At 39.8% G+C, this 122615-nt stretch overlaps 3 protein-coding genes across 8 annotated transcripts; 2 read left to right on the top strand and 1 right to left on the bottom strand.

Annotated features, from left to right (window-relative positions):
* Nucleotides 1-3379: 3379 nt before the first annotated feature.
* On the bottom strand, nt 3380-4056 carry H2AJ (H2A.J histone). Its single transcript, XM_068561520.1, has one exon. The coding sequence runs from the start codon at nt 3913-3915 to the stop codon at nt 3526-3528; it is 390 nt and encodes a 129-aa protein (XP_068417621.1). The 5' UTR covers nt 3916-4056; the 3' UTR covers nt 3380-3525.
* A 2145-nt stretch (nt 4057-6201) lies between these two features.
* On the top strand, nt 6202-121940 carry GUCY2C (guanylate cyclase 2C). 6 transcript variants are annotated; one of them, XM_068560128.1, is made up of 30 exons: nt 6202-6292; nt 6873-7002; nt 39278-39384; nt 39813-39992; nt 53637-53749; nt 55096-55160; nt 57959-58174; nt 60560-60681; nt 62127-62223; nt 64234-64351; nt 66384-66519; nt 74576-74661; nt 77773-77884; nt 84221-84302; nt 87181-87286; nt 90547-90651; nt 91221-91292; nt 91752-91856; nt 95744-95830; nt 96968-97100; nt 99143-99280; nt 100086-100174; nt 102904-102995; nt 105686-105844; nt 109869-110061; nt 113184-113358; nt 116834-116932; nt 118646-118740; nt 120177-120253; nt 121368-121940. In XM_068560128.1, exons 5-30 carry the CDS (start codon nt 53681-53683, stop codon nt 121540-121542), a joined length of 3003 nt encoding a protein of 1000 aa, XP_068416229.1. In that variant the 5' UTR covers nt 6202-6292; nt 6873-7002; nt 39278-39384; nt 39813-39992; nt 53637-53680; the 3' UTR covers nt 121543-121940. The 6 variants fall into 6 exon arrangements, with proteins under 6 accessions (XP_068416229.1, XP_068416230.1, XP_068416225.1 ...); XM_068560129.1 differs by having other exon boundaries at nt 6873-7015; nt 90547-90609; XM_068560124.1 differs by having other exon boundaries at nt 6873-7015.
* Nucleotides 6280-6591, top strand: H4C16 (H4 histone 16). The gene has a single exon (XM_068561548.1). The coding sequence runs from the start codon at nt 6280-6282 to the stop codon at nt 6589-6591; it is 312 nt and encodes a 103-aa protein (XP_068417649.1).
* Nucleotides 121941-122615: the final 675 nt, after the last annotated feature.

Raw genomic sequence — 122615 nt, 5'->3', positions numbered from 1 at the left:
ACAGGTGCCTCTTCTCTGTTACTATAATACCCTGAGCATCTCCCTTTCTTAACGTGTAGCCTGCTAGATTATAATCATCTTTCTAATTATATGATAATCATTTTTCTTGACAGCCAGTTATCAATCATAGGTGTAACATGTAACATATGCTCAATAAATTGTTGAACGAACAGGTTCCATTTTTAATCTGAGTGGGTGCATTTAACAAGCTACTAATTCCAAACTAGGTTGTCCTTCAAGGAGGAAAAAATACAAATTCAGGTTCACAAAGTTCATTTCGCTATTTACGACTCTCTTTTCTGTTATAGACTGGGTTGTAGATGTCTTATAGCTAGTAAAGCAGCCATTAAGCTTGTTTTATAGTGCGCTAGACGAGAAGTCACAGAATTGCTAGAATGCCATATGTTTACTAATTTCAATAGGTCCCGTGACTACTGCTACTTGCTCTAAATCCAGTTTCATATACTAATGGTTACTATTCATTGAGCACATTTCTATATGGGAAACTCAGTGCCTTCATTTACATTATCTCATTAACTCTTCCCCCAGATCCACTGATGTAACTATTATTATGCCCAATTAATAGATGAAACTGAGATCTAAAGAGATTGAGTAACATTTCCAAAATCACCCATCTACTAAGGAGGTGAGTGGATTTGAGCCCAGGTCTCATTCCAGAGAGTAAAAGTTCTTAAACACCATAGTATATGACCTTTCAACCATCGGAAGGAGATTTGTGAAGAGTTTGCACATACTTATCACCAATTATGGGGCCAGACTAAACCTGTTGATTCCAGGAAGACGAAACTAAACAGACCAGTTCTCAGGGACACAAAGGCAAGACTGGCTCTGCAGGAAAAAACAAAGTATGAACAAATCCTGGCCAAGTCACAGCTTGCCACACTGAATGGCTTATCTCCACAGGAAAGCGCATGTGTGTATACACGCACAACTATGGATTAGAAATCTACTTAGGACTAGAATTCAGGTCCCACCAGTTTTTGTCCTAAATCTTCTTCCATCAGGTCTCGTGCTTGAAAAAATATTGGCCTTTTAAGTTAACAATCATACATTAGCAAGAACTGTTTGTGCATCAAAGATGCACAGGCTGAACTGATTTGGCAAGGGGTATGCATTTTTAACTGCCAATAAACTATTCAGGTTTAAAAACCCCTCAAAAACAGAAATGGTGAGGGACTGACTGAAGCTTGCAGCAGGGGAAGTACTGAAGGGGAGCCTAAGAATCTCTGGGACAGTGGTGGTCGAGGTAGCATGAAGATGGGGGTCATCACTGTACCTTGTATCTGGCCTGTTTTTATCTTCAGGTAACATGGTTAGACTCCTGTGAATCATTAGAGGGAAAAGAAAAGTTTTTCTTATAAATGTCTTATCCTAATTTCTTTACCAGTTGGTAATAATCTTTCATGTGCCTCAAAGTTCTTAGGAAATTAAGACGTAAATGTCAAAACCAGCACCTGATATACACTTTTTTTTCCTCCACTGCCCATCACTCCACAAAGTGGTAACAATGAGAACTATTCCTAATAATTGGGCATTAAAAACAACAAAATCATATTAACTACAGTTACCTATTCCCTAACCTATAAAGGTAAGTCTATATCCCTGTAGAAAATGGTACTTCTTTCAATTTACTGAGCATCTAATATCTGGCATGCAATAAAGGAACAATCTCAGTCATTAAAATAGGTATTATGACTATTATTTTCCATATGAGGAAGCCTTCTGAATAGAAGGTGGTAAGTGGAGTAAACAGCTGGACACCTTGGAAACTGCCCTGGGTACATACCCTTGGTATTTTCTCACATTTCACATATTTATTAAAGCATTACTGTGCCATTAATCAACACAACCCCAATAGGCATTGTTGGAATGAGGTCATTACTTTAGGCCTCCTAACAGGGGTATGTGTGGCCTTCGATCTTGATCACGTGGGAGAAGTAATCCCAACATTCATTCCACAAGCAACAGAGAGACACAAGTACTAGTGGAAGCTGAAGGGGAATTCTTTCTCTGATAGTAACTTATTTGTTCAGTGTCCTGTCTTCAGGACACTGAACAAATAAGTGAGCTTTAAGAGTCAAAATCTAGTTGGTCTCATCTACAGCTACACCCCCATCACCCATCACCTAGTACTGTGCATGGCATATAGAGACGCTCAATAAATACTGGAGAAGAAATAAAGATAGTCCATGTGAGAAAACGGCCCAACTACAATACTACCAAGGATGAAGACATAGTCTTTTTTTTTTTTTTTCCAAGAAGACTTCAACTCTGACTCACAGGAAAGATGAATCCGAAGACGTGAAATCTAAACGGGGATCTTTTTTTGTGGACTATGAGGGCCAGGACCAAGCTTGTAGAGAAGGGTCAATTAAGGACAGAATAGGATTGCTAGTGTGTAACTTTCAAATTCCTGATCTGAAATGTGTTTCTCCCCGCATTTATATCATTTGTCCTTGCCTTTTCTCACATCTCACATATTTATTAAAGCATTACTGTGCCATTAAGCAACACAACCCCAGTAGGCATTGTTGGAATGAGGTCATTACTTCAGGCCAGTGGTAGAACATACGGGACAAGAGGATGATTTGTTGTTATAAAGCAAAATCAAACCAATTACATTTCCACAGGAATCTAATATGGTGGAGATAAGACCATTATGAAGCTAGAAACTTGAGAAAATCATTTTTAAAGCTCATAAACATATGTAACTCATGACTAAAGGTGCTGCACTGTTCTGCAACATGAGTGTCAGGGGAACAAACTTCCAACCTCGTGACTCATGCTTCCGTACTACATATATTCCTGGATGTTTCCTTCATTTTAAAGAAATGTGAACATAAGCGTGTACATAAAAATATCTGATACCGAAAACACAACAGCTGTCAGGCCAAGAAAAATCTGTTGACACTGTGTCGTCCGAGCCACACTTCCAAGACGGCAAGTTATTTTACCTTTTGAAAAGTATGGCCGGAGAGACAACTTCCTGCCCAAGACCAGCTCGAAGCCACCGTCTCCCTCCTAGAACAGGTTCCTGAACTGCCCAAACAGGGCAGGGGAGCAAAGGCCCTGGGAAGGGAACGTAAAAATAATTCCCCCAGCCGCATTCGCACCTACTCTGTCTCTCCTCCGCCTTCAGGCGAGGAGGGAGAGTTCCCAACTCTGCCCACCTCCAGGCCAGTGGGTCCCTTCTGGTCTCCCTTATCCGCCTTGAGGGTGACCTGCGGACCAAAGCAGCCCAGAGAGTGGCTCAAGCCGACCCACCAGTACCTCCTCCAAAGGCCTCCCGGTTGCCCCCTGGGTCACCCGTCAGGCCCCCGCGATTACACAGTTCTCTCGACCAGACAACTTTCACCGACTTTATTGGCCCCCGACCCTCGCCGCCCATCTCCCCACTAGGTCGCGCCGGCCCTCCATAACATCAACCGTATTCAAAAACACTGCGGGGTGGCTATGGAAAGAGCCTTTGCTGGGGAAGCCAGCTCTCCTGTGGCGGCGTCAGGGTCACTTGCTCTTCGCCTTCTGACTCTCCGTCTTCTTGGGCAGCAGCACGGCCTGGATGTTGGGTAGGACGCCGCCCTGGGCGATGGTCACTTTCCCCAGCAGCTTGTTTAGCTCCTCGTCATTGCGGATGGCGAGTTGCAGGTGGCGAGGGATTATCCTGGTCTTCTTGTTGTCCCGCGCGGCGTTGCCAGCCAACTCCAGGATCTCCGCCGTCAGGTACTCCAACACCGCTGCCAGGTACACCGGCGCCCCGGCTCCCACTCGCTCTGCGTAGTTACCTTTGCGCAGCAGTCGGTGCACTCGGCCCACGGGGAACTGCAGGCCCGCGCGAGAGGACCGGGACTTGGCCTTTGCCCGCACTTTGGCGCCCTGCTTTCCGCGACCAGACATGTTTGTCTCTCGCCTAAACCTCCAGCTACTTGAAACAAACCCCAGCAGTCCAGTTCCTAGAATGGGAGGGCGACGTACCACATCTGAACTACCTCCACCAACACTTTGCTGACACTAGGCAGCGCCTTCCCATTGGGAGAGGCAACAACCTCGGCTCCGGTGACCAATGGCAGGCAGGCTCTTCTCCCAATTAGAGCGCTGGCAGAAGGACCGCCTTCTTCACCTTGCTCCAATCAAAAGAAAAACTGCTAACCCTCATTTACATAACCTCCCATATGAGTACCCTGGGCCCGACTGCTCCGCCTTTAGGGGTTCTGTTGAACTTACTGGATCCTGCGGTTTCTACGTCCTCGCTCACTCCCAGGAAAATAACGTCTTAAGAATTAAGTAACCGGACTTTCCTAGTGGTGTAGTGGTTGAGAATCTGCCTGCCAATGCAGGAGACACAGGTTCTAGCTCTGGTCGGGGAAGATCCCACATACCACAGAGCAACTAAACCCGTGTGCCACAACTACAGAGCCTGTGCTCTAGAGCCTGCAAGCCACAACTACTGAGCCTGCATGCCACAACTACTGAAGCCCGTGCTCTTAGAGCCCATGCTCAGCAATAAAAGAAGCCACTGCAATGAGAAGCCCGCTCACGGCAACAAAGGGTAGCCCTTGCCCACTACAACTAGACAAAAGCCTGCACGCAGCAACAACGAAGACCCAATGCAGCCAAAAATAAGTTAATTAATTTTTTAAAAAGTTAAAAAAAAATTAAGAAACCATGGTAAGAAACAGAAAAATCCAGAAGGAGAGCTACTCCGTCTAAAGTACAAGGCCTGAAGCAAGAAATGCCTCTAGCACTTGAGGTCGCAGGGTATGCCCCCAATTTTTGACAGATTATTATTATTATTATTATGGACACTTTTTATTCTTGTAAACAAGAGAGATCTCTAACTTGAAAATGTTCTAACCTTGATTTCTTAGTAAATATTTAAAAGCCAACCTATTTTACCATTACAAGAATCCTGACTCTTCAAGACTTTTCTTCTTTGAGTCAAGGATTAAAATCATGTGGTACAATTTGACTATTTAGGTTTTTTTTTTTTTTCCAGCCATCCAGACAGTGTTCTGAGGGTTCTTTTAATTCTTCTTTAACAACAATAACAGTAACTTTTTTGTGCTGTGGAGATGGGTAAGGATAGGTAAATAATAAGCATTTAGGTATATATAGATATTTACCATAAAGCTTTCCTGCTGGAAAGGCTTATTCGTCAGGACTAGGGACAGGGAGCACAATTTACTAAAATATTCGTCCTCAAGGTGTTAAGTACCTGGGAAAGAGTTATGAATACTGCTGCCTTTTATCGCAGTAAACCCTTTTGGGAAGACAGACAGTTCTATCTCCTAGAGGGGCGACACTACTCAAAAGTTTCGTTTTTGCTCAGGGATTCTCTTAAGAAAAGAATGGAGAGCCTCCTAATTGGAGATTTGCAGTATAAATTACTATTTAAAGCCACGATCATGGCATCCATTATTTTACAAGAACTTTGAATTTTTAAGTGAGAACCTCGGGTTTTAATGAAATAAGAATATTACAGTATTTTAACTAAATAATCACAGAAATAGTTATTTGATTGAAAAGCAAAAAACGCGCTTCGGCTGGAGGCGGCGGAGGCAGTAAAGTCTGCCAACTGTGCAGAAGAATCTTCAAGGGAAGAGTCTGGGGGGATTGGGGGGGAATGGGTAAGGTTAGACTTTTTGAAAGAATTTTAGTTCTTTCTCCACGGGGCCCCCGAAAGAGAAAAAAAGAACCATTAAAAGATTTTCTCTACCTCAACTAGTGACTTTAAAAGATCCACAGGTGTAAAGCAACTGCTTTTAAATTTAACATGTAGCAAAGTATTCCTGGTTCCTATTGATTTTCACATTAGTCTGAGAATGGTATTATAAGAGTAAGCATTCCGTTTGAAAAGTATAAAATTAGAATTCCCGCGCGCGCGAGGGAGAGAGAGAGAGAGAGAGAGAGACAGAGAGGGGCGAACATGGTGGTGGAAGAAAGAAGGGAAACCCAGCGCGCATTGGATCTGGCCTACCGTTTTTTAAGCGTTGAGAAAAGGCAAAATAAATTTTATCGAGTCTTTCCTCAATTTCATGGCAAAAATAAGAAAAACTTTCCCAAATAAGCAAACAAGAAATTTTACAGGGAGGGAATTAAAAAAAAAAAAAAAGAAAGAAAGAAATCTCCTGGAGCCTATAGCTCCGCCCACTTTCTTGAGGTTTTCAAACAGGTCCGCTAGAAGGAACTATAAGCCCAGATTCACAGCTCACAGAACTACCAGTAACTTGCTTTTTGGCTTTAGCCGTGTTGTGGTGAAAGATGTCCGGCCGAGGTAAAGGTGGCAAAGGGCTGGGTAAGGGAGGCGCTAAGCGCCACCGGAAGGTCTTACGGGACAACATCCAGGGTATTACGAAGCCCGCCATTCGCCGTCTGGCTCGCCGTGGTGGTGTGAAGCGCATCTCTGGCCTCATCTACGAGGAGACCCGGGGGGTGCTCAAAGTGTTCCTGGAGAACGTGATCCGTGATGCGGTGACTTACACGGAGCACGCCAAGCGCAAGACGGTCACGGCCGTGGATGTGGTGTATGCGCTGAAACGCCAGGGCCGCACCCTCTACGGCTTCGGCGGCTGAGGTGTGCCTGCGGCTTATCTCCAGATCCCAGAGGCCCTTTTTAGGGCCCTCAAAACGTCAAGAAAAGAGTTGGTAGTGCTTAAACTGCCGTGTGAATGTGCAGATAGGTGCTTCAAATGAAGCGTTTAGATTGCAGCTGCTCCAGCGGGTGAATTGGGGTTAGGCTTGAGGCTTGGGGAGGTGAGAGCAGCAGAGCTCGGGCGGGGAACCCAGCGTCCGCGCTTAGAACGTAGCCTGGGAAATGCGGTGCAGAGCAGTAGTGACCTTGCTCTCTGTTTCAGAGCCGGACTGCCGACTTTGGATTCCTTCTGGGGAGAGAAGACTCGCTACCCTAAGAAACCCACGTCTTGGAAGTGGTAGACGCTTCTTAGCGGAGGAAGCTTCGGGCCCTGAGCATATATAGAATGGCTTGTATGCAAATAGGGTGAGCCGGTTATCCTCCTCCGATTGGATAGGCTGCGTCAGAGGGGGCGGTTCTCGCTGGTGCGACACGCCCCGTCTCTGAGACCGCGATGTCGCGGCGTCCAATAGGAAAGCTCGAGGTGCAGGCCTAGTGTGGCGCGCCGGAGTCTGCCGGGTGTGAATATTTTATGTTTTCACTGACTTTGTGAGTAAGGGGTAACCTAGCTCAGGCGCTGAATGCAGGGTGGCCGCGTGTGGGCGAAGTCCAAGGCTAGGCCTGAGCCCTCGGCCCCTGCGCTACCCGTGGGTCAGCTGCACAAAGATAGACGCGCCGAACAGGTGAGCGTCCCGACGCCGGAGTACCCGGCGGCGGTGCTCGAACCCCTAGCGGTGCGAATCCAGGATTTGCCGGCAGCGTGGGCGGGGCGCAGGGCAGCGTCCTGCCCAGCATCCATGCGCTGCTGTTGCTCGGGAGAGAGGGTCGTGTGGCCCAGTAGCAGCCGGGAGATAAACCCTCACTTCCTAGTAAAAGTCGTTTTCCGAATCGCGGGCGGGGCTGAGGAGAGGAGAGAGGAGGTGAGTTGGGTTCTAAGGGGTTCCGTGAAAAGGGTGTGGCGAGAGAGCTGTGTAATCGTGGAGTCCTACCCAGTGATCCCTCCCGGGAGAGCAAGGAGCGGTCCGTTTGCGGGCGCTTTCCTGGGTCGCCGGCGGAGCTGGAGACGGGGCCCCACCTGCATGCCGCAGGCAGGGGCGGCCAGCGGGGCGAGGCGGGAACCGAAGTCATTCAAGGCCTCGCTCGACTCCTGGCTCTGTCACTCCTAACTAACCTGTTTATATGAGGGAAATGGGGAAGGGGCTTAAGGCCCCCAAATGCGGTGTGATCCCATGCACCTTAACTGATCTCCTCCAGCTCCGGCTTGTCTAGACATCGTGAAATCACTTAGCTTCCTAGAGGTGGTTGCCTGGATTGGCTTTGGGGTAATTTCCCAGCCTTGACAGCGATGTATGTGTATCTCATTTTAAGCGATATATCAATATATCTCATATGTACTCTAGCCAGGGAAGCATTTCTTGTATTCCCTCAGCAGAGGCTGGCATCATATCATTTATTGAATATCAGACACTTCGGGACAAGTGTATTCCATGATTGCATTTGATTCCCCAGCAAATTTACGAATTATTCATTATTAATTACCATTTTACAGATGAGGAAACTGATACGCGGTGGGGGGCAGAACTGAGCCAGGATCTGAACCCAGCCCTGTTGTATCCTGCACCCTTTGACCTTAACCTTTATGTGCTACTGACTCTGCCAGGGAGGCTCCCGTCCCTATTTGCTGACATTTCACTTCTAAGTGCTTTCTTCTACTCCATACTCAAGTGTATCCATGGTGCTGGTATTAATTAAATTTCTAGGGCAGTGAGACAGTCCCATAAGTTCAACTTTCTTCAATTCAAGTGAAAAAACCCCTGAGTTACTTAAAAAGAAGCAGCAGGGTCTGGCGCACTTCTGTGCCGTTGTATTTGTTGAGTGAGCGAATGAGTGAATTTGAGTAGATAGGTAATGGACTTATTAAATCCCCAATTTAGTGTGAATCAGATTATTGAGGATGAAGGTGGGACTGCAGTGGAGCATGAAAATAAGTATTCATATGATAATTTAAAATCTTTATTCTTTAAGTATTTAAGTTATTTGGAATTAATTTTTTGTTTATATTTTTGATGGTGGCCTCAATTTTTTTGAACCTGTCTAGTAGAACTTTATTTTCCCTTGTAGCACAGCTTTTTTGTTTTTGTTCATGTTTTATGTACTTGATAAAATATGACCAAATTATTTGAACACGAGAAATTTTTTGTTTTTGTCTGTGAGTATGAGTCCCATGGTAGTATCCAGTCCTGAAGTATTCATTTTCCAAACCAAAACTGGGTCACATGATTTGAGAATGCAAGGTATCTGAAATTAGAACTGACTGAGATTTTCTGAAGTTGACTAATAAAGTGCCTTCCTACACGTTTGTTAAAGAACTTAATTTAAAGCTGTTCTATAAGGGTTTTCTTACAATGTGAATGAAATGCTGTTGAAATTAGATCCTGTAGCAAAGTCATCTCTTCTGAATTTGAACATTTAATGCCTCTTTTGTCCCAAGAACTGTTAACTTTTGAAGATTCAGAGATAAATAAGCCATCAAGAAGCTTCTATTTTCCAAGTAAAGAGCGAGGGAGGGGGAAGACATCTATGTGGTACACATGTGGTTTGCTATAATGGAGTGGCATGAATGAAATGCTCTTGGTGTACAGAACAAATTTTATCAGGCCTAGGGATGTCTTCAAAGATCTGGTAACATTTGTTCTGAGCTGAAGGCCCTTTGGGGAAGGAGAAGGCCACAGCAAGCTTGGGGAACAAACAGCGTGAACAAATGCCAGAGTAATTTCTAGGCATGATGTATTTGGGAAACCTTCTAATGTTGGATATTTAATTTGTCCTGTTGCCTGAGAATAATGTGATGGACCAGGTAAACAGTTGGATATAAATTGAAACCAAGTCCAAACAAGCCAACAGAAAAATGAGCGAAAGACAGTGGAAAAACATGGCCAATAAGCATAGAAAGAGATGTTCAGTTTGATGAGTCATCAGGGAATTGCAAATCAAGACCACAGCGCAATGCAATTTTTCATTCACTAGATTGGTAAAAAATTTTAAAATGACAATAGTAAGTGTTGCACAGAATTTCTTGTAACACTAGTAGGAGTATAAAGTGATTCAACTATTTTTGAAACAAAACTTTGTCGTTGTCTTGTGAACTTGAAAATAGATTCACATTTATGCCGAACCAGCAATTCCACTCCTGGATATTTATCTGAGGGAAATGATAGCACTTACGTACATGGTTTATGTTCACTAAAGTTCTTGGTAGAGCTCTTCACAGTAGCAAAAACAAACCAGCTGCACATGGACAAGAGACTGGATGAATAAATTACGGTGTGATATAATTTGGCAGTCAGAATGAACTAATAAACACAGTCAGTTCATGGTGGTCTACAACACATGAAGACTTGTGTCTTTATTTATTTGGCAAATATATATTCTAAACTAACATATGGTTGAAGATCACCTGTGGGAGTCCTGAGGAGCTAACTGAGCATTGCTGCCTTCCACAGAAAATTAACATTTTCTTCTCCTTTGGGCTGGATGCTGCTATCAACCTGTGACCATTTTAGCACCCTGTGGGTGTCCCAGCTTGTTGAAGAGGCTCATATTCTACTTCGCCTCCTTACAAATTTATTCTCCATTGCAACCCTAGAGTGGATGCTTGCTTACCTCTCACCTTCAGTTGTTATTTCACTGTCCTTTTATTTTTTATTTTTTGTTCTTTGATTTTCCTTATTTTCTTCTGGCCATAATAATGCAGCGTTTGTGCTAGAAGGTTCATTCAGATTCTGTAGATTGCCAAACTGCTGTAAGTGGATTTCACTAACTACAGCATTTGAATTTATGTATTTTCCCTGACTAGTCTGTGAACTCCTTGAAAGCAAGAATCTGATTCATATGTGTACCCCTAGAACGTCTGACCTAGAATTTGGAATACTCATAGGCACTTATTAATGTTTTGGGAAAATTATCTATTTGATAATATGTTAACATATCTTACTAAAATGAGTTGTTCCGTATATTTTCATTTTCTGAAAAGATTTTATACCATGACAATTATCTGTCCCTTAAATTTATTAGTAAACCATTTGCCTTGACCTGCCCTGGAGGTTATGGTTTTGGTTATCTTTTCAGATTCTTTGACCATTTTTATTGGTCAGCAAAGTGGCCTGACAGGTGGAGAGAAGGGCTACCTTAAATATCATATGTGGACTATTAAACACTAATAAACAAAAATTGTAGTTGATGTTTACCTTTATGTAATTCTTTAATAACTGGCATTAAACATTATGATAATGATTATATTCTGATAATAAGAAATAAGTTTGCTTATTATCAAATCCAAAATTCTACCTAAATATTTTTGTACTTACATACATAAATACCTACATAGTTTGTGTTCTAAGGTTATGTTTCACAAAACTCTTTTCCTTGAGCTCACTCAAATAATAATGTCCCAAAATCTGAACAACTGCTTTACTATCTTGAAGATTATAATCGTGCATAACAATAAGTACTTGGTGTCTAATACTTTCTTATGGGATATATGAAATTTGATTAAAAGCAAGCTATCTTAGAGAGAAATCTTATATTAATCTTGCAATTTGCTAAACCTTTGAGTTAGGCATTCTAGATATATAAAAAAGAGATACTTCTATATTTTCAATTAAATACCTGCAATTCTGCATCATTTTTACTCATCTTCATTGTCATAATCATTGCTGCTAAACTCTTGGGTTTTTGTTTTTTTGTTTTGTTTTGTTATTTATTTTATTTATTTATTTTTGGCTGCATTGGGTCTTCGTTGCTGCGTGCGGGCTTTCTCTAGTTGCGGCGAGCGGGGGCTACTCTTCGTTGCGGCGCGCGTGCTTCTCGTTGCGGTGGCGTCTCTTGTTGCGGAGCACGGGCTCTAGGCTCCCAGGCTTCAGTAGTTGTGGCACGTGGGCTCAGTAGTTGTGGCTCGTGGGCTTAGTTGCTCTGCAGCATGTGGGATCTTCCCAGACCAGGGCTTGAACCTGTGTCCCCTGCATTGGCAGGCGGATTCTTAACCACTGCGCCACCAGGGAAGCCGTAAACTCTTGTTTATTCACTGAAGAATAAGATAAAGAAACTGGAGGAAGGTGCTGCCTGAGTTCAGCCTTTTTAGGAAATGATTTTCCTATAATTTTGTTTCTCTGCAACTTATAGTGGTTTTATATTTTTAACTTAATCTGACAGTTAGGTTTTAATAGAATTCAGTCCCTTAACATTTAAACAACTATAAACATGATTCTTTCTTTCCATCTTTATATTTTTCTATTGCTGTTCCTTTTTGCTATTTCTACTGGTTTTATCACGACACCGTGGCAGACATCACTGGTGACTGATCCATTATCCATTCTCCCGTTTGTTCTTAATACCAGAACCTAAATTTTGGGGGGAGTGATAATGCACTCAGAAGAAAAACGGTATTTCCAAGGCCCCTGTGGTGAGAGGAGGGCTGTATGGCTGGTGGAAGCTGTGTGTGGAGCTTCTGGGAAACCTGACTAAGAAGGAGGGTAACTCAGATGACAGATCCTTTGTAGTTCCCTTTTCCTCCTCTTTTTCTACTTGGAGTGTGGGAGTAATCATGGCCGGGTAGCACTTAGGAGATGGCATTGAAAAAGGAAGTCGAATATTCAGGATATTGGAACAAAAAAATTAAAGGAGCCTGGACAGTGATGACCTCTTGAAGCCACTGTTGTCAGCCTTGAGTGGTCTACTTTCAGGGGCATGAGGGAGAAAATAAACTTGTATCGTCGGTAAGACCCTGTTATTTCAGGTTTCTATTACTAATCGCCCCAAAGTAATACCAAACTGGCAGAATGTATATTCCCCTTTCTTCTCTGTTAATTTAGAAGTAATACTGTATTTTTTATTACTGGTTACATTCTCTTTTTTTTTTTTTACATTCTCTTTTGACATGCAGAGTTAAACCATATTTCTTTACCCTTTTTATAAAATACCAGCTTTTGCACATCCAGCCCCTTCACTGTTCCCCCTGCCTCAGAAAGTGGAGATTTCAGAATATATGTACTTCCCCGCCTTCTGCCTTTACTCTCAGGTTAACACCTTTTTAATAGTTTTATTTTCTTCTTTATATCCCCTGTCAACTCCAAAGATTTGTTGAGATGATTTAGCACTTTAATTCTAGACTGTTATGATTTCTCCTGCAGAGTGCCTTTTTTTTTTTTCCAAGAATCATTATTTAGCATTTATATTACAAATTCCCAATCACTGTATCATTATCTACTCAGACTTAGTTACATACACATTGCAGGAATCATAACTCACTACTATTTGTTCTCTTCTTCATCTTCCCTGATTTTGAAGTCTCTGTTCTGATTTCTTTTTCTTTTTTTTTTTTTTACTTTTGGCTGAGCCATGCAGCATGCAGGATCTTCCCCAATCAGGGATTGAACCCATGCCTCCTGCAGTGGAAGCATGGAGTCCTAACCACTGGACTGCCAGGGAAGTCCCCTGATTTATTTTTCAATTGAGTAGTCCCTTTTGAAGAATTTTCCTTAGGTGAGGTATGTGGGTAATAGAGTCTATGAAATTTTGCAGCTCTAGGAATATCTTTCCTTCACCCTGACTGGTAAATGTTATCTTAATGATATATAGACCCTTAAGTTGTAGCTCTTTTTTTTTCTCAGAAGTCTGGATAGTGTTGCATGGTCCATCAGCTTCCAATGTGCAGCTAAGAAGTCCCATGCTCGTTCACTGGCCTTTATTCATTTATTATTTGTGAGATTTTATTTTTATCCGTGGAGTTCAGTCATTTTACCAGGATATGTTTGAAGCTATTTTGTTCTTGTATTCCATTACTGTGGTAACTGCTTTTCAATCTACTGACTCAACCTATTCTTCACATTAGGGAACTGCTTTCCCTGAAGCAGAGCCTAAGACAGGGCTTGGGTGCAGATGATTTACTGAGGGGGTGCTTTTCAAGAAAATGTGAGGGCACAGTGGAAGCCAGGTAGGGAAAGGAAGTTGTTTCCAAGGGCAGGTAAAGTCTAGCCTTGGTCTGATCCACAAGAGTTTCTGGAGAGGGAATTATAACTCTGAATTGTCCCATCTTAAAGCAGAGGCCACAAAACATGTATAATATAAACATATTTTAAAATTTTCTGAGGTAAACATATTATTTTTAAAATAAGAAAAAATTATGATTAAATATTTTATTGTGGTATGATCAAACATGGTTTTATCCATATCTTTCTTGAGCTTTTTTGGTGTTGTTCTGGATTATGTCAATTTATTTCTTTTTCTCAGTTTTATTGAGAAATAATTAACATACATCACAAATGGTTTGATTTGCCTATATTGTGAAATGATCACCACAATAAGTTTAGTTAAGAACCATCATCTCATATAGATACAATAAAAAGAAAAGAAATCCTCCTCACGATGAGAACTCTTAGGATTTAGTCTGTTAACAACTCTCCTATGCAGTTGACCTTGAACAACTCAGAGGTTGGGAACACCAACCCCCGTGCAGTTGAAAATCCTCCTATAACTTTACAGTTGGCCTCCTCATTCAGTTCCAAATTAGTGGATTTAACCAACCACAGATCATAGTACTGTAATACATATTTATTGAAAAAAAATTATGTGTAAGTGGACCTGTGCATTTTAAACCCATGTTGTTCAAGGAATAACTGTATATCATCCAGCAGTGTTAACTATAGTCATCGTGTTGTACATGACATTCCTAGTACTTATTTATCTTATAACTAGAAGTTTGTACCTTTTGACCACCTTCCTCCAATTCCGCCTCCCACCACTCCTCTTCTGTAGCCACAGATCTGATCCCTGATCTCTTTTTCTGTTTTCTATAAGTTTGGTGTGTTTGTTTGTTTTTTTTGTTTTTTAGATTCCACATATAAGTGAGACCATTCAGTATTTGTTTTTTCTGTCTGACTTATTTCACTTAGCATAACGCCTTCAAGGTTCATCCGTGTTGTCACATGTGGTAGGATTTCACTGTTCTTTATGGCTGAATAATATTCCATTCTTTATCCTTCATCCATCAATGGGCACTTAGGTTATTTCCGTATATTGGCTATTGCAATAGTGCTGCTATGAACATTGGTGCAGATATCTTTTCAAGTTAGTGTTTTCATTTCCTTTGGATATATTCTAAGAAGTGGAATTGCTGAATTGTATGGTAGTTCTATTTTTAATTTTTTGAGGACACTCCATATTGTTTTTCATAGTGGCTGCTCCAATTTACAATCACACCAACAATGCACTAGGGTTCCCTTTTCTTCACGTCCACACTAACATTTGTTATCTCTTGTCTTTTTTATGACGGCCATTCTAACACGCGTGAGGTGATATCTCATTGTGGTTTTAATTTGCATTTTCTTAGTGACTAGTGATGTTGAACATCTTTTCATGTACCAGTTGGCCATTTGTGTATCTTTGGAAAAATGTCTATTCAGGTTTTTGACATTTTTTATTTGAATTAGTTGCTTTTTTGCTTTTCAGCTTTATGAGCTTTTTATGTATTTTGGATTTTAACCCTTTCTGAGATATATGGTTTACAAATATTTTTCCCATTCTGTAGGTTTTCTTCACTTTGTTGAGAGTTACTTTTGCTGTGCAGAAGCTTTTTAGTTTGATGCAGTTCCACTTGTTTATTTTTTGCCCATTAGGTGTGATTTACAAAAAAACCATGACCAAGACCCATGTTAAGGAACTTTTTTCCTACGTTTCCTTCTAGGAGTTTCATGGATTCAGATCTTACATTTAAGTCTTTAATCCATTTCATGTTAATTTGGGGGAGTGGTATAAGATAGGGATCAATTTTCATCTTTTTACATGAATATCCAATTTTCCCAGCAACATTTATTAAAGAGATTGTCATTTCTCCACTGAGTATTCTTGAATCCCTAGTTAAATATTAGTTAACCATTTATGCTTGGGTTTATATCTGGCACTCAGTTCTTTTCCATTGGTCTATTTGTCTGTTTTTATGCCAGTACCATACTGTTTTAATTACTATAGTATTATAGGATAGCTTGAAATCAGGAAAAGCCTCCTGCTTTGTTCTTCTTTCTCAGGATTCCTTTGGCTATTTGGGATCTTTCATGGTTCCATATAAATTTTAGGAGGTTTTTTCCTGTTTCTGTAAAAAATGGCATTGGAATCTTGATAGAGATTGCACCAAATCTATAGATGGCTTTTGGTAGTATTGACATTTTAACAATATTAATATTTCCAGTCCATGAATGTGGGATACCTTTCTATTTATTTGTGTCCTCTTTGATGTCTTTCATCAGTGTCTTACAGATTTCAGAATAGAATTCTTTCACCTCCTTGGTTAAATTTATTCCTAAGTATTATATTGTTTCTGATTCTATTGTAAATAGGATTAATTTCTTTATTTCTTTTTCAGAAAATTTGTTGTTTATGTATAGAAACGCTACTGATTTTTCTATGTTCATTTTATATTCTGCAGCTTTACTGAATTCATTTATTCTAACAGTTTTTTGGTTGCGTCTTCATCTGCAAGTAGAAATAATTTTACTTCTTTCCCAATTCTGATAACTTTTATTTTATTTTCTTGCCTGATTGCTCTAGCTAGGACTTTAACCTTTCACCACTGAGTATGATGTTTGCTCTAGGCTTCTCATGTATGGCCTTTATTTTGTTGAGATATGTTCCTTCTGCACCTAATTTGTTGATTGTTTTTATCATAAACAGTTGCTGTATTTTGTCAAATGCTTTTTCTGCCTCAATTGAGATAATCATATAATTCTTTTCTTTCATTCTCATTGGGGGATTTTTGATTACGGAGTCAATATCCTTACTAGAAATTGGTTTATTCAGATTTTCTGTTTCTTCCTGATTCTGTCTTGGTAGGTTGTATGTTTCTAAGAACTTTTTCACTTCTTCTACGTTGTCCATTTTGTTGGCATATAGTTATTCACAGTAGTCTCTTATGATCCTTTGCACTTCTGTGGTATCATTTGTAATGTCTCCTTTTTCATTTATAATTGTGTTGATTTGGATTCTCTCTCTTTTTTCCTTGGTTAGTCTAGCTAAGGGTTTGTCAATTTTCTTTATCTTTTCAAAGAACCAGCTCTCAGTTTGGTTCATCTTTTCTGTTGTTTTTCTGTTCTCAGTTTCATTTATTTTTGCTCTAATCGTTATTATTTCCTTCCTTCTGCTAATTTTGGGCTCAGTTTGTTCTTCTTTTTCTAGTTCCAGAGGCATAGAGTTAGAATTTTTATTTGGCTTCATGCAAAATGGATACCAGAACCTAGATTCTTATGCTAGTCACATGGCAGGCTTTTTTTCCCTTGGTCTTTGCAGAGTAGAATGTAACTGTTAGCAATCTGGACAATATAACTTTTACACTGTTGGAGTGAAAGATATGAAGGAACCATAGAGGAAATGATAGAAGCAATAATATTCTCACCTTACAAAAAAGGGGACTGAACTTAAAATTCCTATGTGAAGTGGGGCTGAGATATCTGTAAGGACATCATAACTTTTTTTTCTATTTGATTTGATACCACATACTCATATTACTTTGTTAACTTTTTTTTAATATCCATTTTGAGAAACAGCAATTTATAATTTTAGTGAGAGTAATGTAGTAATTACCCAGAAGCATGTAAAATTTCCCTTTTATTGTTATCTGTGAACTGTTTATAAGGAATTTTAATTTCTGCTTGGTCATTAATTACCTCTACCAGTGCATATTAATACTTCAGTATTATCTCCAATACTATCTCATAGGAAAGATACAACCCAGTACAGCACCTTCAATCTGTCTAGATCTCTTCAGAAAGACATTGTCTTTGATAAGGTTACATATATTCAGACCCACTGAAACACTAATTCCCGATGTGTGGTGAATTGGGGTTTTTCAGTGAAATTTGCTTCTGTCACCAACCAAAGAGATTGTTGCCAGGAAGAAACAAATGAAGCCATGGTTTTAGTTGGAGATTAATTTGAAAATCATGCCACATTAAATGCCAAGTATATATCCAAGTTTTGAATTCTAGAAGGACCTTGTGCATGCATGGGGAGAGACAGCAAATTCTCCGGTGTCTCTTCTTATAAGGGCACTAATCCCATCATGAGGGCCCCATCGTCATGACCTCATCTAACCTCACTTTACTCCCATAGGCCTCACCTTCAAAAATCATGATATTGAGGGGTAGAGCATCAACATATGAATTTTGGAGGTCACAAATATTCAGACCATAATGCATGCCTTGTATGTTCAAGGAATACCCAGATGGCCAGTGAAGGTCAAGCAGAGTTGGCTAAAGAAAGACTGGGAGGAGATGCAGTCAGAGGGTCTGTTGGCTTAAGATACTGGAAGGGCATTGCCCTTTATTCTGAATGAGATGGGGATCCACTGGAGGATCTTAAGCTGAGGAGTAATATGATCTGACTTATAATTTAAAAGAGCTAGTTTGTTGGTGGTGAGGAATATAAACTGTAGGGGGCAAGAATACAAGAGATGATGATAGTTTGGACCAACGGCAGTAATTTGATTCTAAATGTATTTTGAAGGTAGAACCAACATATTGGAAATTAGAGAGGAATTGGATGTAGGGTATAAAAGAAAAAGAAGAATCAAGGAGGGTCTGAGAGGACTTCCCTGGTGGCACAGTTGTTAAGAATCCGCCCGCCAATGCAGGGAACATGGGTTCGAGCCCTGGTCTGGGAAGATCCCACATGCCACAGAGCAACTAAGCCCGTGTGCCACAACTACTGAGCCTGTGCTCTAGAGCCTGCGAGCCACAACTACGGAGCCCGCGTGCCACAACTACCAAAGCCCATGCACCTAGAGCCCGTGCTCCGCAACAAGAGAAGCCACCACAATGAGAAGCCCACGCACCACAACAAAAGAGTAGTCCCTGCTCACCGCAACTAGAGAAAGCCCACGTGCAGCAATGAAGACCCAGTGCAGCCAAAAGTTAATTAATTAACTAATAAATTTTTTAAAAGTGGTATTATTATTATTAACAACAAAAAAAGGAGGGCCTGAGAAAGTAGAGTGGTAGAGGAGTAGAGTTATAATTACTGAGATGAGGATGACTTGGGGAGGAGCAAGATTGGAGAGAGGAGCTGAGGAAAACAGTAGTGCAGTTTTGTTTTGGACATGAGAAATTTAAAATATGTATTAAACATCCAGGTGGAAATGTCAAGTCAGCAGTTATATATAAAATTCTTGAGGTTAGGGGAGAAGTCAAGGTTAGAAATACATGTATTTAGGTGTCATCAGCATATAGACAGCATTTGGAGTCTTGAGTTAGATGAAGACCATCTCTTAACTCATAACTCCTTTTTAAGAGCAAAGAAACCTCTTCAGAGATCCCTAAAAAACCTTCCCACATGTTTCACTTGCCAGAATAAAGTCACATGGCCATGCCTAAGCTCATCATTACAAAGGCAATGGGACCATTGCGACTGAATCAGTTAATTAGGAGTCACCTCCTGGAGCAGGGGAGGAGCCGAGCCTCCCAGAAGCTCATGTTAGCATGAGAATTAGCAGATAGCTGTACAAATTGTGGTTCTGCCAGGAAAAAGGAGGGATGGGCCTTATAATCATTATAGATGTCTTTAGCAGCAGAGATCAAATTTCAGTGGCAGCTTTTAAAAGTCTGGCATTTTCCTCCTTCTTCCAGCAGGTGGGAGTATTTCCAGCAATCTTTCTCATATCTTCTATATTACTTACCGATACCACCTCCTCTTCAGCTTTCTTCTGCTGCCAAAGGAAAGTGAAAGGAAGTGTGACATGTTACAGTGAAAAAAAAGATAATTTTTTTTTTTTTTACCCGTGTGGCAGTTTATTCTGTATTAAATATTTTCATGAGCTAATCTCTAATGGATATCTCACTTTAGTAAACTTTATTAGTTATTAATCCATCAATTTTGACATAAACTAAGCTGGGCTTATTCTTACCTTGACTGAGTTGTTCTGATAGTTAAAAAATAATGAAAGATGTTTAAAAAAAAATAATGGATGTAAATTATTTAAATAACTTTCTGCAAAATACTTTGCTATGAAATCAAAGCTTTAATTACTTACCTTAATTTGATTCTGGAAAAGCTTACAGAATCTTAGATACCTAAGTATGAAGTTGTCTTCTCTTTCCTTTTATCTTCTGATTGTTGCACTAGTAATACAAAATTCAATTTGTGTACAAAATAGTTCTCTGTTTCATATATAAATTAGACTAATACAGTTTCTTGACAAAAGAAGAGACTTAATTGCATTACTCACAGTTCAAACACTCCTCCCACATTGTAAAGAAGATATACAGATAAATATTCATCGTGCACTTTCCTTATTATCCTCTTCCTTTCTGTGACCCTCATACTTACAGAACAGCTTTGCACTGGGCCAATAATGCCATTTAAGGCTAACCACCTTTCTCTTTCCCTCACAAACTTGGACAACTCCTGCCGTCTCAGGTCTTTAACTGTTTATTGCTCAGTTATAGGATCTGGGAGCCAATCTAGTCATGGTGTAAAGGAAGAAAATTAAAGACAAAATTCAATAGTAGATTTCCACTTCCAAAATAGTAGGGTAGATGTAGTTTGCCATGTTCTTCCTGCTAAGTACACCAAAGCCCTGGACACTATATATAAAGCAAATAAAAGAAGACTCTAAAAGGTGGAGAGAAAAAGACAGATTGACAAGGGAACTCAGAATCCAATGAACAACAAAGTGGTGAGTTTTCTGGGTTTTCTTTTTGGCATGTAGATCCCAGTCTTGGAACTGCAGAAGCTAGAAAACTGGAAACACTAACAAATGCAGACAAAACAAGCCCAACAAAAGCCTGCTCTCTAGCTGGAGGAAAGGGAAGCCTAACAAGACAGAAAACTTTTAGACAATAACAACTCTCTCCAGCCAAATACCAGAGAAAAACTGTAGTCCCACCCCACCTCTACCAGAAAAGGAGCTCAGATTTCCACCCTTGCTGGGCTGTAAGAAGGCATGAGTGAATAACCTAGACTGCTATCTCTACCTGGCAGCAATGAGTCTATGTCTCTCCCTTTCCCTGCCAGAGTGATGTCCAAAGAAGACAGATAAAACAGAAGGTTAAAATAAAATTCAGAGTCTCATAGTAGAATATCCAAATGTCCAAATTTCAATAGAAAATCATGTTATACCAAGAACCAGAAAGGCCTCAAAGTGAATGAAAAGATAATCAATAGATGCCAACATTGAAATTATAGAGATGTTAGAATCATCTGTCAAATATTTTAAAGCAGCCATCATAAAAATACTTTAATGAGAAGTTACGAACACACTCGAAACAAATGAAAAAATAAAATTTCTTCAAAGAAATAGAAGATGTGAAAAAGAATTATACAGATGATTTGTTGGAGCAGTGAAACTATTCTGTATGATACTATGTTGGTTGATACTTGTCATTATATCCAAACCCATAGAATGTACAGCATCAAGGGTGAACTGTAAGCTATAGACTTTGGGTAATAACAATGTGTAAATTAGGCTCACCAATTGTAACAAATGTACCACTCTGTGGTGATGATGCTGTGAGGTTGATAGTGGACAAGACTCTGCATTCTGTGTGGTGGCCATGAATATATGGGAACTCTCTGTATTTTCTGCTCAATTTTGCTGTGAATCTAAAATTGCTGTAAAAAAATAAAGTCTGTTAAAAGAATCAAATGTAAAATTTAGAACTAAAAAATAAATTAATTTAAATCAAAACTCAGTGGATAGGCACAAAATCAAAATGTAGACGAAAGAGGAAAGAATTAGTGAAATTGAAGATGGAACAATAGAAATTACCCAATCTGAATAATAGGAAGAAAACAGAACAAGAAACAGCCTTAGGAACTTGTGGGAATATAAGAAAAGATCCAACATTTTTGTCATTAGAATGTCAAAGGAGAAGAGAAAGGAGGGCTGCAAAAGTATTCCAAGAACTAATGTCTGAAATGTCCCAAATGTGGCAAAAGACATAAACTTAGATTCAACAACGTGAGTAAACTCCAAGGAGTATAAAACCCCCCAAATCCTACCAAGGCACATTAAAGTCAAACTTCCAAACACTAAGGACAAAAATTCTTGAAGGCAGTGAGAGAGAAGTGACACCTTATATATAAGAGGAAAACTATTCCAATGATAGCACATTTCTCATCAGAAATTGTGAAGGCCAGAAGGAAGTGCCACAACAATTTTAACATGCTGAAAGAAAAGAACTGACAACCGAGAATTCTGTATATAGCAAAAATGCACTTTAAGAATGAAGGGTAAATCAAGACATTCTCATTAAGGAAAACTAACAGAATTTGTCACCAGTAGACCCACTCTAAAATAATGGCTCAAAGAAGTTCTCTAAACTTAAAGGAAACAGAAAGAAGGAATCACAACATCACAAAGGAATAAAGAATATGATAAGCAAAAATATGAATAATTACAGTAGACTCCCTTCTCTTGGACTTCTTAAATTATGTTTGATGATTGAGACAAAAATTTAATATGTATCTGGTGTGATTCTAAATATATGTAGAGTAAATATTTAATAAGATTATATTATGAATGGGGAGGGTAAAGAGATATAAAGGAGGGTCAGGATTCTGTACTTCATTTGAACTGGTCAAACGATGACACCAGTAGACTGTGATAAGTTATGTGTATATAACACCTAGAGCAACCATTTAAAAAATTATATAGAGAGATACACTCAAAAACATTACAAATAAACCAAAATAGAATTCTACAAAATGTTCAAATAACCCACAGGAAGACAATAAAAATGAAACACAAAAACAGAGAACAAGTAGAAAACAAACATAAAAAATGGTGGACTTATTCCCTAACATATCGATAATTACATTAAATGTAAATGGTCCAAGGAAACAAATTGAAAGTAATCTTGGCAGAGTGGACTTGGAAAACATGACCCAGCTATATGTCTATAAGAAACTCATTTCAAATATAAAGATATAGGCAAATTGAAAGTAAAAGGATGTAAAAATTTATATCACACAAACATTAATCTAAAGAAAGCATATGTGTCTATATTAAAATCAGATAAAGTGGAATTCAGAGAAACAAAACAAAACCCACCAGAGCCAGAGGGATATAATGTAATAATAAAAGGGTCAATCCACCAAGAAGACATATCAATCCTAAATGTTTATGTATCAAATAGCAGAACTGCAAAACATGTGTAGCAAAAACAAATAGAAGGGAAAGGAAAAATAGACAAATCTACAATTATAACTGGAAACTTCAGCACCCCTCTTTCAATAATTGATAGAACAACTAGACAGAAAACCAGCAAGGATATAGAAGAAGTCAACAACACCATCAAGCAACAGAATCTTATCAACGTTTATAAAACAGTCCTCCCCAAAATAGCAAAATACACATTCTTTTCAAGTGCCCAAGGAACATGTACTAAGATAGACCACATCCTGGGCCATAAAACAAACATTTTTTTAAAAATAAATTTATTTATTTATTTTTGGCTGTGTTGGGTCTTTGTTTCTGTGCGAGGGCTTTCTCTAGTTGGGGTGAGCGGGGGCCACTCTTCATCACGGTGCGCGGGCCTCTCACTATCGCGGCCTCTGTTGCGGAGCACAGGCTCCAGACGCGCAGGCTCAGTAGTTGTGGCTCATGGGCCCAGCTGCTCCGTGGCATGTGGGATCTTCCCAGACCAGGGCTCGAACCCATGTCCCTTGCATTGGCAGGCAGATTCTCAACCACTGTGCCACCAGGGAAGCCCAAACATTTTTTAAAATTTAAATCATATAGAGCATGTTCTCTTGCCATCATGGAATCAAACTAAAAATCAACAGCAGAAGGAAAACAGGAAAATCTCCAAATGTTTGAAAATTAAACAACATACTTCATGGTTCTCTTTCAAAAAGGAAACCTGAAAGGAAATAAAAAGAGCGTTGAATTGAAAGAAAATGAAAATATATCAAAGTTTATTGGATATAGCTAAAGCATTGCTAAAAAGGAAATTTATAAAATTAAATAAACATATTAGAAAAGGGGAAGAGCCTCAAATCAATAATCTAAGCTCTCACCTAGAAAAAGAGCGAAGAAAATCCAAAGGAGACAAATGTAAGGAAATGTTAAGGATAAGAGCAGAAATCAATGAAATTGGAAACAGCAAGACAGTATAGAAAGTCAATGTAACCATGGGTTTTAAAAAAATTTTATTTAATTTTAATTTTTTTAAATTTTTTAACTTTGGCCACACCATGTGGCTTGTGGGATCTTAGTTCCCCAACCAGGGATCAAACCTGGGTCCACACATTGAAAGCCTGAGTCTTAACCACTGGTGCACCAGGGAATTCCCTGTGGATTTTTTTAAAGATCAATAAAATTGATAAACTTCTAGCAAGACTGATTAAAAAATAAAGAGAAAAGACACAAATTACCAATATCAAGAATAAAGTAGGGTTAGCACTACAGACCGCACACACTAGAATCATTGTAAGGGAACAAACTCTATACACATGAACTTGACAATTTAAATGAAATGGGTCAGTTCCTCAAAAAGTACAAACTACCACAAATTATCCAAAATGATAATAGATAATGCTATAATGCTAATAGACCTATAACTATTTTTATAAATTTATTTATTTTATTTATTTATTTTTGACTGCCTTGGGTCTTTGTTGCTGCGTGCAGGCTTTCTCTAGCTGCGGCGAGCAGGGGCTACGCTTCATTGCGGTGCATGGGCTTCTCATTGTGGTGGCTTCTCTCATTGCAGTGCATGGGCTCTAGGTGCGCAGGCTTCAGTAGTTGTGGTGTGTGGGCTCAGTAGTTGTGGCTCACGAGCTCTAGAGTGCAGCCTCAGTAGTTGTGGTGCATGGGCTTAGTTGCTCTGCAGCATATGGGATCTTCCCAGACCAGGGCTGAAACCTGTGTCCCCTGCATTGGCAGGCAGATTCTTAACCACTGCACCATCAGGGAAGCCCAGACCTATAACTATTAAGGAAATTGAATTTACAACTTAAAAAAGTCCCCCAAAAGAAATATATCCAGGCCCAGATGGTTTCACTCAAGAATTATACAAAACATTAAAAGAATTAATACCAATTCTAAACAATCTCTTCTAGATAATAGAAGAGAAGGAAATACTTCTTGACTTATTTTATAAGCCTAATATTATCCTGAGAAAGAAAGAAAGAAATGGAGAAAGGAGGGAGGGAGAGAAGGAGGGAAAGGAGGGAAGAAAGAAAGGAAGGAAGGAAGGAAGAAAAGGAAGAAAGGAAGGAAGAAAATTGCAGACCAATATCCCTCATGAATATAGAGGCAAAATTCCTTATCAAAATATTAGCAAATATAATTCAACAATATAGAAGAAGAATTCTACGTAATTAATTAGGTATATTCCAAGGAAACAAGGATGGTTCAATATTTGAAAATTAATGTAATCTATCATATCAACAGAAAATTGCATAATATTATTAATAGATGCAAAAAAATCATTTGACAATATTCAAGATCCATTATGATAAAAATTCTCAGAAAATAAGGAATAAAAGGAAACTTCCTCAATTTGACAAAAATCATCTACAACAAAACTATAGTTAACATTACACTTGATGATGAAATACTAAATTCTCCCCTTCTCTTCCCCAAGACTGAAAACAAAGCAAGGTGAAAGTTACACTATTCAAAATCAATATTAATTGTATTTCTATGTACTAGTAATGAATACATGGACACCAAAATTTTAAATATAACACCATTTCTAATCACTCAAAAAATGAAATACTTTGAAATCTAACAAAGCACATATATTACTTGTATGCTGAAAACTAGAAAACTCTGGAGAAAGAAATCAAATACAACCCAAATAAATGGAGATACACGTTCATGGACTGGAATATGCAACATAGTAAAAATGTCAGTTCTTCCAAAGTTGGTTTACAGGATTAGTGCAATTTGTATCAAAATAGTGGCAAGATTTTTTGAAGGCATAAACAATATTATCTTAAAATTTATGTGGAAAGGCACAGGAACTAGAACAGCTAAAACAATTTTGAAAAAGAAGAAAAGTAGGAAGAATCAGTCTACCTGATTTCAAGACTTATTATATAGGTACAGTCATAAAGACTTTGTTAAAGGCAGAAAGATAAATCTATACATCTCTGCAAGTGAACAGAGAATCCAAAACTAAATCTTCACAAATATGATTCTTTTTAACATCTTTATTGAGGTATAATTGCTTTACATGGTTGTGTTAGTTGCTGCTGTATAACAAAGTGAATCAGCTATACGTACACATATATCTCCATATCCCCTCCCTCTTGCGTCTCCCTCCCACCCTCCCTATCCCACCCCTCTAGGTGGTCACAGAGCACCGAGCTGATCTCCCTGTGCTATGCAGCTGCTTCCCACTAGCTACCTATTTTACATTTGGTAGTGTATATATGTCCATGCCACTCTCTCACTTTGTCTCAGCTTACCCTTCCCCCTCCCCATGTCCTCAAGTCCATTCTCTACATCTGCATCTTTATTCCTGTCCTGCCCCTAGGTTCTTCAGAACCCTTTTTTTTTTTTTAAGATTCCATATATATTTGTTAGCATACAGTATTTGTTTTTCTCTTTCTGCAAAAGCAATGCAATGGAGGAAAGATAGCCTTTCAACAAATGATACTGAAGCAATTGGACATCCATAGGCAAATAAAGGAATGAATGAATGAGTGAATGAATGAATAACGACCCTCCATCTCAGTCTCACTTAAAATAATTAACTCAAAATAGATTATAGACTTAAATGTAAATTTAAAACTATAAAACTATTTTTTTTTTTATAAATTTATTTATTTATTTTTGGCTGTGTTGGGTCTTCGTTTCTGCGCGAGGGCCCTCTCCAGTTACAGCGAGCGGGGGCCCCTCCTCATCACGGTGCGCGGGCCCCCCACTGCCGCGGCCTCTCCCATTGCGGAGCACAGGCTCCAGACGCGCAGGCTCAGCAGTTGTGGCTCACGGGCCCAGTTGCTCCGCGGCACGTGGGATCCCCCCAGACCAGGGCTCGAACCCACGTCCCCTGCACCGGCAGGCAGACTCCCAACCACTGCGCCACCAGGGAAGCCCTAAAACTATTTTTTTTTTTTTTTTTGAAATTCACGTTCTTTTTATTTATTTATTTATGACTGTGTTGAGTCTTCGTTTCTGTGCGAGGGCTTCCTCCAGTTGCGGCAAGCGGGGGCCACTCTTCATCGTGGTGCGCGGGCCTCTCACCATTGCGGCCTCTCTTGTTGCGGAGCACAGGCTCCAGACGCGCAGGCTCAGTAATTGTGGCTCACGGGCCCAGCTGCTCCGCGGCATGTGGGATCTTCCCAGACCAGGGCTCGAACCCGTGTCCCCTGCATTGGCAGGCAGATTCTCAACCACTGCACCACCAGGGAAGCCCCCTAAAACTATTTTTTAAAAGTAGGGGAAAACCTTTGGGATCTAAGGCTAAGCAAAGGAATCTTAGACTTGGCACAAAAGCATTATCCATAAAAGAGTTCCATAAACTGGACTTAAAACTAAAAACTCTTTTTCTGTGAAAGACCCTTTGAAAAGAGGATGAAAAAATAAACTACAGACTGGGCAAAATGTTTGCAAATCACATATTGGACAGAAGAGTAGTATGTAAAAATATATAAAGAACTCGCAAAATTCAACTGTAAAAGAATAGACAATCATGGGCAAAAGACATAAACATACATATCACCAAAGGAGATATGCAAATGACAAATATGCACATGAAAAGATGTTCAACATCAATACCTATTAGGGAGATGAAAATTAAAACCACAATGAGCTATCACTATACACCAGTTAGAATGGCTAAAATTAAAAATAGTGACCACACTAACATTCTCTGCTCATGAGAATGCAGAGAAACTGATCACTAATAGATTGCTAGTGGGAATTTAGTGGTACAGCACTCTAGAAAACATCTTGGCAGTTTCTTACAAAACTAAATATGCAGCTACCATGCTGCCCAGCAATTGTACTCACTAGCATTTATCCCAGAGAAATGAACATTTATATCCACAGAAAAACCTGTACATGATTGTCCACAGAAGCTTTATTTGTAACAGTCCAAAACTGGAACAACCCAGATGTCTTTAAATGAATGAACAGCTAAACAAACTATAGTACATCTATACCATGGAATACTACTCAGCAATAAAAAAGAATAAACTACTAAGGTACACAACAACCTGAGGAATTTCCGTAGAATTATACTGAGTGAAAAAAAGCCAATCCCCAAAGGTTATATACTGTGTATTTCCATTTATATAACATTTTTAAAAGAAGTATATAGAAATTGAGAACATATCAGTCAGTGGTTGCTAGAGGTTCTCATGGGGATGGCAGGAGGGAAATGGGTATGGCTATGAAAGAACAACTTGAGAGATTCTTCACTCTGTCAGTGTCAATATCCTGGTTGTGATATTGTACCATAGTTTTGCAAGATGTTACCATTAGATAAACTGGGTAAAGGATCCATGGGATCTCTCTGTTATTTCTTAGAATTGTATGTAAGTCTTCAATTACCTCAAAATAAAAAGTCTAATTTTAAGAAATAAAGTAAGAACATTTTAAAAATGTTTCTGATTAGTAATACCCCTAAGACAACTGATAAAAGCAAGTGCAAAATAGTCCCTGGGTTAACACATTTAACACATAAACCTCAAAAAAGTTACAGAGATAAATTTCCCCCCAAAATGAGATACCAATAGAAAACACTACCACATACAAACAACTACATAAACAAGTGTCAGAAGAAACAATGGCAGAATCAGGCCACAGAGTTTGCAGATATTGGATTTAGCAGTTACAGAGCATGCAATAAGTGAATTTATTATGTTAAAAAAAAAGATTTGAAACCATTATTAAAAAGATAAACTTCCAAAACATATTTAGTAGATTAGAAAACAGGTAAAACTTATTTAGAAATTAAAGACACAGCTCCTAAATTTAAATTCTTAATGGGCAGGTTAAGCATCTTCTTTGGCATAGCTGAAAAAAAAGTTGGAGAGCTGGGAGATAAATCTGAAGAAATGATCCAGAATGCAGAACAGATAGGGAAAAATAAAACACTATGAGAGAGGTATAAAGAAACATAGACGGTAAAGTGAGAAGGTACATCTCTGTCTAATAGAACTTTCAAAAGGCAAGAAGAGAAAGAATGAGAATGAGGCAGTAGTTGAAGAGCTAGTAGTTGGCACTATCCAGAAGTGATCAAAGAAACCAATCCTCATAATCAGGAATATCAGTAAATCCCAAATAGAAAAATAAAAATAAATATCAACCTAGAAACTTTTTGGTATAACTGTAGAAGCCAGAAGACAAGAAGACTTTAAAAACCTCTAGAAAGAAAAGACAAAGGATTCATGATTAGACAGATGACTTCTTAACAGGAACAATGGAAGCCAGAAGACTGCAGAATATATCTTCAAAGTACTGTCACCCTAAAATTGTATAGCTGTTGAAAAATGTCTTTAAACTTATAGAACAATTCTTAATTTAACTCCTAATAAGAGCAATGTAATTAGAAATCTGAAATATCATTTCTCACCTATTAAGTAACCCAAAGTCTAAAAGTTTAACAACACATTCTGTATGAGGGGCTGTGAAGAACCAGGTAGTCTCACATATTAGTGGTGGGAGTGCCTCACATGAAAGACCAAAGTGGGTAAATCTAGCAATATACACAAAAACTATAGCTTACATTTACTCCTTGACCCAAATATCTCCCTTCTGGGAATCTATTTCTCAGATACAATTATCCAGCTATAAAATAATGTATACATTATTACAAGTTACCCATTTTAGCAATATTTGTAGCCAAGGATTGGGAAAAATTCATGTTCAATAAAATGAGACTGCCTAAATAAACAATAAAAAATCTACATGATGAAATATTATGCAGTTATTTAAAAAATAAGAATGAAGATCTCTATGTACAGGTATGAGCATGGTTCTAAGATTTTTGTCATTAAATGATGCCAGTAGACAAGAAAAAAGGTTAAAAAAGAATATATATTCATCTATGCTTTTAAAAAGCTGGAATGATTAAAGCAAAATTAAAAATTGTTACCTACATAAGGTTGGTAGAACAGAATAGAGGGGACAACGATTAGAATTAAATTTTGTAGATCATTTTTATATTTGGTTGTTTCTTACTGATTTGTAGGTGTCTTAAGGTAATCTGCACATGTTAACCCTTCGACAGTTATTCATGCTACAATTATTTTCACTCTTTTTTATAGTACACTTGATGAATAGAAGTTCTTAATTCTAGTGTAGGAGAAAAAAACTAGCTTTCCCGTTGTGATTTTCACTTTTTTGTGTTGTTTTTAAAAATCTCACCCTCCCTAAATATTCAAGAACAGATTATTTCGACCTTATATTCAGTACAAACTCTTCCAAAGAATAAAAAAAAAGAAACAATACTCCTCAATTCATGTTATGAGATTGACACCAAAACCTGGCAAAGGCAGTACTTTCTCATGAAGATAAATTACAGACCAATACCACTCAAAACATAGATGCAAAAATCCAAATGAAATAATAGCAAACCAAATCTAGCAATGTATAAATAAGAAATAAATATATATCATGACCAAATTGGGTTTATTTCAGGATTCAACTGTTCCAGGAAGAATTCAATATGATAAATATAATATTTTTCATGAGGAAATTAATGATATAATTTCCTCATGAAAAAATAAAAGTAGAAAAAACATTTGATCATCTCAATAGATAAAGAAGACAATACAACTAAAACATCGTTTATGATTAGAAACTTGGGAACCTAGAAATAGAAGGAAATGTCATTAACATGAAAAAAGAATCAAAAATAAAATTAAAACTAAATTCCTACAGTGAATTTCATACGTAATGGTGAAATGTTAAAAATCATTATCTTTAAAATAGGAAATACAACAAGATATGTACTGCTAGGTGAAAACAGTAAGTAAGAAAGGAGAGAAAATAAGTGTATAAAAACTATGTTACCAACCCACCTAGGCAAACTAAGATGCACAATCTTCCGAGATCTATTAGGGACAATACAATAAAAAGAGAAAAAAATCATTTAGTAAATGATGTGCTTTCATATATAAAAAACTTTCATCTACAAACTATTAGTATGTAATAAAAGAACTTAGCAAGGTTGCCAATACAAGATGAATACAAAAAAATTTAAATTTCTATCCATAAAGATAAGAGATTTTAAAAACACAACTTACAATTTACTTACAATAACAGCAAACATATATAAATATATAGTAGTTATGAATAATTCTAATAGTGTACAGTATACTTATGTTGAAAATAGTAAAACTTCATTTAGATGCATCAATAAAGATGTAAGTAAAGGGACCGAGCATGTTCCTGAATAAGAAGACTCAGTATACTAAAGATGTCTAATACCCCAAATTGACCATGTTCATAGATATTAACCTTTACACACACTATGCTCTAAAAATGCTGTGGAAGAAATTACTTTTTTTAGAAGAAGAATATTTTAAGTGCCTTTCTAACTTCATCTATATCCTAAAATATTTTGCATTCCATCCAAGTGTAATAATGGAAAGGGGAAAATAAAAGAATACAAGTTCTATACTGGTGTGGAGAGAATATTAAAGTTGATTATAAACTACGAAAAATGTCAGGAGTTAATAGTCATTGGGAGATTAATATTGAAAACTATTATAAACGACCTTATAATGCTTTGTGCTTTTCAAATTACTGCAATGTCTACTTTTTCTTTTAATTCCTCAATGTCTTTTTTTTTTAAATTATTATTATTTTTTTAATTTATTTTGGCTGCGTCAGGTCTTCGTTGCCGTGCTCAGGCTTCTCATTGCGGTGGCTTCTCTTGTTGTGGAGCGCAGGCTCAGTAGTTGTGGCGCACGGGCTTAGTTGCTCCGCGGCATGTGGGATCTTCCCGGATCAGGGATCGAAGCCGTGTCCCCTGCCTTGGCAGGCGGATTCTCAACCACTGTGCCACCTGGGAAGCCCCCTCAAGGTCTTTTTAAGTATTTATTAAATTTTGACTGCACAATTCTAGGAGATGGAGATACAGAAATGAATAAGACATCTCAATTCCTTGAATTCCTACACCTTAAGGTCTAATGGGGGAGGCAAATTAATTAATTAATAAACAAGGTAATATCAAATGATGATAACTTTTATAAAGAAAATAAAGCAGAGTAACATAATAGAGAATGACTAGGGGAGCGAGGTGTCTTTTAAACTGGTTAATCACAAGAAGTGTCTTTAGGAGGTGCCATTTGAGCTGAAATCTGATAACAATAAAGATACCAGTGGCAGAGAGTTCCCAGCGGAGGGAACAGTTGATGCAGATGTCCTTAAGTGAGTGGAACTTAGCAAGGCAGAGCAGGATAGGTGAGGAGACATGAAACTTGGCAAGACAATTACCATGTAAAACAGTGGTTCTCAAAGTATGGTCCGTGGACTCCTTGGGTAAAGGTCCCCAAGACACTTTAAAGGGTCACAGAGTCAAACTATTTTCAAAAGAATACTAACATTTTATTTGCCTTTTTCTCTTTGTTGACATTAGTGTTAATAGTTCAGAAGCAATGGTGAGTAAAACTACTATAACCTCAGCACATCAAGGTAGTGATACCCAGACTATACTAGTATTCATTATATTCTTCATCCATCACATATCATTTGCATGATTGAGTTGCAAGCTGACCTAGTCACCTTTTTGTGGAAACCATTTTTACTTGAAAGACAAATGATGGTTATTCAGATTTGAATGTTTGCAGACATTTTCTCAAAAAGTAAGCCAAGTGAGACTGTCACTTCAAGGAACACAACTGACAGTATTTGTTACCGATGATAAAAAGTCATGCATACAAGTAAAAATTAAAATTTTGGAAAACTTGTATCTGCTACCATGAGCTTGACATCTTCTTGATACTTGACTTTTGTAATGAAACCAACAGTGATAGGACAAATGTGATATTTTGATATTGTATCATGCAATGTGTTAAAATTTGAAAGATCTGCAGAACTCAATGAAACAGTATTTTCCAAATTAACTGATTCATGATGTTAAAAATCATGCATGTGTGAAAGATTCAATCAATAGTGCATGATAGATATATAGATTTTAATATATCAGGGTATGAAATTTCCTTGATATGGTTCCAGATCTCAAATTTCAACTAACCTTTCAGAAACTATCACTTGTCAAGTTTGGGTATAAAATCAAAGGATATCTGAAAAGGTTATGAAAATACCCCCCCCCCACCTTTTTCAGCTGCATATCTATGTGAGGCCAGATTTTCTTCATATACTTCAACCAAAACAACAAATTAAAACAGATTGAATGCAGAAGTAAATATAAGAATCCAGCTGTCTTTTATTAAAGAGACATCAAGATCTGCAAAAATGCAAAACAAAATCACTCTACACATCAGCTTTTATTTTAAGAAAATACAGATGTTTTTCATAAAAATATATATTTATTGAAGTATAATTGCTTTACAGTATTGTGTTATTTCAGGTGTACAGCAAAGTAATTCAGTTATATATATTGTTTTTCAAATTCTTTTCATTATAGGTTATTACAAGATATTGAATATAGTTCCCTGTGCTATACAGTAAATTCTTGCTTATCTATTGCATATGTAGTAGTTTGTAATCCTATATTCCTAATTTATCCCTTCCCCTTTCCCCTTTGGTAACTGTAAGTTTGTTTTCTATGTCTGTGTGTCTGTTTCTGTTTTGTATATAGATTTATTTGTGTTATTTTTAAGATTCCACATATAAGTTATATCATATAATATTTGTTTTTCTCTGTCTGACTAACTTCACTTAGTATGATATCCTCTAGTTCCATCCATGTTGCTGCAAATGGCAATATTTCATTCTTTTTTATGGCTGAGTAATATTCCATCTTCTTAAACCAGTCATCTGTTGATGGGCACTTGAGTTGTTTCCCTGTCTTGGATATCGCAGACAGTGCTGCTATGAACATTGGAGTGCATGTATCTTTTCGACTTAGAGTCTTCATCTTTTCCGGACATGTGCCCAGGAGCGGGATTGCTGGATCATATGGTAGCTCTAGTTTTAGTTTTTTTAAGGAACTCCCATACCGTTTTCCATAGTGGCTACACCAACAAAAAAATGTATTTATGTTAACATGTCATGGGTTTAACATTATTATTTAAAATAAATAATTTTTAAAGTAAATTTATTTTATTTATTTATTTTTGTCTGGGTTGGGTCTTCGTTGCTGTGCACAGGCTTTCTCTAGTTGCAGCGGGTGGGGGCTACTCTTCGTTGCGGTGCACGGACTTCTCATTGCGGTGGCTTCTCTTGTTGCAGAGCACGGGCTCTAGGCGCATGGGCTTCAGTAGTTGTGGCATGCGGGCTCAGCTGTTGTGGCTCGCGGCTCTAGAGCACAGGCTCAGTAGTTGTGGTGCACAGGCTTAGTTGCTCCACGGCATGTGGGATCTTCCCAGACCAAGGCTCGAACCCATGTCCCCTGCATTGGCAGGTGGATTCTTAACCACTGCACCACTGGGGAAGCCCTCTTTTATTTTCAATATAATAAGTATCAGTAGTTAAAACCCCATAAACAAAAGCTCTTAGGGTCCTCAGTAATTTTTAAGAAGGGGTCCTGAGATCCAAAAGTTTAAGAACTGGAGATGTAAATTTATGAATTCAGGTTCTGTTGAGAGACAGTACAATGTACTGCTTAAGAACACAGACTCTAGAGCTAGATTGCTTAGGTTTGAATCCCAGAACCAACACTCAGCATGTGTATGACCTCAGACAAATTACTTAATCAGTCTTGCCTAAGTTTCCCCATCTGAAAAACAAGAATAATAATGAAACTGATATCATAGATTTTTGTGATGATTAAGTTAATTTATATAAATCACTTAGTTTATGTTTGGCTCTTGGTAAATACTATACGTGGTCATTATTATTATAATAAATATAACAGCAAGCCACTGAGAGTTTTAGGAAGCAGTAATACATAATCTGATTTAGTAGTTTTTAAAAAAAATCTGCTGGCTGTTGTGTAGGAGATGGATTTTAAGAGGACAGAAGCCGAAGTAGGGAGACAAGTTACGAGGCTCTGACAGTATCTCAGACAAGAGATGATGGTTTGGACTAGGGTGGTAATAATGGAGAGGGAAGGAGTGAACCTTTTTGGGAAATATTGTGGCAGCAGAGCTGATAGAATTTGCATACCCTATTGGCTGTGGAAGATGAAGGAAAGAAAGAAATCAAGGATGACTATTAGGATTTTGATTGAATAGGGTAGATGAGGATTCCATTTCCTGGGATGGTGAAGACTGGAAGAGGAACATGATACAGGGTGATGCAATCTAGAGTTCTGTTCTAGACATGCCATGTTTGAGGCTTCTATTCCACATCCCTGTAGAAATATCAAGACAGATATTTGAATCTGGAGTTAGTTCAGGAAGAGTTCAGGGTTCAAGATGTAAACTTAAGTTCAGTCACCTTCTAGAGATTATATAAAGCTATGGATGAGATTTCTTAGGATGAAAGTGTAGACATTGAAAGATAACAGGCTATGCAACCCAAAAAAACATGCCCCTTTGGTATATTGATTATTTTGAGCTGTAGTCACTTGAAAAACAGCAAATACAAGGAGAGGCTTTCTCTGAACTCTTTTTATCTGCCTAAAGACAGATCCTCAAAAGGAGTTCAATTGTCATAAATCCCCTCGCTGGGAGTTTCATCAACTAGGGAAGGTTGACTCTTGTCACAGGAGAGGAGAATAAAAGTGGACACCGCAGCCAGACAGACTGTGTCACAAACTAACATACTTCCCATCTATTCATCTAAAGGTCCGTTCATCTTTCCTAAAAATCATTTACTCTCTCCAAGAGGTCTACCTCCCTCTTCCCCTTTCCCTATTAAGATGGTATTTAAGCCTGAATTCTAAGCCATTTTATAAGTTACTCATTTTTCCCTGGGAATCTACCCCGTATACATAAACTATACATGTTTTGTTTTGTATTTGGGGGAGGGAAGATTTGAACATATACTTTATTATTTATTTATTTACTTGTTTTTAACTCTTCCAACAGGTTTTATTGTATTTTTTCTTCCAGTTTTTTTGAAATATAATTGACATACAGCACTGTATAAGTTTAAGTTGTACAGCTTAATGACGACTTACATAGACCGTGAAATTATTATCACAATAGGTTTAGTGAACATCCGTCATCTCATATAGATACAATGTTAAAGAAATGGAAAAAAATATTTCTCCTTGTGATGAGAACTCTTAGGATTTGTTCTCTTAACAACTTTCATGTATAACATACAGCAGTGTTAGTTATGTGTATGGTGTGTACATTACATCCCTGGGACTTATTTATCTTATAACTGGAGATTTGTACCTTTTGACTGCTCTCATCTAACCCTCTCACACACCCCCCACCCTCCAGTAACCACAAATCTGATCTCTTTTCCTATGAGTTTGTTTGTTTTTGAAATATAATTGACCTCCAACACTATGTTATTTCCTGTTACACAACATAGTGATTCAATATTTCTGTACATTTCAAAGTGATCCCCATGATAAATCTAGCTATGATCTGTCCATACAAAGATATTACATAGTTATTGGCTATATTCCCCACACAGTACATATCATGTCCGTGAATCATGTATTTTGCAACTGGAAATTTGTACCTCTTATCTCCCTCACGTATACATATTAATAACCTTCTGTTTGTTTTTCTCATGTTAATCTGTCCTTTATTACAAGGGTCTCAGCTAAGAACTCAGAAGAGTAGAGGGAAAATTATTTCTCTCCCCTGCCCCCAACAGCAAGTACTGGGACAGTTCATTTTTATAACTTTTTTCATAAAAGCTAACTAAACAAAATGCCTTGTGTGGCACAAAATCATATCCTTATAAATTAAACACTTTCAAGGTTTTGCCATTTTCCCTTCACCTGTTTTGCTTTCCTATGTCTATTATCCCTTTATACTCTTTTACACCTTTATGTGTCAAATTTTATTTCCCTCCAAATTTCCTCACTCTGCTTCCATAAACTACTTCTTTGTTATTTAAGTTCGTCTAATTCGTTGCCCTCCAGATGTTTCACCACCTGCCCTCCTCACCAGCTCCCAGCCCCCAGTCTCAATTAATAAGCTCAGAGTGGAGAAGGCTAGGCTTGTGGAATGTGGCAAAACCGATCCAAATTCTGGCTCTGCTACTTACCACCCAAGCGGCCTTGGACCCAAATGTTACCAACCAGGGTTCTTGGCCTTCCTTAATCAATAGAAATTGATCACAGGCCAGACAGGAAGTTCAGGCAAGGCTTTATTGGGGCTCCTGCTGCAGCAGGGGGGAGCGAGAACAAGTAACAGTCCCTTGCTAGCTCGCTTCCCTGAGAGGATGGGGCGAGCTGGTTCCTTATATGGGGTGAGGGTAGAGGTGTGTCCAGGGGTCGGGCTGGAGGGTTGGCTTAGGTGTCTGCCCACCCCTTTGTGGTGTTGAGTTCAGGGGAGCATGCAAGGGCCTTCCTGAGACAGACCCCTCCCCTCAGGTTCTCTTCTTTAGCTCCTCTCTGAAGTACCTAGGTAACAGTATCTGATGCACATTTCCTGAGTTGTTTTACAGATGCTAAAATCCCCACCAAATGGAAGAAGTTAACTACTTGATGACCATGAGCACCTAGACTTATTGGAGCCTGAGGACTGATAATGTTAACCCTTGTGACCCTGCCCTGTTACCTCACCCTGTCAACCAGTCAGAGAATTGCATGAGCTGATCACAACCCTGCGACTCCCCTCCCTCACCTGGTCTTTAAAAATGCCTCCCTGAAACCCACTGGGGAGTTTGCATTTTTAGAGCATTAGCTGCCCCAGACTCCTTGTCTGGTGCCTTACAATACACAGTGCACTTTCCTTCATCACAACCCAGTAGGCTGACTTTATGTGCAGGCAAGCAGACCCAAGTTTGGTTCGGTAGCAAAATCCAAACTTCCAGTATCATTGTTATCATTCCTGCTGATTTCACGTGTGTGTTTCAAACTACCCTTGCAACTTTCTAAATTTATGTCAAGAATTCTCACTAGCCTCTACATTCACATCCTCAATATAATTGTATATTCTTTCCCGACAAATTTACAGCTTTGTACTTTGTTTTGTTGACTCTTGGCCTCCATTTGTCTGATAAACACCTGAAGTTAAATACTCTCTCCTTTTATTTCACAGGGATGCTGTGGGTGTCAGCTGTAAATGGGCTTGGTTTCTTTCTCACAGTCTATTTTACGTCCTTACCTATCAGGGACAGTCTATCACTGTCTAGACCTCTGAGCGTTCTAAAAGCCTATAAAGGTGTTTGAGACCTAAAAGAAAGAAGTGTTGGCTCCAAATACAAAAAAGATAACTACAAAATCAAAACTGATAGCAAAACTATAAACCTCTTTCAATTTTTTACAGAAAAAATTTTTTACAGAAAAATGATACATATCAAATGTATTAAATGTGGTCGCATCTAATACATTTGATATGATGTGTCTTTGGGCGACCAGTTTCTGCAATCTTGAAGCATTAATAAGACTTTTCTCCCCTTGATCTTCTTATCCCTTTCCATCTAATCCTATTTCATCAGGCATTTGTTCCTCCTTCAAATAATTTTGCCAAGTTTTAAGCATTTGACAAATTCGTTTTTCCTAATCTCATACATAAGGTGAAAAGGAATATCTACCACTCTACATTTCAGAACTTCTTTCTTTCAAATATATCCTGCTGATTCACTGTTAAATATAAAGAAGTATATCTAAATAAATGTAGTTTAAATTTTTGTTCCTGTGGTAGATTCCAAATATTTGTCTTAGGGACAATTTTTTAATCACATCTAGCCACATAATTATTTCTTGAATACAACTGAAATTTCTTTCCATTACTATTCTTTTCTAATAAAGTGAAGTTATCATATACTTTGCTTTTTCAATTCAATTAATTTCAATTAAATAAACATTCAATTAAAATTAGAGAAGATATACCTACTACACACAAAAGTAGCACAAAGGAAGGAGCAATTGATTCTGCTGTTTAGAGGAGGGCATCAAGGAATAACAATAACTAACTAGGTGCCAGGAACTTTATAATACCATTTTCTGCTTTAATTAAACCAAACTTCCTTGTGCTAGAATCTGCAAAGTTCACGCAACAGTAGTAACTTAATTTTCACTTGCTGGTGCTCCTGTGAATATATCTAGAAGTTGCTAGGCATGTCTTGAATATTGTCCAATAAGTCTGTTTGTCCCGGGAACTGCTGTGGGCCCACTGAGCATGAGGGTCTCCAGTGGGTTCTGCCACCTGGTGAGTGCAATTTGCTCACACATTGAAGTCCCCCACTGGGTGCTACCACAGCTCCAGCAATCCCGACAACCATCATGGAGGACTCTCAAAGTGCCAGAGCAGGCTGCCAATTTTTGATCAAGTGAAGTACGACATCCCTCTTCTTTATGTGTTAGAACCTGTTAGAGTGGCCCTAGGCAATTATCTATGACTTAATATTCTACTGAGTTCTTTATCAGGTTGTTCTTCCAGTTTTTTATTCCAGGTCTTTTTCTCTTTTGAACTAAGGTCTGCATGTATGGACTGGATTGGAGACAGGCTTGAATAATATGGCAGCTATTGTTTGGCTGTTTCCCTGGGAATGAATCACCTATGGTGTGACTCTTCAACCCCAGGTGAGTGTTGTTTGGGCAAATCCCATCAATCATCTGGCACACCTACCCACATCCAAACTCCAACAAGGGTCACAGCTCAGGCTTACTGGCTAGAATAGAAATTAAATTTGTCTTACAAATAAGAAAACTAAAGATCAGCAAATGTAGGTAATCTGCTCGAGTTCATATGCTTAACAAACAGCTGAAACATGATTCAAATCCAGCTACAAGTTTTGTGGGTCTTGGTGTTTTGCTTAAGAATATTGAACTGCCTCCTGAAACTCAAAGATGCTCTTCTGTACCTCAACATATACAATTCTGTTCTTTAAATGCTTGCCTTACCTTTCCAACTTTGTAAAGAAGCATCAATAAACAAAACTGGTAATTACTCTGTTCGTAAGGAGTTTACACTTCAGGGGACTGATCACTTTTTTTCCTTCTTTCCCAAGCTATTATTTTAACCCGTATAACTAGGAGGAAGTAATCCTTCAGCTGCCTTGACGTGGTGGGGAAGAGTAATGTCCAGCTTCTCTACAGGAGAATACAGAGTTCCTTTTTCAGGATTGACGTATCAACCCAACCAACCACTCTTTGGCAGCTTACGGCCTGTTTCCTTCCGTGTGTTGGAGGTAAGAGAAAACAAACAAAGCTGTTTCCAGAGCATGGAGAACTTTATTGCAGCTGAGATGCATTACTACTCTCTCCAGCACATATTTCCCTAAGTAGGTAAAACTAGCCACCTAGACAGAGGAGGCAATCCAAGAGTCACTAGGAAATTGAACAGAATTCCAGCTGCCCCTGCAAGTATATAACAATCACCTACTCCAGCCTTTCCTGAGCATATGAAAAGACTGTACAAAATGGGCTGGGGAAGGAGGGAGAGGAAGACGTTGCTCAGGGTTTAAATAGAGTTTCTTTTGTTGTTTGTTTGTTTGTTTTATTGGAGTATAATTGCTTTACAATGTTGTGTTAGTTTCTGCTGTACAACAAAGTGAATCGGCTATATGTATACATATATCCTCTCCCTCTTGAGCCTCCCTCCCACCCCACCCCCATCCCACTCCTCTAGGTCATCACAGAGCCCCGAGCTGAGAATGGGGGAGGGGAAGACAAGAGGAAACAGGCATAACAAGGAAAAGAAAGAAGCCTGTCAGCCTGAAGTGCCCAGGCACTGGTGCTAGATTTAGATGTGCAGCCCTAGTGTACAATAGTGACTTGGGTATCAGTCGGGTCACCCGACCTTGTGATCTAGATAACATGACTTTGACTCTCATCGCATCCTTGTGGAAAGTTCAAAAACACTTCCCAATATTTCGTCAAACCCTGAAGTCTTAAACTACCATGATCATCTCTGACTTTAGACTCCTGCTTCTGAGAATCACCTAGCCATCCTACTCCTGTTCTTACCCCGTGAATCTAGACACAGATATGAGCACCTTTCCATAATTCCCAAAAGTTAGGCAAGTCGTATCTGGCACAGACTTGACTGAAGGTTTGGGAACTGTTACCCAGTTTTATCAGTTTTAAATTCCCACTAGAATACAGTTATCATGAAGGCAGAAATGTGTTCATTTGTGTAACCCCAATGCTGAGAACGGTTAGAGGGTTCTCAATAAATATCTGTTGTATGGATGAAGTAAGGCATCTTTTCCTCAAGGAAAAGACGAGCAACCTCTTATTTATTTTATACATCCTTGTTCTTAAATGTCTTCAGCCTGCATCCCACTAGGCCTTTCCCACAGGCCATTTATTTCTATGTAGCTCCCATCTCTTTCCCTTTATCTCTTTCCATCTCTCCTCCTCATTCCCTTGTTCCTGGATTGGCCCTGGGAGCTTCACATTTTCCTCCTTTTATTATGTAACGCAATTTATATTTCTCTATGCCTGACTCAGAAGGTTTGCGTAACCAAATCCATTTGAGTGCTCAGCAAAACCGTATAGCCTTTTAGTTACCTGAACCCATCTGGCATTATGTTATCCTTTGTGAATAGGACCAGTAAGTATTTCCTTCACAGGAAAAATACAGTTAAACTAGGAATCATTAAAAATTATATATTTATACCTTAAAAGTTTTATTTTATCTCAAAACATATTCATGTTTGTTTATTCACCCATTGATTGATGTCAGGCCAAGTAATATTCTTTGAGCATGAGTAGCCAGGTTGGAGCTCTGTATCAGCTTTCTTTCTTTCTTTTTTTATTGAAGTATAGTTGATTTACAGTGTTTCAGGTATACAGCAAATTGATTCAGCTGTGACACAAAGTGATTCAGTTGTGTCTTTTTCACATTCTTTTCCATAGGTTATTACAAGATATTGAATATAGTTCCCTGTGCTGTACAGTAGGTCCTTGTTGTTTATCTATTTTATATATAGTAGTGTGTATCTGTTAATCCCAAATTCCCAATTTGTCCCTCCCCCCTGTATCAGCTTTCTTAAGTAAACCACACCCCGAGTGCAACTTGTACTACTTTTGGTGTTTGATGTTTTAAGGTAATTGACAAGTTCTCTAAGGACAGAATTTTTTTAGGTTTCTTTGTTATTCCCTGGTGTATTATAGCAGTCTCCCCACAGCAGATTTCTTAGTAATTTGCTTTGTTTAAGATTTCCAACAGTTTTTGTATGTATTTTATCAGATTACGTAACATTTAATTAAGGACATAATTTAATAAGTATGTTTGGCAAATTTGGGCGCAAACACAAGGGACCCTTGGTAAGCAAATGACTTACCCTGAAGGAGCAGAAGTATACACGTCCACTGGCTGCAGGCATTCAGGGTGTATTTCAGCTAATCTGGTGAGTCTATTAAATCATCCATTCAGAAATACTCTAATGTACAACATGATGGCTACCGCTAACACTGCTATATGATATATAGGAAAGTTGTTAAGAGAATAAATTCTACGAGTTCTTATCAGAAGGAGAACTTTTTTTCCTTTATTCTTTCCTCCTTTTTTTTCTTTTTTTTTTTTTTTTTTTTTCTGATTTTATTGATTTGAGTCCTCTCCCTCTTTTTCTTGATGAGTCTGGCTAATGGCTTATCAATTTTGTTTATCTTCTCAAAGAACCAACTTTTAGTTTTATTGATCTTTGCTATTGTTTTCTTTGTTTCTATTTCATTTATTTCTGCTCTGATCTTTATGATTTCTTTCCTTCTGCTAACTTTGGGTTTTGTTTGTTCTTCTTTCTCTAGTTTCTTTAGGTGTAAGGTTAGATTGTTTACTTGAGATTTTTCTTGTTTCTTGAGGTAGGCTTGTATAGCTATAAACTTCCCTCTTAGAACTGCTTTTGCTGCATCCCATAGGTTTTGGGTCGTCGTGTTTTCATTGTCCTTTGTCTCTAGGTATTTTTTTATTTCCTCTTTGAGTTCTTCAGTGATCTCTTGGTTATTTAGTAACGTATTGTTTAGCCTCCATGTGTTTGTCTTTTTTATGTTTTTTTCCCTGTAATTCATTTCTAATCTCATAGCGTTGTGGTCAGAAAAGATGCTTGATATGATTTCAATTTTCTTAAATTTACTGAGGCTTGATTTGTGACCCAAGATGTGATCTATCCTGGAGAATGTTCCGTGCGCACTTGAGAAGAACGTGTAATCTGCTGTTTTTGGATGGAATGTCCTATATATATCAATTAAATCTATCTGGTCTATTGTGTCATTTAAAGCTTCTGTTTCCTTATTTATTTTCATTTTGGATGATCTGTCCATTGGTGTAAGTGAAGTGTTAAAGTCCCCCACTATTATTGTGTTACTGTCGATTTCCTCTTTTATAGCTGTTAGCAGTTGCCTTATGTATTGAGGTGCTCCTATGTTGGGTGCATATATATTTATAATTGTTATATCTTCTTCTTGGATTGATCCCTGGATCATTATGTAGTGTCCTTCCTTGTCTCTTGTAACATTCTTTATTTTAAAGTCTATTTTATCTGATATGAGTATAGCTACTCCAGCTTTCTTTTGATTTCCATTTGCATGGAATTTTTTTTCCTTTATTCTTTCCTCCTTTTTTTTCTTTTTATTGTATTTATATGGCAAGATGGGTATTAGTTGAACCTATTGTGGTAATCATGTCACAATATATGTAAAGCAAACCATCATGCTGTATGCCTTAAAATTATACAGTGATGTATGTCAAGTATTTCTCACTAACACTGGAAAAAGAGAAGTACTTTACTGTAGCCATTTTTCCTCAATAAATCCAGATCAGAATCTCTACTTTTGTGCTTATTTAAAAAACTACTTTCATGTTTTAGTTCTATCAGTTACATTAGTTCGTAAAATCCCTTTTGAAAAACTCACTTTTGCATCTGCACTGAGATAGGGAGAGAGGAACCCTAGGACTGCTACAGACTGTAGAGATGCCAAGTATTCTGATAGGCCTGAAGGTGAGCAGGGGATCTTAATGAGAAGCATACAAAAGAGACCCGAAGTCTTGCCAGAAACGAAAGAGTGGCACATGCAGGTGACCTGCCCAGCCGCCCCTTCCCATGTGGCGTAATTTCCTTTTTTCTCATATCTTTAGGGCTTTTGTGTTCTACTGAAGAGTATATCTCATAAATCTGCCAACTCAGTGTTCCATTATTTGTTTTTGACCCTTGAAACTTTCCCAGCAGAACCTGCCTCTCTTTAATCACGATCTATGTGCTGGTAGTTTTACAACATAAAGAAGATACATAATGTTTGCCTTAAAGGATCCAGGAAGGACTGTCATCTTGTTCCTTCCCTTTTGAAAATCTTCCTGGTTCCATGCTGTAACCAAAGGGTTCCCAGAACTGCATCTGCCTTCTGTCTTCACATCTGAATTAAAAGCACCTGACAGTTACAACTTTGTCCATCCCTTGACGTGGCTTTTTTTCATATTTGCAATTTGCAGACCAAATCAAAAAACAAAAACAAAAACAGTCTACTCTTTCTCCTACCACAGGAAGTGGGAATAGCAACATATTAACAGAGCACCAAGTTTGAGTCCACAGTGGCCACCAAATGTGCAACATATAAAATCGTTACCTGTAGCAAAGGTTAATCACCGTTGTGATGGCCATGTGCCTCTCTGCCGCCTGCTGTTCCATTCTTCCTAACGTCCACTAAAAGTATCCAGGGGCACCCACTCCTGACCACTCTCAGTCACTCATCACCACGTACCCCCCCATAAAATAACCCCAGTGCCTTCCTTCTGAATCAAAGCTGAATCCTATGAAGTCTGAGCATCTACTGTCCTCCCTCCGGGAGACACTAGATTTGAACCCACCTTATTCCACATCACTCATCCCCCCAAACATGGGTACTTGGTGTCATATCTTCTCTAGCCTTTTTTCATCCCCATATTGCTACGCCATGCTCAACACATGCCCCAGTATCCTGTATCTCTTCATGGACTGTTCCGTACACCTCATGGCTAGGTTGGGAGAAGGAGGGGTGATGTGTTAGGGATGGGGCACACAGAGGTACAAAGGCTCTAGTAACATTTTATATCTTAGGCTGTAATGTATGTACATGAGTGTTCATTTTATTATTCTTTTAATTTGTATATATTCATTGTAGATATGCCTTTACATGCATGATCTACTTCATAATTTAAAAATTTTTAAAAAAACACCTCTGTTCCCTTGAGGCATGTACCATCTAGCCAGGATACTCTCTATCCCATTTCATCAACCACTGTCAGTTACTGAAGTCCTGGATGTTCTCCCTGGTTTATTCCTCCCCAACAAGGGCCTGCTATCAGTCTGGTTGATTTTCATACCCAGGAGGTGACCTGTCCAACAAACTGGACTCTGAATTCCTGAAACTCCTCTGTTCAAAAACATTTTCCTTCCCCCCCTCAGCCACCTTGAACTGCTCAAATCAGTAATTCAGAAAATCCACCCTCTAATGCAAACACACCCTTCCAGCTGTTTGTTTCAGCTGTCCCCTTTCCACCTGTACTTCTGCCTGCCTACTGTACCGTCATCCCTTCAAGCCTCTTCTTTTCTTTTTTTTTTGGCTGTGCCGCACAACATGCAGGGTCTTAGTTCTCCCACCAGGGATTGAACTCACAGCCTGGGCAGTGAAAGCATGGAGTCCTAACTACTGGATGACCAGGGAATTCCCTCAAGCTTCTTCTTTATGCCTTTCCTTCACTCCCCTCCTGCATGCACTTCATTCTTATTCAATTTAGATTTTATAGTCCATCTCTCCACTCTTTTGACTTTAATTTTTTTTTTTTATCCATTTGTTCTTTCATTGCACCTACCTTGAAAAACCATACCTGAATAAGCCCAACCATTCACTTTCCCATACCTGCTCTTGGGCAGCTAAACATTGCTAGAGAAAATCATAAAGCTGGGCTGAGTAGGGCCAGTTTTCAGTCACTCATCTCCTAATCTCACCACTGACAAACAACCTTAGGACGCATCTCTTATCAGTCCTTCTCTCACTCATCACAGTAACTTTTCAAGTCCCTCCCTTCTCAAGCCTCTGACTAGCCCAGCTCTCCTTTCATTCTCAGCCAATGACTCACCTCCTTCAGAAAATAAATTTAAACACTCATACATAAACGATCTCATCTTCCAGCACAGAAGTCTAGAAATATATGTGTATATATGAAACCGAGCAGAGCCCTGCAGGGCCTTCGTGATTGCAGACCCTTCCATGTTCCCCCACTCCCACCTTTAGAAAAAAACAACCTTATTTTCCCTGGCCTGTTTCAGAAAACAGACTCAAGCAATTAATCATTTAAGGAGGGGCAAAAGCGGGAACTAAGAAAAAGCAGTCAAGCAAGGAAGGTGATAACAACTTAAGCAATAAGTAAAATTGAAGGATTAGGTCATAAAGTCCTAGTTCTCCTTGAGAAAAACAGATAACAGTGTCTGACACACATTCTTAAGTTATTTCTTACGGAAACCAGACCCCTGACCAGGTGGAAACTGCTGACCCTGAACACATAGACCGTAGACTGGTTGGAGCTGGAAAATTGATGATCAAGATTACTGAAACACCACCCTGTCACCTTACCGTCTACCAATCCAAAAAGTGTCCATGAGCTGATCACACACCCTGTGACCCTCACCCCTAACACTGTCTTTAAATACATTTCTCTGAAAACCATCGGGGAGTTTGGGTCTTTGAGTATTAGCTGCTCATTCTCCTTGTTGGGTGCCCTGCAATAAACACTGTGCTTTCCTTCACCACAACCCAGTAGATTGGCTTTGCTGCGTATCTAGGTGGGTGGATCCAAGTTCTGTTCAGGAACATACACAATCATCCTACAACACGTTCTTCCTTTTATAAGGAAGAGTTGTTCTTTCTGCCATGTTTGGAATCCCATTGCCTCTCATCTTCTTGGAGCCATCATCATTTACGCCTCCTCTCTGACATTTGCCACCTCTCCCTCTCCACCAGCTCCTTATCAACATTTAAATAACTAACTTTCACCCTTAAAAATCCTCTCATAACCCTATCCCCACTTCTGGTTATCACTCTTTTTCTCTCCTCTGCTTCTGGTAAAAGAAGCATAATTTCTGGTTGTTTTCAATCACTGAGTGGATTTCTAGAACCAGCCTATTTTCAGTTTTTGGTCTACTATAAAATGAGGAGAATCACAAATACTGTCCCATTCAATTTTACTAATCCCTTCTATTAATGTTTGGTTCATTGAGTACCCAGAATGCATTTCTCCTTTTACCTGGGATGAACAGTAGAACCGGCAAGGCTAAGTCAAGGGAGTGTTACACCAGGCAATTCCTGTCCTGTCCCAGGAGGTCTAGAGGCAGCCTTTCCATGATCACTCACAAGATCTCTTTCATGTCATGATCTGAGGAAGTCCATTCTCCTTGTAGGCCCTGCACTGGGGGATGCAACTCCCAGTGTAGGGGTGTGATCTGCTGGGACATGGTAGGTCACTAGAGGGCCACTCAAGTTAACCTGAAGAGTGGCAACAGCCCAGCTTTTATTAAAAAAATTTTGTAGCACAACACCGTAAATCAACTATACTCCAGTAAAATTTTTAAAAAAATTTTTGGCGGCCGACCACCATGATTGATTGAATTTATCATTTCACATATTGTATTTGGTCAGTTTTAAACTGTAAATAAAGTTACTTCTGGGGAAAATTTGTAGGGCTACTTTCTCGTGCTGTCTTCTTTTGCTATTTGATGGTTTTCTTGTAATGATTTGCTTTCAAGTTTTTTCTCTTTATCTTTTTTGTATCTACTATAGTTTTTGCTTTGTGGTTAGCTCAAGGCATGCATAAAATATCTTGTAGTTGTAGCCATCTATTTTAGGTTGATAACACCTTAACTTCAATTGCGTACAAGAACTTTGTACTTTTACTCTCCTGTCCCCACACTTTCTATATTGTGTACCCAGTAACAAATTTTTATCATTTAACTTTTATATTAAGCTTAAACATAACTTAGGTACCACCATTACAGTATTACTTTACTCTGCATTTTTTAATATATTTACCTTTGCCATGAGATTTATGCTTTCATATGCTTTTGCGTTGCTGTTTAGTATGTTTTCATTTCAATTTGAAGAACTCCTTAAGCATTTCTGTAAGGCAGGTCTAGTGGTGATGAGCTATCTTAGTTTTTGCTTATCTGGGAAAGACTCTATCTCTCCTCCATTTTTAGAGGATAATTTTGCCAGGTATAATATTCTTGTTTGGCAGGGTTTTTTCTCTCAGGTACTTCGAATATATCATTGCACTGTTTCCTGGCCTACAAGATTTGGGCTGAGAAATCCACTGATAGTCTTATAGGAGTTCCATTTCATGTGATGAGTCACTTTTGTCTTGCTGCTTTCAAAATCCTAGAGCTTAGTCAACAGCTTTCCCATTCACCCAGCTGAGTGTATAAGGGGTCACTCTCGACTCCTCCCTCTCTCTAATGCCCCAAGTCCAATGAAATATCTTCTTATCATTTTACCTTTTAGATGTCTCTTGAATCCACTTCCATGGCCACTGCCCTCATCTGGCCCCCTTCATTTCTCACTTAAACCACAGAAGCAGCCTCTTAATTTGCTCCATGACCCCACTCCTGCCTCTCTCTAGGTCATTTCTTCCGTGGCAGCCTAAGTGCTCTTTACAAAATTTATCTGATCATGTCCCTTTCTTGACTCTTAGTGTAAAGTTCCAAATTCCTAATGGCTCACAGGAAACCCCCTGGCCTACAGTTGCCTACTCCTCTGGCATCCTTTACTGCACTGGGCTAGCTTTCTTCACTTCAGCCATACTGTATCTCTTTCAGTTCCTCAAATATCCATGCCCCCTCCCACTTCTGGGCCTTCGCACAAGCTCTGTCCCAGCCTCACATGCTCTCCCTCACTTTCCATTCAGCTAACTCCTGTTCATCCTCCAGGGCTCAGCTCAAAGGATACTTTCTCAGGGACGCGTCCTTGACTTTCCAGAATAGGTTAGGTTAATCTGCCATGTGCTCCCACAGCACTCTGCACTGTTTTTCATTGTTGAGTTTAGTTATTCATAATTATTTATTTAATGTTTGTCTTTCCCACCAGAAGACATGTGTTCCATGAAGACGTTAATGTATCCATGTCATTCATGGCTGTATGCCCAGTGCCCTTCCAATGCCCCGTCAAGTCTCAATAATAGTTGCTGACTGGGTGAGTGAAACACAGATCTTCCTAGTTAAGGATTCAGTTTCAATGTGAAGGATTCAGTTTCAATGTGCAACTATAACCTAAAAGCTAATAATCTATCATATTTGTGCTTGCCTTAAACACTTTGACCTTTATTTTCCATTTTACAAAGCGTTTTTGGTATATACAATACTGCCCTCTTCCTCTTTTCCCTCTTCTCAGTGTTGTGTCACCAGTGATGTTTTTTTAATTGGGTGAGGCACAGGTAATCTCCCTGTTTATAACTCTGACCTTTCTGTGAGCAAACACGCAAAGTGAACTTTGGTTTATCTCCTACTGTAATGTAGCTGCTAATTGCCGACAGGGAGGCTGTATTCTATGGTCCACGTGACCAGTGGGGTGACCAGAAAGGAGTGTGGGGAAGAGTAGACCAAGGGACCCAGTGACAGGCTGTTCAGCTGGAGTTCCTGCTTCCCTGAAAGCCCGGAGTAAAGCAAGGAGTATGGTGCTGAGGTGAGGGAGGTCATGAAGACGCCACTGTTGGCCTTGACCTTGTGGTCACTGCTCCTCCGACCAGGGCTTTTGTTCTGGACCTCCCACGTGAGTCAGAACTGCCACAATGGCAGCTACGAGATCAGTGTCCTGATGATGAACAACTCGGCCTTCCCAGAGTCCTGGGTTAACTTGAGAAACGTGGTGAATGTGGCAATGGAAATAGTGAGACAGCGTCTGCTTGAAGCTGGTAAGAAGATGGTAACAGAATTCTCCTCCCTGTTACCACCTCTGGGGTCAAAGGGTTGCTAAGCCAAGACCTGTGTTCTTTGCCTGATCACCCAACCTTCTCTAAGGGCCTGGCCCACAGGCCTTTTCTATTTCAAGGCAATAGATCCTCAGAGAGAAGGATTTGAGCCCTACCTCAATGAGTTCACTCATGATCTACTCTGCTTTTGGGATGGCCCTGACCCAAGTGTTCACAGCAGTGAAATGTCCCAGCTAAAACTGGATTTAACTTAGCTGGATTTAAGTAGATAAAACTACTCAGCGTCAGGAAGGCATTATGTTTCCTTCTGTAGCTTCTCAGAGGCAAGATTTGGTCTGTATCTGAGATTTCACAGGGTTACCAGTCAAGAAGATGAATTAAGTAAAATTAAGTAAAGATCCAGGTGCTAAATCTTTCACTGGGATTTTTAATCCGTCTATTCACTCTTTACATCTCTGGTGGCTGTTATTATAAGATACAGTCAATATGATAAATTTGCAATCAAATTCAGTGTTGAAGTTCTTTATTGTATCTCTTTTTGGGGGGGAAATAAGAAAATTATTTTATTTTATTTTACTTTTTAAAATGTTTTATTGAAGTATAGTTGATTTACAATGTTGTGTTAATTTCTGGTGTACAGCAAAGTCATTCAGTTATGTGTGTGTGTGTGTGTGTGTGTGTGTGTGTGTGTATATGTGTATATATATATATATATATATATATATATATGTATATATATATTCTTTTCCATTATGGTTTATCACAGGATGTTGAATATAGTTCCCTGTGCTCTACAATAGGACCTTGTTGTTTATCCATCCTATATATGCTAGTTTGCATGTATCTCTTAATTATTAAAATAAGCTATAGCAGTAGATAAAACATGTAGAATAAAGGGGAAAAAAGTCACCCTTGATAATTTCCAGCCACCTGGATATTTCCATTATCTTTTCATATGCCTCTGAGTTTCCTGTTTTTAAGAAGATAGTTGGGGTCACTGTGGCACAGAAACAATTTTCCGTCCTTCCTATTTCATTTCACATTATTCTACAAGTGACTTTCCTAGAGCTGCATAATCTTCATAGCATCATGTGAACGAATGACCAATACCCCTTAGAGTAGATATCCTCCCAAATCATCTAATAATTCCCTATGGTAGGACATTCCATTGTTTTTAATTTCTCACGAGTATTTAAAAACTACTACAATAAACATTTTTATGTACACAGTTTTTTCCCATGCTTTGAGATGAGATTGCCATAAGTATAATTACTGAGTCAATGAGTATTTCATACATCTTAATGGTGGTTTATGGTTCTAAGGAGAGGATGTCTTAATTTTCTCTATTTAAAATTTGTGGTAATAATAGCAATAGGTATCATAGATCATATACCATATATGTGTAATAACTGTCTTCTGTGCAATATACATTTCTTCAGTCCTTTCTGAGACTGGATTCAGATATAAATGGATGGATCTGATCTAGTGCTATAATGGAACTAGGAGGTCATTTAATAAAATCCCGTTATTTACTTGGGCAGTGTGATATAGTGGAAAGAACATTTGATTCGAAGTCTGAGGACCTGAATTGGAGTCGCTGCCAATCTCATGTGAGCTATTTCCCTTGGTCTCCCTGAACTTGGTGTTCTTGTTTTTTGAGTACCTGTCAAGTGCTAAGTAAGATATATAATCTCTTTACTCGCCATAGCTCTGTACGACCAACACTGCTGACACTGTTTCACAGCAGAGGTTTAATAACTTTGCTGCAGTCATACAAGTTGTCTGTTTGAAATGAGAGTCAAACCCCTATCTGTCAGATTCCACAGAGTGTATCATGTCGCCACTGTAAGATCTTTACCCACCCATTGCTCATGAAAATAAGGTAGTGGAACACTGTGGTTAGAAGCAGAGATTTGGAATTGGACAGACCGTGGTTCATATTCCAGCCTCTTATCCAACCATTTATCACCAGTGACCTCACGCAAGTTACTTACATTTTCTGAGCCTCAGTTCCCTCACCTGTAAAATCACAATAAATAGTAGTTTCCTTCTGTGTGTGTGGTGTGAATTAAATGAGGAGATTCACATAAAGTACCTAATTCACTGACTAATACATAGTAAGAACTCAATAAATGGCAGTTGTTTTATTGTTGCTGCTCTTACTGTTGTGCTTGTGAAGGACGTTGATATTGTGTTTGTTGCTGTGGTGTCGGAACACGCTACCAGGCATATAAAATAAACAGTGTGGTGCATTGGTAAGATGCTGATCTCTGAACTCATATCACCTGAATCAGCATTTCTGCTCCATCGTGTACTAAGTGACGTTGAGTGAGTTACTGATTCTAAGTTCGCTCATCTCATTCGTAAAATGGAGTCAATAATGGTGAGGTTTTTAAATGGACTCAATAAGAGGAGAATTGGAAGGAGAGGTGTGTGAAAGAATAAACATTGATGCCCAGATTTCTACATTTGATGATGCGTTTTGTCAGACAGATGTTCAGGCATAGTAAACTCAAGAAGTGCAGCTTGTGAGGGAATGAAAGATTTATGGTCTAAACATACTAAGCATTGTTATTTGGGAAAAAGCTTAAGACAATATACTTAAGGGCTAATTTGAAGAAAAGAAAGAGTTCAAATGTGGGTGATGTCCAAATGGAAGAGAGCAATATTTTTCCCTAGTACTTAGGAAAGCTTTGTGGGTTTTGAAGAATACATAGGACTTGGTGGAAAACATGAAAAAAAGATTCCTTCAACCTTAGGAAATCAGCTTCCCAAGGATGTATGTGCCATGGCTAAATGTACCTGGTCCCTACCCTCCACATGCTCTCATGTGCTAAGGGGGTCCATTTCCTAGACTCCAGCATCTATATCCAGATTCACTTTGGTCCAGTCCCATCCACAAAGCCCTAGACTTGAGAGAGAGCATTCTGAGATCACCCTATATTCCAAAATGTTCCACTCACCTTCCCAGGACTGAGATCTCATGGTGTTCTGTGGGGAGTGAAAGCAAGACAGGCATGAAAACAGCACTTGGTGGGAGCTGCTTGTATCTCCCCAAATCTGATTTGAAGTCATCCCATTATCTCAAAAGTGAAGCCTGATTTGAAGTCATCCCATCCCATTGTCTAGAAAGTGTTCAATATTTTCTTGAGAAATCACTTGGGATTTGGGGAGATAAAAGTAAGCAAAAACACTTCACATCACCATAATGATGAGAGGCAGCAGCTTACTACAGTACGTTCTACAGAAGTGGTTCTCAAACTTCCCATCTCAAGGCCTTTTTACACTCTTAAAAATAATCATGGGTTCTAAAGAATTTTGTTTATGTTACATTTATCAATGTTTATTATATGGGAAATTAAAACTGAAAAATGTTCAAAATATTTTCTTATTGGTGCAGTTAAAATAACAATTGTAAGAATTTGTTAACATAAATAAAATTTCATATTAGAGAAAACATACTTCTCAAACCAAAAACTAGAAGTAGGTGGGAAAAGTGGCAGAAATTCACATTTTAGCAAATCTTTAATATTAGGCTTAATAGAAAATGGTTGGATTCTCATACCTGCTTCTGCAATTAAAATGTTGCCATACTACATATTATGTAGCCTCTGGAAAACTTCACTATATGCTAGTGAATGTCTTAAAATAATAGAATAGTTTTGACCTCATGGACCTCCTGAAAGAGTCTCAAGGTGCCTCAAGGGTCTATGGCACACACTTTGGGAACCACTGCTCTATAGCGTATTGGTTCTAGAATCAGACTGCCCTATGTTCAAAACCCAGCTCCACTACCTGCCAGCTGGTAGCCCTAAGCAAGTTAACTTCCCTCTCTAGATCTCCTTTTTCTATAAAGGTAGAAAAATAAAATCTCATGGCTGGTATAAACTTCCTGAGAAATAACACTAGTCTTCTCTTTCCCCTCATTTCTCGATAATAGGCCTGAATGTGACCGTGAATGCCACCTTTGTCCAGTCGGAAGGTATGATTTATAAGTCCAGTGACTGCCGGAGTAGCACCTGTGAAGGCCTCGACCTACTCAGGACGATTTCAGTGAGTACCTGCCTTTGCAGAGTCAGTTCACACCCTCCTGCTGCAGGAGGGCCACAGCGTGAGCTTGGGCGCTGGCCTGCCAGGATCTCTCACCTCGTCTCCAGCTATGCAGCTGAGTGATTTGGGGACCGGGTGCTCCGACTGTATCCCCGTCTATTTCCCAAGTGACAAGCACCCTCCAGGAATGCGGGAAAGCGGGGAGAACCTTAGCTATGTTCTGTCTGTACATGTTCAGTGGTATGGAGGGGAATTATTTTGTTTTCAGCTGTTTTTAGAACTTTTAAAAAATTCAAATGTTGGTATTAACTGGTTTGCCTTCGTGTCCCTCAAGAAAAACCTGAGATGCCCCATTAAAAAATATACTCTAAAGCCTTACACCGGACACCTGTTACAAGTCATCACCATATACACGGTCGCAGGTTTATTGCTTAAGGGCTGAATCTGAAACCTAACTTTAAAGTAGTAGCTGTAATGTCAATCCGTAGAAATGGGAAGAGAGAGATTCCTGCCTAGTTCCTCCTCCCAACTCCATCCCCAACCAGAGCTTTCTGGAACTGAAGAGTAGTCCAAGCTCTCTAGAGGCAGGTAGGGTGTGAGATGTCCCTTTGCTACAGAGACCTAAGGGAAGGCCGTCCAGGCAGCTGAGCACCGGCACAGATCCATGGCTCTAAAGCTCTGATCAATAACACCACATCGACCAGATTGGCTGCACTCCTGTCAGGAGGTGGTCATTCTTGATCATGGTAGGGCGAGGGGCAAGCAAGGGGAGTTTAATAAACAGGTGTGCCTCCTCCCTCTCCCTCTCCAGAGGTGGGAGGTCCCACCTCGTCCTCCAGCACCAACGATGGAATGCTCCTAATCAGTTTCCCCTTGAGAAAGAGTGGAATTAAGATCTACAGTCTCCCACCCGGCCACACTGCGTTTTGTTCCCTCCAGTCCCGCTTTGTAGCTATCCCTAAACCCGAAACTTGCCCTGTCCCTCCACAGCACCTCCCAATCTAGCCTCTTCACCCCTTGGCCTACAGATCACTGCTGACGTGACAGTCTGCCAGTCCCTCTCCCACCAGTGGACGTCCTCCCCTTGATAGAGTCCAGGTTCACGTTCAGTCAGCTCCCCTTCAGTGGGATGCCCTCCCCTCCATCCGCAGCCTCTCCCCTCTCGGACCCCTTCATTCCTCGGCTGGCCCTCGCCCAGCCCAAGGCACGCACGCGGCTCCTTTCTGCTCTACATTCTAACATCTTGAGAGGCCCGCTTTCTAGCCTTCTGGGAGCCTTCCCCTTGCTGGTTCTTTCCTGTGCATTGATTCATAGTTTTAGGAATTGGTTGTTATTTTTTTCTCCTACAGAGGAAAAAACAGATGGGATGTGTCCTCATGGGGCCCACGTGTACCTATTCCACCTTCCAGATGTAGTAAGTAGTTTGGTTTGTTGTTTTCATGCCCCCGTGAATTGAAGTCAGGACATCATATCAAGATTTAAATGATTTATCAAACAGTAGTCTAGTCAAGGCAATACAACTGAGGGTGCCAGGGCCCTCGTATTTTACAGTCTCTCTATAACTGTCATTCCCTCATCCGGGTGACTCTGCCTTTGCTCAGTGTGGGGTGGATGACAGTAGATATTCCGGTTCAGTTACTAACATCTGAGCTTGAAAAGCAAAAAGGTAGAGGTGAAAAGTTAAACTCCAGACAGGAAACAGAAGATGGTGAACTTAGATATTTTGAGAGTTGAATAAAGGAAATCTTCCCAGAAGTATGGGCAGAATGTACCCAAACACAAAGGAAAGTGCAGCACCCTAGGGCATTAACAGGGCTCCGTTCCATCCTTAGGGCCATAAGAATAGGGAAGGTAGCAGGGTTCTTATTTCAGAGCACTATTTGAGGATTATATATATAACATACTAAAGTACTTTGCACAGTGCCCTTATCAGCTTAGAAAAAAAGAAAAAGCTTCCACTGTATTTAGAGTGGAAATACTTCCTGGCTTTGGGAAAATCACCCTCATCCCTTTCGATCATTTCACTCAGTGTAATTCTCCTCACTGCAAAACACTTTGTTTTGCCAGATCACCCCTCCCCCAATCCAAATCCCTCTCACATGCCTTTCTTTCACCTGTTCCATCTCCCCGTGAATCAAGGATGACCGTTTGTTTGCACAGAGAAAACTATGCTGAAGGAACCCTTGCAATAGGTTTTGAAGGGTAGACATTAGACTTCTGAAATTTCTGTTGCAAAGTCTGCTTCTCACACCTCCCACTCAGCTGTATAAACAGACTCAGACGTTCACACCCACACAGACCACAGACACCCCACAGAAGCACGTTTGACCTCATCTTCTGTACCGAAGTGCAGACGAATACAGAATCTTACTCTTCCTTGTGCCCATTCCCAACTGTCATCTTACCTGACCATTTACTGATCTTGCTGGAGAGTGTGCCCAGAAGGAAAGGAGAAGTAGAACATTGATTCACCACTTATGAGGAACTTCCATGTGCAAAGACACATTTTTGTTGTGTCAGAGTGGAGACAATTAAGTAAAATAGAGGACAAGGACACTGGTGACCAATACGAGGCAGAGTGGGACAGGTTCCCTTAGAGAAGTACAAGCAAGGTGCTATGGATGCACAGTGGAAATGGTCCCTCTGGTTGGGAGAATTAAGCTTCAAGAGGAGAAAGACTTCATGAAGGAGATGGTATATGAGTTGAATGTTGAAGAATGGGTTAAATTGTAATGGGTAGAGATGAGGTGATAAGCATCCCAGCCAGCAGAGGGAGAAGTATATGTAAAAGCAAAGCATCAGGGAAGTGTAGAAAATTTGTGAAAGTCTGTATTAACTGGAGTGCAAGAGATGTATAGGGGAATAGTAGAGATAAAACTCGAAAAATTAGATAGGGCCATATTTGGGTGGTCATGAGTTCTAAGTGAGGGAAGGGTTTTTAATTAGATTTGCATCAGAAACCACTAAAACAGCAGGGAAGTGCCATCGGAAGCAGCTCAACTTTGGGAAGAATAATTGGCAACAGTGTGTAGGAAAGGCTGGAGCCCAGCAGGAGAGACTGAGGACAGGAAAGTCAACAGGGGAGGAGGAGATCCTGAACTAGCGAGAAAGCAGTCGACTTGGAATAGGAGCATCGCCTTAAAGATATTTAAAAGTAGAATCAATAGCATTTGATAACTGATTGGATATTGGAGTGTGGGACGAAAAGTAGTTGAAAAGGCTTTGAGATATCAAAACGCTAAAAGAAATGGGAAAATCAGGATAAGGAACAGTTTTGAGAAACAAAAATAAGAGACAAATTTCACCGTGACCATGAGGAGTTTGAAATGCAAGCAGGACACCCAAGTGAAACCTTTCAGTGGAGCACCGAAGATGGAAGGGGAGGTCATTTTCCTCCCTTTATCAAATACATCTTAAGCATCTACACATAAAGCAGGCAGACCGGAAATGCTGCGGTGAACAAGCTGGGCGTGATTCCACCTTTGTGGCGCTTGCAGTCTGGTGGAGGAGACAGATATTAAACAGGTTCTCACCCATGATTCCTGGTCTTAGTTATCAAGGAAAGCTCTCCTGATGGATAAAGAGATGTTTAATTAAGGACCTGATGGATGAGTAAGTATCAACCAGGCAAAGACAGAGGGGAACAGCATTTCTGGCATCTGTAAAGACCCTGGTAGAAAATAAAGCTTGCTATGTTTAAGGGACCACAAGCAGACCCGTGTGCCAGGCAGCGGAAGGAAAACAGTAAGGTCCTCAGGTGATGTCTGTCTCAAAGGCCGTCCGTAGAAGAGCTGGAAATAAGGCAATGCACGGAGGGAAGCTGCAGAGGGCATCTTCTGGGCTTTACAACATTTGTAGTAGCTATGGTGGCCCATTTTCTATTTTTTCTCTGCCCTACTCCCCGAAGTCCATATGTCCTAGCCTAGATGTTAGGACAACCCAAATGACAACTCATTTTAGAATAAATCGAAGTAACCAAGCCACATATACAAGAAAACACCCAGAGTATGCTTAGAACGTAGCATACGTTCAGTAAATATTGTTTTAGATTCACCTGTGAGGGACAGACCTATATACGCCGAACACCTGCTTGAGTGACCCTGTTTCATTTTTGCTATTTATACCCACACGCTGAAACAGCTTAAAGAGGGATCTTATTTGTACTACTTAGGTTAATCCTGATATTGGTTTCTTTCTCACCTCTTGGCATAGCCTTGACACAGATTTGAAGTATCCCATGATTTCAGCTGGAAGTTTTGGATTGTCGTGTGACTACAAAGAAACTTTAACCAGGCTGATGACTCCAGCTAGGAAGTTGATGTACTTCTTGGTTGACTTTTGGAAGGTCGATTATTTTCCATTCAAAACTTTTTCCTGGAACACTGCCTATGTTTTCAAGAATAGTACCGAGTCTGAGGACTGTTTCTGGTAAGCAGGACCATTAATATCCTTCTGGCACTTAGCAGGGAGAGAAGCCATAAACCCTCAGCAGGCCACTAGTTATTATCAGACATGCCTTCCATGAATAGTAGCATTGGGAGTGGAAACCAGCCCACTTTCTTACACACAAATGGTACATAGCTTACATTTAATTGATTTCATTCTTAAGCTGTAGATATATTTAGATAAGGCTGTTTGTTACTCCTATTTGAACTAGATATATTAAGCATAGCTCTCTGAAGTAGATACCCATTAACTTTAGGTCAAATTGAAATTTCACTTGGAAGTGTACAACACTTCACTGATTCCATGATCTAAATCAGTAGCAGCCGGGAAAAATGTCTTTTTTTTTTTTTTAACAGCAAATTTCTTTGAGTCCTTACTTTTTGCCAAACATTGCACTAAGCACTTTCTTTTTTTTTTTTTTTTTTGGTTTGAAGCCTTTTTTTTTTTTTATTGGAGTAAAATTGCTTTACAATGTTGTGTTAGTTTCTGCTGTACAATTAAGTGAATCAGCTATATGCATGTCTATATCCCCTCCCTTTTGGACCTCCCTCCCCCGCTCCCTCCCACCTAGGTCATCACAGAGCACCGAGCTGAGCTCCCTGTGCTATCCAGCAGGTTCCCACTAGCTATCTCTTTTACACATGGTAATGTATTTATGTCAAACCTAATCTCCCAATTCGTCCCACCCTCCTCTTCCCCCACTGCGTCCACATGTCTGTTCTCTACATCTACATCTCTCTTTTTAAAAGAATTTTTATTGGAGTATAGTTGATGTACAATGTTGTGTTAGTTTTGCCGTACAGCAAATGAAAAATGTCTTTTCAAGAACATGTTTTAAAAGTTACCTAATATTAAAAAAAAAAAAAAAAAAAGTTACCTAATATTTATTTCCTAAAAGGAGTGCATGGAGTTATTCAAGGTGGCCACAATTTTCTTCCTGACCTCTACCCAAATTGTTATTAACTACTAGAATGTAGTGGTGTAAGAAGGAGAGTCTGATGTTGAGGCTGACAGTCTTAGGATATGAGATCTACAGATTCAATTGAATAATGAACGTTTATTCTATAGGGTGTGCAGCTAATGTTTCATATTAATAAAAAGGAATCATATGGAGTGTGTTATATGTCTTGAGAACTCTGAATAAATGTTTTTTAAACATATTTTCAAAAAGTTGCATTTTCTCAGAGTTTTTTAGTTAACAGTGATCTGATTTATTTTGTTGTCTCAATGTGATTGACATAAAGTGTCTATGTAATTGTAAATACATTGACTAAATTTTTTTCTAATTCTTCCCAAATGGCATACGTGACCTAGCAATAAATATTTATATATATATTTTAGATTTATTATTTATTTTTTTTTTATATTTTGGCTGCGTCGGATCTTAGTTGCGGCACACGGGCTCTAGTTGAGGCGTGTGAGCGCAATAGTTGTGGCACACGGGCTTAGTTGCCCCAGCATGTGGGATCTTAGTTCCCTGACCAGAGATCGAACCCACGTGCCCTGCATTGTAAGGCGGATTCTTTACCACTGGACCGCCAGGGAAGTCCCAATAAATATATTTTGATGAAAATAAACCCTCTAAAGAAAAGAGAACGAGTACTATGATCTCCATTTTACAGATAAGGAGAAGGGAAACCAGAAGTAAATGCTGTCATATTACCGTGCAACCTATGATAGCAGAGAATACGCATTCTGCCTGTCCTACACGAGTTAGAAATCATTTCTCTCACAGCTTTTCAGAGGAAAAAGGGTGGTGGGGAGAACAGGATATTGGATACCATTGCTAAAATAAAATCACAAGGCTCACACAACTCCAGCAAAGGTGGCAGAAAGAATCTCTTGAAGGAGTCTGCAGTAGCTCTCCACCAAAGCATTCAGAGGACTAAAATAGGGTTCCACTGAGAACGCACATCCAGGGAACAACAAGAATCAACCCTAAGGCAGCATCCTAGAAATTTTGGGGTGAACTTAGAGCACACAAAAGTCCGTTTCACACAGTAGGAGAAATTATTCCTATCAACTCTGAATTTTTGTACTATAGATTCAAAAGTTTCCATTTATCTGTGATAATGGGACAAACAGAATAGTCTTCCTTCAGCAAATAACAAGAAGCCATTATAAGGGATTTGCCAAATGTCTATTATCTGTTTATATACACGAAGATTCCCTAAAACTTTCCCTAAATTAGATGTTTGTAGTCCTAACCATTGGTATCACACTGTGTATTGTCTATTGTGTTAGTGGTAGAAATGAATTTTAGGTGAACAAGTCCCTGGACAGATCTGTAAACAGTGAGCAAACAACATGGAAAGCCATGAAGAAACTAGGCTGATTTCTTAGAGTTTCTCTTTTTTTCTGTTCTAGGTACCTCAATGCTCTGGAGGCTGGAGTTTCCTATTTTTCTCAGAAACTTACCTTCAAGGAGACGCTGAGAGGAGATAACGAGTTTCAGCGTATCTTAATGAGCCAGAACAGGAAAAGCAATGGTAAGAAGACATGAAGATAATTTTTGGCTAGCTACGTCCCCACAACTGCCACCTCCCTATGAGTCATTTTGACAAATCTACCACCACAGAGCTATCGTCGTTACTATATATTTTGTGTATTTGCAGAGATCTGTAGCTGCATGCAACTACGTTATACTGTTCCTTTTGATGATTAAAACCTTATCCTCTGAGAGAAATTAGCAAAGTAATGTTGAGCAAATATATTAACATTATGAAAGTAATGATGATGCTAAAATCCAGCTTTTATAAGCCAAAAATGATATCACAATCCACCATCAGTAAACTGCTTTTTATGTTCACCACAATCTAATATATTGTTGGATTTGTGACGAATTCTCAAATATTCTGAACCCTGGTCCCCTGGTGACCAAGAGGACTTATTTATTGATATGTAGCCTTAAGCAAAATTACCAGGTAGGCAAGGATTGTCTCACTTTGCTTTACTCTGTCGGTATTTTACCTGCCTAATGATCTCTCAGTTATAGGCCAAGTGTGAAAGGCCAATGGGATACTAAGTTATTTGGTGATTTATTTCACTTTCCACAGAATTCTTTTTGCAAATAAGAATATATCAGGAGCAAAGGAATCAACTGTGGAATTTTCTACGAGGAAATGTTCTTGCTTGTCAGGATTTCCTGGTATCGCTTGAAATATCATTTGCTGTTACAATTAAGCATTTGCCATATTAAGAGCCTACATTTGCAAAACATTAACCAAGATATGGGGAACAAGAAATATAAGACGATTCATGTCCCTAAAGTGTTTACACTTCAACTGGACAACACAGTGTGTGAACAGATCTAATGAAGTGTCTCCCAGCTTATTCATCCTTCTCATCAAACCATGCATTTGGGAAATCTGGCTGCAGTGGATAGGAGAGCTTAGAGAATCAGACTGGAACTCGACCACTGAAATCACTGAGCTCTGAGCTAAGAAGCTGCAACCAAAACCCAAGGAAAGGTGCTTAGGAAGACTTCATAAATTCTCACATTAATTTATATCTTTTCCAACTACTTTACAAGTGGCAGTGCCCTTCACTTACCACTGAAAATAGCTTCTATATGACTACTCCAGCCTCGTGTAATGGAATAAGCACTAAGCCAGACTCAAATACTTGACTATCAGAATTATTCATCCACCAGTTTTTTATCTCATTGGCATTTTAGCTACAGTCTCCTTAAATCAGTAAAATTAAGGGGAAGGACTAGATGATTCTTTTTAAGATCCCATGCAGCTCTCCTCTGATTCTATGACTGTAAATGAAAAATAAAAGGAGGGGGGAGTAAATTGGAGGAACTGGTGTTAATCTTAAAACACGAATGTAGCATGGACTTACTGGGTTCAAATTCAGGCCCCTGGTTCCCTTCCTGCTTGGGAGTAGACTATTGTATATTTTTCTCCCTGTCTTGCTCTCTCTCCTGCAGTGATTGTTATGTGTGGTACACCAAACACCATCAACGTCCTCAAGGGTGACCGAGCAGTGGCTGAAGACACTGTCATTATTCTAGTGGATTTTTTCAAGTAGGTATAATATTTGGAAGAACTCTCCTCCTTTCAGAAAGGAAATACTCTAAGGATTTCTGGAAGATATTCTCTTTTCTCACGTTTTGCACAGCCTAAAATGGGATTCTCTATGAAGATAATACTTTAACCAGTGTTTCATTTCTTCTTTATCACACCGTCATTCTTATTTAATTAATTATAGCCTTAGCAGAGATGTATACCTTTGACATAACTATCATGTCTAAATACAAAAGTTTTATGAAATCCCCATGAAACCCACATGCTCATTCAACAAAGATCCTGGTCTTCAGCCTGATTTTAAGGTGTTTTTTTTCCAGGCAGTAATAAATCAACTAATATCCCAATCATATTTCTGAGAACGTGAGCCCTATCTATGCCTTCAATTGCTAATGGCCTTTGATCCTAGATTATTTTTCCTTCAGCCTCCTTCGGTAAGAGAAAAGTTCCCGTTAAGTGAATTTGATTTACACAGTTATTCTTTGCCCTCTGTGGTATAGTCACTGGGTGGTTATCTTTTCCTCTGCACTTATCTGGAGCTAAGGGGAGAAAATTCTGGAGAACAGAAACTACCTTTTATCACATCCCCTCTTTTTACTAGTCATTTTCTAACATGGTTGGAAACCCCACAAACAAACTGTGCAAAGGTAATATCTGAGTCAGATTAGGCTTAAAAAAGGTGTTGTTGGTACACCTGTGTCCCTTGCCCCATCAGCTAGATCATATGACTTCACTTATCTGATTGGATCATTAATCATTCCCTGTCCGTATTCAGACCAGAAACTATTCCTGCACTATATCATATTTGCCTAGTCATTTCACCCACACTAAATGCACTTGTCCCGGTATTGAGAAAAATGAGGCATAGGAACTGCAGGCCTATCTTGTTCACAGAGATAATTTAGTCAACTGAGCCTTTTAGCTGCAGAATACAAAAAAGAGGGCAAAATGATCAACATTTTGTTCCTACAACCACATTGATAGCTGCTTTCAATAGCTGCTTTGCCCTCTGGAAGGAGGCCTCAATGTAACCAGGTTGGTGTAATTTTATTTTTAGCAAATCCTCAATCAATTGCCAAAGTATTGGCATTCTTTTGTCACTATTCCCTAAGGACCTCTGGGTCTGTTTCGGAATGATCATGAGATAGATTCATTTGAAACTAGACATAACTTGGGTTCAAATTCTAACTCTGACGCTTCTGGTTCATTTGACTCTTGGGTATTCCTTAGTATATCTTGAGATTATCATTTGTAAAGTGAGAATAAAAATGTCTACTTTATAAGGGTGCTTTTAGGATTAGATGTGACAATATGAGCAAACTATTCAACACAGTCCTCTGTACATAGATGTGTTCACCTACTGTTTGCCTATTAAATGATGGTCATCCTAGTTACAGCGGTTCAAGCTTGTTAGATTATTTGCATATTAAAACATTAAAATGATTAGGAAGCTTGGGACCCATATGATTGGCAGTGCCATCCCAGACGGTATTGAGGGTCCACAGTGTGCCAAATACTGTCTAGGAGTCAAGGATACAAGGACCGATAATCTAATGTTAAGAAGCTTACAATGTTAGAGAAAATGCTTAGTCTTTTCATGCTTATGTTTCACCATCTGGAAAGGAAATTTAATTCATAAACTTTCTCTCTATCCTATCCATAAATCTCTAAAGTGTTATAAGCACTTAAGGAAAAGAAAGTTTCCAGGTATAAACCAAGGGTCATTAAGCCTTGAAAACAAGCTTATGTGCCCAGAGCCCCCAAAAAATCTTCCTCAAATAAGTATCTGTATTCTGATCTTCCTTTCCATTTGTGTATGTTAACCACAGCTGCCTAATTTCTTCTATTCAAGATAGCAGGTGTAGAAGAAACTTATCTGGGAAAAGTAGAACGTTTTGCAGGAAAAAGATGTTTTAAACTATTTCAAGGCTGCTCTATGAAATGTAGAAGCTCCATTTCTATTTTTGGAGGAATCTAATTTTCATGAGGAACTTGTACTTTTTATTCCAGTGACCACTACTTCATGGACAATGTCACAGCCCCTGACTATATGAAAAATGTTCTTGTTCTGACACTGCCTCCTGAAAATTCTGTCTCAAATAGCTCATTCTCCAAGAATTTATCACTGGTAAGCTTCATATACGTATATATTATTATTTTTTTGGCAAGGGTAAAATATCATTCTTCCATTTGGGACCCAAATTCTAAAATGAGCAATTCATTTTTTTCACTTGTTCCAATTCACTCAACAGATGTTACCGAAGGCCAATAGCAGGATTCCTGCTGCTAAAACTGTTACTATAGGTCACTGTGCTAGGCTCTAGATCAACACCACAGTGCACACTGCTGTGACATCAGAACAGAAATGACAGTGTGGGAAGATCAGAAGAAGCCCTGCTAACGTAGGGGAGGTAGAAATTAAGCAATGAAAGATAAATGAAGTTCCCTACATCCTAAAGCAACTTTCTGCTGGCCCTGATATCACAGTTCTACCTCTAGAGATACATATTCCTAGGTTAAGACATTGTCCCTTTTTTTTTTAATTAGGTTGGCCATTGTTCAACTTTGTCCAGGCAAGGCCTGGTTTATTCCTCTTATCCCAGCATCCCATCTGGTTTAGCATTTGTCCCAGAAAAAGAACCTCCAATTGGACATTAAATCATTAATGTCTCAGGACTTCCCTGGTGGTCTAGTGGTAAAGAATCCGCCTTCCAATGCTGGGGACGCGGGTTTGATCCCTGGTCAGGGAACTAAGATCCCACATGCCGTGGGGCAACTAAGCCCACGTGCCACAACTACTGAGCTCACATGCCTCAACTCTCAACTAGAGAGTCCATGTGCCCACGTGCCGCAAAAACTGCAGAGCCCATGCACTCTGGAGCCCGCACGCCACAACTAGAGAGAGAAAACCTGAACGCCACAACTAGAGAGAAGCCCACGCGCCGCAAAGAAGACCAGACACAGCGGAAAAAAATAAAATAAAGAAATTTTAAAAATATATTTTAAAAAATCATTAAATGCAAGACCCCTGCCTCTAATACCACTTCGGGTTTTATCAGTCACTGCACCTTAACGTGACTAAATTCATCGGATGTTTTCTGCCCTCAGACACAGTTGAGAGCAGGTTAGAGAGGGAAGTGGAGGGGCAGTCTGTCCTGAGGACCCTGAACAACTTGGGGATGACAAGGCCAAAAGAGCAGTGAGGAAAGTTGGGGACCTTTGGGAGAATCACAGTTTTGCCTAGACTAGCAGTTCTAAGCCCTGTGTTTTGCAACCCTGCCAAAATTAGGGGCTGCAACCCCTTTGGGGGCTGGGTCTTAACTGATTCTTTTCATGTCATGAAAGGATGATTTCAGCAAAAGACACTGAAACCAATGAGCAGTGTTTTAGTTTTTCCTTTTTATATTTTCTAGCAAATATACTTCTGGGTGTAGTATTCACATATCATTTGCACAGCTTCTAGGCTCTGGCAAAAGTCTGATTCTTCACAGGTGGGAGTTCCAAAGTGTCTGAGCCGACAGAACTCACGTGGTCTCAGGGGGGCACAGAACTTTTAATCCATAGCCCATCTCTGTGAAGACAACCACACAACTGTTGCAAAGGCAGAGGAATTCTGACCCCCTTCTTATGTTCCCCAGGGCAGACCTTTGTGGCTTGAACTAACACCCAATCCGGACTGTCTCCAAAGCAAATTCAATGGTATCATCCAATGAAAACTCTACCCACCCCATCAGGATACTCAAAGGCAGTGGGGTTGTTTTTGTTGCTGTTCTCTTTTCCTCTTAAATGAAAGCATTATTTCTATATAAAACCTTACAGGAATCGAAAATGCTGTATGTTGTCCTTCCTGGTCGAAGTGAAATATTTTCTCATCGTGGGAAGGAGGAAGCACAGCCGCTTTTAGATACTTCCCTAAAGGCAGGGTTTGCAGTTTATTGATCCCAAGAGAAGACAGAATTGTCACGTGGGGATGATAAAGAGCCCTGGTCCAAGAAAAGTTTTTCCAAAACTTCCTTTAATACCACCCCTACAATTCCCCTAATGTTCCTTTACCTTTCCAGTTACCCTGCTGACCCCAAGAATGTTTTTCTCCAGGTTCAAGACCAGAATCTTTTTTTTTTTTTTTGGAACTCATTTTAAGATTTTCCTTTCTCATTCAGGCAAAAAATGATTTCGCTGCTGCCTACTTTGATGGAGTCTTGCTCTTTGGACACATGTTGAAGATATTTCTTGCAAATGGAGAAGAAGTTACCACCCCTAAATTTGCTCATGCTTTCAGGAACGTCACTTTTGAAGGTACCGGTTTCCTAGGAGCAAACAACACTTACCTAACAGTTTCTAGAGGAATCTGATGAAATATGGGCCCTGTGGGCAGACTTTGGGAAGCAAAGAGAGGGTGTGGCAATAAATGGATCAACAGCTAAATACCTTTAACTTAATTGGAGGCAAACATAATTGCATAAACCTTGGGGATGCTATAATCTATAACTAGACCCCAGTTTATGCTTCAGAACTTCAGAATCTTTGGATATCAAAGAAAGAGCAGGTAGCTCAGGCCCAGTACTTATGACCAAGCTCATCACAGGGCATTTTGGGCAGTGATGTCCTGACTCTGCTTAGAGACCAGCAAGAAGAGAAATAGCTGCAGTTTGATTTTCGTCCTTCCATATCTCCCTTTCTGTCCTTCAGGGATCAAGGACCCTGTGTTACTTCTCTAACTAAAAAACCTCTCATAGCAGTGCCATCCAAAAGCTCCCAATACATGTCCCTCTGAGCCACATGGATCAACATTCCTTTGCTACACAAACCCCTATGGAAACTTCGTCTTTCATTTCCCAGATCTCGTCCAGATACTAGGAAGAAATTTCCTTTTAGATTTAATGTGTATTACGTAAAAGACAAATGATGGTTCACTTCTCTAACTTGCCTGAAATCTTTACTCTGGAAAACCTTTATCCTGTTGCAGAGTGAGCCTTCTTTTCTTGGCTTCAGAGGGCAGCAGACACCCAGCAGTAAAGACTGAGGGCTGTACCAGCATCTGTGGGGTATGACAATGACAGGAAGAGATCACTTCTGCTCCCCTGAAAATACAGGGAGGGAGGGAGAGTCATTAATCATTCCCTGTATCCCAAGTTCTGCCAGTGACTTTATGTGCATTTTTTCTCAATTTTTTTTTATTGTGGTAAAATACACATAACATAAAATTTACCATCTTAACCACTTTGAAGTGTACAGTTTTGTGTCATTAAGTACATGCATATCATTGTGCAGCCATCACCATCCTCCATCTCCAGAACTCTTTCATTTTGCAAAACTGAAATTCTATTCTTACTAAACAAGAACTCCCCATTCTCCCCTCCCTCTAGCCCCTGGAAACCACCATTCTACTTTTTGTCTTTATGATTTTTACTACAATTTTGACCACATAATCTTATGATTATGATTTATATGTACCTCATATAAGTGGAATCATACAATATTTTTCTTTTTGTGCTTGCCTTATTTCACTTAGCATGGTGTCCTCAAGTTTCATCCATATTGTAGGATATGTTTCCTTCCTTTTTAAGGCTGAATAATATTCCATCATATTATATACAACGTTTTGCTTATGCGTTCATCTGTCGATAGACACTTGAGTTGCTTCCATGTTTTCGCTAAGGTGAAGAATGCTTCCATGAACATCAGTGTATAAAGGTGTCTTCAAGACTCTGCTTTCAATTTATTTCAGTACATACCCAGAAATGGAATTGCTGGATCATATGGAAATCTCATTTTTAATTTTTTGAGAAACCATCATATTGTTTTACACAATGGCTATACCATCTTACATTCCTACCAATAGTAGTGCACAAGGGTTCCAATATTCCACATCCTCATCAACACTTTTATATATATATATATATATATATATATATATATATATATATATATATATGTTGATGAGGAGAGAGAAATATATATATTAGCCATCCTAATGGGTACGAAGTGGTATCTCATTGTCATTTTGACTTGCATTTCTTTAATGAATAGTAATGTCGAGCACCTTTTCAGGTGCTTATTGGTCATTCGTATATCTTCTTTGGAAAATGTCTATTCAGGTCCTTTGTCCATTTTTTTTTTTTTCTTTTCTTTGTCCATTTTTGAATTGTGTTGTTTTCTGTTGTTATTGTTGAGTTTTAGGAGTTCTCTATGTATTCTGGATATTAATCCCTTATTAGATATATGATTTGCAAATGTTATATCCCATTGTGTGAGATGTCTTTTCACTGTGCTGTCGTTTTATGCGCAAAATTTTTAAACTTTTCATGAAGTCCAATTTGTCTACTTTTTCATTTGTGGCCTATGCCTTTTAGTATCACATCCAAGAAATCATTGCCAAATTCAGTGTTGTGACGCTTTTGCCCTGTGTTTTCTTCTAAGGGTTTTACAGTTTTACGTCTTATATTTAAGTTGTGGCTGCATTTTGAGTTGACTTTTGTATATGGCATTATCAAAGGGTCTTAACTTCATTCTTTTGCATATGGATATCAAATTTCCCAGCACCATTTGTTGAAAAGACTATGTTTTCCCCCATTGAATTGTCTTGGCACCCTTTTCGAAAATCGTTTTACCATATATGCAGTGTTTTATTTCTGGACACTCTATTCTATTCCATTGGTCTATTTGTCTGACTTTATGCCAGTATCTTTTGATTACTGTAGCTTTGTAGTAAGTTTTGAAATCAAGAAGTGTGAGTCCTCCAGCTGTGTTCTTCTTTTTCAGGATTTGTTTTGGCTATTCAGGGTCCGTTGAGATTCCATATGAATTTTATGATGAGTTTTCCTATTTCTGCACAAAATATCATTGGGATTTTGATAGGGGTTGCATTAAATGTGTCAGTTGCTTTGGGTAATATTGATTTCTTAACAATATTAAGTCTTTCAGTCCTTGAATATGGGATGTGTTTTCATTTATTGATGTTTTCTCAAGTTTCTTTCAGAAATATTTTGTTGCTTTTATTGTACAGGTCTTTCACTTCCTTGGTTAAGTTAATTCCTAGGTATTTTATTCTTTTTGATGCTATTTTAAATGAAACTGTATTCTTAATTTCATTTTCTGATGGTTCATTGTTAGTGTATAGAAATGAAACTGATTTTTTTTGTGTTGACTTTGTATCTTGCTACTTTGCTGAACTCTTTTATTAGTTCTAACAGGTTATTTGTGTTTGGAATCTTGTGAGTTTTCTACATATAGAATCATATTTTCTGTGAACAGAGTTAATTTTACTTCTTCCTTTCCAATTTGGATGCCTTTTTTGTCTTGCTTAAATGCTCTGGCTAGGTCTTCTAGTACTATGTTGAATAGAAGTGGTGAAATTGGGCATCCTTGCCTTGTTCCTGATCTTAGAGGAAAAATTTTTAGTCTTTCACCATTGAGTATGATGTTTGCTGTGGGTTTTTCATATATGGCTTTTATTATGTTGAGGTAGTTTCCTTCTGTTCCTAGTTTGTTGCGTGTTTTATCATGAAAGTATTGAATTTTGTAAAATGCTTTTTCTGCATCAATTCATATGATCATGTGGTTTTTTTCTTCATTCTCTTGTAGTGTATTATATTGATTAATTTTTATATGTTGACCCATCCTTGCATTTCAGGAATTAATCTTATTTGGTCATGTTGTATTCTCCTTTGAATATGCTACTGAATTCTGTTTACAAATATTTTGTTGAGGATTTTTAGATCAATGTTCATAAGGGATATTGGTGTGTAGTTTTCTTTTCTTTTTGTGTCATTGTCTGGCTTTGGTATCAGAGTAATTCTAGCCTCATAGAATAAGTTAGGCAGTGTTTCTCTCCAGGTTTTTGGAAAAGTTTGAGAAGGATTGGTGTTAATTATTTTTTTAATGTTTGGTAGAATTCACTGGTAAAGTCATTAGGTTCAGGGCCCTTTCTTAGGGGGTAGAGGGTCTGGAGATTTTTGACTACTGATTCAGTCTCCTTACTAGTTATCGGTCTATTCAGATTTTCTGTTTCTTCATGGTTTTGTTTTGGTAGGTTTTGTGTTTCTAGAAATTTGTTCATTTCATCTAGGTTATCAAATTTTTTGGCATACAGTTGCTCATGGTACTGCCTTATATTCCTTTTTATTTCCTTAGAATTGGTTGTAATGTCTCCACTTTCATTTATGATTTTAGTAATTCAAGTCTTCTCCTTTTTTCCTTACTCTATCTGGCTAAAGGTTTGTCAATTTTGTTGAACTTTTTGAAGAACCAGCTTTTGGTTTCATTGATTTCCTCGATTGATTTTCTATTCTGTATTTCATTTATCTCTGCTCTAATCTTTACAGCTTCCTTTCTCTGCTAGCTTTGGGTTTAATTTGTTCTTCTTTAACTGGTTCCTTAAGTTGTAGAGTTAGGGTGTTGATTTGAGACCTTTGTTGTTTTTTAATGTAAGCATTTATGGCTATAAATTTCCCCTTAGCACTGCTTTGATTGTGTGTGTCCCATAGTTTTGGTGTGTTGTATTTTTATATTCATCTATCTCTAGGTCTTAAAACTTTTCCCTTGTAATTTCTTCTTTGAGCCATTGGTTATTTAAGTGTGTGCTGTTTAATTTTCACAAATTGGCGAATTTTTCAGTTTTCCTTCTGTTATTGATTTCTAACTTCATCTCATTGTGGTCAGAGAAGATACTTTGTATGATACCTGTCTTTTAAATTTTACTGAGACTTAATATGTTGCTTAACATATGGTCTATTCTGGAAAATGTCCTACAGGCACTTGAGAAAAATGTGCATTCTGTTGTTGGGTAGACTGTTCTGTATTTGTTTATTATATCTAGTTGGTTTATCATTTTGTTCAACTCCTCTATTTCCTTACTTATCTTCTGTCTTGTTATTCTATCCATTAGTGAAAGTGGAGTATTAAAATCTCCAATGATTTTTGTAGAACTGTTTCTCTTGTGCCAATTTTTGCTTCATATTTTTTGTTGGTCTGTTGTTGGTTACATAAATGTTTATACTTGTTATATATTTTTACTTTATTGAATGTTTTATTAATATATAGTGAATTTCTTTCTTTGTCTCTTGTAAACTTTTTTGATTTAAAGTCTGTTTATTTGATATTAGTGTAGGCACCTCTGCTCTCTTTTGGTTAATATTTGCATGAAATATCCTTTTCCTTCCTTTCACTTTCAACCCATTTCTGTCTTTGGATCAAAAGTGAACCTCTTATAGACATCATACTGTTGGATCACTTTTTTAATCCAATTTTTGAATTTCTATCTTTGATTGGAGTATTTAATCCATTTACATTTAAAGTAATTACTGATAAGGAGAGATTTATTCTGTTGCTTTGTTATTTGTTCTTTATATGCTGTATAGCTTTTTTATCCCCATTTCCTGCATTACTGTCTTCTTTTGTATTGTTTATTTTTTATAGTGAAATGTTTAAATTCCTTTTTCATTTTTTGTGTATATTCTTTAGCTATTTTCTTTGTGGTTACCATGGGGATTACATGCTAAAATTATAACCCTCTAGTTTGACTTTATACCAGTTTAACTTCAATGAATACAAAAACTCTCCTCCTTTAATAGCTCCATTCCCATCCCTTTCAGACATTGGTGTTGAAAAATTACATCTTTATACTTTGTGTCCAAGTAGGAAACTAATGTTTTTTTAAGCATTAGTCTCCTAAATTGCTTCAAAATCAAAAGGTGGAGTCACAAACAAAAGTTACAATAATACTAACTGTTAGACTAATTTTTTTTAATGTATCCTCTCTCTCTCTTTCTTTTTTTGGCTGTGCTGGGTCTTTGTTGCTGCACGTGGGCTTTCTCTAGTTGTGGCGAGCAGGGGCTACTCTTGGTTGCAGTGCATGGGCTTCTCATTGTGGTGGCTTCTCTTGTTGCGGAGCACAGACTCTAGGCATGTGGGCTCAGTAGTTGTGGCTCACGGGCTCTAGAGTGCAGGTTCGGTAGTTGTAGTACACAGACTTTGTTTTTCCGCGGCATGTGGTATCTTCCTGGACCAGGGCTCAAACCCATGTCCCCTGCAGTGGCAGGCGGATTCTTAACCACTATGCCACCAGGGAAGCCCTGTTCATCTCTTAAGTCATGTAGAAAACAAAAAGTGGAGTAACACATTGTTCTTACAATAATACTAGATTTTGTAATTGCTTGTGTATTTACCTTTACTGAGATCTTTATTTCCTCATATGGCTTCAAGTTATTGTCTGTTGTTCTTTCATTTTAACCTGCCAGACTCCCTTGAACATTTCTTGCAGGACAGGTCTAGTGGTAGGTAACAAACCCTCTCAACTTTTATCTTAGAATGTCTTACTTTCCTTTCACTTTGAAGGACAGCTTTGTTGAATAAAGGATTCTTGATTGACAGCTTTTTCTTTTAGCATTTTGAATATATCAGCCCACTGCCTTCTGGCCTTCAAAGTTTATAATGAGAAATCTGCTTATAAATCTTATTAAACATCTCTTATATGTGATGAATCACTTCTCTCTTGCTGCTTTCAAAATTCTATATCTTTGGCTTTTGACAATTTGATTATAATGTGCCTTGGCATGGATTTCTTTGAATTCATCCTACTTGGCATTTATTGAGCTTCTTGGGTGTTTATATTCACGTGTTTCATCAAATTTGGGAAGTTTTCAGCCATTATTTTTTTAAATAGTCTCTTTACCCATTTTTCTGTCTTCTCCTTATGGGGCTTCCACAATGCATGTATTGGTCTGGTTGGTGGTGTCCCACAGGTCCCTTACGCTCTGTTCACTTCTCTTCAATCCTTTTTATTTCTGTTCCTCAGATTTGATAATTTCCATTGTCCTATATTCAAGTTCACTAATTCTTTCTTCTGCCTGCTCAAATCTGCCTTTGATCCCTCTAGTGAATTTTTTATTTCAGTTACTGTACTTTTCAGTTCCAGAATTTCTTTCTGGTTTCTTTTTTAGGTTTTCTACCTTTTTATTACTATTTACATTTTGTTCGTACATCATTTTCTTGACTTTATCCATGCCTTCCTTTAGTTCTTTGAGCATCTTTAAGACAGTTGTTTTAAAGCCTTTGTCTAGTAAATCCACCATCAGGTCTTTTTCAGGGATAATTTCCATTGGGGTTTTTTTTTTCTCTTATTTTGAATGAACCATACTTTCCTGTTTCTTTGTATGCTTTGTGATTTTTTTGTTGAAAACTGGACATTTGAATCTAATAATCGGTAATCCTGGAAATCACATGGGGAATGGGGAATTTTCTCATTCCCCGGGGTTTGCTGTTTTTTGGTTTTGCTTTTTGTTTCTGTTTTTATTGTTGTAGGCTATCTGCTGAGGATCAGCCTGAGGTGTAAACTTAAGGTCTTCTTAGGTCTTTTCTGAGCCTCTGCCTTCCCCTGGGCATGTGTAGTAGCTTTCTAATTTCCCCCATATATGCAGTTGCTTGAATATTCTAGTCTTCAATGTCTGGCTCTCAAAGGGGAAAAAGAGAAAAACGAAGGGGGATTGAGGGGAGCACCAACCCTTTACATCCCTTGAAAGTCATAATCAGCAGAGGGGGAAGGGCTTCAACAATGGGGGAGGTGCAACAGCAGTGGCTGCCACCTTTTTGCCTGCACCTCTGTGATCATAAGCAGCAGTTAGTCACCTGCTACCTGTACCTATAACCTGGAACAAGTTAGTAATATTTCTGACCTCAGATTTCTCATCAATAAAATGGAGATAATAACAGCTTCTATGTCATGGTATTTGGGGAAGAATAATATGATAAATGCATATGAAGCACTTAGCACAGAGCCTGGTCTAGTAAACACAAAATAAATATTAGCTATTATATTGAACCATGTGAAATTACTGATATTTGATCAATTTTTTTCTTTTACCTAAACAGCCGTTTCATAGGCTCATCCTATATGGCTATAATTTCATAGTTGAGAAAACTGAGACTTAAAGAACTTAACTTTTTCAGTGTGTTCAGCTAATACATGGTAGTGAAGGGATTTTGACCTTTTTACAATCTAAGTTAGATTATGGAGTGACAAACACTGTGCCACTAGTTTAGTAAATACTCTCAACAAAAACTTGTCACTAATAATCAGGAGAAATCTACTGACTGATTACATTTAGTGTCATCATTCTAAATGCAATGAAAAAGAATTTTCCTTCTAACTAAATACCATCTCTTATAAAAATATCCTTCAGAGATCTCAGGGCCAAGAACCAATCCGGATGCCCTCAGATTACATCATTAAGGTCAATAATTTTTCAGTAAAATAGAGCAATTTGAATCTATTTTATACCCTCTGTCAGGATGTAACTGGTCTTTCAGTCAAGAAGTCAACAATGGCCTCTAACTCTTTCTGATTTTGCCCTAGGGCGTGTGGGTCCTGTGACTTTGGATGACTGTGGAGATATCGACAATACTATGTTCCTTCTGTACACCTCTGTGGACACCAACAAAGTATGTCTGACTTCTTATCACGAACTTGGGGTTAAGTGACTAGGTGAGGAGGGTTATCCTGGAAGGCAAGTATTGGGTTGGCCAAAAGGTTTTCTGTAACTAAGATCGTACAGAAAAACCGAACGAACTTTTTGGCCAACCCAATACTAGCAAAGGAATTAGAGAAGTTATGTTTAAAATCTAGAGGTTAGTTTATTTCAGATTTACGATGATGCCCCCCTTGGGGCCATATTCCTTAAACATTTTCTCCCATAGAACTTCTTATTCAGAGTATCCACTCTATTTACTGTATAAAAAATACCCACCCAGAAAACACTGGTATAAAGACCAGACGGTTGATGAGATACCAACGAGAAGGTGACGGTTTTTTCCTAAGAATCATTTATTCATTTCCACAACTAAAAATTTGAATGAAGCATTACCTATTCTCTCTCCTTCTGAAGTCTCATGAAAATCATTAATTGTGTAATCCCTCTGGCACATACAAACAGCCTTCTAATGTTATGCTTTATGTTCACACACTATATATACATAGTACATATCTGTCTATCTGTATATAGATAGATATATATTTACATACCTACATATGTGCTTTATATTCACACACTATATATACATAGTACATATCTATCTATTTATCTATAGATAGATAGATAGATATATTCACACACCTACATAGTAGGTTCTTTGAAGAAAGGGAATGGATCTCATTTCTCCATGTCTCCTGTGCTTAGCTTCTTATCTGGCACATAGTTGATGGCTGCTAAGCGTTTAATTTAAAAACAAAAATACCTGCCTTTATGTCACCCAGAGTTGTGCCCATCATGAACTAGAATCCACTGTTCTAACCAACCAAATGGTAGGTAGAAACCTTTTCTTCTTTAAGAAGTTAGGTCCTGACATAACGAGGAATCTACTAGAAAAAGTTTTTCATTTTTTCATGTAATTTTCCAATATGAGCATTGTGACGTCCCTAACTCATATATTGAGTGTATGTATTGACCCAGCTTTGTAAACGACATCTATAATGAGAAATGTGGAAAGCTAGAGAAAAGATGCTCAGATTGAGAAAGTTAAACTAGAAGTTCGGGGCGGGGGTAGCAGTATTTCAGAAAAGTGATGCATCGTTTTTAGTTACATTGTTTTAGTTATACTGAACCTTTACTATAATGCTGTATTTGGCATCATACCATGGGAATACCTTAAAATGAAATCTGCTCAATACTTCAGTTTCTAGTAGTAACTACTGAGATAACTACGTGCCCCTCTAAGTTATTTGCACCTGGGATGATGCCTTTGCCTCCCTTGGAGAGAGGCAGATACCTGCGGTGAGATTCTATGTCAGCCTTATGATTGCTCTTCAAAATGAAAAATGTGGTTCTGTGCACTTACTGTCTCCACAGGCAAGCCTAGTTGAACTTTTCAATAATCTAATGCCATCAGTTGTGCTGTATGATATGTATCTATGGGGAAAACAGGGATTAATTGTCAAAACATAGGGCTATAGGGACTTCCCTGGTGGCGCAGTGGTTGAGAATCTGCCTGCCAATGCAGGGGACACGGGTTCGAGCCCTGGTCTGGGAAGATCCCACATGCCACGGAGCAACTGGGCCCGTGAGCCACAATTACTGAGCCTGCGCGTCTGGAGCCTGTGCTCCGCAACAAGAGAGGTCACGGTGGTGAGAGGCCCGCGCACCGCGATGAGGAGTGGCCCCCGCTTGCCACAACTAGAGAAAGCCCTCGCACAGAAACGAAGACCCAACACAGCCAAAAATAAATAAATAAATAAATAAAAACTTTAAAAAAAAACAAAAAACATAGGGCTATAGATAAGTTATTCCATAACCAGAGTAGGTCTCAGTAGAGATATAATCTACCAGCCCCTAATATATAGGATATTTTCTATCCTCAATATATGCAAGTTTATATTCTGTTTTCAAGTTAAGAGTATAGTTTTGAAAATGTAAAATTTTGTCCAGAATGTTTTGAGGGAGCAGTGGTGAATTTAGAAGGATGAACATTTTCCAGATGTCTCTTACAAAACTGACTCAATATATGCAGCAGTAATTTAAGGATATATTAATATTTCCATTGACAGATTACTTGAAAAAGAAACCTTTTATCTTGGAAACCTAATGAGTGTCATGTCTAAGAAAGCACATTAGAGCATAGGGCTAGAAGAGATTCAAAAATTATGTAATTGACAGAAATTAACAAATGTAGAATTCTCTAGGAGCCCCTTGACGTGTATAAATATGGATAATGGATGTTAGCTATGGTGCATTTTCTCAAGACATCGTTTTTAATAACAACTTAATATTGTGGAAAACACTGCTGCCTCCCTTGTCATGTGACTTGGAGCTAGCCATTTAATTTTTTGTGCCTCTATTTTTTTTTTTTTTTTTTAAAGTTCTTAGCACCCTCCATTTGCAAGGGAAGGAAGGCTCAGAGTGGTTTTTTTTGTTTTTTTTGTTTTTTTTTGTTTTTTAAAGAAGGGAGTCATTATTTTTTTAAGTATTTGTTTATTTATTTATTTTTGCTGTGTTGGGTCTTCGTTTCTGTGCGAGGGCTTTCTCTAGTTGCGGCAAGTGGGGGCCACTCTTCATCGCGGTGCGCGGGCCCGTCACCGTCGCGGCCTCTCTTGTTGCGGAGCACAGGCTCCAGACGCGCAGGCTCAGCAGTTGTGGCTCACGGGCCCAGTTGCTCCGCGGCATGTGGGATCATCCCAGACCAGGGCTCGAACCCACGTCCCCCGCACCGGCAGGCAGACTCTCAACCACTGCGCCACCAGGGAAGCCCTGTGCCTCTATTTTAACATTAGTAAAATGAAAGACTTGAACTAGAAAGACCCAAAGAATCTCTGCTGGGCAGGTGTAGCATATGGTCATAAAGAAACAAAAAACTAATCGGCCCACATGGAGCTTAAATCCACGTTCATGGTGAGAACCAAGTGGACGCTAACTAGCTCCTGGCTGGTAACATTTACCTTGTTTCACTGAGAAACGTTGCTATGAAATTCAGATGTCACTGGGCAGCACGGTCAGTCTCATCAGAAGTCATTCTAAAATGTCTTTTTCTGTTCATCCTTCTTCTTTTCATGCCCCGACACAGTACAAGGTTCTTTTGACCTATGACACCCGGAAAAACCAGACTAACCCGGTGGATAAGAGCCCCACATTCATCTGGAAGAACCACAAACTTCCTAATGATATTACAGGCGGGGGTAAGATATCCTTCGTGAAGTTTCTTTTCCTGAAATTGTTTTTTTGGTAAGGAGAGTAAATTCTGTGGTTTATGAAATTAGCCTGTGTTTTCTGTTTTGTTTTGCTTATTGTCTGTATTAGATTTGCCAGGTTTGTAAACATGGACTTTACGTCTCTGTCCAATGAATAATATTACAGTTCTGATAAAACACTGAAGATATCCCATTCTAATTTAGCTATAACTGTCTTTAATATAAGGTGTCTTCAATAGGGTGTCCTACCTACCCCTTGATGTAAATTTTCCTATAGAAAACTAGGTTTGGCAATTGGCAAAATGAACACAGAGACACATAGCCTCACTCCATTTACATTTTACTGAAGGAAACTCATGGAATATATATTTCAGCAAGGAATACTCGATGTCATTAGGCTGAGGGTGGTAAGTGAGCGTGGCCTCTAAAGTTTCCCCCGTTTCCTCAGAGGACACACATACTTGGGTCATAATGATGGTTACCCTCCTACCTGAGATGAGGTCCTATCATGTCATGAAAGCCCTAACACGTCTAGGGCTTCACCCATGCAACTTGCCATGCAACTGTATAACACTGACTGTCACTGGACAGGGCCAGCTGAGTGTCTCATGGGCAGCAAGGTCTCAGGGCACTCTGCCCATGGCTGGCTTGGCCAAGGCTTTCCACAATGAATAGTAAGTAATTCCATATTACTAATCAATTTTTAGGAAAAAAGTTTAAATTTGAACAAATATTTGTGCCCAAAGATGCAAAAGAAAAAAAAAAGGTGGAAACATTATTAATAAAATGACTTAGAAAACTACAATGTATTCATAAATGGGGCAACATGCAACCAATTAAAAATAATTATTTACAAAGAATTTTAAATGACATTGGAAAAGTTATGAGTAAAGTAATACAGCTTTTTTATTTAATGAAAGTCTAACTTTGCAAAACAATGTATAGAAATAAGACTGCAGAAAAATATGCTAAAATGTCAATAGTCGTAGCCTCCGGGTAATAGTATCCCAGATTTTCTTTTTGCTTTTTTATATATTTCTTAGTTTTCTGAATTTTCCATAATGACTCTATTAATTTACCATTTTTTAACAATATTAAAAATTATAAACTAGAAATACTTCTAGCCCTGCTCTACAGCCAGAAACTCTGGCTGAAAGGTTGATCTGACTGAAGAGAACAATTCTGATGAAATGGGCTTGTTTACATTATAGCTGTAACTATGTTTCTAGTTCTTGTGTTCCATGAGTCAAATGTGGTTAAAAATGAATCCTGTGTTTTTAGTCAATAGACATGAGGTAGTTGACTGAAGCAAAGAGAGAGGTAGGAAGTAGGGATCCCATTCTTCCAAATGATTTACCCTCATCATTGCTTTTTAAAGTTGATTTGTTTTCTTTAGCAAGCTTTTTTTTTTTTCTTTTTAATTATCTCTAGAACCATCTTCAAGCTTCCTAGATTCAAGCCAAACTTGACTTCTGAAATATATCTCTTTTCTCACAGGCTTCTGCAACTCTATGCTTCTTTCTTTTGTAATTTTTTGAGTTAAAATTATTTTTCTTTTTCCTTAATTATAGCCCTCAGTGACAGAGTTGGGTTTGTATTTTTAATATATTTCTTTAAAAGTTTTTAGATATTTTGGTTATTAAACAGAAGGTCTGTACTGTTTAAAATAATGAACTTCTCAAAACATGATTTTTGAGAGAGTTCTCATTATTTACCTAAACGAGATCACATTAAATATTTACATTACATACGACAGGGACGTTGCCTCATCCTGGGCAACTTTACTTCATCCTCAGTTAACTAGAAAATTCAGTTAGCCAGAGCTTTTCATTCTTTAACTGCTACATTTAGTTTCAAACTTTACAAATTAAGTAACTCAGTCTTTCAAATAGTATACAAATAAGATAGTCATGCCTGGTCTTTCATCTGTGTACACAACTGCCAACTAAGTAACAGAACGTTTCATCTGGAGATTCTACCATCACTGTCTTTTCATTCATCTGACAAATATTTACTTAATGCCAGACAATGTTCTAAGCACCTGGGACACAGCAGCGGACAAGGCAGATTTGGTTCCTGTTCCTCACCCAGGCCTTCCTCAGCTGTCTCCTGGGTGCCAGTGACATCCCTCTGTCTTCCTGCTCAGCCCCACCTCCTGCCCACCTCAAACCCAGCCACCACTGCCGCCAGAAGGACAGCGCGAATCCAGTCGCATTACCCAACTGCTGCTAACCCTTCGATTGGCAGCTCCACTTTGCCTTCAGCGTCCAAATGACTTATTATAGCACAAAATGTCCCTGATCTTCCTACGTCTCCAGCCTTCTATCTCATCTTACCTGAAATCTCTTCCCCACTCTCTCAACTTCCTCCTACTTCCTTAAAGAAAGGGTCTTGCAGCTTCATGCCCCTGTGTCTTTATTGATGCTACTGCCTCTGACTAAAATCTATCACCACCCCCCCATAGAACTAGTAAACAACCACTCATCCTCAATGTGTAACTTGGATTTCACCTTTCCTAAGCTTTCTCTTAGCATCTCAGGAGGTTATTGATCTTGCCCTTATTACACCGGACTTCTAGCATATTACTTATATCTCATTTATTTGTTTACACCATACACCGTGTAAGTGTAGGGTCCATTCTTTACTCAAACACAGTGCCTTGAAAGGAAGGAAAGAAGGAAGAAATGAAGGAAGGAAAGAAGGGAGGAAATGAAGGGAGGAAGGAAAGAAGTAAGGAATGAAAGACAGTATGAGATAACTATGAATATGCTTCTATTCAGTACCAATCTAGACAGTGTTAATTTCAGTCCATTTACTTCTCTAAGTATGAGTATCTTCTTCTGTTAAGTCAGGAGATTTGTTAACTGATCTCAAAGTTCTTTCCAACGATCATGTTCTATGACCTTGGGGTTATAAAACTCAATCTGCATTCACCATCTATCTAGTTAAATAGGCTGTGATAACCACAGGAGCCACCAGAGGGCAGCAGAAGCTTAACCTTAGAACTAATGTGATAGCGGTGATTTACAAGTATGTTGGATTAAAATTTACTATATTTAAATTCTATGTAGTATATTTAAATATCATAATTATATTTCATGTAATGTGATGTTTACACTAGGGAAGAATTGAGAGGGGCTAAGGACTCAGCAGATATTTCCTCCAACTCATGCTGTAGTCTGGAGGCTGGGTAATTTTAGTAAATGACTGATGAGTAGAATCGTCTGCACTGTTGAAATTGTATTCCTCGTACTCACTGTTGTTTTGGGGGGGGGGGTTGAGGGTATGAGAGTGGTGGTGATGGGGATGGAAGTGGTGATTGTAGTAATAAACGGAGTTCACCAAAGTCAAATATGCCCACAATACAGCTCCACCTCCAAGGGAATAATTTATTTCTGCCCTAACGAGAATAGAAATCCAGAGCTCACATTTTCACGGTTAAATTCTCCCCTTAGCAGAAAACAAAATAACAAGCAGAGGCAAAGTTATAAGTTAGCAAAGCATAACTCCTTCCAATTCATCCCTTATAGAAAGGTGCTGCAGTCTGAACCTTACTAAACCCTCTACCTCAGAAAAAAAAAATGGTTAGTTCATTAGAAGGACATAATGTGATAAAACAAAAATGGTTCAGAAATACATGTGACATGTAAGCTAAGTCTTAATAGCACAAGAGATTTTTTTTATGTGAATTTATTTACATATATTAACATTTGGGCATTTTTCTTTGCCTCTTCTCAGAGAGTGAGATGAGCAGGGCCAAGTTTTTATTCAGTTATTTATTTATTCAGTAATTTTTTACTGATACGTGACCAGGTACCAGGTCTGGTGCTGTGTGCTAAAGGTATCAGGACGAGCAGACAGAACCCCGGCCATGCCCTCAAGGGTCCTTGTTATGGTGCCATGAGACAGAATACAGTGTGAGGTGTTGAGATGCTACTTGAATAAGAGCCGGCCACTCATCATTCCAGGGACACCTGCATTAATTATATTTTTATTGTATAAAAATTCATGCACATGATTTTAAAAGCCAAGAGTAGAAATATTCCTAATGGAAAGTGAGTGTACCTGGTCCCACCTCTGTGTATCCCTGGTCTTGCAGTCCGTTCTGCTTAGTTTTTTTTCATATTTTTAAATAATATGCATATATTTCTTGCATTATAAGCTTTAGATGTTATCTATTTATTTCTTGTATTGATAAATGAAGATATAGTTCATTTTCACTAGCCCTACTTTTCTCTAAGCTCTTCTCAATATAGTTATATCTTTTTGTCAATACATTTATTGGTGCCTTGTAATTTTAATTAACTTTGCATAAGCTTCGAGTTCTATCAAGTATATATAAAAGTTCTTGCTTCCCAGCTTTGTAAGATGAAGACGTTAGTGTCTCTTTCCTTTCTTCTACCTCCATCCCACCTCCCAAATTCTCCTGTATTTTGCTGTAATTTGTCGGGGCTGATAGTATTTTTTTGGTAGCCATATGAAGCCCTCTGTCATTTACCTATCAGTTGAAAATTACTAAATATTTTCATTATTATTTTTATAAAACTAGATAGCATGTCAGAATAACATTTCTTTCTGTATAACTCCAATGTCTCTCCTTTGTGACACACGCACACACACACACACACACACACACACAAATGGATTTTTTAAATTCCAAATTCTCAAACTATTTTACTTTGTTTTATTTTTAGATTGCGCCTTCCTTGAACATTCTTCCCTAGAGTTTCTGATTGGGTCTCTCTTATTTATGCTATAAAGAAAAAAAAAACCTGTCTCCTTCACCATATTGCTATTACCTTCCAGCTTCTTACACACTCTCTGTTGCTTGGAATCCATTCCATTTGTTCTTCTTGAACCCTCTAACTTCCTATTCTGATAGGGATCTGTTGAGGCATGTTTGAACAACGACCTTCTTGTACAGTTTTGTTTTTTTTATTTTAATTTATTTTTGGCTGCATTGGGTCTTCATTGCTGTGCACGGCTCTCTCTAGTTGTGGCGAGCAAGCCAGGGCTACTCTTCTCTGCAGTGCGAGGGCTTCTCATTGCAGTGGCTTCTCTTGTTGCAGAGCTCGGGCTCTAGAGCGCAGGCTCAGTAGTTGTGGCGCACGGGCTTAGTTGCTCCGCGGCATGTGGGATCTTCCTGGACCAGGGCTCGAACCCGTGTCCCCTGCGTTGGCAGGCGGATTCTTAACCACTGCGCCGCCAGGGAAGCCCTCTTGTGCAGTTTTATTATTGTTGTTGTCCTTAATCTGGGCTTAGTCCTCTGCACACTCAGAGTCTGCTTCAGTGCTTCGTTGGGTTGGATCCACATTTTCCTGAAGTCCACTGACCCTTCAGCGAGTCTCTCAAATTCCTCCTTCTACACAGCTTCACCTACGTGCTAATAAATCAAATTCCTTACGTTCTTCATTGACTTCCCTCAGTGACCTGGTTGAGCTTGGAAAGGACCAGTGGGCGACACTGTCATTTACTGTTCATTCCACACCGTCCTACTTTTCCTCCGATTTGTTTCTCCGTATTGAAAACCAGTTGTCTATTTCTTCCTCTGTGAATCCTCCTTAGGTATATTGATTTCAAAGACATCAGATAGTCTTCCCACCAAAATTATTTGTGTGCCAGAAACTATTTTATGTTCTTGTAACATTTGATGATTCCCATAAGAAACGAGATGTCTAAACTATAGGGGTAGATGAAATTAAGCCACTTTGGGGCACATTTCGGACAGTTTTCCTCATAGACCAAGGATGCAGGATCTGTATTACCAATGAAGAGATTAATAAAAGACAGATATCTTTTTTTAATTTAATTTTTATTTTATATTGGAATATAGTTGATTTACAATGTTGTGTTAGTTTCAGGTGTACAGCAAAGTGATTCAGTTATGCATATACATATATCCATTCTTTTTTCAGATTCTTTTCCCGTAGAGGTTATTAAGAGAATATTGAGTAGAGTTCCCTGTGCTCTACAGTAGGCCCTTGTTGATTATCTATTTTATATATAGTAGTGTGTATATGTTAATCTTAAACTTCTAATTTATCCCTCCCTCCCACCTTTCTCCTTTGCTAATCGTAAGTTTGTTCTCTAAGTCTGTGAGTCTGTTTCTGTTTTGTAAATGAGTTCCTTTGTATCATTTTTTTAGATTCCACATGTAAGTGATATCATATGATATTTGTCTCTCTCTAAAAGACAGACATCTTAAAAGATCTCTCCTTTTCCCCTTCCTCAGATTATATTATCCAACTAGAATCTTGTGAAGTGTGTGTATTCTCTTTTCAAAGAGCCTCACTAGTGCGATTTTCGCTGTCTTTTCTGCCGCAGACCCTCCAATCCTGATGATCGCTGTCTTCACCCTCACGGGGACTGTGGTCCTGCTCCTGTTTATCGCCCTCCTGGTGCTCAGGTACCTACCAGCCCCTCTAACCTGCTGTGCTCCTCCTTCAGAGAGGGAAGAGGGCAAGAGGGAGACGTCTGATGTCTGTCGATGATAGTATACATTCACAAGAAGGTCTCTGGACAGAGCTAAGATCACGAAGGCATTCAGCATCAAAGACTCTGTCAAGGGCAGAATATTACTCAGTGGATGGATTAGAGCTTGCAGTCAGAGACGTTTGAACTCACATCCCAGTTCTGGGCTTTACCAGTTGTGTGGTGTTCACCATATTATCAGCAACTTAAACATGTTACTCAGCTTCAGTATCCTCATCTGAACTGTTGTGAGGAGTTGAAATAAGGTCCGTATAGTGACCATATACCAGGCATTCTACAGGTAGAAATAGCTATTTCTGCTGTTTTATTAGTATATTGTGGGAAATGTCAAGAGTCTCTATATTACATACTTTCAGGCTGGAAGAGGCTTTAGAAATCATCCATTCCAAACCTCCTGCTTTAGCCTGAGGAAAGAGAGACCCAGAAAGCCAAACGGTTTGTCTGGAATCACATCACCAGGTAGTGTGTTGGGCCAAAGGTAGAACTCAGGCCTTCTGACCATCAGTTCCATGATTGTTCTACTCAGCTTGGACATATGAAGAGCCTAGTGCAGTGCCAGAGACATAGTCTGTACACTCAGAAATATTTGTTGAATATATAAATGAATGAGCGAGTCTCACACTACCTCCTAATCTGTGTGTGTTAAACACACAAAACTTTCTATCCCGTTAGAGTATCAGGATCACTCCCATTTCCTAACTAAACCAGACAACAGTTTTCCTCTATGTATCACACGCTTTGGTCTGTGTGTCGCTGTACCTTCTCATCATGAGAGTCCAGCCTGTTGCATGTCAGTTAAAGGTTTCTCCAGGAAAGCGGGTAGATTGTTCTCTTCAGTCTGAAGGCAGAACTTGACTCCTGTGACTCTGTATTACCAAGAAATATAAGAGACGATTTACAGTGTATGTTGACCATTTAGTTGAAGGTAAGAGGAAACCAAAATTTGAGGAGAGTAAAGGCAGCCAATAGCAGGGCCACAGATGTGGCTATTGTCCCTCAGACACCAAGTCCAAATGGGCATCAGCTTAAGATAGGATGAATCACAAAGTAAGAAACAGTAACAGGTGGAAACAGGCATTTTCCATTTTCCCTAAGCAGGGAAGGCAGAGATAGGGCTTCCTAATGGCCAGAGCAATACTGTGTCCATGAGGAGATATGGAAGACAGATGTTATTCTATAGTTTTCCATTCCAACAGCTATGCAAGAAAAGTCTTGAATGATTTATAGCATCCTCTAATTCAATATGAATGGCAGTTGGCTCTGTGGAGTCCCAAGAGTCTTCTGCAGTGCAGAGATGAGAGTCCGGGAGCCTTCAAGGCCCTAATAGTCACGCCACTTGCCACCAGGTCTTAGGACCAAAATCTTTGGCCAATAATATACTATTTTATATGTATCTAATAGAGGAATAGTCAGAGTTAGATGGAAGCATAGGAAGAGAATAATCATTTCTGCTTAGGGGACATTCAGAAAGTCATCATCAATGACCTTGAGAAGGTGAGTAGGAGTTTGTCAAATGAGCACAAGCAAAGACAAACTCAGGGAAAAATAGGCCAATGGAAAAGAATACAGATTCTAGAATCTGGCACGAGCAAGCGTGAGAACTTGGCATATGATGGGAACATTGTGAGTCAGCTGGGAAATGATGTTGGAACAGTAGGCTCTCAACATGAAAAAAATGAAATTAAGCCCTACCTGAAATAATACACAAAGATAAAGTTCATTCCATATGGATTGTAAATGGATTACAGACCTAAATGTGAGAAAGCAAACTCAGAAGAAATTAATAGAAAATCACTTTATGTCTCAAGTAGGAAAATACTTCTCAGTCAAGATAAAAAAGAAAAGTCAAAGAAGAAAATAATATAACCATGGCCATAATAAAATCAAAACTTTTTATACAACAAAGCTCAATAAAGCAATAAACCAGAAGAAGGCATTTGCAACGCATCAAAGGACAAAAGATTTGTTTTGCAGAATTTATAAGGAACTCATGTAAATAAATAAGGCAAAGACAATGCAATAGAAAAAAATGGGCAAAATTGTGAATAAGCAACTCTATAAAATAGCTAGAAAATATTTGAAAAGATATTTAATCTCTCTAATAATCAAGAAAATGAAATGCAAAGCAACAAGCACTATTTCACATACATCCTAAGGGTTAAAAAAAGTTAAACAATACCAAATGTTAAGAATACGGAGGAAACGGGAATTTTCACAGTGGGAGGGCAAATTGGTGCAACCGCTTTGGGAAACAATTTGGCGATGTCTGTAAAGTTGTGAGTGTGCATTCCTATAACCCAAGAATGCTGCTTTGTCTATACTATCTGGGGGAAACAATCACAAATTCTTGACATTTTGAATGTTGGGTTACATGTTGTTACATTTTTCTCTGTGCTTTTCTATTTTCTTAATGCATTTTTTAAAAGGCACAAATGCCGAAGAGGAACTGGCTTATTTAGGAATCTGATGTATCCTCTGTTCTCACCTCACTCTTTCTGTGACATCAGTTCAAATTTTTTATTATAATAAAGGGTTGCCTTAGTGAAGGATCTGAGAAAGTGAAATGAAAAAGAAAAAAAAGAAAGAGTACAGAAGACCATCAGAAATCCTTACAGGTCCACAAAAGGCCAGCACTCACCAGTTTGGAGAACATGGAGTCACGCCATTGGGCCAGCTGTACTCACCGCGTATCCACCTGAGGGCATCATAGCTCTAGATTTCTCCTAGTGTTCAGAAACCGAATGGCATGAATACTAATACAAACCTATTGGCTGGTTCTATTCCTTTCACAGAAAATATAAGAGAGAATATGCACTTCGTCAGAAAAAGTGGTCCCACATTCCTCCTGAAAATATCTTACCCCTGGAGTCCAATGAGACCAACCATGTTAGCCTAAAGGTAAGGTGTCCCTTACCTGGTGAATGCGAGGGCTGGTGCAACTTGCCAGGGATTTGACAAGGCTTTGGTACATGGTATGAAATGTTCCAGGCCAGGATCATTTGTTTCAGAATCCAAGACTTAGATGTTTTCTAACTCTCAGCTTCCTATCTTTCCCTTGGCTCTTCATTGCACTAAATGTCAGCTATTTGAACCAATGAACACTTCGGTGGAGGCTGAGATATGGTGTGTTACTCATTCTTTGCATTTGACCCAGAAGAGAAATGCACAGAGTGAGAATTTGTTATGGAAGGGATATGGAAATGGGTAGAGCATTTGAGTTCCTCTAAACCTTGGGGAACTACTCTGCTTATACTAAGGACGTGTGACTTACTTGCTCATTGCTGACAAAAGAGGTCTCTGCTGCTATTTGCCCACATTCTCCCTCAGCCAGGAAATCTCAGCAGCAGCCCATGATAACTCCTCCCATCCACTGAGGGTGATGTGGGACCTAAGTGGTCTTATCTACTCCCCACAAGGGCCTCATGAGATGAACTTTATCATCCTAATTTTGCTGATGAGGAAATTGAAGGGCAAAGGGTTGAGAAGCAGGGCAGGGTCACACACAGCTAGTAAGTCAGATTGCTACAAATGGTAACAGCTAACATTTCCTGAGCACTTCTTATGTGCCAGAAGCATTGACCTGTTTCATTGTTCCCGAGCACTTTGAGGCAACAGGGCTAGAATTTCAGGAGCGTGGCCACAATTTGAACCCAGTCTGTGTAACTGTGAAGACCACGATCCTAACATTCACCATACACCATAGCCTTATCAGAGGTTTTATACCAAAGCATACTAAGAGGAGATGGAGTCCCAGAACCTCCACGTGAAGGAGTGAGCAGGGTCCCTCAGAGCAGGGCCAAGCCAACAGGATCGTGTGACCTGGGGTGCCTACCTGCCTAGAATCAGCAATTGCTTCATGGGTCAGGTTTGTGCTTGGATCCTCTCCACCAGCTCCTGGCATTCCACCCCAAGTCCTGCACACTGCACTCTGGTGCCTCCGGTCCCCTCACGGCTGTGCAAGGACTGGGTCTTCCCATCCTCCAGAAATGCTCCACGCTCGAAAGTGATCCTCCTGTTACATTCTGAACCACAGAAATAAAGGTGCTGTTGGCAAAGACCAGGGACTTGCCCGGCGGTCCAGTGGTTAGGACTCCCAGCTTCCACTGCAAGGGGCACGGGTTCAAACCTTGGTCAGGGAACTAAGATCCCGCATGCTGTGCAGTGTGGCCAAAAAGTTAACCAACTAACTAACCAAATAAATAAATATTTTAAAAATTAAAAAAGACCAATCTGTCTCAGGCAAGTGTCAGGATGAAATCGATCTTGTGGTCATTCACAGTAAAATGTAAACAATCGTCAGATTATTGGATGTTCAAAGAGAGAATTTATTGACCTGAATGGCTTACCGGCAGTACCCTGGGAAGGGGAGAGGAGACCTGTAGAAGGAGTGAGTGCTCCCCTGCCTCTGGTGTGACACGAGGATGGGCTCCCACGTGGTTCACCTCTGCCCACGTCCAGTCACGGCTCCACTCCTCACAAGCCACCCCACCGCCTCAAAACCCCAATATTGCACTTCGTTCTTTTGGGTTAAGCCTAAAACATTGTGTCTCTGCGTGTTTTCTTAAAATATAAATATTCCTAGGAGTATACCCCATCTACCCCTTGTCAGGCATGACAGAATTTTTATGAGTTAATTCATCAGTTAAGGAAAAGGCTAAGGAATAGGTCTTGGGGACGGTAACCGAGAAGGAGGAAGGTTAGAAGTGATTCAGAGCCTGGGGAATCCTTGTTACTCTGAGTTACAGCCCGGCTGGGGACCAGGCGACTGGGAATTGGCTGTAAGGAGAGGTCTTCCATTGCTCTGAGTCCGGCAGGGCCGGGAGAAGGCCCATGGAGGTCAGGCAAAGTCAGCAAGAGGGGAAAATGCCATACAACCAGACAGGCGGTGGTTCGAGCTCTGGATAAGGAAGCAAGACTAAGGGGCGAGATGATGAAGAAAGCATCCCGGGCTAGAAGAGAGAGGGTCAGAAAACCAAGGCAGCCAGAGGGAGAGAAGTCAGCAAAGCCCCAAGGGAGAGCAACAGACAGAAAAAAGTGGTAAAGATGCAGAGGACTCATCTGAGGATAGAACACCTTTGCTTGCAAGAAAATGTCACAAAGTTTGTCTCAGTTGATTCTCAGGTATCCCTGTGAGTTAGGATTGCCCAGATAAGGAAGGGACTGAGGTTCAAATGGTTTAAATGACGTATCGGGGCCTGAGAGGGTGAAAAGAATACTAGACAAGAAGTCATGCTTGGGTTCCGTATGTTCTTAGGCCACATGTGGTATCCTGTAACCCTTTTGTACCTCATGTATAAAATGAGACACAGGAGAAGGGGAGGCAAGTGACATTTATTAATCTGCATTGTGCTGGGTATCATGCTTGGAATTGGTTATAACTTATTTCACTCACATTTTCAAAATGTCCCTATGAGGTAAGTTTTAACAAATATAATACACAGGTTTTTATGAGAATCAAGTGGAAAGATGCAATAGTTCCCAATCTTTTTTCTGCCTTTAGACTGGCAGACCAAAAGCCATACTAGCCTGCAGGTGCGTGTGTGTGTGTGTGTGTGTGTGTGTGTGTGTGTGTTGTGTTTCGTTCCATATTTAACTTTTTAAAAAATTAATGACCAAGTACAGACATCTGGGAGTGGCATAGAAAATCCATATTATGAGCTTCTTTTGACAAATCAGATGATCTGGCAACTCCAGGCTGAGCCCAGAGCTGATGCGGCTGCCCCTGAAGCCCCAGCACAGTGTCGCCACTTGCGTTGCTACTTGGGCATTTAGGCACGAGTTCGCAACTCAGACACACAGCGTGCTCCCCTAAGAGCACCTGTCTGGAGCTACAGGCGATGGTTCCCAGTAGATGGGGGAGCTGAGAGAGAAGGAAGCAAAGGAAATCGCTGGCTGAAATAAGCCACAGGAGGAAGGGAGGAAAACCCAGGGTTAAGCTGGCGGATACTTGGAAGAAAGATACCATTGGAGGGGGAAGGTGAGAATGATGGGGAACACGAGTCAATTCTGACAGTTTTTCTGAGCCTGCCCAGAGTGCTGTGAGCAAACTACAACAGACACAGGCCGCCCGCAGGGCCTCTCAGCCTTGACTGGCAGGTGGGGGGGCGGGGGAGACAAGGTATGGAGCTTCTGGAATAATTGGCCTTCTCTTGTGCCAGATCGATGATGACAAGAGACGAGATACAATCCAGAGACTACGACAGTGCAAATACGACAAAAAGGTGACTCTAGTCTCCTCTGCTCTTCTGAACTCTCAGTCAGGGGTATGTGCTGGGCCTTCTGACTCATCGTCGCTCCAGCTCTGATGTCAGCAGTGCGATGGCCGGGGTGCCCGGGCTGATCCCCAGGGGCTGTTCTTGGAGCCTTTCACAGGGATGGGCAGGGCTCTGCTTCAAGGGTTACAACACTCACAAGTCATAAGTATATTGAAGGAAAAATAGAATTTTTAAGAGGGGGAGAGTGAAGGAAGGAAAAGGAAAAATTAAAGAGATTCAGAGCAGTCCAGGCAACCCTGTATATATTTCGGCTCATTGCAGTGCGAATACGACAATCCCATAGGGGGGTTTTGTATCTTCTTCCCCTCCCTCCTTCCCTCCCTCCCTCCCTCCCTCCCTTCCTTCCTGCCTTTTCATTTAGGCATTTTTAAGAAACATTCCCATCTGAGCCTACCATATCCCAGGCACTAGGCACCAAGGATATAAACAGCAATTAAAGTGTTACCGCTCTCTAGAGCTTACGGTATTCTGCAAAGATAGACACGTGAGCAAATTATTATAACATGCATATGAGTGGTCATGCTACATTATCTCCTTAATTCAATGGATCTTTGCAGCAAGTGATTCTAAAGGATCTCAAGCACAACGATGGCAATTTCACCGAGAAACAGAAGATAGACTTGAACAAGGTATGCGTCCCTTACTTAAAACCTTTAAGTGAGAAATAGCTTCACTCCATTTTCCCCAAGCATTGAGGTCCCTGCTTTAGCAAGGTGTTACTGGGGATGCTGACAGAGAAGCCCTCAGACCAAGAAATGGGTGACCATACTCGCTGAAAATTCTACCAAAATATGTTGAAGAGTGATGTTTGATGGTGTAAAACATGCTGGCATGTCCTAGAAAGTGGTCCTGATGTGATTTGGGAGTAGTCAAAGGTTTGTATTCAAGTCCCCTTGCTGACAAAAGAAAGGCTGTGGGGTAAGATGTAATGCCAAGTGCAGTAGGAAATGAACTGACACTTCATTGTATCAAGAGCAATACATCTTCCCAGAGATCTGAGACACGGCATGTTTTATTAACATATTAGTTTTTACTCAGGCGCTCCTTTCTGGCTGGCTTGCTTTGTAAATAAACATGTTATATCTCAGTTGCTTCAGATTGACTATTACAACCTAACCAAGTTCTACGGCACGGTGAAGCTTGATTGCATGATCTTTGGGGTGATTGAGTACTGCGAGAGAGGATCCCTCCGGGTAAGGAACCAGGATCGTTTCCAATTCCCTAACTAGCCAACCATATGCAAAAACAAATATTTAGTAGCAATTTTAAAGGCTCACTCAGTGAAATAATATCAGAGAGTTATCAGGAAAAGTGTATGGGCCCATATGCTTGTCAAACTAGATCACTCAGATTTTGTCAATCATCCATATTATATCTTTATAAGAAAACTAGCTAAAAAATATTCAGGAGTGTAGACTTGAAAAAACAAAGGACAGATGTGGAATGTGATTGCCTCTTGATTCATTTTATTTTACTTGCACACTTGCTTTTGTATTAAAAGAAAACTGGATGGTCATTACGATAGCAAGGAGGCTTGTTCCTAAGTCCTAGTTCTGCTGTCTAAATCCTACCATTGTCTCCCTTGGGAAGGATTGAGGATGACCCAGGAGTTGCCAGATGGGGTCAGGAATTCTTGTTGAACAAGTCCAAAGCAGAAAAAGAAAGACAGGACTGAGGCAAGTTCTTAGGAAGAACCAAGTATCGAGCTAAGAATATCAAATCATTGGCTAGTTCAGAAGGGCAGGCATACACAGAAGCATTCATACAAAAAACAAAGTCAGGTGTTGAGGAAAAGGGGAGGAGCAGGAAGGAAACCAGGACAATTGCTTCAAAGAGCATCGAAATATTTGCTCCGCACCTTGAGCACTTTCTAGGCATATGTTACAAGAGCTTTCAGCCTTTTAAATACCTTTGGGTAGGGTGACCATATAATTTCATTCTCAGGATCCTTTGAGAATGAAAGGGGGTACCAAAATAATTATGTTGTAACAGCAGACATAAACTGCAACCGGCCCCAAGCAAACCAGGAATTGTGGTCGCCCTACCTATGGGCTCCTTTCCGACCTCTTATCTCTTAAAAACCTCAATGTTTTCCCCAACAAAGCCAGAGTACTAATACTGGGGGCAGCAGCAGCTTCAAAGAGGTCCATACATTCATAATTCAATAAAATTTTAAGATAATAAAAAATGCTGAACTAATAACTTAAATATTTTTGTTCAATAAGCTTCAATTAAAAAAAAAAAAAAAAGACAAACACAAGAGGGAGTTCCCTGACAATCCAGTGGTTAGGAGTCCGCAAGTCCACTGCAGGTGGCACGAGTTGGATCCTGAACTAAGATCCTGCATGCCGCACGCAGCGTGGCCAAAAAAGAAAAAAAAAAAAAAAAGAATGTAGCTTTAAAAATGTATGTGTGGTATAAACTCAAATCTATCTTCAAAGAAAAAAATTATATCCCTAAATGCTATTCTCTCTTAAAAAAAAATCTAAGTATTCAATGCAAAATTTAGAAGAATAACTATGGCCTAAGGAAAGGAAACCTTCACAATTCAATTACTATAAAACTGGTAAATTTTTAAAGTGCATTCATGAGTTGTTTATTTTTTAAAAAAACTACAAAACATACAAGCTTCTCATACTTCTAATTAAGTCTCTAAAACAAACATAAAAATACACAAAAGTGAAAATTAAAAAAAATAAAGCTACGAAAAAGATGCTTTCAATTATGAAAGAATGTCATGACTATTAAGTTAAAAAAATCTGAGAAAAAAAGGAAAAACTTCAGAAACAATATAATCATGAAAACTTGACTCAAGAAGTAAAAACTTAAGGAGGTCAGTAACAATAGAAATTAACACTCCCATTACAAAGAAAACCAGATTCAGCTTAATTTTTCTAAACTTCAGTGAATAATTCTCATCATCTATGTAAATACTGTTCTAAAGTTAAACAAAAACATGAACGTCTTCTAAGTTCATTAACATTCAGCAAGGCTAGCATAAAGTTGATACTTAAATGTGATTAAAGACTAATTACATTTATGAATGTAAATGGAAAAATTATAAATAAAATACTGGTAACTAAGCCAGTTGTATATGAAAAGTGTAATACAACTAGATACGGTTAATTTCTACGAATGGAAAAAATATTACTCTAATGCATCATATCAAAAGGTCTTTGGAGAAAGACCATATGATCATTTTAATTGATGCTGAAAGTGATCGTTTAAATTGCTGCTGATATAATAAAATAAACACATTCCTAATAATAACAATTTCAGGTCTTTCAAAATTCAGTGTTTTCCATACAAAGGCTAGACCATATCTGATTCATTTGATCTCAATGCAACAGAAATTACCAATTAACAGAGCCTGGTCAAAGGGTTTCACATGGTCTTTTAATCCCTAAAATGCCCAGCCAACATTTAGATATCATATGCGTAGTGTGTTTGGCTCTCTGCCCTATGGTGGGAAACTTCAATTACCTGAGTGGTCCTGGGCCCCCCCCCACCCCCGTCTGGCATTGCTGACTGGGAGCAGACCACACAGAAGCTTCTACAGCAAACTTATCCACTCCTTTGTATCATGAACCTCAAAGCAAAGGCTGTGCCTTTGCAAACTACATTCCCCTCCCTGATGTAATCCTTTTAGGCCTCAACCCATGGCAAATCCCGTCAGAAACTACGTTTGGGGGGAAACAAATGAGAAAGTCTCTCCCTAGACAGAGTAAAAACAATATGCTTCCAATCTTATAAATATACAGCAACCGGGACTTCCCTGGTGGCACAGTGGTTAAGAATCCGCCTGCCAATGCAGGGGACACGGGTTCGAGCCCTGGTCCGGGAAGATCCCACACGCCGCGGAGCAACTAAGCCCGTGAGCCACAACTACTGAGCCCGCCCGCCACAGCTACCGAAGCCCGCGCGCCCAGAGCCCGCGCACCACAACAAGAGAAGCCACCGCAATGAGAAGCCCGCGCACCACGATGAAGAGTGGCCCCCATTAGCCGCAACTAGAGAGAGCCCGCGCGTGGCAACAAAGACCCAACGCAGCCCAAAAATAAATTAATGAATTACTTTAAAAAAATATACAGCATATAAAAGGCTAACCTTGGCTAACCTTGTTTAGGAACAGTTGATTCATTCATGCAATAAACATTTATCGAACATCTATTCTGTGCCAGACACTTACTAAGATGTTGCAGATACACCAGTAAATGAAAATTATCACAGAGTTGACATTTTCATAAGGAGAAGAGATAGTAAACAAATAAAAACGTAAAAAATGTCAGTGCTCAAGGAAAGAGTTACTTAGGGTCTGTCTGCTCAGAACTCCTCTCCCTTAACTTGGCCTGTTACCCACAGCCCCTTATCTGAAATGACTGACGGCTTTGGACCCTCTGTTGGAAACTATTGGTACAGTACCTGAATTAAAACTGGGCTTTTTCCCCAAACAAGAAACTATTGTTAGGTTCTCAGTTAGGGTGCTGTTTAGAGTTTTACTGTGAAGAATAGTTTTCAGCTTAGTTAAAACCCTGTATCTCGATAGAACCCATCATCACATTAATACTGTGAGTTCAAAATTCTAGGTCCTACAGTTACCGCGAAAGTCCAAGCGCTCTGTCTTAACGACAGAGGACTTAGTAAACGGAAGAAACACTTAGAGGTATTAAGCCAATGGATACAATTGATCATGTAAGTGAAAACATAGCCTAATGAAAGAATTTCCTAATAGCAATTCCTTGTTGAAAAACACTAGGGTAATTTTGACGAGACAGAGCCTGTGGCTCAGCCCACCAGCCCACTCTCCTGGCAGGTGCCTACTCATGCCTTTACTCCTGGTGGAAGAACCGGTATGTTGGATCTATGGTCATCTCCTGCTCATCTCCTTGGGATAAGAACCACCTAATGTTTCTTAAATCAGAGAGAAAAGAAACACGTGTTCAGGAAAACCAGGACAATGGAGTTCCAACTTGTTCCTGAGCCCAAGGCCTCATGATCAGAAAGTCATTATTTGTCTCTAAGAGTCTTTCCACAAAAGCCTCCTTCAGCCAACTCATCTTCTTCTTTTTCTCCTGCTCAGGAAGTTTTAAATGACACAATTTCCTATCCTGATGGTACATTCATGGATTGGGAGTTTAAGATCTCTGTCTTGTATGACATTGCTAAGGTAAGAGACCCACAGACACAAAAGACATTTATGAAAGTTAAATCTGGGAAAACAGATCTAGCAAGCTATTGCATTGGTCTCTTCATCTGTAAAATGATAATAAAAATAGTACCTATGTCATAGGGTTGTTGTGAGGATTTTATGAAACAATGCATGTGCTCCGAATAAGACCTGACAAGTAGATATTCAATATATGTTGGCCATTATTATTTTTATTATTAAATTCTTTCTACACTGGGCTTGGGGCACACATTTTCACAGATTTGCTGGAAGTAAAAAAAATCACATAAGGTCTCAGAGAAGATGACTGAATCCTCATCTTCATAAGAGAGAATATTAAGGGCAGGCATTCGTCTTGCATGAGGCAATAATAAATCTGGACATGTATATTTCCCAGATGTGCTATGAAAAGGAAGTGGATACCAGTAGCTAGGGCCCCATTCAAGAATGAAGAAAAGTGAGTCCCGAGAGTAAGCTATGTGATACAGTCTTAAATCACTTGAAAGTCACATAGGATCAGAATCAGTTGGAAAAAATGTGACACAATACCTTATTTGGTACATTCCATCCCTGGGATCAAGGCCGAACACCAGTTTCTGCAATACCACCTTTGGCCAGCAGGGGGAGGCACAGCAGCCCAAAAAGGGCTTCCTCTTTCAAAACAGGATGAAACATTCTACTTCAAAATAGAATGAAACCGTTTAGACTTTAGGAAATAATCTAGCCTCACCCCTCCCTTCAGGAAGGCAAGGCCTTATTCATATTTTTTAATTGAGGTAGCAGAGGACTAGAGACATACCCAAGGTCACAGACAGAATAAGTGGTAAGCAGGAACGCTTTAAAAAAATAGGATCAATCTTTGCTTCATATTATATACAACTACTAAACAGAGTCTTTAGACAATTGCCTTTTACTGTGTCACCTAAATAGACTTCAAAACTAGATGCAGTGCTTAGGCAAATATTGGGGCTTTAACAACATTTTGAAAGTTAAACTTAATGGAATTAAATTTAAAGTTTGATGGTGATTCTATTTGCATGCCAAAATAATTTCAAAACGTCATTTCTTTCCTTAAAATAATGGAGCTGCTGAAAAGTGTCATATCTCTTTGTTTTCCTGTTATCTGGAAAACTACAGGGGATGTCATATCTGCACTCCAGCAAGACAGAGGTCCACGGTCGTCTGAAATCCACCAATTGCGTGGTGGATAGTAGAATGGTGGTGAAGATCACTGATTTTGGCTGCAATTCCATTTTACCTCCAAGAAAAGGTCTGTCATGAATGAAATTTTTGCTAGTTTCCCACTTAAAAAAATTTTTTTTTCTCACAAGTCCATGTAAGGTGCTCAGGAAATGGTGATACTGGTCAGAAAATAAACACTTGGAGTTGTAAGAGACATCAGCTGGGTCATTCTCCAGCACTACCCCCTTCTCAGTGTTCAGTGCATGCTTGTCGAGTTGAACAAATCTCCTCTGTGGATTTCCTTCATCTGTGTGTCCCTTGATATCAGGGAGAAATCATGAAGAAGTTATTGGCTTGTGGAAGCAGGACTGCATGAAAAAATACAGAAGTTAGAGCAGTAAGAGATCTTAGAAATCGTCTGATCGAACCCTCTTCATTTGTAGAAGACAGAATTGAAGCTCAGAGAGGTTAAGAGATTTGCCCAAGAAGATAGAGTACAAGGCTGAAGACCCGTATCCCAATTCTAGACTTCATTCATTTATCTGTGATAATGATAAGAAATGATGATGATAAGACAAAAGTCTTATCAGTAAAATACATTCATACTTACCCCTTTCAGGATTGTGATGAGGGTCAAAAAAGTAACACACTAAAAAAGTGATTTGTAAAGTATAAAGGGCTTTTCATGTTGAACATTCACCTGTTCTTTACTAGAATTCAGGGTTAAACAGCCTCAGAAGGCTAGGGCTCATATATGCCTCAAAATACTACCTGGATCCAAAAACTAAATTCTGCCTCTAATCCTACTTTGCAATCCTCTAGTTTTCCCTTAATAGATGAAAAATTACAGTTCTGCCCCCCACTTCTTCAGTCATGTCAAGGATGCTAGGACATTGGACTCAATCTAGTAAGTGCTTGTTGAGGACCTACTGTGTGCCAAGCAGTGCTCATCATGGAGTGAGCAAACCTCCTTCACGAAATGACTCACCTTCATGAAATGACTCACCATGACACAGCATCAGATGAACTGCAGGCCAAATCCTGTCCTTCTGAACATCACCCAGTTATACCTACCTGTCTGTGGGGTCGGTTATCGGAAATTTTAGCATAAGTAGATTTATTTCCCTTCCCACAAGTTTAACCATTAGCATCGGTTGTTCATGAATCACAAGCCACATGAATTCACAAGACATAAATTCAAAAAAGGCAGTGAACAGTTGGATGGAAAACTAAATGAGGAAAGTGTGCTTCATCATAAGCATCTCACTGTACTGAAAACACATGAATCTGTAGGTTTATTTAATTGAAAATGCTGAAGGTAGAAATCTCAGAAAGTCTGCAAGGAGCTAGGTGATCCTGGAAAACTTCCAAGGGATGTTGGAGGATAATTCATTGTATGCCCTCATTATTATACATAAGATATGTGATAGGGGTCCAAAACCCAAGTGTCTCTAGGAGCCAAACACAGGACACAGGAGTGCTTCGCTCGTGTGAAGTAGACTTGATGGAAAGCACTAGGAATAGCAGGCACACTAGTAAAACGTGAGTAAAGTGTACGCATTCTTTTTTAAAATAATACCGTGAGCACCAAAGAAAACACATCTGTGGATAATAGCTGACTTCATGGCTGCCAGTATGTCACACCCAGAAAATATCAGTGATGGTCTCTTTGTTCAAATGTTCTGTCTTTATTTTCTTTCAGGAAACATTATAAATATATGTATTTATAATGTTCTGTATTACATAAAATATATAAATATATAGTTTTAAAATATTTATAGAGGCTTTCATAGGTTTATGTCATATGTTCCGTAAGCTATTAAATCCTCAGCCTCTTACATTCTACTGCATTCACCCCACAAATATTTACTGAGCGCTTCCTGTACCCCAGGTGCTAGTCTAGGTAGACCTTGAGGGTTTTCAGGCCTATGATCCAAGCAGTTTTAGGGAAGGCATTGCCATATTTCCTCACCCAAATCCTGGCATTACCTAGTCAGCTTGGGAGGCAAGTGTGTGTTCTGCCCCATCACCAGCATCAGCGTGGTAGAGGGACTTAAAAATAAAAGCAAGTTGGGGACCTCTGGGCCGCTCACCCCCCTCAACCTCGCGATCTCCATGCTGAATGCACAGACCTGTGGACTGCCCCAGAGCACCTTCGCCAAGCCAACATCTCGCAGAAAGGAGACGTGTACAGCTATGGGATCATCGCCCAGGAGATCATCCTGCGGAGAGAAACCTTCTACACGTTCAGCTGTCGGGACCAGAAGGGTGAGAGTCTGACCCTTCGGGGGCCTTCTCTGGGACCCAGCAGGAATTCTAGGCTGACTGAGACCCCGAGGTTTCTGTGACCACATCTCAGTCCCTCATCTGCAAAAGCAATGTCACATCCACCCTCCACACTCCACGGGGTAGTTGGAGGGATTCAGTGACAGTATGAATGTTAGAGGGCTCTGAAAAGCATAGGACAATACACCACTGCCAGCTGCCACTACCGTCAGCATTTTTGTGAGTTAGAGAATCTCGCCTTACAATTTCTTGCTTTCCTTCTGATTCCAATAAGAGATGTGTGTCTGCTTCACACCTGAACTAGATCACTCTAGCGGGACAACACATATTTTAGTTCTTACTAAGAGCAGATCTATGGTTTTGTCACATGTCCTCTCAGGGTGGAAATGTCTCTTTCCATTCATCCAGTCCTCGCTTTACTGAGCACTTATTATGAGCCAGCTCCTACCTGTCTGGGGGGTGGAGGTGGCTATGGGATATAGGGAGGACAGGCTAGCGTCTTGGTCAGAGGAAGCCTCCCTAAGACAGTGGTCTCTGAGTTAAGTTTTAAAGGGTTAGTAGCCTTAACTTAAGGTAACCTCCTGGGTATAAGGGGGCATGAGACCCCTTCGCCTGGTGGATCATCCATTCATTCACATCTGTCTGTCAAGTGCTGGCCTAGGCTCTGCCACGCTCCCACTAGGTACCCACCCAGGGTCGGTGAACCAATTCAGAGTCTGGCGGCTGCTGCTAAAATTCCTTCACGCTGCATTCTTTCTTGTAATTTGAATTCTTCCTACCCCACCAGAGAAGATTTTCAGAGTGGAGAATTCCGACGGAGCGAAACCCTTCCGCCCTGATCTGTTCCTGGAAACAGCAGAGGAAAAAGAGCTGGAAGTGAGTATATCTCCCTGCATGGAGTTTTTCTGGGCCGCGGCAGGAGGACCACAAACTTGGTGGATTAACACAACAGAAATGTATACACTTACAGTTCTGGAGGCCAGAAGTGTGAAATGAGTTGTCAGAAGGTCATGCTTCTTCCAGAGGTTCTAGGGGAGAATCCATTCCTTGCTCCTTCCAGGAGCTTCTGGTGGCTATTGACATTCCTTGGCTTGTGGCCACAATGCTCTAATCTCTGCTTCCAGGCCACATTCTCCTCTTCTGTCTGTCTAACCTCCCTCTACTTCCCTCCTATATAAGGATACATGTGATTACAATCAGGCCCATCAAGATAATCCAGATTATCTCCCCATCGCAAGACCCTTAACTTAATCACATCTGCAAAGACCCTTTTTCCAAATAAGGTAACTGGTTCCAGGGGTTGGGACACACCCTTGGGAGCCGCTATCGGCCTACCATACTCCCAACTCAGGAAGGAATTCAAGTATACATTACATTCTCGATTTTTAGGAGCTAGAAGAGCAAGATTCCATGTGAAAACCATATTAAGCTTATAAATACTACCTCCTGATTGAAAAATAAATATGCCAACATCTAGAAACAATAGGGAAATGTACTTTCACTCTTTCTATCCTTCCTCTGAAGAAAATGGAGATTTTCTCTGTATCTGCTTAATTTTTTTGTAATCCCTCACAAAGGCCTTTAAGGCCTGTGGGAAAAAAAATTCTAATTTTTTTTTTTTAGAATTTTATCTGCGCTTTTATAATCCAGAAGATGGTAAGTAAATGTTTAAAAAATATTTATGGTCGTTAAAAATTTTTTTTAAACTTTAGTTCCTTGCAGGATAAAGATAAAAATATTTTGCTTTAATTTGCAGGCAACCTGCCAACTGCGGTTATGGCCAGACTCTACTGGGCATGAATGGGCCATTTTTACTTCTCTCTCTCTTTTTCAGCATTAAAGGCAGGTTGTACCCCAGGGTCCTGAGCTACATCTGCTTCTATCCTTGCTTCTCCTCATGCCTTCCTTTCCTCCTGCTTTTCTGGATCCTGGGATCCCTCCCCACACATCAGCATCTCTCTTCTCAAGCCCTCCTTTCCAGCCTGAGTATATCCACATGTTGTTTACAACCTCTTTCACCAAAGCATCCTCCTCATCAGTTCACTCGTGTGGCTGGATGGTTCTGGAATTGAGTATGAGGAATTCGATTGCATTATCTAGTAGCTGGTTCCAACAGAATACAGGCCCGAAACTCCAAGACTTGGCAATGCCTGAAGAACATCTGCTGTTTCACGGGCGGTGCCGTACCAGCCCATTTGTCAGTGCTTCTGTCCCTTCTTTGCTGAGGCATCAGCCAGCAGATCGTTTTCCCAGGCAGGACATCACCTAGTGGTGAATACCGGCAACCACGGTTCCATACCGCGGTCCTGTCCCTCCCCAGGGACTCTCGTTAAGGCAAAAGAACGCAGGCAGGGACTGTATCTAGTACCATTTGTGATCCTGTTTGGGGTCAGAGTGAAGAACAAACTTTATTATTTAAAACAAATGGTTTTCACCATGCTTTTTGATCCCACAAAAGCTGCAAACAAGTGGTATCGAACGAGTGACGGTTCCACAGGCTTCCTCGCGTCTCCCTCTCCCTCCGCACCTCCCCTTCCTCGCTTGTCTTCACCGCAGCTGCGCGTTGCATCGCCTGGGGAAATTAAAAATGTACAGATGAGTGTCCTTTGGCCATGCAACATCTGGGACATACTTAGGCTAAAGAAACTATTCGTTGTTTATCTGAAATTCAAGTTTAACTGGGTGTCCTGTATTTCTATTAGCTATATCTGAGAACCCTAACAAGGCCCCTTCACAAACCAGTTAATTCAGAATCTCCGGAAATCATAAGAAGCTTTGTGAACGCTCCCCAGAGGATTCCACGGTCAGGCATGGTTGAAAACTAACGTCATAGAGCCTCACTCATTTAGAGTCACTTGCCTCGTACTCACAGAGCTCAGCTGTTTATTGCCATCCCCCCGCACAAAGCCTGCAAACGTCCGTCCGTAAAGCACTTTGTCTCTCCCATCAACCCCACCTGGTCCAAATCAGTATCGCCGTTTTCCTCAGTTTAGGATCGAAGGGAAGGGTGAGGCAAGGTAGTGCAGGCGGCAGTGATTGAGATACACCACAGGGAGCTGGGCCATTTCATCCTCGTTGTCAGAGTTGAGATGTTTTAAAAATAGTCTCTGCTTCAGTTACTCCCAACCCAGAACAGAATAGGATAGGATACCACCCTCTAAGCTAATGCACCTCTTCTTTTATTTATTTATTTGTTTGTTTATTTTTATTGAAGTATAGTTGATTTACAATGTTGTACCGATCTCTGCTGTACAGCAAAGTGACTCACTTATACACATATATATTCTTTTTTTAATATTCTTTTCCATTATGGTTTATCACAGGATACTGAATAAAGTTCCCTGCGCTGTACGGTAGGACCTTGTAGTTTATCCATTCTAAATGTAATTGTTTGCATCTGCTAACCCCACACTCCCAGTCCCTCCCACTCCCTCCCTGCCCGCCCCTTGGCAACCCCAAGTCTGATCTCTATGTCTGTGAGTCTGTTTCTGTTTTGCAGATAGGTTCATCTGTGCCGTATTTTAGATTCTACCTATAAGTGATACCATATGGTATTTGTCTTTCTCCTTCCGACTTACTTCACTTCCACCTCTTCTTTCTTCCAGGTCTATCTACTTGTCAAAACCTGCTGGGAGGAAGATCCAGAAAAGAGGCCAGACTTCAAGAAAATTGAGAATACACTGGCCAAGATATTTGGGTATGACTGAAATTTTTACTTTTCTCCTCTAATTTCAGATTTTTCTAATAATAGCTGACATTCAGTGGCAGCTAAGTATGAGAATGTCTTTTCTAATGAAAAATCACAGACTACAGTACCTGTCTCAAAAAAATTAAAATGGTATGGAGACGAACAGACCATTTTCTCGGGGGAATAATCACTTGAAACGTTAAGTACTGTACTGAAGTGCAAAACTTGCCTGATTAGAAAATAAATTCTGACTGATCTGTTAAAAATATAGTTCCTTGACCCTTCTGCAGGTAATTAGGATTTAGAAGTCTAGTACAAATCTTCACAAAACCCTGGATAATTCTGAAGATCAAAAAGTTTCTTACAGTTTTAAAATCTTAAGATCAGCAACTTTGGCCTTAAGCACTTGAGCCATGAATCAGATTATAATTCAGGATCAAAAAAAGTAACATACAGTTATCCAGTAAGACTGAATTTTAGATTTCCCATGTTTTCAGTTAGATACAATGCAGGGTGAGAAAAATAGCTCTGAGGTAAGAGTTAGGAGATCCAGTTTCTAGGCTAGGATCTAATAATAGCTAGTTGTGGGACATTGGGCAAAACACCCGAACTGGGTATCAATTTTGTTGCTAGTAAAATTAGAATGAACAAGATGATTTCTGCAGTTCCTTCCAGCTCTTTCTGTAGTTCTCGTCAAGTCAAAGACACAGATAAAGCTAAATAAAGCCCAGGACCGAGATGGGGTAGAGTGAAGACAATGAAAGTGTGGCCATTGACTGTTTGATCTAAACCGTCATATGTGGAAAAGGAGCAGGAAATAATAAATGATTTATTATTTTCATTTCTTCCCAGACGTGTTACTAAGAGCAGATGAGATTGTATGTGTGACAGATGAAATGTAAGCTCGTGAAGATAAAACTAGGCCCCTGATATTTAGCCTTTAATATGGTGGTTCTCAACTTGGCAGCACACTGAAATCACCTGGGGAGATTTTTAAACTACTGATGCCAGAGTCCTACCCTAGAGAGTCTGGTGTAATTGATCTGGGTGCAGGCTGGCATCAGGAGTTTAAATAAGCTCCTCAAGTGATTAAAATACACAGCCAAGGTTGAGGAAAACTGTTTTAATTGAATCAATTCATCATGAAATAAGATAATCCATCCCTTACACCTGCTCCCTCACTCTTTCTACCCAACTAGACTCCATAATGGTTTCCGGTAAGACTCTCCTAGGGACCTTGTTAAATTATTTCTCTTAATCCCAAACCTAGCAGTTTCCAGTCATATAGGTCTGTGATAGGACTCAGAAAAGTACTGAATTTTTAACAGACATCCCGCCCCACACCAAGGGGATTACGATGTAGTCCATCTTTTTGAGTACAGAAATGGCAACTTGTAATTGTTGTTGTGATAACGAAACGGTATGATCTATTCATCCCTTCGGTTGTGTCATGAACGTTGTCGCCAATCCTCACAACAGCTGTGCAGGACTCAGTGTGTTTCCCGACTGGGCTCTGCACCTAGGCGTGTCACAGGGTCACGAAAAGCTGCCATCTCATCTAAGTTGTCTTGATCTAACAAAATACTCCGGAGTTAGGGCTCTTGCTCTAGGACCCTGACTCTGTCTGAGGAGATACTATGTAAGGCTCAGCTTTACTTTTCTTGGTCCTTTTCTTATATTCCCCTTTATTGCAAGTTGCTCCTTATTAAAATTTTAGAAAATTTGAATAAGCAAACAAGAAAGTAAAAACATCACCTGGTTTTCAATAGATGACCACCAGTTTTCAAAAACTAAAAATGGGATGATAATTTTTGCTGTTTTATAAACTGGCTTTTTTCACTTAATAATATAGAGGTAGCATCTTTGTGTGTATCACAATTCTAATTTGTGTTTAATGATACATTCATATTCCATCGTTGCATATTTTAATCACTTTTTGTTACACATTTAGGTTATTTTTAAATGTTTGCTTGTGAAGAATACTGTGGCTTTCTTTGTAGTTAACTTTCAGCATGTGCATGATTGTTTCCTTCAGATAATTCTTAGAAGTAGGGTTGATGGGCCAATCGGCATAAGCATTCTTAAAGCTTATGACACATTTTACCAGATTTCCCTCCAGAAAGGCTGTAATGTATATTTTTCTTCCATCTTACCTACATTGATTACCATTGTGCTAACATTTGTTTTTCTTTTTTTTTTTTATATATATATATATATATATTTATTTATTTATTATTTATTTTTGGCTGCGTTGGGTCTTCATTTCTGTGCGAGGGCTTTCTCTAGTTGTGGCAAGCGGGGGCCACTCTTCATCGCTGTGCGCGGGCCTCTCACTATCACGGCCTCTCTTGTTGCGGAGCACAGGCTCCAGACGCGCAGGCTCAGTAGTTGTGGCTCACGGGCCTAGTTGCTCCGCGGCATATGGGATCTTCCCTAGAGCAGGGCTCGAACCCGTGTCCCCTGCATTGGCAGGCAGATTCTCAACCACTGCGCCACCAGGGAAGCCCCTGTTTTTCTTTTTTTAAATGTTATTTCTATTTCTTTGATCCTTCCTCAGGTTAAACATTTTTGCTACATTTGTTGGTCATTTTTATTCTTTCTTTGTTTAATTACCTGTTTATGATATTTGCCTATTGTTTTAATGGGTGTTCATGTTTTCTTAATAATATGGAGACCTCTTCATCTATCACTACCTACAGCCTTTTCCATGACCAAAAAAATGAAACTTACATGGATACCTTGATCCGACGTCTACAGCTGTATTCCCGAAACCTGGAACATCTGGTGGAAGAAAGGACACAGCTGTACAAGGCAGAGAGGGACAGGGCTGACAGACTTAATTTTATGTTGCTCCCAAGGTAAGGAAGTCCTCCCGCGGACGTGATTTCCCAGACTCCACAGACACGCTCAGCCCTTAAGGCTGAAAGCCAAAGCATATTTGTCTAGCATTGGTTTTCCCTGTATTTATATAGGATTGGTCCCTTTTGCATATTCTTCAACAGATTGTCGTGTTTAAAAATGCATGTATCCCTGCTTTTACAAGCACTGCTCTAGATATACTTGAACAATTTAATATGTACAGAACATGTATTTATTCTGGATGCTAGTAAATAAATAAGAATCATACTGTATTAGGGGTTGTGACAACATTATTGAATTTTTTATGTATATAAAGTCATATGTTTTAGAGTGGTTTCTATCAGTCTTATTTTACATTTCTATGACACTGTGAACTAAAGAAGAAGAATTTTTAAAAATCAAAGGTGAAGAAAGAGACCAAAAAATTTGTTTGTTTCAATAATAAGCTATAGTTAAAAATCTCTAAACCTTCAGAAATAAACTGCTCACCTTCATACTGAGTTGGAGTGTATTAAAATAAACTACGCTATTTCCTACCAAACATTTTAATTTAGTGCTGATTTAAATATAACATGTTGTTACTTAGTGCATTTTAGTCATGTTTATATTGCACAATAAAATATGAGAAAATATATTTTTTAAAAAATTCATGTACCTTGCTAAGCCTTGTCCTGGTTTGCACTGTCTAAATAGCTAGAAGAAAGAGGTTGTTTTCCAGTGGCTGTGTGGTGCCATGGAAGGAGCATGGACGGTAGAGTTAAAGTGACCTGGGTTCCAACACCTCTTGGCCACTTCTGCTAAGTCTGGGACCTTAGGCCAGTCACTGTCTGTCCCCAGTCCAAAAATGGAAATTAAAGTTTTCCTACAGAATCTGTGAGCTTTAAGGCATTTTCAGGCACTAAGTGTTAGTTTCTTTGCTTTCTTCTGTCTGCCTCAAAGTAGAGGCCAAATTACAAGAAGTGGGAGCATCTTTAGTGGAGAAGGTATGGTCCCACTCTCCCCAGGTGTCTCATCACACAGGCATCTACGGGCTGATCTCTATTTTGTGAAACAATATTACAACCATGACAGAAGAGAAAGAAATTAAGGTTGAAATCCCAGTTTAACGTTTTATAAGTGTTGGTCCTCAGGTAATACCTAAGAAATGTTAAGATAAGCAAGAAATTAAGATGTGAACAGCTGGGAAATAGGTTGGACCAAGGGACCCACAACTGTCACAAGTGAGAGGTAATGTTCTCTGCTCATTAATGAATGATAAACTGTCCTCTTAGATTAAGGATAAGCGAGGCAGTCTCGCGTTGGGTGAGATCATGGAAACTGAGGTCAGCTAGGCCTGACTTCAAATCATGGTTCCACCACCTACTTGTGATCTGCAGCCTTGGACAAGTTACCGAAACACTGCAAGCCTCAGTTTCCCATCATAGGCTGGCTCAAAGAATCCTCTAAAATAATGTGCACAATATAAGGTACTTAGCACAGTGTCTGGAACGTCCATGGTTGTTATTACTATGCATAGTAGTTACAACTTTTATATATTACTTGCATTAATTATTATTTTATTTTGAACCCATGCTCATTGAGCATATCAGCTCTACATTAATAAAGGAGTGATTTTGAGCTCATATGAGTTGTTTTCTAAATAAAGAAATAGTTTCTCTTCTATAAGCCTGAATGAGGAGGTAGGAGTTACACACATGCCCTGTTCAGCCATCTGGCCCTGAAGAAAGCCTAATGCAGAACCCACGTGCCCTCAGCCTGGCATTGGTACCCTGGGCATAGGCTGGAGCCCTTATTATTCACTTTAGAGATAGCAGTTTCTGTTAGCGCTCTGTGAATGTTCTTTATATAATGCATCAGTCCTTGCCTGGCCTTTCATGCTGAGTTGTGACAAAAACAACATCCTGATGATTTAGCTGCCTTCCCAGCTTTTTTATCACTGATGGTTTTAACCCATAATGACACTCACACGATTTGAAATAGCTGGCTCAGCACCGTGGATTTTTTCCTACCCTTGGTTCAGTGTGCCACATTGACCACTAGATGGGAGATGTTCCTATTGGATCACCAAAGATTGTAGAGCAAGGGCTGCAATACACAGTGACTACAGGGCAAGTCATTTTGATCATTTATATACAAGTTCTTTATATCTGCAAAAGAAAACTAAAATATACATGCATGATACCTAGAAGAATCCAAAATAAATATTTACAGCAAAATTGTAAATAAACTGCAGGTAGGAGCCAGAAACTACTTAGACACTTATTTCACAGTACTCCTTGGGGTTTTGAAACAGGTTAGAATAGAAGTTTTTCTACCAATGGAAAAAACTACCTACCTATGGGAAGCACTTCCAAGACACCTACTCTGTATACTGTGTCAGCAAAAACCTGTTATCAAAGTTCACCAGGTTAAGTCATAGCCCTTCCTTCATTTATCCACCAACATTAGTTTCTCTCTCAGGTAACATACTATCTTCTAAGCTCATATGACTTTTCAGCTATAAGCAGTAAAATGAAGGGCAAAGATGGCGAAATATCCAATCTTATCATTAGTCTATGTAGCCTCCAAATAATCTGCACCCTTCTACTGGGCACGTAAAGAACCACCACCCCAGACGTGCCCCTGCGAATCTAACCAGCCGCACGGAAGGGGTGGTTTTCAAGTTCCCAAATTTCATCATCGTACCAATTGAAAGGACCTCCCGTGATGCTCTGAAGGTTCTCTAAATGAGTTTTGGGAATGCTTGTGGTTGATTGGCTGTCTGTTTTGCAGGAAAATGCCAGACCTTCTTCCTTTACTACAGCCAGCACACCTCCAAGTCTTCCCCATCACCCCGAGGATCCGAGGCCTGGGTTGTGGAGGAATGTGATACAATTAAAAAGCTGAAGGGTGGGAGTTACTGAGTTCCAGCACTGGCTCTGCCCTCAGTGGTTCTGGGACCTTGTGAAAGTCATACTTTTTTATTTGGTTGGGTTTTTTTGGCTGCACCACGCAGCTTGTGGTATCTCAGTTCCCCGACCAGGGATTGAACCCAGGCCCTGGACAGTGAAAGCGTGGAGTCCTAACCACTGGACCACCAGGGAACTCCCCATACTTTCTTTTTAAGCCTCAGTGTTCTCATCAGGAAAAGTAAGGGCTTTTATGACCTCTGTCGTACCTCCCAGCTTGCAGGCGGTCCATACTCTGGTCCTTTACCAAGTGATCCCAAAGGCAGACAGGGAACACACAGACTCATGTCAGCACCCCTCCACCCCATTTACTCAGTGAAAAGGCAACTTGGCACATAAAGGAAGTGTGGCATCTCTTCTTGTGGTTCTTCTCTCTTAATTCTGAGTCTAATATACTGCTCTTTATATCTGTTCAGCAGAGATATTCTAAGCTGCTTCTATTTGACTTGTGCAGTTTTAGCAGAATTTTAACTTGTTTACATGGTAATTGATGTTGCTTTTTAAAGGACCCAATTCTGGTCCAAAATGTTTCAAATAAATCCGGGTTCAGAATGTATCAAAATTCATTTAAAATACATTATTCCTCCATAGTGATATTAAACAAGGCCATGTTAAATATGCCAGGGAAGTAAAAGTATTTACTGATGAGAAAGTCAGATCTGATAGCTATCGTGAGTCAAGCTCTTACATCAATGACACACTCTCCTTCTCGGCTTCTGGATGTAGAACTCTATCTAGAAGAAGCTGACTGTCAATAGAGAGGTAAAAAGTGAGCAAGTATTAGGATTGTGTAGGTATTAGAGTTACGTGTACGTGTGTATCAGTGTTATAATCAAGTATTAAATTAATACTGAACCTCCTATTCATCTGAGGTCAAATACGTGTGCTACGTGTATGTGTAGTATATTCATACATTTGGTATATGCAAACTATCTTTGCTTCCTAGCCACACAATTCACTGGAAATCCCCAATTTTAGAATTCCTGGTGGACAATTAGTACTGTCGCAAAGATTTCTGTAGCAGAAGAAGAAGTTTGCTGAAGTTGAAGGCCTTGTTTTTCGCTTCCTCATCTAGACTGGTGGTCAAGTCTCTGAAGGAGAAAGGCATCGTGGAGCCTGAACTATACGAGGAAGTTACAATCTACTTCAGTGACATTGTGGGGTTCACCACCATCTGCAAGTATAGCACCCCCATGGAAGTGGTGGACATGCTCAACGACATCTATAAGAATTTTGACCGCATTCTCGATCACCACGACGTGTACAAGGTAACCACTTCACCTAATAGGCTGAATGATGGTTCAGCCCCAGGTCAGCAGAGCCAGAATCGGTTGTTTCTGTTATTACAGTCCTCCGTCGCTACCCACTACCCCCTCTGCCCCAGGATTGGTTCCAGGACCCCCGCGGATCCCCAAATCCCCAGATGCTCAAGTCCCTTGTGTAAAATGGCATATTTGCATATGACCTACGTACATCCCCATGTACTTTAAATCATCTCTAGCTTACTTATAATACCTAATACAATGTAGATGCTATATAAATAGTTGCTGGAGTGTGGCAAATTCAAGTTTTACTTTTTGGAACTTTCTGGAATTTTGTTTAAATATTTTTGATTCATGGTTCGTTGAATCCACAGTGCGGAACCTGTGGCTACAGAGGCCAACTCTACCCAGGTCTTGTCCTTTGTAATTTAAGATTTAATGAATTAGTGGTTGAATCTGAGCTAAAAGTGAAGGGAAGTGGAAGAATAAGAAGGGTCGTAAGTCGAAATGACCTTGTGACTTTAAGGACCAATATGAAAGACACAACATACAGTCCTGCAAGAACGAATTTGGGGTGTTAAATTTAGGGAAAACCGTGTACTCTTCAGTCATCTTCACAAAATGGGCAGTGTTTAGGCTGATTATGAATGAAGGAGAGAAGGCACCAGAGTTATTCTCAGGAGAACTGGAATCTTTTGTTGTTGTTGCTGAAGTAGCAAGCATCATTCGAAGAAGAGTAAAGAACAGAGCTGGATCTGTTGCCTGACCAGGGTGCTGGCCAGTTCCGGGCTGATAATGTCTGAATCAGAAGAGTAAAGGAGAATTGCATTCCCACATTTTCATGTTGGAACAGCAGCAGAGCATGTGGAACAAGTAACTTCAGAATTAGAACTCTTTATTCAAATCCCAGGTTGCCCCACCTCATTGCATGACCTCATAAAATATAGTATTTAACTTCAGCAAGTCTCAATCTACCTATCTGTAAAATGGCATGGTAATAATACCTAACTCAATGGATTATTTTGAAGATTATTGAGATAAACAATATGACTAAAACTCTGTATCCTTAAGTTTAGGGGTCATTCATGTAACAGTCTGTTATGATGGTTTTACCCACAGGGAGGACTTCCTTTTAGGATTTATCTTAGCCCAGTCCTCACCCTATGTAGATCAGAAAGCCATACTAACAAGAGTTCCCGTTGAATAGAAAATGATTATGCATTTTAGAGATACTCAGCAAAATGAAGTTAACTAACCAACACATGTGAACTATGTATATGATTATGAAAATAATATTAAAAGGGAGAACATTTATCAAAGAATAAATAGGTCTACTACCTATTACAAGAAAAGTGATTGGAATCATCATAGTACAAGAAAGTGTATTATGTCTTAGAGGAACCTATAATTATTATTATTATTATTTTTTAACATCTTTGTTGGAGTATAGTTGCTTTACAATGTTGTGTTAGTTTCTGCTGTATAACAAAGTGAATCAGCTATACATATACATATATCCCCATATCCCCTCCCTCTTGTGTCTCCCTCCCACCCTCCCTATCCCACCCCTCTAGGTGGTCACAAAGCACCGAGCTGATCTCCCTGTGCTATGTGGCTGCTTTCCACTAGCTATCTATTTTACATTTGGTAGTGTATATATGTCAATGCCACTCTCTCACTTCGTCCCAGCTTACCCTTCCCCCTCCCGGTGTCCTCAAGTCCATTCTCTACATCTGTGTCTTTATTCCTGTCCTGCCCCTAGGTTCATCAGACCTTTTTTTTTTTTTTTTAGATTCCATATATATGTGTTAGCATACGGTATTTGTTTTTCTCTTTTTAACTTACTTCACTCTATATGACAGACTCTAGGTCCATCCACCTCACTACAAATAACTCAGTTTCGTTTCTTTTTATGGCTGAGTAATATTCCATCATATATATGTGCCACATCTTCTTTATCCATTCATCTGTCGATGGGCACTTAGGTTGCTTCCATGTCCTGGCTATTGTAAATAGAGCTGCAGTGAACATTGTGGTACATGACTCTTTGAATTATGGTTTTCTCAGGGTATATGCCCAGTAGTGGGCTTGCTGGGTCGTATGGTAGTTCTATTTGTAGTTTTTTAAGGAACCTCCATACTGTTCTCCATAGTGGCTGTATCAATTTACATTCTCACCAGCAGTGCAGGAGGGTTCCCTTTTCTCCACACCCTCTCCAGCATTTATTGTTTGTAGATTTTTTGATGATGGCCATTCTGACCTGTGTGAGATGATAGCTCATTGTAGTTTTGATTTGCGTTTCTCTAATGATTAGTGATGTTGAGCATCCTTTCATGTGTTTGTTGGCAATCTGTATATCTTCTCTGGAGAAATGTCTATTTAGGTCTTCTGCCCATTTTTGGATTGGGCTGTTTTTTTGATATTGAGCTGTATGAGCTGCTTGTATATTTTGGAGATTAATCCTTTGTCAGTTGCTTCGTTAGCAAATATCTTCTCCCATTCTGAGGGTTGTCTTTTCGTCTTGTTTATGGTTTCCTTTGCTGTGCAAAAAAAGCTTTTAAGTTTCATTAGGTCCCATTTGTTTATTTTTGTTTTTATTTCCATTTCTCTAGGAGGTGGGTCAGAAAGGACCTTGCTGTGATTTATGTCATAGAGTGTTCTGCCTATGTTTTCCCCTGGGAGTTTTATAGTGTCTGACCTTACATTTCGGTCTTTAATCCATTTTGAGTTTTATAATTATTTTTTGTCAAATAGTTTATAAAAAATGATAAGAGCCAAAGATGACTTTTCTGGTATTTAGAGGTGTTCCTAAAATTATATAAAACCATTCAGATTATTTCAACATTGATAGAATTGTCATCACATCTGGATGATTCATATTATTATAAAATACTTTCATATGGTTAAAATCCTTTATAGTTGTTTTATCAACTATTTCACTAGGCTATAAAAACCCTGAAGAAATTAGCATAGAACTGGTCTTGAACTAGTCCCAGAAAAAGCATACAGGGCCATGCTCATACTGAGTTCTCGAGAATTTTTGTATTTGTTATGTGACTAACTGCTTCTGTTTAATTTCTTGTGCCATTAGAAGGGGCAGATTGACTGATGAGAAACTACTTCCACAGGTGGAAACCATTGGTGATGCGTACATGGTGGCTAGTGGTTTGCCTAAGAGAAATGGCAACCGGCATGCAATTGACATTGCCAAGATGGCTTTGGACATCCTCAGCTTCATGGGGACCTTTGAGCTAGAGCATCTTCCCGGCCTCCCAATATGGATTCGCATTGGAATTCACTCTGGTATGCAGTTGAGCATTGTAGCAATGGGGAACCGTATGTACCTCTGTGCACCAACTAAATCAGAAAGGTTAAAGGATCTTCAGACGTGATCAATTTTCCCATGAGGTTTACTCTTGAATCCTCCTGCCAAATACGAAGTCCCATTACACATCCTGACATAATTAGACCTATAATTAGTCTCTAGAGAGTTCTAGGAAACAACAGCCATGACAGCACTCATGGAATGATAAACACCAACCACAAACTAAAATACCAAACTCCAGACTTCCTATTTAAGCCACCCTATTTACTATGTCATTTATCTCTTCCCCATTCCCTCCCTCTCCCCCACCCCCAACTTCTGTGTATTTTTTTTCCACTAAAATATTACAGTATCTTAAATGGATTATGTTATCTACAAGGGGAAAACACATCTGGTCAGATCCCTACAATAAAAGGGCGTTTATGTTCCCCCAACCCCTCAGTGGTGCAGAAAGTACATGGATCACTTCAAAGACCATGAAACTTATCCAACCTTGAACGTAGAGATTTGAGAAGATGAGTTATGAATACAGTAAGTCCCCTACATACGAACCTTCAAGTTGCGAACTTTTAAAGATGCAAACATGCGTTCGCGTGTCCAGTCATGTAAGTTAGTTCACATATCTGGCGTATGTTGTCACATGCGTGCATCCTCTACAAGTGGTTGTGCTTTTGTGTACTTTGCTGTGTAGTACTGTTTAGAGTACAGTATCTTTATTTCGAGCCCAGGATGTCCAGAAGCGAGCGTAAAAGCAGTGGTGATGTAGCTGGTACTACTGTACTTTTCAAGGTACTGTACTGTAAGATTAAAAATGTTTTCTTTATTTTTTGTGTTTGTTTTTTATGTATTATTTGTGTGAAAAGTATTATAAACCTATTACAGTACAGTACTGTATAGCCAATTGTGTTAGTTGGGTACCTAGGCTAACTTTGTTGGACTTACGAACAAATTGACTTAACACACTCTTGGAACAGAACTCGTTCGTATGTAGGGACTTACGGTATTACAGAAAAATATAGTGGTAGAGGAACTCAGAAGTCATCTAGATTAATCCTTTACAGGGCATAACTTACAGTTTCCAAGATAAGTAATAATATAACCACGTTTAGAGTGAATAATCCCAGGACTCCCTGAAAACTCAGTATTTCCAAAGTCAGCTCACTCCTTTATCAAAGAGTTATAATTGTTAGACAGTCTTTCCTTGTGTTAAAGTAAATCACATCTCCCTATAATTTCTTGTCATTGCCCCTTTTTCTGCCTCCAAGCCTCACAGAAGACCCAAGGTAGAGAAAACCCAAGAGGTCACTCCAGGCTTTGTGGTGAGGGCCAGACAACGGCATTTGCAAAAGTCATCCTGTATCCACCGTGCCTAGCACAGAGTCAGACAGTAAATATTTGGTTGAGTAATGAATCAGTGAGAGTCTCAGAGTGACAGTAAATAGAAGTTAAAAACTGCTGCCACATCTTTGACAGCCAGGAACATAGCTGTGGCCTTCCCCAGTCATGTCACAACCAAATTGTCGTAGATGTTTCCACATACACATAAGTGAACTGTTCGGCATCTCCCTGACCCATCACAAATTGTCGGGCCTGGAGGAAGGGACAGCAGCAGAACTGATGGAACCAGGGAGGGAGAATGGAGCTCTGGGTCCTGGTCCCCTCTCTTTTCCTCTGTGACCTACTCAATGCCTGAGTGACTGCCAGGGCCCAGGCACTGTCACATTGGGCTGGAATGAGAGTAAATAGTAGACACATATACCAGGATGGGTTTATCCCTAAGAAATTAAAAGCTTGCAGTTAAATATTGATAGTTGAAGACAAAACATAATATCTGCAGGGATTTTCCACCTCCAGGCCCTTCCCAGTTTTATCATTTCCAATTTTGAAGTGACTAGTCAAGACACAGCCTTGGGAAGCCCAGAGATCTTTTTTTTTTTTAATTTATTTTATTGAAGTATAGTTATTTACAATGTGTTCGTTTCTGGTGTACAGCAAAGTGATTCATTTATACATACATACACTAGTTTGCATATGCTAATCCCAAACTCCCAGTCTGTCCCTCCCCTCATCCCCCCTCCCCCTTGGCAAGCACAGATTGTTCTCTATGTCTGTGAGTCTGTATCTGTTTCGTAGATAAGTTCATTTGTGTTATATTTTAGATTATGGGAAGCTCGGAGAGCTTCTAATCAAGTAGCTGCTGCTGTTTTTGTTTGTTTTTTATTTCTTTGTGGTTTGTTTTGTTTTTTGCATTGACCCTAACAGGGGAGGTTAGGTTCAATGCAAAAAAAAAGTTGCTGTTTTTTTTTTCAGTGTTTTTATTTTTTCAGTGTTCATAAACAATGAACAACTCAATGTTCAATTTTTTCAGTGTTCATAAACACAGAGTATTTGTAGGACGAATCTATCAAGAAACCCATAGAGGTCAAAACCCAATCAGCCAACCATAAAATCAATAGTTACCTCTATCCAAAACCCGATTTTGCAGTTTCTGAGTTAATCTTTAACTTCTAAAATTTTAACTCCTTGCATTCCGTCATTCCACACAAATGCTTGCATGAGCAAACCCTTCTTTCCTACCTGATATGCCGCTGTGCATCGCCTTGGCTTGGCTTTTGTTCTTCTTTTTGGAGTATCCTTGTGTGACAGGCTCCCCATTCTGTATTCACATGGTGCATGAAATGCTCAGGGAAGAAGATGCCAAGTCCTTGTCTGCTGGGTCTTCCATCATCAGGCCACCAATGCCAAACAGTCTTCATCCTTCCTGAGAGCCTTCTATTTAACACATTAAAGAGGGGGACTTCCCTGGTGATCCAGTGGTAAAGAATCCGCCTTAACAATGCAGGGGACACGGGTTCGATCCCTGGTCAGGGAACTAAGATCCCACATGCCGCAGGGCAGCTAAGCCCGCTGAGCTCACACGCCTCAACTAGAGAGCCCGCGTGCCGCAAACTACAGAGCCCAGGCGCTCTGGAGCCCGCGCGCCACAACTAGAGAGAGAAAACCCACACGCCACAACTAGAGAGAAGCCCATGCGCTGCAACAAAAGATCCCGTGTGCCACAACTAAGACCCAGTGTGGCCGAAAATAAATAAAATAAATAAAAATAAATAATAAATAAATCTTATATATACATATATATATATATATATATATATAATCTCAAGGAGCACTTTACACCTCTGCAGCCTGGATCTCTGGATGCCTTGTTTCTTGCCAACGCGCTTCTCTGTGCTAGAGCAAAATACTTTCTGAAAGCGTGATTTGGATAATGGTGCTTCCCCCAGTGAGTACATTGATTTAAAGCAAAAGTCACAGGTCGCATTTCCCACCTTGAACCGCTTCTCCATGACATGAGGTATCGCGCATCGTGACCCTGAGAAGAGGCCTGCCCCACACCCCCCCCCCACTCTGTGACTTCTGTTGCCTCCACCTCTTGCTTTCTGTCCCTCTCAGGTCCCTGTGCTGCCGGAGTTGTGGGCATCAAGATGCCCCGTTATTGCCTGTTCGGAGATACAGTCAACACAGCCTCGCGGATGGAATCCACTGGCCTCCGTAAGAGGGGAGACTGCTTTTCTTAGAGGACAGAGATTCTGTCTTCCAGCAGAGGGGAATTGTAGGATAAAATGCAGAATAAGTGCCAGGGAGATGAAGAATGACTCTTCACACTGACTGGCCGTGAGCCTGGGTCAATCCGGTCCTTGCTACAAATTGCCGTTACTGATAACTATTTTATTCTTCCTTTTTGACTCAGTTTTAGACTGTTATCATTAGTTTGGGCTCATTTGCAATGCATTCAGGCATGCTCTACCTGGAATAGCCATGAAATTTAGCATAGAGCCATGTAATTTAAACAGAAATGCCATTTAACAGAAATCTATTCAGGCAAGAGTATGAACAGAAGAGCATGAAGGGAAGGGCTAATGATGCCATAGCTTCTGCTTGTCTCTATATTGCCTGCAGACAGGAAGGAGTTCTTAGGACATTTAAAGTACAGATGGCAGCTACACATATAGCCCGTCAAGCTGTGGCATTGGACTTGGTTCCTGGAAGGAGCCCGATATCTGTGGCAGCAGCCGCCATTTACATGGCCTCACAGACATCAGCCGAGAAAAGGACCCGAAAAGAAATTGGAGATATTACTGGTGTTGCTGATGTTACAGTCAGACAGTCCTACAGACTAATCTGTCCTCGGGCCCCAGATCTGTTTCCTACAGACTTCAAATTTGACACCCCTGTGGACAAACTACCACAGCTATAGATTGAGGCAGCTAATGTCAAGCTCCTATGAACGCTGAACTTTGCCTGATGTACATAGCCTATACAAAGTGCTGGATTGAGCCTTTAATAAGGAAAAATGAAAGACGTGGTACGCATTCCAGGGCTAAATTTTTTTTTTTTTAAGGTTTACTTTTTTTTTTTTTAATTTATTTTTGGCTGCGTCGGGTCTTCATTGCCACGCGTGGGATTTCTGTTAAACTGAATAGAAATTCAGTGGGTTAGATACAGAGTATATACCCTGGTTCACTTTCCTATTCCTCTTTTATTTGGTTTTCCTTGGAATTGGTTTTAATAAAGAAAATGATAAGTATTTGTTATATGCAAAAGCTTATATTGCGTTTTTCTGGCAAGGTGGAGGCAGTGTGTGTTACATCTAGTAAATGCTCAATAAATACCTATGACTATGATAATATTAGAAATATATACAAGAGAGAAAGAAAGCATTAGTAATGTGTGTGCGGGCTTACAAAACACTGGTAGTAGTATGGTATTTTGGCAGTCTGCTGACAACCTGATACTGGTTTGAACTAGAAAATCACGGTGTAAAGGAAATAAGGTTGGGGCCCGGAAGAGTAAAATACGAGAAAATCAAGACTCTATAACTCTCCAGAATCTTCACCTTGCCACCAACACTTTAGCTACTTATTGGAATGTATATATGGAGACACCAGAGCAAATTCCACCTTTTAAGCTCAGCACCACAGGCTAAATCCAAAGCCAGGCCCAGGGGCTCCCACTCTGAGCTGGGATGAGAATTTATGGGGCACAACCTAAGGAGCCCCCTCACTCAGGACCCTCTCTTTTCCCATGTGTGATAGTAGTTCTTATCTCACTGATGATATTTTTAAGTGTTTTTTTTTTTTACTACAATATCTAAGCTGCCAAGAGCACCTGTAATAAATATTCTGGCTCAAGGGGAAACAAATGGAGCCATATAATAGCTTTCAAAACGGATGAGATTTTCATTTATCTATTTTGCATTTCCAGCCTTGAGAATTCACGTGAGCGGCTCCACAATATCCATCCTGAAGAGAACGGAGTGCCAGTTCCGGTATGAAGTGAGAGGAGAAACGTACTTAAAGGTAAGGAATCCACAGAGACAGCACCCAGAAAACAGCTCTCACCAGCACCTGGGGGCTGCCTCCTTTGAGGCTGGACATCCAATGTTCAGTATATTGATGAGCACGGGGATGAAGCATGCTTTCCTGTTCTCCCCGCAATGATCACCCACTCTCCCCTGCTAAAGTCTATTGCAGAACTACTTTAGTCAAAGCCCCCACTCTCCCCACGTATGTCCTCGCTTTTACTGCAAGATGCTGCTACTCTCTAAGGCCACCTTTCTTGCTGTACTTTTCTGAGGTTCTGGACCAGTGAACCTCGAGGTGTGGCTTCACATTCTGACTCAGCATCATCCGGGCACTTGTTACAATGCAGATGCCTGACTCCCCCCACAGGCCTGCTGAGTCAGACTCTCCTTGGGTGTAGATCAGAAATCTGTACTTGAAACACGTACTCTACGTGACTGTGACGCACAGGGAGACGTAAGAATCCCCGTTTCAGATGCGCCGTGCTGCCCCGCACACATTTAGAACAGCAGCCCTCGAGAGCCACCGCGCGTCTCCAGGTGGCCCACCGGCTGCTAGTTGAAGGCAACCGCACTCACAGTTGGTCTGAAGCCAGTGATCGGCCAAGACCATCTGCCTCTACTAGTCATAGGGCCGCTGGCCTCTACTCTGTGACGGCAGCTGGGAAATCCTCCTTTTAGGTAGTTGTGTCCGAACATCACACTCGCTTTTTTAATTCTCCGTAAATACATTTTCTGCAGGGTGTTCCCCCCAAAACAGAAGTGGTCTAAGGATTATTACAGTCCAAACACAGCCCCAAACCACGATTGTTTTGAATGAGTGATTTTTTTAAAATATAAACATCCAGTCTCCTTTTCAAATACAAGCTCTAGCAAAAACAGAATTGCCTGTGTTTCCCTTTATTTTATAGCCTCCAGATGGACCCAGCCAGTGGTACGTAGTGAATGTTTAGTACGATGCACATGCGTTTATAATTTACACACTTAAGGTGGGGAAACTGTGGCACAAGTTTCGTGGCAAAGTTTTGGGGCAAAAAGGGCCGGAATAAAACGTAGGCGACAGAAACCAGTTGGATTCGTTGGCGTAGCAGGATTGCGGATGCATGTTCTTCCTTCTTCATTTAGAGCTCTTGTGCTGTTGCTGTGATGATATTTTGAAATATCTTTTGGGAAAAAAGAAAATTCTACTTTGAGAAAAACACGTCTGGTGGATGAGAGACATATTTTTTAACAGGCACTTAGAAATAAAGATCGCTCTACAGATAATGCAGATCATATCAGGAACAGGTGCTGTCCTGAAATATAGGCACTGATGAGAAACTCAGAGGTGAAATGTCTTTTGGAAACAGGTACTTGTCAGAACGGTGGGTCAGAACGATGGGCTAGAGCCGACTGTCTTGGTCTCCATGGTACACACCTTTCTTTTCTCTCTAGGGAAGAGGAACTGAGACCACCTACTGGCTGACCGGGGGGAAGGACCAGGAGTACAACCTGCCAACCCCTCCGACCGCGTAAGCTGCCTGCGGCTGTGATGGGGAGGGGTGGGGGAGGGGAGGTCTTGGCTTTGTAAGTTGTGCTACGTGCAGCCGGTTTAACTGTTGTCGAGTGCTTTGCCAGTGGCAGTGATGCAATGAATACAAGGCGAGAGACTACACACATGAAAAAGCTTGGAAACCTCCCCTCTCTGACCGCTAGAGGGTTTCAGGCCTGCTCAGGAGACCAGAGGAGAGTTTAGGGCTCCCTCCCTGCCCCTCTGGTCGTAACAAAAGTAGAGCAGTGGAGCCCACTGTACTGCATTGCCTCCCGTGCCTGCAGTGCTCTGCCGAGTCACCCGATGAAACGGGAGCGCCCCCAGCTCCAGGACTGCGGGTCTGGGTCTTCACATGGAGCGTGTGTTCCCCGTGATATGAGGAAGAGAGATTTCAGGTCCAAGTAACCGGTTTCAGTTCCCCTAAAGATGAGTCAGCTGGTCTTCCAGTTGCACCTTGGCCACTGCGATCAGTCACTGTGGCCATTGGAATGGCTTTTGCTGTGGTAGAGAAACCCTGTTTTGCAGACTCCTAGATGCAGGACCCAGACACATGGGGAAGACCGTAGAGATGCCAAGACAACCCAGATCGTCCCTGGGTCACGGGGGACCTGGCCCCTTATTAAGAGCCCCCCAGGTCCATTCTGAACTCTTGAAACCCTCCGCCCGTTGTGGGCCCTCCCCAGACAAGCCACACTCCTAGGAAGGTGTGGGGCCAATGTGTTTTCAGAGTTTCGTGGTAGCAGGGGCCTAGCACCCTCCTGGCTTCCTTTCCCCTCCCTGCAGAGGTATGTGTAAACCTAACCATGCCTCCGAATTCCGCAGCATGTTGTTTCACTTTGAAATTGAAATATATCGATAATTTCCTGCTCGAAATATATTCTGCTTTTCCTACAACTACACAGAGCAGGGATGACAGATCTTTAAGCTCATCAAGGGACGGCAAGGATCATTTTGTGTTCTCTGGACTTCCTGTGTTCAGCCCAGAATAGGTGTTCAACAAGTATTCAGTGAATGGAACTGGCAGTTCTGGAGCTGAGGGGTAGTCTGTATGAATTGCTGAGAAGATCCGTTTTCCCTCCGCACTCTCTCTCCAGGGAAAACCAACAGCGATTGCAAGCCGAGTTTGTAGACATGATCGCCAGCTCTTTACAGAAAAGACAGGCCTCAGGGATAAGGAACAGAAAACCAACCCGGATAGCCAGCTACAAGAAGGGCACCCTGGAATACTTGCAGCTGAACACGACAGACAAGGAGAGCACCCATTTTTAAACCTCAGTGAAGTCTAAGGGCTCGGGCAAACCAAGCCCAGCTGCACTTGGGCAACAACCTCAAGTGTCCTGAAGCTCCCATTTCCCTGAGACCTCAGTGGAACGGAAGAAGACTTAGATGCAACCTCCTCAGCCTCGGCTGCCCTGTCTGGAACATAGACTTGCTTCTGTGAATCAGATGTGTGCCCTCAGTGCAATAATTACCTTTTACTCTGGGGCCCGATCTCAACAGTTACCCCAGGGAGCTTCGACCTGGGAAAGAAGAGGAATGAATGTACCATCTCAAAGTTGAGGAGATTTTGTTCTTATTTCGCCTATTTTTGTTTTGTTTTGTTTTGTTTCCTTCTGTATTCGTGATAGGATTCTTTTTTTAATTGTCGCGATTATATTTTAAGTACTTTGTCTCCATTAAATTATATTTAACTCATAATTTTTGCAGAAAATGTGCAGTATATGAGGTAGGAATAAAAGTTAAATGTTTCCTGGGTCTGTGGATGTGTTTCCATCTATTCCACCCATTTTCCTGGAATGCGCCATCCATCGCCTTGCCCTCACTGAAAAACTGACTTAATTCCCCTGCACTGAAGGAGGGCAAAGCTAGCATCATTGCTCAGGGATACGAACCTTGACGTTTATCATTACCTGTGTGCATGTGGGAATTTTGTGTCTAGCCCTCTACCATAGGAGCTGTTTAAGATCTGGGCTAAATTCAAATCCTGTTTACCTGTAAAGACACAGTACTTCCAACTCTGCAAATATCCCTCTTTCACATCCAGCAACAATCTCTTGCCCCTTCTAATGGCACTCCAGCATGACTCTCTGCTTGAAATCTCTGGGGAAAGGACAAAGGTCAGGTTGAGTAGACTAGTACCAGCAAGGGCAAGAACAAGCATGTAACACCCTGGCACTAAACCACTAAAACAACTGCTCTAACCACATCATGCCTCCCCAGGCCTCTGCCACAAAAGCCACTCCAGAGATTAAGAAACCGGTTATGTCTTCTCCATCACCTGGAAAAGCAGACTATCAAAAAGTAATAAATTATCTCCTGATGTATAGGTTGAACACGTAATA

This window comes from Eschrichtius robustus, chromosome 13, assembly GCF_028021215.1.
Source record: "Eschrichtius robustus isolate mEscRob2 chromosome 13, mEscRob2.pri, whole genome shotgun sequence".
NCBI classification, from domain to species: domain Eukaryota; kingdom Metazoa; phylum Chordata; class Mammalia; order Artiodactyla; family Eschrichtiidae; genus Eschrichtius; species Eschrichtius robustus.
The sequence above is the reverse complement of the archived record's forward strand: the minus strand, read 5'-3'. Positions and strand labels throughout refer to the sequence as shown.

Coding starts and splice junctions, on each gene's coding strand:
- H2AJ (XM_068561520.1), bottom strand. CDS start 3,915: ATGTCTGGTCGCGGAAAGCAGGGCGCCAAAGTGCGGGCAAAGGCCAAG.
- H4C16 (XM_068561548.1), top strand. CDS start 6,280: ATGTCCGGCCGAGGTAAAGGTGGCAAAGGGCTGGGTAAGGGAGGCGCT.
- GUCY2C (XM_068560130.1), top strand. CDS start 49,462: ATGAAGACGCCACTGTTGGCCTTGACCTTGTGGTCACTGCTCCTCCGA. Junction 74,662..77,772: donor CCTCTGTGGACACCAACAAA/GTATGTCTGACT, acceptor GCCCCGACACAG/TACAAGGTTCTTTTGACCTA. Junction 87,287..90,546: donor CCAACCATGTTAGCCTAAAG/GTAAGGTGTCCC, acceptor CTCTTGTGCCAG/ATCGATGATGACAAGAGACG.